The 144,179-nt window shown below is 41.1% G+C and overlaps 1 protein-coding gene and 1 long non-coding RNA gene across 6 annotated transcripts; one reads left to right on the top strand and one right to left on the bottom strand.

The window, feature by feature from the left end:
* Nucleotides 1–26,877: 26,877 nt before the first annotated feature.
* SALL3 (spalt like transcription factor 3) lies at nt 26,878–49,171 on the bottom strand. 5 transcript variants are annotated; one of them, XM_089682352.1, is made up of 4 exons: nt 48,020–49,167; nt 32,684–35,620; nt 32,127–32,467; nt 26,878–29,716 (listed from the first exon to the last, which is right to left on the bottom strand). In XM_089682352.1, the coding sequence occupies exons 1-4, from the start codon at nt 48,096–48,098 to the stop codon at nt 29,285–29,287; spliced, it is 3,789 nt and encodes a 1,262-aa protein (XP_089538478.1). In that variant the 5' UTR covers nt 48,099–49,167; the 3' UTR covers nt 26,878–29,284. The 5 variants fall into 5 exon arrangements, with proteins under 5 accessions (XP_089538478.1, XP_089538477.1, XP_089538479.1 ...); XM_089682351.1 differs by having other exon boundaries at nt 32,684–35,623; nt 48,020–49,166; XM_089682353.1 differs by lacking the exon at nt 48,020–49,167 and adding an exon at nt 45,001–45,127 and having other exon boundaries at nt 32,684–35,623.
* An 8,470-nt stretch (nt 49,172–57,641) lies between these two features.
* LOC149458466 (uncharacterized) lies at nt 57,642–119,258 on the top strand. The gene is made up of 5 exons (XR_016313438.1): nt 57,642–57,751; nt 86,968–87,043; nt 116,732–116,855; nt 117,926–118,009; nt 119,133–119,258. It is a non-coding gene; the product is annotated as an uncharacterized LOC149458466 (long non-coding RNA).
* The last annotated feature ends 24,921 nt before the right edge of the window (nt 119,259–144,179 follow it).

Consider the following 144,179-nt stretch of genomic DNA (forward strand, 5'->3'; position numbering starts at 1 on the left):
TCCATTGCACAATTTGTGCTATTTAAGTGCTGACCATAGGGGATGGCCTCCAGCAACATATTTAATTTGGATTGGAGTGTATTTTAATACTTTAGCAGAATGTGTAATTGGCTAAATGATCAGACTGGGAGTAAATGTAACTTGAAGTTTAGTAAACAGGTGCAAAGTTAGGAGCAATAAATATGTTTAGGATGGCAACAAAAAACATGAATAAGCTGCAGAATAACAAAAGCTGCAAAAACATATGAGAGCTACAAAAAAATGACTATAACTCATTCAGCATAACAAGTGGACTGCATAACATAATTGATATAACAATATAACAACAGAGAATCAAGCTGAGAATCACGACTTTGGTAAAAACAGTACAGAACACTGCTACTTCCAATTATGCTTATATACAGCGTCCCTCACAGTGAAGTCAAGGGTAGCTCTGGTAACACAGATGAACAGCTGGGGGAGTCCAAGGCTCAATGATGAAGCACCATCCTACTGGATCTCCAGTACTCTGGAAGCAATTGGGAATGGGCTCCTCATTGTAGCTGGGTCGTCTGAAGATGAGGTGTGCTAGGAGGCTCCTGCCAGCTGCCTTCATGCTGGTTCTGACAGTGAAGGGCCACTCTTTAAGCTGCTGAGGGAGGGAGACAGAGAAAATGATCATTCCTAGGTATGTCCAGAAACCCAGGGAGTTGTGAGAAAAGGAGTTAAAGCGGTCTGCGCCTGCCTCTGGGCATGGTGAGTAAATGGGCACCTCTCTACAATATCATTATATTATTATTATTATACAGGATTTATATAGCGCCAACAGTTTGCGCAGCGCTTTACAATATAAGGGAGACAGTACAATTACAATACATTTCAGTACAGAAGGAATAGGAGGGCCCTGCTCGTGGAGCTTGCAATCTATATCTAATCATGCTTCAGCATACATAGACCTCAGGGTCTTTGGTATGTTCCATTGCAAAAGAACATTTATCACAAAACACAGTTGATGCCCAGTGGTTTCTTATGTGTCATGTTTCGAGGGTGGTAAATTTTATCCCTGCTTTTTCAATCTCGAAATTGTCAAAAAGATGGAGCACCAATTGTAACCAGTGCTTCACCTATCGTGGGTTAAAATTTAAGCCACACAAGCAAATGTTGTGATGGTCCATTGAGGAGAGGAATAGGGATCTTGGGTAGGTAGTACTTGTAAATGCACCCTTAGGCATATTTAGCAAATATTAGCATTTATCAACCTGTAGCAGGGGCAGACTGACAACTCATGAGGCCCCCGGGCAATAGGGGATCATGGGGCCCCTGTGTCCTTGCCCAAACTCAAAAAAGCCTATGAAAAAGGTACCAGGGGCATCTCATGGGGCCCCCTACTGATCCAGGCCCTCGGGCAGTGCCCGAGTTTACAAATGGTCAGTCCGCCCCTGCCCTGTAGTGATTAATAGTAATAGATGAGGTGCTTAGTAATAGTAATAGATGATACAGTAGAAGAAATCAGCATTCAAACAAATCTTCAATAATATTTCAGAGGTTCTATATCCAGACAACAGTTCCACCGCAGTTTGTAAACCTTACACTTTTCACCAATAAAAGCATGAACTGCAATTTTTTCATTCCCGTGGGCATGCTGACACTGATCAAGCTTACATTTCACCTTGCTCTGTGTAAATGAACTATATTGTAACAGAAAACTTACTTCCCTTAAACTAATTTTTAACCTTACGCTTACAGGAAATTAAAGTTCAGCATTGTCTCTATTTAGTGAAAAAAACACCAGACATAATCACTGCAATGTATTCCCTAAAAGAGCAGTGATTGTCTTGATCAACATTGCTGAAAATGAATTCTGCTCTCAAGATCATAGAGGAAAGAGAAAAACTGTTTATGAGGCTCTTGTGCCAAGCTGAGGAAGGACAAAATGAAGAATTGTGTCTGTAATAAGGTCTGAATTAGCATTCTACATTCCCAAATGATTGAAGCTAGTAAAATGATTAATTTTCTGCTGCATAAAAGGTAATTGTGAATAGACAAATTGATTACTCTTTAACTACTGCCATAGGAGAGGTTCACATGTTCAGAGCCAGTGATCCTTTCTTCATGATGACTTGGGATTTGGGTCCTACATTAAAGGTTTATTTATTTATTTATTAATTTATTGAGATGCAGAATTTAAAGTTTCAGTGTAAAGATAATTTTATAGCTGGTGTATTAAGTGTTTAGCATAAAGCTGTCATTTTAGGATTACAACACACCTCAAGCACGATAGCTAATATATGGGAGCAAGAGCTGGAAATTATTCTTTCTTAGCAAGAATAATGTACAGTACATATAACCCTAAAAGGCAAAGTTCACGAACTACAGTGAACAATTAGAAATATTATTAATGGGTCTGACCACTCTGAACTGAATAAATGTTTCAGTAAAATAGGCTGTTTGATTACTTGACACAGGAGATGCTTACCTCCAGCACTGCAGGCTGCCATGATCCAGCTTCTAGCATGGTCAGGTACGTCACGGTATGTGATGCTGCATAGGTGGATTCTGTCCTGGAACTCACAATGCTTCCAGGGATTAGGGAATGGCAAACTTCAGCCTTGGAAGGTTGTGACAGATAACATTCATGCTGGCAGGTGCTCTTTACTGCAGTAGTTGAGGTATTTAGCATAGTAATAAGTGAATACCAACAGTTTCATCATGTAGATCATTGTTTCTAAAATGTATAATATATTTACATTTTCCAAGCAGCATTTTATGCTATAAAGCCTGTGTAAACTCAGTATCCCACAGTAAACACTGCACAGTGCTGGAAACCACTCAGCAATCACCCTACCCATATGGCAGTTTCAGATTCCTAGATGGTGCTGCTGTTGCTGCCTGCATGTATGTGTAAAACCTTACTGGTCATGGACTTTGAGGTTCACCCTCATGATCTCTGCACTCTGTACATTACAGTACTTCTGATTTCTTCAATCTGTGTATTACACACTCCTAACCTCTGCACTAGTACGTTTTACAGTTCTGATTTCTTTAATCTGTGTGTTACACTCTCCTGACCTTTGCAATCTGTGCATTACAGCCTCCTGACCTCTGTTTTCTGTACATTACAAACTCCTAAAGTCTTCAATTTGTGTGCTACACTCTCTTGACTCCTACATTCTGTACATAGCATGCTCCTGACTACAGCGATCTATGTATTACATGCTCCTGACCTCTGCACTCTATACTTTGTGCAGTCCTGGCCTCAACAATCTGTGCAGTAAACTCTCCTCAATCTGTGTGTTACACCCTCAGGAACTCTTCCCCCTTTACATTACACACTACTGACCTCTGCAGACTGTCTGTTACACCACTTTGACTCCTACATTCTGTACATTGCATGCTCCTGACTACAGCGATCTATGTATTACATGCTCCTGACCTCTGCACTCTATACTTTATGCAGTCCTGACCTCAACAATCTGTGCAGTACACTCTCCTCAATCTGTGTGTTACACCCTCATGAACTCTGCACCCTGTACATTACACACTACTGATCTCTGCAGACTGTCTGTTACACCACTTTGACTCCTGCATTCTGTACATTGCATGCTCCTGACTACAGCGATCTATGTATTACATGCTCCTGACCTCTGCACTCTATACTTTATGCAGTCCTGACCTCAACAATCTGTGCAGTACACTCTCCTCAATCTGTGTGTTACAACCTCATGAACTCTGCACCCTGTACATTACACACTACTGACCTCTGCAGACTGTCTGTTACACCACTTTGACTCCTGCATTCAGTACCTTACATACTCCTGACCTCTGCACATTGTGTATATACCCTGCTAGACCCTCCTGATTCCTGCATGCTGTACATTACACTCATGATCTATAGCAGAGTAGGTTAAGATTTTACCCTACCCTTTTATCATACCCTTTTAACCTCCTCCCACTGTTACTGCAATCTGCCCTCACTCACAAGTTACCACATTATTTTTATGTTTATGGTGCCCAATTGTTGCAAAGAGTGTAAAAAGGGGCATGAGCTATGGTGTGGTTACAAATGGGTGTGGGGTGGGTGTGTTTTTTTGCGTGTGGTCAAAAAGCGGGCATGGTCAGTAGGTGCCCCCAGATTTCATTCTGAAAATCTTGTAACCTTAACCTGGAGATCCTGCCAAAAGCACTAAAGATAGATATAGGCTTTACACTTTAAAATAACAAAAACAGCTCAGACAGTGTGCTCTGTAGTAGACGGATCATTGTTAAAACGTAAAATTATTAACCTGGGTTGAATTTGTCTGGCAGAAATACACCTTGAACGTTTGGAAGCATGTACAACTACATAAGAAACTCTCATGTGGACAAAACATTTTAATAGTAAATGATAGTAAATGTTACTTTTTGTTAAAGAAGATGTTATTCTTATCTGCTCTGTGCACAGGGGTGGACTGACAACTGATGGGGCTCCCAGGTAATTGGGGATCATGGGGCCCCTGTGTCCTTGCCCACACTCAAAACACACCCAAAAAAGCCTATAAAAGGTACCAGGGGCATTTTATGGGGCCCCCTACTGACCCCGGGCCCTCGGGCAGTGCCCAAGTGCTTGAATGGTCAGTCCGCCCCTGTCTGTGCAACAATATTGCACAGAGAGTTCCCTTACCTCCTCTTTTTTTCAGAGGGTACCCCCCTCAGTATGCCGGGTGTTAAGAGGGCATCCATGTGAGTTCTCTCCTGAGCCATGCTGTGTGCTTCTATAGACACACACAGCACTGGTAAGCCAAACCCCTGCTCCCTCCGCACAGCAGTGGCTGTCATTGTCTTCTGTGAGACCAGGAAGTGAAAGTATTGGTGCTGCAGCCAGGAGAGCGCTAGATCGGTGAATCAGTGCAGTAAATGTCTAGGGATTGGGGCTGGGTATATTCAGTAGTGGGGAGTTTTTTTACCCTAATGCAGATAATGAAGTAAGGTAAAAACATATTTTGAGTTTAGAACCACTTTAAACAGCACTGTTAACTAGAGCACTGTGCACAGCTGTGTCAGACCTGGAGCCCTGTACCCTGTGTGAGAGCTATGGTCCAGATCTCCAGTGTGCTGCTGGCTCAGGGTGGTTTGATATAGCTGTAAAGCACCAACACACAATAAAAATAAGAAAAAACCTGACATATTCTTTACTTGTTATACAGCCTGAGTGCATAACAGTAATAAAAACCATGACTGCAACTGGGCTTTAACAATGTAAAAAATAGTTTATTTTGTGTGTATACAATACTGTACTCCGTATTTTTCTAATAGGGTTTGTTATGCTTCACTGGCAGTGGAAATAAATAGTACTTTCCTCCCTAATTATTTTTAGATATTGATTCAGCTCTAGTCAGTGGAATAAAGTGGTGGATATGACAGCACATAAACAATCAATACAAGTAGGCAAGCATGTAATGTTAATTTTAACGGCCCAAATTATGCAGAATCATTCTGCGGAATTAATCTTTTTGGTGATATTTAACTTAACACAAGTGATGGGAGCATGCTGAGGGGGGTTTTCCATAAGTTATAGACAAATTAATTTTTCTATCTAGCACAAATCAAGTTCTCTCTCATAAAGATTTGTGAATTTTTGTCTGTCGTTGCAACCTTCAATCTTCAAAAGTCTACTGAAATAGTGTTGACAACATCTGCAAGGGATTCATCATTGTATTTGGAACAATTTTCCCCTTAAGAAACATAAACACCTAAGAAGGGGCCAGCATTTCCCAAACTTTGCTAAATTGAGTACCATCATCACAACCTTTTTTCTTTAACCTCTACCTCCAATCCACTTAAACTGCTAGCATTCAGGACATTGTCTTCTCCAAAATGTCCATAGAAACACAAACAATTCCAAGCAGACTGCTGTTCCTTGTGGTATTAGCCATTGAACATTGACCAAGCATCTCTCCTAATTGGAACTTTTGGAGACCATACTAATGCAAGAAAAAGGAATGGATGTATTTTCCACAATGTGGTCCTTGGACCTCTGCTATGTCTGGCAGTAATGTTTCTTGCTGAGCCAGTTGAGATGCTGTACAGCTCCTTGTCTGACCCGTTAGAGTTAGACAATCTTACCTTGTACCATGTTTTTCATGAAACATGAACTCTTATTCCTCTCATGAGTCAGTCATGTCTCTGCACCTCCTGTTTGCCAGATTATTTTGCTCTCTCCAGCCATTGTTTTACTTTTATCATTCCTGCTGCCGTGCGTATTTTCGCTACCACTCGTTACCGACTTTTATCTTGTTCCTCAACTACGCTTCTGCTCAATCCTAACCTGCATCTACTTTTTACCAACCTTTGGCTTGTTTATTGACAATGCTTCTGTTTGATCCCTACCTGCTATATCCTCTACTGGACCCTGGCATGCTCAGTGGTGGGGCGATCCTGAGGACCTCGACCTGGTACTAACACACAGCAAAACCCATCTCCACCTCATCTCTCTAAACCTGTATCTCTTTAAACACATTATTTACACAGGTTCTGAGGCCAATTTAATGCAGATAAACCCCTTATTGAATTTAACCACTCCAAGTCCAGACACTTTCACCCCCATCCTGTCCAGGCCAATTTTCAGCTTTCAGTGCTATCACACTTTGAGTGACAATTGCGTGGTCATACAACACTGTACCCATATGAATTTTTTAGCAATTTTTTGAGACAGATAAAACTTTATTTTGGTGGTATGTATTCACGCTGGGATTTTACATTTTTTTGCTATATAAATGAAAAAAAAGTCTTTTTCTTATAACATTTTGCAAATAAAAAATCTTTCTTTATAAATCTTGTATAAAAAAAATGTATTCAGCTATCTTTTTAGTAAAAAAAATAACCCAAATTAGTTTATAACCAAAAATTATAATTTTTTCAAAAAATTTTTGCATTTTTATTTTATTTTTTATATATTATTATTTATCTGGGTTTTTTTTTGGTTTTTTTTGTAACATACCGTCACCCTAGCAGTATAGTGTCACCATAGTGACACTGTACTACTTGTGGTGGGTGATGAAGATTTTTTTTTTTTTTACACTGATTGCTTTTACACCCATAAAGGCTGTAAAAGCAATCATGTCTCCTTTTCTCTGGCTGCATTCTTGCAGCCATTGAGAAATACTGTGAGAGCTGTGATTGGTCACAGCTTGTCACATGGTACAAGGCTGTTGTGAATAGCCTTGTACCATGTGACCTCTGTGATCATTCACAGATTTCACTAGTAGTAAGCAATGATGTCAGCAAGTGATATCTTGCTTACTACTATTCATGTGATCACTGATTCAGGAAATCATACAATGTGATTTCCTGAATTTTTTTTTTTAATTCTGTCTCTCAGAGTAGGAATGCACCTACAATGTGAATTTCAGACCCCTCCATGATTTCTAAGTGGGAGAACTTGCAAAATTGCACAGTGTTCAAATACTTCTGTTCCTCACTGTATACCCATTCCTCAGTAAAGCATTTATTTTATCGTCCGCCTTCATAATTATTTTAAAAATAAAGATTTAATGCAGGGTGTATCAAATATTTATAATTATCCAAGAATGCTTGTTAGCAATATGACGATGAAAACTTCCAAAACAAATGGAGATCTGCAGAGGCTTTTGGTAGGAGATGCTTGAAAGAACTTCTGATCTGGAAAAAATCTTTACCTACTGCATCTTACATCTTATATTTATGCATTTTGTGCAGGTGGTATTTATATATATATATATATTTATATTTCCAGGGCTCAAAATTTCAAGTTGTGAGCTACTAGCCAGGCCTTAAGAGTTACTTGCCACCAATTGCCCCACCCAACCCCTACCCTGCCCTAATTCCGCCCTAAACACGCCCTTGTAAATTATCTAATGAAATGACACTGCTCAATGTTTAATGCAGAAAAAGTTACAAAAATAAATATTAACAACAACTTTAACAATAGTAACATAAAGCAATGTAAACATTAAAGGAAAATAAATGTCCCAATCAGATTCCCCCTTTACATTAAGTGCCCCCATCAGAGTCCCTCTTTATATCAGGTGTCCCAATTTACATCAGGTGTCCAATCAGAGTCTCCCTTCACATCAAGTGTCCCCACCAGAGTCCCCCTTTACATCTGATGTCCCATCAGAGTCCCCATTTACATCTGGTGTCCCCATTAGAGCCCCCTTTACATTAGGTGTCCCCATCAGAGTCCCCCTTTTTTTTAGGTGTCCCAATTTACATCAGGTGTTCCAATCACAGTCCCCCTTTACATCAGGTGTCCCATCAGAATCTCCCTTTACATCAGGTGTCTCCTTCAAAATCCCCCTTTATATCAGCAGGTGTCCCCCTTTGTATCAGGTGTCCCCATCACAGTGCCCCCTTACTTCAGTTGTAACCCCCCCCCCCCATTCCCCGTTGTACTCACAGATATTTAAAAAATGTTTTATTTATTTTTAAGGCGTGGGATATCAGCAACCCCCTTAGAGACCAACCATTGGTCTCAAGGGGGGTCACAGATATAAAGAGACTTTGATCTAATGGGGTCCAGTAAGGTGGGTGCTGATATAAGGTCACTCTGATATAAAGGGGGTCTATAATAAAGGCTGCTGACAGCTGATCTAATCATTGGTCAGCAACTATTATATCAGCAGTCAGAATCCCCCATTAGAGACCCACATTATATCAGAGTCACCTTATATCAGCACCCGCCTTACAGACCCCCATTAGCTCACAGTCCCCTTATGGGCAGCACAGTGGCTAAATGGTTAGCACATCCACCTGGCAGTACTAGGGTAGTTGGTTTGAATCACAACCATGGCACCACCTGCCTGCAGTTTGCATGTTCTCCCTGTGCCTGCGTGGGTTTCCCCTGAATACTCCGGTTTCCTCCCACACTCCAAAGACATGCTGGTAGGTTAATTGGCTCCTGTCTAAATTGGCCCTAGTATGTGTATGTATGAATGTAAGTTAGGGACTTTAGATTGTACGCCCCTTAGGGCTTAGGGGCGTTGCATAAAGTGCCAGCTCTCTATACTATAAGTACCTGTAATAAATAAAATAAAAAATATCAGTGCCTCTGCCCCCCCACTGCCTTAGAGACCTCCATCAATGAAACATGGAAGCAGAAGTAGAGCTACTATGGAGGAGATGGGCAGAAAGGGCAGGAATAATATAGCTGTCTTGATGAGAGCCTGTGACCAGGGGCGGACTGACAACTCATGGGACCCCCGGGCAATAGGGGTTCATGGGGCCCCTGTGTCCTTGCCGAAACTCAAAAAAGCCTATGAAAAAGGTACCAGGGGTATCTAATGGGGCCCCCTACTGACCCCGGGCCCTCGGGCAGTGCCCGAGTTTCCAAATGGTCAGTCCGCCCCTGCCTATGACAGCCCCATAGTTCAACTAACCCTCACTGTGCCAAAAAATTATGGCAGTGGGGGTGGAAGGGGGCATGGATGAAGAAGGATTTCAAATAAAAGAAGAGGCATCAGTGCAAGGGACCCCATGTAAGTTATGCCCCTTGTGCGGATTTTTCTTTTTTTTTTTATTAAGTCTGCACTTAAGCTTTAAGCATTATTGATAGTTGTAATTGGAATGTTGTATATCTATCCATAATATTATTAAAAAGTGATGTTGAAAAATAATTATATTTGGTAATAAATGTTTTATGTTTGATGACAGAAGTTGTACTATAACAAATAATTATAAATTGATATGAAAAAAAAACTGGTAATGATTAGAGATGAGCGAAGTATTCAAAAATTCGATTTGGCTGATTCGGCGAATTCGCGGAATAAATTCGATTCGAGTCGAATATATTCGCTGCGAATTTAACTTATAAAAAGGGTGTTTCTAGGCTTCAGAGAGCCTTTATATTAGTGCAGAACACTGTACCTTTAATTTAAATGCCCTTGTATGTCTGCTGGGGAAGAGAAATAATACTGTCAGTCAGTATGACATGCAGATGAGTGCCGTCGATCTTAGAATCACCGCACACTTCACTCATTTGGGCAGTCACGGGGCCAAAACCAGAGTGTGGAGCCACAGTGTGGCGGTGGAGGCAGCAGCAATGGGAGGCCATACAGCACCCTATGACAAAATGGAACCCACCAGCAGTGTGAGGAGACCTGAAAGTGGCACATGGCAGAGTGTGGCGATGGAGACAGCAGCAATGGGAGGCCGTACAGGGACCCATGACACACTCTGGACCTGGCAGCAGCATGAGGAGGCGGTACGGGGGCCCATGACAGATTACGGGCCTGGCAGCAGCATGAGGAGTCGGTACGGGGGCCCATGGCAGATTACGGGCCTGGCAGCAGCAATGGGAGGCCGTACAGGGACCCATGACACACTCTGGACCTGGCAGCAGCATGAGGAGGCGGTACAGGGGCCCATGACAGATTACGGGCCTGGCAGCAGCATGAGGAGTCGGTACGGGGGCCCATGGCAGATTACGGGCCTGGCAGCAGCAATGGGAGGCCCGTAATCTGCCAGCACCCTATGACAAAATGGAACCCACCAGCAGTGTGAGGAGACCTGAAAGTGGCACATGGCAGAGTGTGGCGATGGAGACAGCAGCAATGGGAGGCTGTACAGCGACCCATGACACACTCTGGACCTGGCAGCAGCATGAGGAGGCGGTACGGGGGCCCATGGCAGATTACGGGCCTGGCAGCAGCAATGGGAGGCCCGTAATCTGCCAGCACCCTATGACAAAATGGAACCCACCAGCAGTGTGAGGAGACCTGAAAGTGGCACATGGCAGAGTGTGGCGATGGAGACAGCAGCAATGGGAGGCCGTACAGGGACCCATGAGACACTCTGGACCTGGCAGCAGCATGAGGAGGCGGTACGGGGGCCCATGGCAGATTACGGGCCTGGCAGCAGCAATGGGAGGCCCGTAATCTGCCAGCATCCTATGACAAAATGGAACCCACCAGCAGTGTGAGGAGACCTGAAAGTGGCACATGGCAGAGTGTGGCGATGGAGACAGCAGCAATGGGAGGCCGTACAGGGACCCATGAGACACTCTGGACCTGGCAGCAGCATGAGGAGGCGGTACGGGGGCCCATGGCAGATTACGGGCCTGGCAGCAGCAATGGGAGGCCCGTAATCTGCCAGCACCCTATGACAAAATGGAACCCACCAGCAGTGTGAGGAGACCTGAAAGTGGCACATGGCAGAGTGTGGCGATGGAGACAGCAGCAATGGGAGGCCGTACAGGGACCCATGAGACACTCTGTACCTGGCAGCAGCATGAGGAGGCGGTACAGGGGCCCATGACAGATTACGGGCCTGGCAGCAGCAATGGGAGGCCCGTAATCTGCCAGCACCCTATGACAAAATGGAACCCACCAGCAGTGTGAGGAGACCTGAAAGTGGCACATGGCAGAGTGTGGCGATGGAGACAGCAGCAATGGGAGGCCGTACAGGGACCCATGACACACTCTGTACCTGGCAGCAGCATGAGGAGGCGGTACAGGGGCCCATGACAGATTACGGGCCTGGCAGCAGCATGAGGAGTCGGTACGGGGGCCCATGGCAGATTACAGGCCTGGCAGATGACGACGAGGCTGCCAAGTGCGATCAGCCTCATCATCATCAATTAGGGTCTCCGCCTCACTACTAGCCCCCTCGGCTGCGTGTGGGTCAGGAGACAGACCTGTCTCTAGACCGGCTACCGACCCACTCTCCTCACCAGTACTTCTTCGCCTGGCTGCTGAAGAGGCGGATGTCTCCCCCCGTTCCTGACCGCCCTCTGTTAGCTCTTCCTCACTGTACAGTGGGGCTGAGCCCACAGCATGCGATACTTCGCTTGGTGAGGGAACACCAAAGGACAGGGGCAGGTAGAGGACACGTGATTTCAGTGGGCTTGCTCCCGGGCCATGCCAACTAACGGTTGTGTCTGACGTACCCACCGACCGTTGGCTGTAGGTGTCAGAGGTGACCTGGGAAGAGGAAGACAACCGAGCCAACCAACCGATGATGGCAGGGTTGTCGGTGGAGACACGACCGCTGGATGACACCGGGAGCACTGGCCTCTGGCTGCGACTAGTGCTGCCTCGACCCCTTCTTCTGCTGCCACGTCTGCTCGCTCCTGAAACATTGCCTCCTCTGTCACTCCTCTGCGTGTTGTCTGACATACTCTTTAATTCAACGATTCTGTGTCCCTGAGTAACAATTCTGTGTCCCTGAGTAACAATTCTGTGTCCCTCAGTAACGATTCTGTGTCCCTCAGTAACAATTCTGTGTCCCTGAGTAACAATTCTGTGTCCCTGAGTAACAATTCTGTGTCTGTCCCTGAGTAACAATTCTGTGTCCCTGAGTAACAATTCTGTGTCCCTGAGTAACAATTCTGTGTCCCTCAGTAACAATTCTGTGTCCCTGAGTAACAATTCTGTGTCCCTGAGCAACAATTCTGTGTCTGTCCCTGAGTAACAATTCTGTGTCTGTCCCTGAGTAACAATTCTGTGTCCCTGAGTAACAATTCTGTGTCCCTCAGTAACAATTCTGTGTCTGTCCCTGAGTAACAATTCTGTGTCCCTGAGTAACAATTCTGTCTCCCTGAGTAACAATTCTGTGTCCCTCAGTAACAATTCTGTGTCCCTCAGTAACAATTCTGTGTCTGTCCCTGAGTAACAATTCTGTGTCCCTGAGTAACAATTCTGTGTCCCTCAGTAACAATTCTGTGTCCCTCAGTAACAATTCTGTGTCTGTCCCTGAGTAACAATTCTGTGTCCCAGAGTAACAATTCTGTGTCCCTGAGTAACAATTCTGTGTCTGTCCCTGAGTAACAATTCTGTGTCCCTGAGTAACAATTCTGTGTCCCTGAGTAACAATTCTGTGTCTGTCCCTGAGTAACAATTCTGTGTCCCTGAGTAACAATTCTGTGTCCCTCAGTAACAATTCTGTGTCCCAGAGTAACAATTCTGTGTCCCTCAGTAACAATTCTGTGTCTGTCCCTGAGTAACAATTCTGTGTCCCTCAGTAACAATTCTGTGTCCCTGAGTAACAATTCTGTGTCTGTCCCTGAGTAACAATTCTGTGTCCGAGTAACAATTCTGTGTCCCTGAGTAACAATTCTGTGTCCCTCAGTAACAATTCTGTGTCCCTGAGTAACAATTCTGTGTCCCTCAGTAACAATTCTGTGTCCCTCAGTAACAATTCTGTGTCCCTCAGTAACAATTCTGTGTCTGTCCCTGAGTAACAATTCTGTGTCCCTGAGTAACAATTCTGTGTCCCTCAGTAACAATTCTGTGTCCCTGAGTAACAATTCTGTGTCCCTCAGTAACAATTCTGTGTCCCTCAGTAACAATTCTGTGTCTGTCCCTCAGTAACAGTTCTGTGTCCCTGAGTAACAATTCTGTGTCCCTGAGTAACAATTCTGTGTCTGTCCCTGAGTAACAATTCTGTGTCCCTGAGTAACAATTCTGTGTCCCTCAGTAACAATTCTGTGTCTGTCCCTGAGTAACAATTCTGTGTCCCTCAGTAACAATTCTGTGTCCCTCAGTAACAATTCTGTGTCTGTCCCTGAGTAACAATTCTGTGTCCCTGAGTAACAATTCTGTGTACCTGAGTAACAATTCTGTGTCCCTGAGTAACAATTCTGTGTCTCTCAGTAACAATTCTGTGTCCCTCAGTAACAATTCTTTGTCTGTCCCTGAGTAACAATTCTGTGTCCCTCAGTAACAATTCTGTGTCCCTCAGTAACAATTCTGTGTCTGTCCCTGAGTAACAATTCTGTGTCTGTCCCTGAGTAACAATTCTGTGTCCCTGAGTAACAATTCTGTGTCCCTGAGTAACGATTCTGTGTCCCTAAGTAACGATTCTGTGTCCCTAAGTAACGATTCTGTGGCCCTAAAGTCTCTCTGGCCCTAACTCTGTCCCTAATACAGACAGGTCTGTCTCTCTTGAATGACCGGAGGCTAATGGAGAATTGTAAGATGGCCGCAATTTATAGCTCCACCATTACACAGTGCTGGCTGGCTGGCTGCTGATTGGCTAATGCGATCACATGTCATGAATGAATGCATTATGGGTCAGCGCGCCTTGTCTGCGCGCCTTCCCAGAGATCCCCGCTCCGTTGCCACACATGTCGCCGCCATTTTTGGGAAAATTCAATTCGTGCATCCGAAGTTGGCTAATTTTCGGATTCGGCACGAATCGAATATTTCCCAATATTCGAAACGAATTCCACTTCGCCATGTTCGATTCGCTCATCTCTAGTAATGATGTGTTTTCATTATTCCTTTATTTAAATAGAGAGTTTTATCTGATGCCATATACACAGTATTGGGATGCTCTGGGTAAGGAGAAGAAGGTGTTGATACCAAAATGGTTGAAATGATGACACTACATGGGAAATTACAAATTTTATAGTGACAGTAGCAGGTGGAAGATTCCTCAGTCAGAATTCATAAGTGAAAGTGTGTATTGTGATTAAAGATAAGTACATAGAGTGAAACAGCCGTAGTTGATGAAGTAAAGGGTTTATAGAAGTTACTTACCTGCAGGCAGCAGAGTGGAAGTCTTCTTTTTGGCTCTTTTAATGTGCAGTTATACGCTGAACTTACCTGCAATATAAGCAGAGTCATACATCTCACCAGTGGAGCATTTCCAGGATTGAGGTTCAGGTGGTGTATGTGCCAATTGGGATAACTGTTGTGCATCTCACAGGTTGCATCAGCCTGTTTTTCAGCTGATGCAAGCAGTTCAGTGAAAACACTGGAAGATAGAATTCATCCAATCAAAGTATTTGAGGGGTAGATACCCATGTATGAAATATGATAGGTAGATGGCATGATCTTCATATTGAGGTGAGCTCTGTTTCCACAGATAGTTTTTAATACAATCTTAAAACACTTATGATTTGTGCACATCAAGCAGTTTGAGTTTCCTCTTAAGTGCAATTTGACAGAATTGGTAGGAATTGTATCCCTTTGTTGGTGTTAGTGGATGAAATAGTGCCCCAAGGGCCAAATGAAGGCAAGCAAAGGGCCACATTCGGCCCTCGGGCCGCAGTTAGGAGACCTCTGATCTAGTACACACACACATCAAAATGTCCTTGGATACCATTTGATGCATCAGTACTGAAAGTTAAAGTGAAACTATAGGCAAAACTTTTTTCTTATTTTGGATAGTGTAACGGAGGGTTATAACCCCTTGTGACAGAACCAAGTGGTACAGGGGCTAGACTTCTACCCCATCCAAAAGCCCCTGTCCCAGTTCAGTTTGTCGCACCCCCGTTGGCCTATTTTTGTGCAATCTGTGCTCCATTGGGGAAATTTACCTTCACTTCCTGTCCCATAGCCAAAACGAAATGAAATTCCTGCAAATTAAGGGAATCACTTGATGACGCCTAGGCCATCAGAACTAGTGTCTAGTGTCCCCATTGGAAGATTTCCCCTCAATTACTTTTCTGGGGACAACCAAAAATTTGGGATTTTCTTTTACCTTCAATGATAATGGTAAACAGGACGAATAGAGAGGGTGAATATCTCTAATGGGGGATCAAACAGTGAAATAACTGACAGGTACTGACAGGTATTCTAATCTCCCTCTACTCTATCCAAAACTAAAGAAAAATGTTTTGCCTTTGGCTATTCTTTAAAATCAGCTGACATCATCTTGGTGACATTATAATCAGTGTCATTTATTTGTGTTTACTAGAATGATATCCACAACTCAGCCCCCAATTACATCACTAACCTAGTTTTTAAATACCGACCTAATCATTCTCTTTGTTCCTCCCAAGACCTCCTGCTCTCTAGCTCCTTTGTCACCTCCTGCCATGTTTTCCTCCAGGACTTTTCCCGAGCCTCTCCTATCCTATGGAACTCCCTACACCAATCTATTTCCTGCTCTGTTTGCTTTTAGACAATTCTTGAAAACCCTCCTCTTCAGAGAAACCTATTCTGCCCGCACCTAACAACTGGAACTTTTTTTTCTCCATCAGCTCAACCCCCACTGCTATTACGTTTTGTATACCTCGACCCTCCCTCCTAGACTGTAAGCTCTAACGAGCAGGGCTGTCTGATTCCTCCTGTATTGAATTGTATTGTAACTGTACTGTCTGCGCTCATGTTGTAAAGTGCTGCACAAACTGTTGGCGCTATATAAATCCTGTATAATAATAAAAATTATATTCTTTGTTATGGTAATTTCCATGGTCCAAAGAGTGGAGCTTATTTTATTATGGTTTAGGTGCCAATTTTTTTTTCTCGTTTTAGACACAACAGGAAGTGAGAGAAAATCATACTTTTTGATAGCTATCATAAAAATAGCTCCTCCTCCTCAAAAAACTACACTCCCTTGGCCTCAGAGATTCTGCTCTCTCCTGGCTCTCATCCTACCTGTCACAACGCTCTTTCAGCGTTACCTATAATGCTACCACCTCCCCCTCACTCCCCCTCTCTGTTGGGGTCCCTCAAGGCTCCATCCTCGGGCCCCTTCTCTTCTCCATCTACACCTCCTCCCTTGGCCAACTCATACACTCTCACGGCTTCAACTACCACCTATATGCCAACAACACACAAATCTATCTCTCAACCCCCCACCTCACCACCTCAGTCTCCGCCCAAATCACACACCTACTGAGCGACATATCAGATTGGATGTCGCTCCACTTCCTTAAACTGAACCTCTTCAAAACCGAGTTTCTTGTCTTCCCCCCAGCCTAGACACCACCCCCCATTGACTTCTCTATCACACCCAACAACGCCACCATCAAACCCGCCCCACAGGCCAGAGTACTTGGTGTCATTCTGGACTCCAACCTATCCTTCCAGCCCCAAGTCCAATCTTTAACAAGCTCGTGCAGACTCCACCTCCGCAACATCGCCAAAATACGCACGTTCCTAACCCCAGAAACCACTAAACAGCTCATCCACTCCCTCATCATATCACGACTCGACTACTGCAACTCCCTCCTCACTGGCCTGCCTCGCCGCTGGCTATCCCCGCTTCAGTCGATCCTGAATACGGCTGCCAGACTCATTCACCTTTCCAACCGCTCCATTTCCGTCACACCAATCCCTCCACTGGCTTCCGATTGCGCAACGGATCAAATTCAAAATCCTAACACTGACGTACAAAGCCGTCCACCATACTGCCCCGAACTACATCACTGACCTAATATCCAAGTACCGCCCAGCATGCACACTCCGCTCCTCACAATACCTCCTTCTCTCTAGTTCCCTGGTCTCTTCCTCCCATGCCCGCCTCCAGGACTTCTCCAGGGTGTCACCCATCCTCTGGAACTCCCTGCCCCAACCCATCAGATTATCACCTACTCTCCTCTCCTTTAGGCGCACCATGAAAACCCATCTCTTCAGGGAAGCCTACCCCACCCCCTGCTAACTTGCCGACTTCCACCACTCTTCCTACCACTCCATCCCCCACAGCTATCTCCTCCTGTGCCACCATCCCCTCCCTCCTAGATCGTAAGCTCGAAAGAGCAGGGCCCTCGATCCCCTTATGTTTTGCATTGTATTGTTCTGTCACATGTTCTGTCACCCTTTGTAATGTACAGCGCTAAGAGAACTATTGGCGCTTTATAAATACTGTATAATAATAATCATAAAAAGGTGTCCACATTAAAATAATTTGCCTCTGCCCTAGATGACAACCAAAATATCTTATAATTCCCCTCCATTGTAGGGCTGGGTTACACCAGTGCTGTGTGTTTTAGGTTCGTTAACATATATTTTAGGTGCATTACCATTGAAATCTATAGAGTGTTTCGATGAACGTGCAAGATCATCATCAGCAAGAGCATCAAAGATGCAGCATGCAGGAGTTTTTTTTTTTTAATGCTCAGCATCCTAAAACACATGTGAAACACAATGGTGTTAATAGGGTCTTAGAGCCTGGTGACAATGGTAACCAAAATAAAAATTAAGAGTGGACACACAGGCGCCAATACAAAAGCTGATAAGGCTTGTAATCCTCACCTTCGCTGACCAAAACCCTGAACAAAGGATATACTTACCTGTCCAGATACTATGTTACAGTGGGAATCCTATGTTCTGCTTGCATTTTTCAAGGCACTTAAAGTGGAACTTTAATCAAAAGCAAAAATTACATTATTTGTTGTATTGTGTAGTTTTCTTGGCTGTTGATCCTGCTAATAGTGTGGACAGAGTAGTTTTAGATGGACATATAGCTTTACTTGGACCCTAAGGGATTTATTTACTAAATCTGGTTCACTCAGAATCTCATGCGCCTGTGCATGGTAGCCAATCAGATTCTAACCTCAGCTTGTTCAGTTAGGCTTTAGCAATAAAATCTGTAAGCTGATTGGTTTCTGTGCAGAAGTGCACGGGATTTTGAGTGAACCAGCTTTAGTAAATCTCCCCTTAAGTAAATGACAACCAAATTGAAGTTACAGATATTGATTCCATTTACATAGGCACAGTGTTCCCTTAATTAAAACTGGGTATAGAACTTCAATTTAACAGTGATGTAGGGTGTAGCATAGGGCCCATTTACAATCATGCATGGTTTGCAGCCCACGTGTTTGGGTACACAGGTAGGTGTACATGATTTGTTACATTTTCCCCTTAAAACTCACGTTAAACTGCAATACATAGATGTAAAAAAGCCACATAGGAAAGAAAGGGATTTCTACTTAAACTGCAATTTCATGCAGTGGTATCCATCTTTTATTTACTCTGGCAAAATTGACAGATTTGAATAGGCTATTATTAAAGTGACCCCCTGGTCAGGCTATAGGCATTTTATTATTTGCTTTGATATTCTGGGGATACTGCCCAAGTCTAGTGCTCCCCAATGAGTTCAGTCCATGCCATAAATACCGTTTCAGGGCACGTTTATTAGAAAATAAAGTAAAATGTTCCATACACACAGTTGCCCTGGCAGAGGCGTCCACCACAAACATGAAAATAAATGAAAACCAGATTGCTGTCTCTCTCTTGCAGCCCTGCTGCTAAGGCCTCAGCCTAGGTCTATGGGCCAGGTCCCACAGACCAATTCCTGTGATTTCGTGCAACATCTGCAATCTGAGCTCTCGCTGCTTTCTCTCTTGCAGCACCCTTTTGATCACACTTAGGACCTCTGTCTGTTCCCTCACAGACTTCACTTGCACTGTGCAGACTTGCACACTCTGGCTGCTCTCTGCAGCCTCATGGACTCCATGCACCTGTACACGCAGCCTTAGTACGGTTTCACCACAGCAGCCAGCTAGTGTCCCTGATCATTAGACACCCCAGTACAATGTCATTATGGAGTCACTGTTCTGGTTTGGCTAGTGATCAGGGGCATTGGCTGGTCACTGTGGTGACACTGTGTGCCAGTGCAACCAGCCAGTGTCCCTGATCACTAGCCACATCAGTACAGTGTCACCATACCAGTGTACTAAGTCACAGTGTCCCTGATCTCCATCACACCAGTACAGTGTCACCATACCAGTACAGCCAGCCACAGTGTCCCTCATCACTGCCACACTAGTCATAGTATCACCAGAACCAGCAACAGTGTTTCTGATCCCCGCCACACCAGGCCAGTGCACCCAGCAACAGTGTTCTTGACCACTGCCACACCAGAATCAGCGTCACCAAACCAGTTTAAGCCTGGAACAGTGTTCCTGATTACTGCTACACTAGTCACAGTGTCACCAGACCAGTGTAAGCCAGCAACAATGTCCCTGATCTCAGGGACATGAGTCCCAGTGTCACCAGAGCAGTGTAAGACAGTAACAGTATTCCTGATCTCTACCACACCAGTCCCAGTTCACCACATCAGTGCGGCTACCAACAATGTTCCTGATCACTACCACAATACTCTTAGTGTCACCAGAACAGTGCAGTCAGCAATAGTGTTCCTTATCACCACCACACCAGTACCAGTGTCACCAAACTAATGTAAATCAGCAACGGTGGTTCCTGATCTCTAGCCACACCAGTCTCAGTGTCACCAGACCAGTGTAAGCCAGCTACAATGTTCCTCATCTATGCCACACCAGTCTCAGTGTCACCAGACCAGTGTATGTCAGCTACAATGTTCCTCATCTATGCCACACCAGTCTCAGTGTCACCAGACCAGTGTAAGCCAGCTACAATGTTCCTCATCTATGCCACAACAGTCTCATTGTTGCCAGATGAATGTAAGCCAGCAACAATGTTCATGATTGCTAGCCAGACCAGTCCCTGTGTCACCAGAGCCAGTGCAGCCATCAACAGTATCCTTGATTTCTGCCACGTGAGTACAGTATCACCAGTGAAGCCAGCATTAGTGATCCTGATCACCACACAAGTGCAGTGTTGCCTCTGGCTGCTTCCTGTACTGACCCTGGCCTGTTTATAGACCATGTTTATGTCTGCTACTTGGACCAATCCTTTGCCTGTTTTCCTGCACCCTGAACTGACCCATTTGCATGTCCCACTTACAATGTTCCTGAGAGACACCAGTTCCAGCCATCTCCTGTGGACAACTGCTCTCTTGGATCCACAGGAATTCTTTTGTCTACCCTTTGTTCAGCCTCCCGTACTTCCTCGCTGGTGGCATTCCAGGGAGCAGCCATGTACTATTTTGCTTGTTTGATGTATAGATATAGGGACTGCATTTGGTACACCCAGCTGCCATTATGCTACATGCTGGGGTCCTGTGCACTCCTGTGCCTTTAAAGAGTGGGCTCCCTCAGGTTCACCTGCCCTTGATCTATCCATTAAATACATGTGCCTCTACTATGGGGGCTCTCAAAATTTGTAGAGTTAGGACCACTGAATATTGGGGTGCCGTAACGTGGCTCTGTGGCTTACGTATGTATTTCCAAATGTGTGCTAACTAAACCCCTGTTTTTAACGCATACTGTTAGACAGGTTAATTCGGTTGTTGGCAAGCTGGCTGGCAAGTTGAGCTGGGAACTTTCTTTTTCTTAACATTACACTAAGCTATGTTCACGTGCTGTACACGTACAGGGATGAGCATTAGAGTACACTGTTGATTGGTTGCTTTTTGATACACAAGATAATGTAAATAGTCAGTCCAAACATTGAAAAAGTCTCACAAATGTGCTATTCCCATACTAGGAAGGAGTAGCAGAAAGTGTTTTGGGGTATAATTCTAAGTATGATCATGCTAAAAAAGGTGCTAAAGCCATTACAAATGTTTTACGTGATGTATTGTTAACATAATACTAGTAGTGTGGTCTTTGCTTCAAAGACCCAGTTGCTTTAAAAAAAATTAAGATGAAGTAGAAATGTTCCCTTAATCTGATCTGAGCTCTTGGTGATTACAGAATGTCTAGGTTGGTATAAAATGTTCTACGTGTGGTAAATCAGTTCTATAGTTCTATAGAGAGTGTTAACAACCAGGAACCAATACTAATGGCTGTTGGCACACAAGTACTTTTTCCTGCTTGTATTTTTTTAGTGGGTTCCATCAATAAATAGGTTTTGCATAGTGATTTATTGCTGGGTTTTGCATAGATTTACTGCTCTGACAGCTGCATGCAGCATATAGGTCCTGCTGAATACAGTTTGTTGAAAATGCATTTCATGAAAGTATGTAATTCTCCTGCCCCAATCAATTGGATAGCAGCTGCAAAAAAACTGCTTAGGTCCAGTGCAGAACATTGTAGAGGGATCTGCTGGCAGGAATAAGCTCTGATGTATTTTGCTGCCTGAAACCACAGTGAATTATAAATAAGGACATACTTTCATATGGTTATGGATGAAAGCTCATTGTGTAAGGGTTGGTAACCCCCATTGAAAAATTTCCCCTTGCTTTTCTGGGGACAACCCAAAATATGGGATTTTCTTTTAGTTTCATTTTTTATGATAATAGTAAACATGACAAATAGAGAGGGTAAATCTCCCTAACAGGGCCACAAAGAGAAGTAAAAATGTGACATGTTCTAATCTCTCTCCACTCTATCCAAAACTAAAAAAATGTCTTTAATTATACTTTAAGTCAATACAACACTTTAAGAAAATTTAACATGGCAATGCCAGTATTTGTTGATGTACATTATAGTAATGCAGCACATTGCTAAATATAAATAGTTGATATAAAACTCCAGCCAAAACTTTCTTTTTTGTTTCACATAGGGTTGAAAAAGTAAATTCCTTCGTAAAATTTGTATTGTCAGTGATCTTTTTGGGAAGAGTTTACTTTATTTCCTGTGCAGCTGACAGCCTGTGACAGCAGAACAAGAAATTAGGGGTTTTCTTGAAGTCTCTATCCCCACAGGAGAGAGTTTCCATCACTTCCTGTAACAACACAGGATCTCAATAAATAACTGACAGTAGTCCTATGCCTTGCCTACTATGTCAAAAAACAAAATATAAACTTCTTTTCTTTTGGGTTTGAATACACTTTAAGGATGCATTCATATCTGAGCAACATGGAAACATGGGTAGAAATTTCTGCCCACATTTTTGGAAAAGTGTGAAAAATACATAAAAACTGCATTGATTTTTTTGGTGCCATTATTTCCTCAAACACAGGTAGCAGCTGCAAGTTTTGTTTCAGATTTTTCCTTGCAACAAATCATGTGAAAAACATCGGCAAACACGCTTGGCTGAAAAACTGAAAAATCGTCCTTGAGCTTGTTTGGCATTCAAGTCAATGGCCTGTCACCTGACAAAACGCACCAAAAGTGTGCTAAAATGCATGATGCAAAACAATACTTGACGCTCAGGTGTGAATGCAGCCTAAAGGTTGAAAAGTTCTTATGTGACCCTAGCCCAACTCTGACTGGGCATGTGAAATAGTCATGCATCAAAGAGAATGTGAAAAATATACCTCCTTTAGTAAAACATCCTCATAGTTAAAATACATAGCTACAATATTTGAATGCATTGAGCATTCATTATAATAATAACACATTTATTAGACACAAATACGCCAATTATAAATTTAAAACTTTGCTGAAAGTCCAACTTCAGCCAAAACTGTTTTATTGTAGCTTACCATTCATTAGATGAAGTAGCTGCAGTGGGTTTTTTTTCAGGCTCTTTTCTTCTTAATGTTCACATGGTAGTCCTGAAACGTATGCACTCCCTGTCCTTGGATGGCTACACTTACGCACTCCAATGTATTTATTGAGAGAGTCATGGTTATTACCCAGGCTGGATTTCAAACATGTCCATGTCTTCTTCTCTTCATCTCCATTACAGGACTAGTAGTTTAAGGAAGGTGGGTTTGTCATGGGATTAGTAGCTTACAGAAAGACACAAGATTTCTGGCAGGAACAACAGGTATTTTCTTTACTTAAAAAGAAAAAGAAAAAAAAAACAGTGAAGCACTCCCCAAATATAAATTCACAGTACATATCACAACCAGTGTATGAGTGTTATATCTACCAGACTTTCTCACAATCTCTTTGAGAAAGTCTGTTGTGGACCTAACTAGTCTAGCAGGAGGAGCTAAATGATGACATCACACTGGGCGCAGCTTGGACATAATCTTGGATACCTATTCACTGACTTGTACTTGGAGCTGGTTGTAGTTATGCTGTTGTGAGTCTGTGAGTGCAATTTTTTCATTTTACCAATATTATGGATTTACACTATGAAGTTTTTTTCTGCTTCTGTCCTATGAGTGCTTCAATAAGAAAAACTAACCCTGTGGAGAAAGAATTGAATTGTGCAAGAGGGAGAGATTTACTGCACTTTTGACCTCCTGTGTTTGTAGTGGGGTCTAACTGGTGAAGATAAAAGCACATCCACTTGTGCACTGTGGTGGTGTTTTATCACACATTGGGTGGAGTAAAGGATGACAGTGAAAATTGTGCACTATGGTGTCCGTTTATGACACACAGAATAGCTGAGATTCAGAGGATCACAGCTATTCTCTGGTCATTCACAGTTTAGGACACCCAGGAGAACATGTTCAGCCCTTCTCTGGAGATCTGTGTTCTCCCTCCAGATTCTCCAGCCCAGAGCTGGAGAATCGGAGGGACCGCAAACTAAGCAGAGATAATTTACCTCTGCTTAGTAAACTGATCTTTTACTGTAATCTCACGAGATTATAGTAAAATCAGCCATTTTCCAGCGTTTGTAGACCGTTCTCCCTTCGTTTGGAGAACTGATCTACATATGCTTCATAAACGGCATTGACAGGAGAACTGTGTTCTCCGAGAATGCCGGAGAACTGAGCAGTGATCTATTACTGCTGGTTCATAAACGGACACCTATATGCTGTGAACATATAATCAATTTAAACTTTTTTTCTGGATGTTTTCATGGAAATAATTGTATGTGTTTTGGACATTCATTATGATTTTTACATGTGGGACAATTTTCTGTGAATGCATTCACACTATTTGAAGTATTGTATGTGCACATGCATCACGCACATGCATTATTTATGTTTTATGAATCATGCATTTTTTGATAATTTTTTGCTGATTTATTGAATAAGTCCATGTGGTGATATATTTACAGTATATATATTTGCTTGGTGCTTTGTAGATATAACCATTACACACTGGTTGAGATATCTGCCGTGAATGTATATTTGATTTGGGGAGCATTGCACTATATTTTTTCTTTTTTTTATTATTTTGAGTGATGACTTTGATGTGATGAATGCACTTTTTCAGTGGTAGTTGCTCCAAGGTAATGCGTATTGTATGTAGTTTTGTTTTTTTCACTTGTACACTTGGTGGACTATATCAAGATTTGTTAGTAGGATGGGGAATTCCTTTTTGGTTTTTTAATTTCCTTACTTGATGAAAATGAAAACAAATGTGGGACACCACAACCAAGGGCTGGTAAATTGCAATACATTCAAATTTTGTTCTTGAGTTTAGACATCCTTCAAAATGTAAAAATTGTATTTAAAATGACGTTTTCAGCAAGCAAATAATCTATGTTATCTAAGGACCCAAATTAGAAACTTAGGGGGTTATTTACTGAAACTGCATGGTGCACAATCTGGTGCAGCTCTGCATAGAAACCAATCAGCTTCCAGATTTTTTTTTCAAAGCTTAATTGAACACGTTTAAGTTAGAAGGTGATTGGCTACCATGCACAGCTGCACCAAATTCTGTGTGCTCCTGGGTTAATAAATCAACCCCACAGTTTTTTTTTTTAATTTGTATTATGAAATTTCCACATGTAATTGATTATCTCTACATCATCTCAGTGTAAAGGTCCAGTGGTAAGTGCTCAGATTGTATTGCATACAGCAATTACTGGAAGTTCCATCTGGTAGGAACACAGACATAAGAATCCATACGTAAGAAAAGCTCTTGTGTGGCCCTAGTTTAAAGTATAACTGTACATTTACTAAAATATAATTATACTTGCCCATGTTTGCTCAGAGGAAATGCTTCAGGAAACAAGATTCATCTTAATTCGTCATATTGGCATTAGCTGCTAGGATGTAGTACAAGTACAGATGTATAACGTTTGCTGAGTTAAGTCAAACTTTATGGATTGGTCATTTTTGAAAAAAACACAAGTTTGCTGAATTTCAGAAAAAAGCTTAGTTCAGGGTCACACAAGAGCTTTAATGTTTAAAATTAATACTAGGAAATGCTTTGTTCCTGCCAATTAGAAGATATTGTTTCACCAGTCTTGGTATTTTGATCCTCTTGCTTGGCACAATCAGAGCATTTCCTATCCGCACTGAAGTGATGCAGTAATCTTCAACCACAATCTGCATGCTGCAATTTTCAATTTAAAAGAAAACCTGGTAGGTAAATCTCTTATTTGACCCTAGCCTAAATGTGTCCATAGACATTAAATCTCAACTTAAAGTAGGAATAAAGAAGAGAAGGGTTGGAGCCTTTTGCAGGTTTCTATTGCAGCCTTTGTTCCTTTTGGGAAGATTCCCCTTCATTTCCTATTAGGACAGGAACAGGTGGCAAATCTCTCTAACACATTTTTAATACAGTGAGGAAAGAATTTCTGACAATGCTTTCTGTCTCGGGAACTACTGCATCCCTCATCTCCTGCACAGGTGTCACACGGGCAGCTAATACATTTCTGCAGAAAGAAAATAAAACCTGACAATACATTCTAATTCTTCCTCACTGTATCCAAAAAAAAATGTTTTAATGGTGTTGGGCTAAAAATTGTAGTTTGATATGGGAGCAAGAGCCAACCATCAATCTTTTTTCCTAACCATTAATGCTATTGATATAGGAGCAGAGGCAAAAGCCACAAAAATATGTTACGGGCCTAGAAATTGTAATCTCTAACTTGAAATACTCCAACCCAGTTCAATGCACTTGAAAATAACTAGGTTGTCACTAAAATTGCCCTCAAATATGAGCAGATAGAGGCTTAGGTAATCTGATTTTTTTTTGGCTAAAAATTGAAATCTGTGCCTTTTCTTATGGTGGAAGCTAGTGGAAAACTCTTGTATCATGTCAAAGTGGAGTTGATTTGCTGAAGCAGACTCAACTAGACTGTTCACCCAGCAAAGTAAATGTTCACTTCACAAAGTGTATGTTCTCGTTACAAAATAAATGAAGTGTACAAGATGAAGGCATGTTAACTATGAATACCCTAATCATGCATAATGGAAATAAAACCAGATTTTTGCTAGGAATTCAAAGTAACACGGGTTCTCCCCTGTTTCCTAACATTCACTTTGCTAAGCGAAAAGCCACTATCCTTTTAGCAAATCAAACCCAGTGTTGTTGAGAGAAGATCACATCAAGATCATAGCCATAGATGCACAAGAATTAAAAGTTCTCTAGTGATCCTGGCTTTCTACTGATTTTTACAGCAAATCACCTCTTGATTTTGTAAGTCTATATTTATCAGAAAGGTGAAGTGCAGAATTTTCAGTGGACAAACAAAGGATTTAGCTATAAAAACTGTTAATTATGAGGCATACTGGCTTCACGTTATCAGATGGTTCACTCTTTATACATTAGCATAATGCTTATATCCTTGGGCTATTACAGAATTCAAGGGACACAATTCACAAACAAAATTCTATCTTGCATTTTATTCGATTCCATATCACAGAGAATAGGCTAAACTAAGACATCCATTAAGTTCAAGCCAGCAAGATAGAGTAGAAATACGAAATCTTAGTTTCAAGGCCCACAGGATTCAAGCAGGTGTTTACCCCTGCGTAGTGTCGCAGTACAAAAATATTTATCTCTTTCACCACACTACAGGCATCGGCCCAACTCTGAATTCATAATGGGCATATCTGACATTATTACTGAACATTCCTTTTATGTACAACATTTATAAATCCCTGCTTAAATAATAGACATCCTTCATTAAGCAGACTTTACATTACCCCCAAACCCTCAGAAGAAAAAAAAATAAAAAACATCTTGGACAAATGATAAAACACTCTGGAGCTAAAGGACAACTATAATTGGCCACAGATTTACCCTTCCACACTTTTTAACAGTTTAATGACTAAGAAAGATAGATTAGATAACACTTCCATGTGTGTAAAAATCTAATTTAATCCTATTGAGTGCAAATTGTATTTTTGTCATGATTTAAAGATTTTTTTTTTTTTCTAAAGTTACAGTAAATAGTGAGGAATGTATATCTGAAATCTGAAGGCAACTAATGTTTTAGGTACAAAATATTATCGGAGCCTACTTTGTTTTATCTATACAGATTTTTTTTTGTAGAAAATAAAATGTCTATTACTTTAACGCCAGGAGGCTATTTTAATCAAAGGAGTACGTTTTACTTCATTGCAATGAAAATGCTTTAAAAATCCAGTTAATTTTCTTTTTTTCTGTTTTTTTTTATTTTTAGTGCCTGCACCTTATTGAATGTTTCAGATTCTGCAGACCAAAGTAAGAATGACTCCTTTGGTAAAACTCCCCTGTAGTGTTTGATGCCCCCTCTATAGACTTTTGTTTAATACATAAAAATGAGGTAGCACTTACAACATTTTCTGTTCCCATTTCTACCATGCTGTAATGTAAAACCTTTTTGAGGTTACTCCATAAGATAATGTAAAAATATGATGGTATGAACAATTATTGTTAAATATAAAGAGGCTGCATTTGTTCTTTACTAATATTGACTATTGAAGTGCTACTTCTGTTAACAATATAAAAGGCAAACAGACACAAATACTCAAAATGCTTTTAAAATTGATTTTCAAGTAGGCTTCAATGTCTGTTTTCAGTCTTGGTATCACAGAAATTGAAGCACATGGGATTTAAATCTTAGCTTAGACATTTTTAGACTGCGGAATCATTGTTAAGTCAAGAACTGCTGTTCCATCCTTGCTTGTTTTTTTTCCTGAACCAGTTAACTTCTTCTAAAATGCTCTGTTATATAGGCAAAACCAGACTGTACTTTTCAACATAAACTGACAATAGAAATAACAATGGGGAAACTATAACACATTTTTCATTTTTTATGTATTTTACTTCATTTGCCTTTTACCAAATTAACTAATTTTAAATAGTTTACATATGTATTCTTTTTAATCCTAGACAAACTTGTACAAAACTCTAAAAGTGCAGTCATATAAATTAAGAGTTTGCAAGCACATTATACAAACATTACCCTTTATTGTACAGTGAAATTAACATGGAGATTTTTTTTATTCACAGTTTCCTATGGTGTGAATACTTTAGAGTGAAAAAAGTTTTTAAGTGGATTTTCAACCATTGAACTATTTCTCCACACAACATTTTCTCATTTATATTGAACAACTGTCCACATAGCAGCTACAAATATTTAAATAAAAGGATTTGTTACAGATACTCGCACAGGTAAAGCATGCTATCTTCCCAAATAAAATGTCACAATGTTGTCTGCATTGGAATAAACATCACTGGCTTATAGCAAACTTGCTAATAAAAAGGGCACAGATTTGGATGTACCTTGCTGTACAAAATTTAATTGATGGTTGGGCTTGTTTCCTTTTTGAGTACCCGCATAATGTTATTATAAATACTACTGACAAGGATACTGTAATAAACCACAGTATTTGGACGTACTAAATTGAACATTTAGTAATGAATTAGAATCTTTACAAAGGAACTTCAAGTTTATTTCTAATCTGAACAAAACCGGCAAATTTTTTGGAATCATTTTTAAATGAGTTGAATCTTTTTTTATGTAAGGAAAACATAATTGTGTAGCCTAAACCAGCTTGTTACTCAATAAATTCAGTAACGTTAAATGGGGATTAAAGTCCATTCCAGTCATTTAAAAGGTAAAAGAAAGTACCATGCACAGTCCTGCAAAGACATCTCTTCCGCAACCTCAAGGTAATGCATTTTTGGGAAGGGGACAGTATGTTTTGAATTAGGACACTGTGATAAATGTTCAAAAATCTGTACATTAAATAGTACAATTGATAAGTGGCTTAAGTCTTCCTTTTTAACTCTCCTTTGCAAGAGCATTCAGTTTATGCCAATTTCCTTGTTCTCCTCAATAAACCTTGTGAATGGTCGATTTACAATCGAGTCAGTGCCCACTTTGTCCATACTAATGAGAGGAGGGCTGCTGCCAGTACGTGCTCGGTCCATTCCACTAGACATGTTGCCTAATGGTGGGATTGCAGTTCCACCCAAGCTGACTGGGAGCTGGGGAATTCCTCCGTTCTGTATGACAGAAATCTCATTGTTTTTCATAGCCAGCCCATTTGTGATAGCAGCAGCATATTGGTTCCAAAAGCTAGGGTCAACATTCATCGCTCGAGCTGCCAAATCCTTTTGAAACATCTCGGAAAACTTCAGTGCATCTCCACCTAACAAAGCCATAGGATTTTCTACTGAAAGTCTACGGCCACGCCGTGCAGGGGCATTATTCCACATGTGAGTCCCCATATGGACCTATATATGTTAAAAATAAAGAAAGGAAAAAAACCACGTAATTAAGTATATTCAGCATAGTAATAACAATATCGTATGATATCATCTCATGTGCAGCAGACGAGTACAAAACAATCAAATTTACACAGCAGAATGCAAAAAGGTATTGTTTAGATAATTCCAAAACTAATGCCTACATGGATAGCCCTGAAATCTTCCAATTTTTTATGCCCTTAATGGGAGTGGTTTGAAAAAATAGGTAGCCTACTACACAATTATACATGCCAGTATCACCATCCGGATTTGATGTAATCCGCAAGATGATATTGCTGCTTAGAAAATGTAGCTTATCATCGTTTTACCCACTATTCAGATTTTGTCTCTATACTGTTCATTTCTTATGGAACAATATTCTGGATTACAAAAATAGGGCTGGCAATTGTTCTAAAATATCTTTGTGAGGCCTACAATTACATCTTGCAGGTGCACAAAATAATAAAGCCAAGCATTATTACATGTCTATCTACACTGCAAAACTTCATTTTCTACACAGATATATTGCAAAATGAGGGAACATACAGTAGCAGGCAGCACAAACAAAGAACATTTATGTAAAACAAAATATTTTCTCTTTTCTAAACCTTCCGAAAAAGAGCGCAAGACATGCCATGGCTTGTTCAATATCCAGATGGCCGAGGAATCGTGCCTTGTACCTAGAGGGAGTTGGCAGTGGTGATGAACTCTAAATCCCATAAATATTTCATTCACCAACAGTAAAAATAATAATTTAGCATAAACACATAAACAAGTTTATTCTAAACCTACTTCCTTCTAAATGTCTCTACCTGGAAAGGCATTTTTAGTTGAAAAATTATATTTTATAATGTTAGAATGATACAAAATATACAAAAGTTAAAAAGGCCTATGCAAAAACATATATACTGTATATTAGAACTCAACAAAATAAACAACGTAAATTTTTTATTTTTAACTGCCATATGTAAAATTTGAAAGCTCATTTTTAAAAGTCTATTTTAAGCTAAATATCCATTAAAAAACAGTAATGAGTTCAGTCAATTAGGTGCTCATAGTATGCTAAGATTCTAAACTCAAGGGGAGATTACATTTGCCAAGTATTCCTAATGAAAGGGTCTCCAAGCTACATAATGATATTGTTAGTTTCTAAATTTTTTTGAAAAGACTACAAATTGATACACAGCATAGCGCATTTGGTCTGCTTAGGCCGTTATACATTGTAGAAGTTGTGCTCTTAAGACTTTAAGAAATGGAAAGTTCAATCTTTTACACAATGGTAATCAGTTAGAAAAGACAATCCTAAATCTTGTAGCTGTAAAAGAATATATTATTGTGAGCTAAGCTTTCTATGTGAAAAAAAAATCATATTAGTGTTAGACATGCAAATTCAATATTTTAAAGCCAAGGTAAGAAAGAAAAAATATAGTTTTTATGAATTATATGGCTAAGGCAAAAGTAGCAATACAAGTATTAATATAAAAATTAGGGCAAACAAAAAGGTTCAATAGCAAGTTTCATGCAGCTAGTATTATTGCAAACATCCTTTTAGTTATATTGAAACAAATGGTTTGCTAAATTAAATTAATTAAAAACCTTTTTAAAAAAAACTCTTTTTTACCCTGTAAAGGCACAACTGTAAATTCTACAAACACTGGCTAATTTCACACATATACAAAAAAGGCAATGGCATAAATGATGCTAGCATTCAATTACATATTTACAATATGGAATTTGCATGTATTATAGTTATTTTTATGGAGTTTAACAGTATATTGCAAACATTAAAGCTTTATGCCATTGTCATAAAGAAACTTGCAAATAATAGAACTGACTTTTAAATATTTTCCCTACTTTCACTGCAAGTTTTAAATTTATAGTGTATAAATGTATTCACGGGGATCTAGTAAATTGAACAATTAACTAAACAGGGCTGATTTACTAAGGAAATTAAGAATTTTGACACAACACATTGTGTACATATTCACTTCAATTATCCAATCTTTTTCCCTTTTTCACTTTGAATACACAGATTTGATTGGAAAACTGAAGTGAATACTGATACAATTTATTGTGTGAAGATTCCTAACTCCTTTAGTAAATCAGCCTCCATGAAGTTGAAGATGCAGCTGCATATGGTTTACAGACTATAGTAATAATTTAAGAGCTCATCTGCAGCATGTGCATACAGTATTCTCATACATTTAAAGCATTTGGGGCACAACTAAGCTCTTTTTTTCTTGGCAGCTTTCAAAATGTTATGTCATCTGCATTATGAAATGGCAAAAACATTTGCAATTATGCAAATGCTGGCACATTCTCAATTTAACTGAGCTGACATTTTTTCCCCAAAATTCTTATTGTTTTGTTTTGTATGACTAGAGAGATGTCACCTTACCTTAAGATTCCCTTTTGTGGTAAATGCTCTACCACAGATTGTGCAACCAAATGGCTTTTCACCAGTATGAGTACGTTCATGTATCTGTAGTGCACTTGCTGAAGAGAAGGTCTTCCCACAGGAGTGACAGTTGTGTTGCTTGGGCGTTCGTCGAGGTGGGGGTGCCAGCATAGGAGTGATGCCTGGACTCATCGCTGTCTGTGGTGCAGCAGGAACCTGGATTCCGGCTGGAAGGTGGGAACCTTCACCCAGTGAGATCGGCTTGGTGTGACCATTCACTTCCATTTTGATCATGGCAGGCGCTGTGCTGGTGACCAGGCTAGTAGTGGTTTGGCTGGGACCTAGAGTAAAGTTGGGTTCAAATAACTGAGATGGGAGCTCTTTCAATTTGTGTGTCAGTAAGTGTTGTTTTAAATTACCCATAGTGGAACACCCACGACTGCAGACTGTACATATATATGGCCGTTCTTTAGTATGGCTGCGGTAGTGAATTTCCAATGCACTTTTGCAAGCAAAAGGCTTGCCACAGATATTACAAACAGTACTTTTAAACTTACCACGTTCTCTGCTCAGGAACAGCAGGCTAAAAGGAGCCTCTTCTTTGATGATTGGTCTTCCGGGATTCGTAGATGTCAGATCCAGTGCACCTTCAATTTCAGGAGCAGGTATAGGACTGTCTGGCTTTTCTGTTTTAAGTTGTAGTTCTGGAGGCTCTTCATGATTCACTGCATTTGGAGACTTTGATCTTATGCTTTCACTATGACTATGTGCAGGTGATAAAACCTGCATTGATGAAGAGGATTCAGACATTGCTGGACTGCCTGGACTCTGGCTCTCCAGATCCCCCACCGCTGATGAAGAATCATTGCTTAAATGATCACTTTCGCCAGACCCATTTTCTAAATTTTTTAAACCAATAAACTGCTGAGTAGTCATAACAGAGTCAATCATTTTCATTTGATTTTCTAAAGCAGCAATACTTGAGATGACAGTGGGGGGTGAGGCTGGTGATGAATCAGAGAATGGCATGAGTGGTTTTGATGAATCAATCGGTGTATCTTTCATGTCCAGTTCATCTTCTATAGAATTGTCATCAAAGTCCTCATCATAATTGCTCATTGTTTCAAGATTCTTTTCATCGTAAGAAAGCTCAGAGTCCATTGCATCTTGGAAGCCCTCTGGTAATGGAGTGTTTGGAATCTGTCCACCCATATGCATACGGATATGTTGCTGCAAAACAACAGCATTCGTAAACTTTTTCTGACAAATGGGACATGAATGCTGAACTCTTAGTGGTGGCTTTGACCTATGAACACCAAAGTGAGTTTTTAAATTGCCTTTAGTAGTAAATGCACGTCCACAAATTTTGCATTTAAATGGTCTTTCCCCAGTATGTGTTCTGTAATGCATCTTAAGAGCACTCTGACAGCTAAGGACTCTGTGACAAATTACACACTGGTTTGGGTCTGTCATCTTCTTATCAATGTTCTCAACTAGCTGTTGCAGTTTTGATGTTTCAGATGTTTGCATAGACTCCAGAAGCCCACCAAATGGAAATTTTGCCTTGAATTGATCAGACATTGCTGGAAGCACAGGGTTGGGGAGACTTGTAGAAGTACTGGTATCTGTAAGAGCTGGGATAGATGTAGTGATAGGAGGGGATACTTGTCCAGTAACAGGCTGTTCAACTGTTCTTGCAGCAATAGGGGGTAAAACAACAGGTTCAGTTTTTGTGACAGCAGTAGTTACTGTCTGAGCCAACTGTTGAGATTCAGAAGATGTAACCATGCAGGGCTCAGGAGGATTTATATTTGGTGACAAGGAGTTGCATTCGCTAGAAGTGGGAGAGGGCCTTTGGGGTGATCTGTTCATTGGGGTAATGCTTGGTGAATCAATATAGCTGTTAACACCTGGAATTGTGGGAGGAAGCTGCAACCCAATTGATGTTGATATTGTTGGTAATACAGGTTTACTATCTAACCATGTTGTGACTGGTTTTTCAGGAGGAAGAGACATTCCATACGGTATTCCAGAACTAGTTGGGACATTGTCAAGGTATTCTGGAACAGGGTATGGATTCATTTGAATATGGGGGTATTTTTCTTTATGCCTTTGGAAATGAACTTTTAGATTTCCTTTTGTGGAAAAGCGGTTTCCACATATATTACATTTAAATGGCCTTTCACCTGTATGAGAGCGCAGGTGAATTTGTAAAGCACTATCACTTCCAAAGACCTTGGCACAAAACCGACATTTATGTTTAAAAAAAGGGTCTTCAGAGGTTGATTTTGTCTCAAATACTGATACGTTTGGTGGCTTTCCCTTACGATGTTTCATGAGTGCAGAAAGTGGGTCTAAAGCATTAGCTGTTGCAGCTATGCTTACAAGTGGATTGGGGAAAATCACACTATTTGAGGAGCTCTGAGGTAGAAGTGGGCTTGGCAAACTTGAAGGTGAGGTTAGGATGCTTCCATGTCCAATAGATGGTGGGGTTGAGGAACTCTGTGAATGAGATGAGCTAGTTGTGGTATTTGGGACAGGGCTAGGGGTTACAGATGTTACTTTAGCATTAGCTGATAAAGATGTGCTTGATTCAGTAGGTGTACAAGAGACAGAACATGGTATATTTGGAGTACTTGCTCCAGAGGCAGGCTGTGATGTATGTTGTGGGTTCTCAAATGATGGTACTTGATTGCTAGGTATTGATCCTGGAAGTGTGGGTGGGACTACAGGTGTTAACTGTAGGGTCGTATGTGTGGTAAAACTCTGCAGCTGATTTGGTGCTGGAATTGGAGGATTTTGTGCTGGAACTGAAGAGGTCAATGGAGGACGCAGGGTCTGACGATTCATAAGTGCCACCTGACTGCGTATTTGTTCAATGAGTTGCAGCTGGTGAATCTGTTGCTGCTGTAGTGCCATGAGTTGTTCTAGAATCATTGGAATAGCCATAGCTGTAGCTGCAGTGGCAGCACTTGTACCACCTACACACCGTGCATTCTGTGAAAATTGTGCAACTGCTACTTTTGTACTTTGCAGAGTCTCTAATGTAACGTTAGTGTTTGGCATATTGTAATTAGTCATGGAAGCTGGATCAGTTATCTGAGGTAGAGGAGTAGCATTGTTTGAGGCTTCTTGACTTGGAAAGTTCTTTTCTTCTGGGATTTCAACCTCCATAGGTTCCTCTTCCTTTTCTATTTCTTTTAAATCACAAGTGTCATTATTTTCTACCTGAACTGCTTCATCTGCAGCCTCACTCTCTGCGTGATCACTTTGAGAGCTTGCAGGAGAGGGCTCAGGAAATTCTTCTGAAGCTGTTGCTGCTATATCATCATTTACAATTAACACAAGAGGGTTTTTGGTGCAGGTCTTCTTGTGCTCTAAAAAGTCAGACCATTTGAAGAATTCAGCACAACATTTTTCACAAACGTTGGTCTCCTCGCTTCCACTTCGACTTTCATTCCCGCTATCACCATCATCTGGTCCTTCCCCAGGTACTGCTAAAAGTAAATGAAAAGATTGCGTAAGCTATTAAGCTGAAAGATAAACCATTCTACATCTGAAAATTTTGCACAAGTAAAATCAATATTTTTTATTTTGTACAAATTACCCCACTTCAACAATTTTCAAGCCCTGTGTTAGAGTCCCCATACCTTGCTAATAATTTTCTTTGCCCAATCCATCAAATTATGAAGCTCTATCAATTGTGGATACTGCTTCTTAATGAAATTCCATAGAAGGCATTGATTTCCAATATTTTCATACACAGCAACCTTGTCTGTTGGGTACAAATCAAGCTTTTGATGGGCTCATTAGGATTCCCCTTTAGCATCAAGCTTCCTAATTTCCAGCAAAATTAGAGATGCCTTTGCCAGTTCAGTTAACATTGCTAAACTAATCTGTAACCTTTCAAACCTGAAGCAGTACCTGACAACACAAACTGAACCTCTGTTACTCAAATGTGGTCTTTGACTACACAGATGTATAATCTTTATACTACATTGAAACACATCAGATTCTAACTAATTCTTTATAACTACTGCATCGATAGCAATATGTTTTACAGTTAGGTGACATGAATGCCGAAATAATATTCCAACAAAACTTAAGTCCAAGAACTGGCTGGAGATAAACCCTTCCCTACCTGCTGGTGAGATGGGTCACGTGTTAAGGTCAATTGTGTTCTTCAGTATTTAATGTAACAACACTATAAGGTCTTAATGACAAAGACTTTGCCCTAGAATTGGTACTTTGACAGACATTTTACTAAATATATGCAAAGTTCTAGGTAAGTATTGTCGTTTCATAACAAGAAAACAAGACAGTTTACTGCTAGTCCTCTTCAAAAATAATTGATGCTGTCAAATGCCATATTTCATTACCAGAAAAGCAAAATTACATGTTATTGCAACCAAGCACTGAGTTCACAGATTTGTGAACAAGCTAAGAATTACATATTTTAAATACATTTCTGCTGACATGTTTAAACATAAGTATGCTCTAGTCAGACACACGTTTTGTACCTATTTTCATCTATTCTTATAGAAAGGCTCTGTAAATTATATGCTTGTGCCATTGTAGAAAACCCACTAATTGGTTACACATGTTTAATTACTGTTGTAGGCAGTCACTTCCTCTGACTTGCGTTACCCTCTTGTGCTGAATAACAAGCATGTTTAATGAACAGAATTCTAATTCACACCTGATCAAATAAATAGCTGTGCTGGAATGAGAAATGAACATATAAAAAACATTTCTAGTATTTTAAAAGCTACTCAGTAGGAAAGCATATATATTTCCCAGTAACTTCAATTTGCTTGTCTGCATATTACAGACAAATAAGATTTTTTGTCTGACAAAATAAAGGACAGCAGCAACAGACAGTACATGGAACAGCATGGCAGAGAGTAAGGGAGGAATCAAAGTTTTTCACACACTGTATCATAGTTATGGAAAAACATGTTATATGTAAATTATGCTTTATCCACTCCTATTATACGAACCACAATCTAAAAGAAAAATGTATATTTACTTCAATAGAATTTGGGGAAATTTATATTAAAAGAATGAATTATTATTGTATACTTGGCATACATAAAAAAGATTGCAAAGTATGTTTTTAGGTAAAATAATTAATTTTAAAATACAACAAAAATGCCTGGCCATTATGCCAGTTTTATGCTAATAATATGGTGGCATATGTAAAATAAGACATATATGTATGCCAAGTGCTTGTTCTTAACACACATATATATATACCAAATAAATAAAAATTAATTTGTGGTGAAAAATTCTAAAATAATGATTTTAATGTTGACACATAAAATTGATTTTAAACACATACAAGAGACATATAATATATATTATGTAAAATACTGTCACATCCAACTATACCCTTAGAAACTGAAAATGAATTTATAATTAGCCACAGAATGCCAAATATGAAAGATCTAAGTGAAAGTGATATTTCGTAATAAAATAAAATTGAAAAATAGCAAATGCTTATTGCAAAGGCAAAGGAATAAAAATCATTTACTGCGTGAATTTACACTGTAAACCCTAGGCAGGTTTCTTTCAGATCTGCTTATGAAGTTACATTGTGTGTAACCCTGTGAGCAGCTGTGCTGCATTTTTTAAATCAAACACACTATCATGTTCAGAATTGGTCACTCAGAATTGCCTTTTTTTACAGCAGTTTAGAAATACAAGAGGCATGTTTTTCTTCAAGTGGTTTCCTGTGGTATTGGATGAATTAACACTGCCGGACTTGTTTTGATTTTTAATGTATTCTTGTGAAACAGTAGTGTGCCGATTTACCTCTCTGTACATGCACATGAAATCCACAGCAGTGCACATCATATGCATGTAGATGCCAACTTTACAAAGCTGTGAAAGTGTACCAAAAAATTGAGTATAACCAAAAAATATTTTATGAGCTGCGTAAATTATTATTAGTTATTTAAAAAGTGAGACAATGTTTTTATAATTTAAAAAACTAAATTATTTTTTTTACAATTAGCAAACTTGTTTAATGAGCATTACACTGTACACAGAGACTATACTCTTATAGCAAAAATAAAATATGAACCCACAAATTGCTAAAATACTTTTTAATCAAGCACACACCAATAGTGCCCAGTTTTACAGGACAGACATGACATCTTGCAATGAACTTCAACTATGCTTTTTATTTACAGCTTTAGGAAAGGAACATTACGCAGAATGCCACAGCCAATACAGGTATTAAGATCAGCTGTTCTTCCCATTAAGTTAAGTAAAATTTGAGTAAGTGAGAAGTGTCATAGACACTAAAGAACACTATGTTTAGCAGGCCTGTTTAATATTTAATTGCTGCTGCTGGTCTTAATGGGTTTGCTAAATAAAAGCTGATATAGCAATATCTTATTTGAGCAGCAGGTATAGTACAGTGAAAGTATTTTTGTGTTTTTTGCGCACGCACTAAAAAGAAAAAGGAAGCTATTTGGTATTTGAGAGATCATTGCACTAACAAACAGCACAGGCCTCTCTAGTGTGGTCCAGGAAAGGAGAAAAGGCAACACACTAAAATTTCTCCTAGCCAAGGAAAATGTTTACATGGTGCTGAATTAATAAATATATTTACAATTCACTCCAGTGGGCAGATAAACTATTTCATGTTGACAGTTTTAACTCTTTAATGACAATGAGCAACAGTCTGAATTTTGCTGTCTTTATTTGATTGTGTCCTCTTGATTGTAAGCTTTTACGATTAACGAATAGTGTCTTGCTGAGAACGTTAACAATTCTGTATCTTTTCAATACTGAAAAATACCATAATTTTAATTATTACTATGAATGCTAAAAAATAGCCAATTTGCCATTAAAAATATTAGTAACGTACAATACTGTACAATTTATTTTTTTTTAATCACTTATGCATTTCTACAGATAAAAAGCATCTCTAAATTGCAGCATGAACAAAGTACATCTGACACCAATAGTGTTAATCAAAGGTATGATGTTATCATTTTTACATAAACTCTGGGACATTAGCTTACGGTGGAAAACTGCATTGATTAACGGATGATGGTGTTGTTTTATATGTTTATTTCTTTGATATTTACATTGCACTTTGCTATGTTTTACAAATTACAAAGTCAAATTACCCATAGGACTATTTGGGCACAATTGTATTTCTAGGCCCCAAAAAATACAGCTGTTAATTCACTGACTATTTTTTATTGTATTTAGTAAACTAGATATTGCTTTTCCTTCCCTGCCATAAATCAAATGAATATCATAATTAGTGTTTGCAATATAACATGTTGGTCTACACAAATCTGTCATATAAAGAAATATCCTGGAATTGTGGAGCACCGTGAGAAGCTGCAGAAATTACGCTGACTTTTAAATTCATCATGCCAGGGGTAAGTAATCAACTGTGGAAAAGCAGTAGTTTAGGTACCTGCTAACTAAATTGCTAACATATATACAAAAGGCAGCAAGGAGTGAGATCTTCTAGCAAAGCTCTATGGCTGGGCACTGCAGATTATTATTCAAAATGGCTGCATTTAAAGTGAATTCTTTAGTACATTGTAACATTAATCTACACACTGACAGACTCGGTGGAAACATGTTACTTTGTGTAATTAGAGAATTGCTGCATGTCAAAAGTGCTCTTTTGTTTGCAACAGAATGCCTTTAAACACAAAAATGTATACTTTGAAACAAATGTAGGCAAGGCAGCCAACTTTTCTTCATGCAGGTGCAATAGCAAGAGTCGACATATCACAGGTAATACTAACAGATCTGGCTAACCATATATCTAACCTAACAGCATGAACATGGAAGTCTATAGGTATAACTACACCCAATAGATCCTACTGAGGAGGCCACATTACTATTATGAGACTTTGCAATGCTCAAATCAAATGTAGGCATTAAATCAATTAAGGATAATAAGAAGACCGTATATATACATGATACACCTAGCACTCATTTTTTGCTGTGTATGAAAAAAATCATGCACACAGTTTTTAGTTGTTAAATGTTTCCTGAGAGATCTGCAGAAGTATATATCGGATATATGCAATATGACTTTGTTTCCTGAACTGGAAGTTTCTGAATTCTAGAAAACCGAGGGCATTTTGTTTTCTTGCAAATTAATTCTTTTTAACTCTTTATGATGACTGTGATTCCCATAAAAGAAGATGAATTATCACATACAGAGCCCAAGCTGTGAAACAGGAGGAGACAAATAGAGACCCCTACTGTGTTCAACAATGTAGATGAAATTCCAGACTCAATAGAAATTTTTGCCCTCTTTCAAAGACCACAATGGCTGTCAACATGACAGTGAACAGTGGAGGGCACTATTGCTATGCACAATGTTATAGACCTAGCATATTTAGATTAATCTATTCAGTGGCCTAAATCTCAGAATTTGTTAAGTAACAACCACCTGTGGCATAGTCACCAACTGTCTTCTATTTTTTTCCAACATTTGCAGTTTGTACTCATGAAAGCCATCCATTAGCTATTTAAACACTATGCAAACAGAACTACATTTAGGAAGCCATTATCAGCATATTCCCAGATTACAATAGAAATATATTAAACTATTTAAGAATTCTGTAGTATCTAGCTGTGTGTTCACTTCTCTGGATATTCAACAGAGTCTTACCGATAAACATGATGATTATGTTATTTTGTACACTTGTTATTTTGTAACCATGAACATATATTTAAACAAGCTAAATCCTTTTATAAATGGACTTATAAAATTATATAACGATTACAGGCAGCTGAATCTGATTATATTTCAGAAAATGGATACGCTTGGTTGCATTTGGTTTCAGTAACTGGCATGATTTATTAAATAGTTTTATATTTTAAAATAATGAGAGTTTTAACTATAAAATAAATATTTGAATGTTAGCTTATTAATTTTCACAATACCTTCAGGGTTCACAGTTTATCAGAGTAAGCCCCAAGCGTAATTTAAGATGACATTGAAAAATTCCAATCAAATATACTACATCATGTACGTTGAGAGAAATATCAAATGCATGGCTTGTGGGGGTTTAAAATGCAAATCCATGTGATAATTATTTCAAAACTTTAAAACAATATCATTAATCGTATTTTATAAACCTAGCTCGTGCTGCATGCATCAATTATATGTCAGCATCAGAAGTGTTAATCCAATGGCCTTATGTCAAAAAAGGAGCCTAATATATTATAATCATTAGTAGGTATTTCTAAACTATAACACGCTCAGCATTCACAGATAAAAAATGTGTACATAGTATTTTAGAAAATGTAGAGCAAAATATATAATGTATAAAACCAGAATAAAGTAGTATGATAATATTTTCCTAGAATGATTTCTATAAAACGAAAACTGTCTATAATGTGTTCCAAAAGAAAAATGCTATATACTGTTTTGGCCCGAATTTAGTCATTAATATTTGTAAGCGAAGCTGAAACTATCTGATTTTCCTATCCATACAAACACACAAATCAAAACGCACAGAGAGAACATGATTTCCTTTTTAAACTTCTTTTAAGAAGATCGGCACATGCTAATCTGCGTTGCTTGTAGCTAGATCTCTAGGTAACACTCAATTCTAGTGTTATCACAACTGAAGCAACCATGCTGCCAAGGTCAACTGCACAGATGTACTAATTGTATTATGAGCTTGACATCTAGTGGCCACCCCTGGCAGGGCAAAATAGGCAAAGGTTAAATCAGCCAGCCTTGTCAAAGCACTTCTAAACACCCACCCTCAGGGACAAGCCATTGGAAACCTGTTGGCACTTCATGCAGTCCCACCTTTTCAATGTCACCAAACAAAATGAATCTCTAGTGTGTGTTGAGCATTAACACTTGGAAACAGAACACTAATGACAATATTGAAACAGTTTAAACTGCTGAACACATAAATTTGAGAAATGATGAAAAAAAAATGTAAATTTGCAATTCAAAGAGATAAATTATAACGGTAATTAAAAAGATTAAATTATCTATGTCAACAGTTATGTACTGCAAAAATAATTAGATTAGGTTTGTTTCAAAATAAATCATATTAATATTTATTTGATAAGGCCTATATCTTACTTGTATAGCCTACAGTATTATATTCTGTGTGCAACATATAAATCTTTTAAGTGCATGAGTTCATTCATATTTACTTTTTAATACAAATGAACTTTTGTAAATAAAATATTTTTATTAAAGATTTATAAAATCCAACAATACATTAGTATTGTATATTAGAATATTCTAAAGCTCATAACAGTATATCTTAATATTAATAATACCATTTTTAAAATGTTACACATTTAACTCTAACTCTAGAAATCTTACAAGATGGTAATAATATTTTTGAACATACTTCTGGATTATTTAATATATTTTTATTAATGTATTATCCATTTACAGTCTTTTTTCCCTTATTTTAGCAACATATAGATTTAACTAGCACAGCTGATGTTCAATATCCTTCTGGCCACTTTAAGATCAATAGGAAGACTATGCCAGGATTAGCTCTACATGATGAGGAAACCTGACCCACTTTTACCACATTTCACCCACAATGCATATAAAAATAATCACTTGTTTTACAAATTTTTAATTGTTGTTTCTCTGCTTTTCACCTCTGCACTAACCAGTGAAACTGAAACACTGCTCTAAGAACAAACGCCCAATGTAAAAGTTTTTTTTTTGCTCTTGTTGCTCAGACTATAGCATCTCATTGTTATTCAGCATTCATCAGAGCCCTCTAAGAATGACAAAAAAAGATTCTTGTCTCTAGCTGTAATGTAAACTAGCTTAAATTCTTCCTCTTCCTGAAGCTGACTGACTCTCTTTACTTGCTGATTGAAACAAATATGTAATGGGAGCTGCTTAAAGAGACACTTACTTACTATCTATGCTTTGCTAAAATTAAAATGTCTTTATTTCAGGTAGAGTTAAATAAAAGCAAACCAAATAAACAATAATTTCTTATTATTCCAAAATCTTGTTCTGCTAACAATCTGGATAGTATTACTTGAACATTTGTGTATTATAAATGTATTGTGCCACGAAGATCACAAAAATTTGTGTTCATTGTAGTATGTAATAAAAAAAACAAATATGGTTTAATCTACCTCTAAATATATATAAATGCTACTTGGTTATTATCATAATATATTAATTTAACACCTATATGTTTAGCATATATAACTTGGATCATTCCTAAAAAAAGGATTCATAATTAAATCATTACTACTACATTCTATATTTTTATATTGTAAAGCGCTGAGCAAACTGTTGGTGCTATATAAACCCTGTATAATAATAATAATTCTAATTTGAATAGGAATTCTACGTGTTTGTGTATTGTGTTAGTGAAAATCATCAATGGTCTGATATTTGTATTTTTTTACCACTTATTTTATCATAAAAATATGTAGATATATTTGTTCACAAAGTTAGTTGTTAATGCTTCTAAAACACCTCACAAAGAACTTGAATACAGAGTAGATAAAAAATTACTGACATGATTTTGAAATAGATATTTTAATGCTATTTCTAGATATGTGTTTTTTAATAAACTCTTACTGGAAGAGCTTCCAAAGTTTAACCAGTCTATACAACTGCGCAAAAAATTCCAAATTTCCAGTTCTATCCTGATTTTGTTTAATTGAATTTAGGGATTTAGCTTTTCTTAATGAGATATGGTTTATAAGAGCGCAGTCTGCATTTTCTGAATTATTTAGTTTAATTTTTGAGACTACTTTTGAAAAGAGATTTTGAGCTATTCAAAGCCCACAATAATCAAGCTTCAAAAAATTCTCACTGGGATGCAATGTAGCCCTTTTGATGGAAAGGCTGTCTTTCTCATTCTGCAGAAATAAATCCATTCATTTGATCATGTAGTCATTGAGTGCAATACAAAACAAACCAAGTGTAAGAAATGCTTAGTGATGAAGTAAACAGAAAACCATTTCCATGACAAAAAGATCCTTTTGCTCCTAATCTAGCCACCATATGCAAGCGTTTCTTTTTAGCATATCTCCTGCTCTAATCTTTAGTGACACAGCTACACAGATAAGACTCATTCTGACCATAAAAAAAAAAAAAGTTTCCAAGAAAGATACTTTCTTCTACAAATCCAGGAAATTCTTCTGTAGCCTGACAATGACTTGTTCTGTTTGGTGAAATAAAAGAGAGCATCTGGGAACCGCAGCCTCAAAGGATATGCACCAAGGCCTTTTTTTCCTCATCTCTCCTCTGTTATTAGTGAGGGATGATAGGGCTACTTGGAAGGCAGATGTGTGTGCCCCATGACTAGCATGTCTGAAATAAATCATTACAGTACACGCTTCTAGAAAGTTCAGAGCATCTTCCATTGCACTGAGAAACAGATGTCACTTTATGGAAAAATTGTACTATACCACAGTCACCGACATGTTTTATTATTTCTTTTTTTATATAGGCCACTTCGTTATTTCTGGCCTTATTGTTGGCAGTATGTAATCAGAGTAAATTGTAAATTACAAATCTAAACTATTTTTTAGAAATTCCTGAAAACTTGTCATAGCAGTAATTTTTTTAAGTAAAAAGCTGATTACAAGGGGTGGATGTGTGTACCAAGAACTCTGGGTGTATGGAAGTGGCAATCTATGTGTCAGCTCAATGCCAGTGTGTTGCTGGCAGCAGGTAAAAAGGAGAGACGTGTGGGAGCAGCAGTCCATGCAGGACCTCCCTTGTTCCTCTAAGAGATCTCTTAGTCTTACACCATTCCCACCTCCCCCTGTCCCTTCTAACCTTTTAACCACACTCAGCTTTACAAAACAAACCCCCCAAGTAGCCCCAAACAAACATTAGCAGCCCACGGGATCCCCTCACCTTTAGTTGAACCTGGGAGCAGCTCCCCAGCAGAGAGGGCAGTGGCAGGCATTGAAGCTACCTCTTCTTGTGTGTGCACACATGAGAATGCACTGTGTTTCCGGAAAGGCTTTCACAAGCCTCGATCTTTCTCCATCCCCAAAACAAGATCAGCAAAGCCCCCCTCCTCCTCCTCCCTTCTCTATTCCCCTAGTACTTGCAGTTGAAGGACACAGACTGGGATGGATGCAAGCTCCCGCTGCTCTGTGCAACTTTTCTGCAGCTAGTCTTTCTTCTCCAACATGGAGAGGTCAAGAACATACCTAGCTAGTGCACTACCCCCTGCCAGTAACACACCACCTCCACGCAGCCGTCACACCTCCTCGGCAGCCTCTCCACCACAACCATCCTCACTCTTCTGTGCCCTTTTGTTCTGCTTTGCAGGTGGAAACTACTGCTAAACTTCTAACACATCCAGGAGGGTTGGCTTTTAAAAAGGAATGTCAATATTAGGTCCATGCTATTTTTATTACAGGCATTTATATAGCTTCAAAAATGTATCCAGAGCTTAACATGTTATACTTTCACATCAGTGTCTGCCCTTAAGGAGCTTACAATCTAAAGTCCCATCTCACATGTACTAAGGCCAATATAGACAGGAGCCAAGTAACCTACCAGCATGTGTTTGCAGTATGGAAGGAAGCAGGAGTACTTGGAGTAAACCCACACAAGCACAGGGAGAACATGCAAACTTCATATGGATAATGTCCTGACCGGGATTCAAACCAAGGCACTTCTTATACTCAAAATATTGCAATGTGCAAAACACACAAGTCCATTTAGGAAAGATTTCCATGTGGGCTGCCATGGACACCCATTTTCAAAGATCCTAGTTATATAACGACTAGGGTGCTGCTTATACTTACAACATTGAAATGTGTAAAAGCGATAAAGCCTAAAAACACACACAAGTCAACTTAGGAGTAAACCTTTCTATGGGGGGGGGGGGGTGTCATTGACATCCCCTTCTGAGGATTTTAGTTGTACAACCACTATGCCACTTCTTATACTCACAATACTGAAATGTGTAAAACACACACATCCACTTAAAAGTGACTTAAAGTAGACCTTTCCATAGTGGCTACAATTAACAGACCCTTCTGAGGATTTTAGTTGTACAACCACTAAGCCAGTTCTTAGACTCACAACACTGAAATGTGTAAAACACACACATCCACCTAGGAGTGACTTAAAGTAGACCTTTCCATAGTGGCTACAATGAACAGACCCTTCTGAGGATTTTAGTTGTATAACCACTATGCCACTTCTTAGATTCACAATACTGAAATGTATAAAACACACACGTCCACCTAGGAGTGACTTCGAGTAAACCTTTCCATGGGGGCTTTCACTGACATCCCTTTTTAAAGATGCTGGTTGTAAAATGCTAAGCCACTTCTTATATTCACTATAGTGGAATGTGAAAAAGCAATAAAGCCTAAAGAAAAAAACAAGTCCCCCTAAGAGTGACTTAAAGTAAACCTTTTCATGGGGGCTGCCACTGACATCTGTTTCTGAAAATGCTAGTTGTATAATCCCAATACCACTTCTATGTTCACAATTTTGGAATGTGTAAAAGCTATAAAACCTAAAAAAAACAACCAAAAAAGAATACACAAACAAACATCTGCCTAAGAGTAACTGAAAGTAAGCCTTTCCATGGGGGCTGCCATTAATGTCCCTCTCTGAAGATGTTATTCGTAAAATCCCAAAGCCACTTCTTATACTTACATTTTTTGGAATGTGTAAGAGCAAAAACAAGCAGAAAAAAAATTTAAAAAACAAAAATAAAATAAAAAACCACACACATCTGCCTAAGAGTGACTTAAAGTAAGCCCTTCCATAGGGGCTGCCATTCACCTCCCTTTCTGAAGATGCTAGTTGTATAATCACAAAGCCACTTTGTATGCTTACTTTTTTGGAATGTTTAAAAGAGAGAAAACAAAAGAAAACAAAAAACAAAAAAAAACACACATCTGCCAGAGAGTGACTTAAAGTAAGCCCTTCCATGGGGGGCTACCATTAGCATCCCTTTCTGAAAATACTAGTTTTATAGTCACAAAGCCACTTCTTATACTCTTATGCTCCCAATTTCTACTTTTATACTCACAATGTGTAAAAGCAATAAAGCTAAAAAGAAAAAAAAAACAGGTCCCTCAAAGAGTGACTTAAAGTAAGTCTTTCCATAGGGGCTGTCATTAACCTCCCTTTCTAAAAATGCTAGTTATATAATCACAAAGCCACCTCTTATACTCACAAATTTGAAATGTGAAAAAGCAATAAAGCCTAAAAACAAAGAAAACCAAAAAACAACAACAAAATAAAAAAAGTCCCCCTAAGAATGACTTAAAGTAAGCCTTTCTATGGGGGCTGCCATTTGCATCACTTCTTTCTGAAGATCCTGAAGAGAAGATGCCAGTTGTAGAAGTCACTCACAATTTTGGAATGTATAAAAACAATAAAGGCTGTGAAAACATGCACACAAGTCCACCTAAGAGTAAGGTTTTCCATGGGGCTGCCATTAACCTCCCTTTCCAAAGATGCTAGTTGTATAATCACAAAGCTACTACTCACACTGCCAATTTTGGAATGCGTAAAAACAATTAAGCCTGGAAACACAAACACACACACAAAAGTCCACCTAAGAGTGACTTAAAGTAATCCTTTCCATGGGGGGGCTGCCACTGACACCCCCTTCTGAAGATGCTAGTGATCTGGCTATTACATTGACCAAATGGGTATCAAGTCCTTGACCTAACACAAGTAGGCATGTTTGTAAATTCAGACCTGTTTGTATGTTAGTTCCTGATAAGGGACCCCAAACAAGAGGTGACCCATGACAGGCAGGGAAGTAACCTTTTGCAGGCAGAAAAGCAGCACTGGCAGCCTGCACAGTCTAGGTCCCCTTTGGAAGTGTGCCGTCCCCGATGAAAAGTGTCGGGAAGTGTATGTCGGTGGTGGAGGAGTGAGCTCCCCTTACCGTGATTAGGGAGCAGCTCAGTCCCGATGTCCTCGTCTGATTTCAGATGCTGGGGCTTGGCTTGCTTTCGACGAGACATGCTGCTGCTGGGAAGTGGGACTCGTTTCTGCTTTTTTGCAGATACATCAGTGGCAAATAAAAAAAAAAATTGTTCACAAATAGTCGAGTTGCAAAATTACGGAAATTAGCTGGTGTCGGTGCGGCGCGGATTGCGCATGTCGGTATATAATTGTGATGGTGAATAATGCATCGCGATTAGCGGCGGGGGTGAGAGGGGATTGGCTCGGGGCCAGCGGACACAGACTGCATATGGAAATGAGGGATGGGCTCAAGCAATTAGCTGCCAAGTGATGAGTCTCCCTCGCAGCGGCAGGCAGCAGCACAGCGCAGCGCTCCTCCGCCCGGGCTCCTCGTCTTCTGGACGCACATATACGGAGCATCACTTTTTGGGGAAAGTCTCCTCTCCCTCGCTCCGCGCCCCCCTTCTCCCTGAGTTCTTCGGGCTCCTCTCCACCCCTTCCCCCGCGGGGCTCGCTCTTCTGCCGGGACTCTTCCACCTGGGAAAGTTGGTGGGGTTTTGTAGTTGCTGAAACTTCCTCCCCCGCCCCTCACTGCTCTGTCCCCATCGCCGACCTTGGGCTTCTCTTCTACCTTTCACCTCCCTCTCCTCTTCCTGGCCATGGAGTTCACTTCGTCCGACTTTAGAGAGGACGGCCGGCTGGAGCATCCATCGATCCGTAGGGGAGGAAGGGGTTAACGTGTATTGATTTATTTATTGGGGGACAACAATCAATTGATCGAAAGCGAGTCAGGTCCTCTCTTGGCTGGTTATGGGTGGGGGAGGGGGTAGGGGAAGGGTTGCTTCTTGAAACTGAGTCCCGGCACCGTGCTAATCCTCCGGAGTGATGTGAGCCGTGCAGCCGCTGCCTGGACCCTGCGATCGGCTCCCACGTCCTTCTCACCTCCTGTCTCCCCCCCCCCCCAGTAGAGGAGGGGGTGGGTCCTGATGGCTTATGCTGTGGGTGGTGAGCTAGATGGGAGGGGGGCCCAGGTTAGGAGAATTAAAGAAAAAAAAAAAAAGAAGTGAGGCACTTGGAGGATGATCACCCTCCCCTCTCACACGCGCACATCAGGGGCGTATGTTGGCTATTGAGAGTGGGTGTTAGAGGATTTCCCAGCTACTAATATGGAGCATGTGCTAGCAGACACTAGACATCAGGTAGCTGGATCTCACACCCATTTGATGGGCTCATTTGGCAGAGTACCTGAGCCTTCCATCCTCCCCCAGTGCCTGGGATGGATACTGTGCTGTCACTGCACCGTCCTGATTATCTCTATTGGCACAGCACTGTACCAGCCACACCAGACTACTGCCAGCACAGCACAGCACCCATCCCATCTCCTACTCCATACTACAACTGAAAACTTTGTACTGCTCATCTGTACAATAAACTAACATCCCATCCCTCATCCTTGTCATCCCTACCCAACAGTGGATGGACTCCTGTCATAGCCCTGATCCTTCTTCCTCTCATCCCTACCCAACAGTGGATGGACTCCTGTCATAGCCCTGATCCTTCTTCCTCTCATCCCCACCCAACAGTGGATGGACTCCTGTCATAGCCCTGATCCTTCTTCCTCTCATCCCTACCCAACAGTGGATGGACTCCTGTCATAGCCCTGATCCTTCTTCCTCTCATCCCTACCCAACAGTGGATGGACTCCTGTCATAGCCCTGACCCTTCTTCCTCTCATCCCTACCCAACAGTGGATGGACTCCTGTTATAGCCCTGATCCTTCTTCCTCTCATCACTCCCCATGCAGTTGTGGGACTCCTGTCATAGCCTTGATCCTTCTTCCTCTCATCCCTACCCAACAGTGGATGGACTCCTGTCATAGTCCTGATCCTTATTCCTCTAATCCTTCCCCATGCAGTTGTGGGACTCCTGTCACACCTGACCCTTCTTCCTCTCATCACTCCCCATGCAGTTGTGGGACTCCTGTCATAGCCCTGATCCTTCTTGCTCTCTTCTCTCCCCGTGCAGTTGTGGGACTCCTGTCATAGCCCTGATCCTTCTTGCTCTCTTCACTCCCCGTGCAGTTGTGGGACTCCTGTCATAGCCCTGATCCTTCTTCCTCTCTTCACTCATGCAGTTGTGGGACTCCTGCCATAGCCTGATCCTTCTTCCTCTCTTCACTCCCCATGCAGTTGTGGGACTCCTGTCATAGCCCTGATCCTTCTTCCTCTCATCCTTCCCCATGCAGTTGTGGGACTCCTGTCATACCCCTGATCCTTCTCATGCCTGTCACCCTTCCCAGCAGTGTTGGTTTTTCTGTCATACCCCTGATCCTTCTCCTGCCTGTCACCCTCCCCTGTTGTGTTGGTTCTCTTGTCATACCCCTGATCCTTCTCATGCCTGTCACCCTTCCTAGTAGTGATGGGGCTCCTGTCATACCCCTGATCCTTCTCATGCCTGTCACCCTTCCCAGTATTGGTGGGGCTCCTGTCATACCCCTGATCCTTCTCATGCCTGTCACCCTTCCCAGTATTGGTGGGGCTCCTGTCATACCCCTGATCCTTCTCATGCCTGTCACCCTTCCCAGTAGTGGTAGGGCTCCTGTCATACCCCTGATCCTTCTCATGCCTGTCACCCTTCCCAATAGTGTTGATTCTCCTGTTATACCCCTGATCCTTCTGAAGCCTGTGGTGGGACTCCTGTCATAACCCAGACCCCCTGATTCCATTGTCTCATGAACAGCCGATGATAACTGTTATCATGCCAGTGTGAAAGTCATCCTGCCCTGTTTTCCTGCACAATGATCGCCACTTGTGTGCACCCATCGCTCAATTATTCATCATCAGCTGTAATTCTTATTTATGGCTGATCGCACGATCGCTCTTCACATTCATCTTGTTTCGGTGCTTCAAAAAAGGAAAAAAAAAAAAGGAAGTGTGTGGTTGAGCTCTCCTTATTTACGGTGATGGATGGCTAAGTAGGGAGCTTAAACTTTTCCTTGTGTAAGGTCAGGCAGGAGTGTGGAGGGGGCAGCAGGTACTTCACTCCTAAGTAACACTGACCTCTAACCTGGACATAGAGACCTGGGGATGGATCCAAAGCACAGTACACCTGAGATCATTACATACATGGATCCTGATTGTACAATGTCATTCGATCTTACACTATTACAATGTAAATGGTCAAATATTAGCAAGCTTTCAACAACTTGGATCCAATATGTTTGTCTGTCTATCTATCTAGAGATATACAGATCTAGATATATAATTGTATTTATCATACGGTGAGTGTGTTCTCACATTTTAACTACGTCTTCTGCATACATTTAATTATAGCAATTGCAGAGGAATGAGTCACTTTCTAAATATTTTATGAACGATGTTGACTTAGGACAACTAATGGAAACATTTACACTGCCCGATCGTCTGTGGCAATGACAACACGCAGCGTGAAGATGGAAACATCGTGGACTCCAGTCTGCACATCCATTATTCTCCTTCTAGCCCCCCTTTTTTCTTCTCCACTCCTATACAGAACTCCAGATCATCATGGCTGATTTTAATGCTAAGCGTTAGATCACTACAGCGGGTTAACGCTGTGATGGGCAGATCATATGGTGAACGTTTTTTAATTGACTTACATGTTAGTGATCAATTAAAAAAGTCAGGATTTAATGTATGCTCAGCAGGGAAAGGTGCAAGTGCTTTTTTTCTTTTTTTTTTTTTAAGAAGTCTGCCTACAAGGTGCAGTCTGTCCATAATTAAAGTAACAATGACTGGTAAAAAAATCATATATAGTCATTATACAAATGCACCCAAGTACCGTATGTTAGATCAAAATTATAAATTAATTACACAATATACTATGTTTATGTATATGTGTGTCTGTCTATGTAATACATACTTATACAGTATATGTTTATATGTGTGTGATTGTGTCTGTCTATATAATATATACTTTTAGAGAATATGAGTTTATGTGTGTGATTGTGTGCCTGTCTATATAATACATACATATACAGTATATGTGTATGTATGTGTTTGTCTATATAATACATACTTTTACAGTATATATATATATGTGTGATTGTGTGTCTGTCTATGTAATATATACTTATACATTATCTGTATATATGTGTGTAATTGTGTGTTTGTCTATATAATACACACTTTTACAGTAAATGTATATATGTGTGTGATTGTGTGTCTGTCTATATAATACATACATATACAGTATATGTGTATGTATGTGTTTGTCTATATAATACATACTTTTACAGTATATGTATTTATGTGTGTGATTGTGTGTCTGTCTATGTAATATATACTTACACAGTATCTGTATATATGTGTGATTGTGTGTTTGTCTATATAATACATACTTTTACAGTATATGTATATATGTGTGTGACTGTGTGTCTGTCTATGTAATATATACTTATGCAGTATCTGTATATATGTGTGTGATTATGTGTCTGTCTATGTAATATATACTTATGCAGTATCTGTATATATGTGTGTGATTGTGTGTCTGTCTATGTAATATATGTTTATACAGTATATGTATATATGTGTGTAGTTATGTGTGTGTCTCTCTCTCAATATATATATATATGTATATATATAGATAGATATATACTTATACAGTATATACAAATATGAGTGTGTCTTTCTATCTATATCTATCTATCTATCTATCTATCTCTCTCTCTCTCTCTCTCTCTCTCTCTCTCTCTCTCTCTCTCTCTCTCTCTCTCTCTCTCTCTCTCTCTATATATATATATATATATATATATATATATATATATGGTGGACAGTACCAAAAAATAAAGATAGTAGTCATCCACGTGCGCCCCAAAATACCATCACAATAAATTAAAGGGGTTACAGCCAGCATAATTTACTTCTATTAATCCAGCAACTAGAATACCATATATATATATATATATATATACACACACACACATTAAACGGTATATCAACAAACACACCCTACAACATATCCTATATCACACACACAATATATATATATAATATTATATCTATCTGTATACATATATATCTCACACATACATCCAATACATACACACACAAACATATACGCACAGGCAAATTGAATGTATATGGTATACCTTAGAGAGTACATATCATTCAAGTGTCTGTCCTCCTTTCTAAATACCTAGATGGTATACTCTCTTGTAAGAAAGTTGCTATTCTCCCCTGTAATTACATCTAATTTGTCCATTATCTCCCTCTCGCATTGTTGTTTGCTCAGTAAAAACAAGCGACACGTTATTATTTTGTCTGCTTGCTAATATTATTTGCAAATTACTACTGTATTTCTTACATTAGTTGAACGTATAATTACGTCTTATCGTTGATTGGGATCATAAAAGCGTCTCTTGTATGATTTCTCTGGGCTGCACACGGGACCTGCTCTGTCCGCCCTGGATGGGGTGTTGGGGGAGGGATGGTCACCTTTATTTCGTTCTCGGCATTTCTGAGGGGAAAAGTCAACAATCGGTGAATATAAAGAACACGGGATGCCTTCCTAAACTGTGCCATCTGCTTAGAACTTTTTACCCAGGGAGTGCAGAGGATAGGATCGCAGTCAGCAAGGCATTAGCAGTGACAACTGTCCACTCGTTAGTTCTCAGTGGAGCTCGCCTATTTCCATACTAATATTATTATTGGGAAGGAGAGGTAATTGATAACACCACCTGCCACGCTTAGGCAATCACCATGCTAAATGGCAAATGTGCCTTTACTACAGGCTGCCCAAACTGCAGGTCACATGTCACTTGCAAAGATGTCCCATATTTCTGATTACTGACAAACAATGAGATGAGACACTTATACCATACAAATGCATGTTGTAAAAGATGTATTATTATTATTAATAATAATAATAATAACAACAATAATAATAATAACATTATCATCATTATTATTATTATTATTTAGGTTAGCTGTAACATTTTGTAGAAATATACATAATTTTGTATTTTAAATCTATATGTAAAAATTTATATATATATAATATATATATATACACACACACACACACACACATATACATATATATATATATATATATATACATATATATATGTACTAGATAGCACGGTGCTGAGGTTGATGTCAGAATTGTACTATGTAGTGCAATGTTGTTCCAGTATCGCTGGGTTTTGGTGCATTTATTTATTTATTTTCCCTCTAAGCTGGGGGCTGGTCCCCTCCTGCAGGTCCCTTGTATACAGACTGCTCGGTGGGGTAGGATGTGTGGATGGCACCCTATAAATCTGGTGACTCCACCTAAATCAGTGTCAAATCGTTGGCTGAAGAGTAAAGTCCAGCCCCATGTGAGCATGTTTGGAGGAGATCTCTACTAATCACAGCTTTAACACCGAGCTCACACATACTGTCCTAAAGTGTCCTGGAAGTTTAGGGGAGGAATAAGAGGGATTCAGCTAATGAAGTCAAAGGTTACCCGAATTGTTTAGATACTATTGCGAAGTGCGCTGTCTATTGAGAGGGATTAACTGATTGAGAACAATAGATAGGAGGTTTAGGTGTGAGCATAGCTTACCTAGAACTGCCACACTGAGCGAGGGCTGAGGTTCTCCTTAACAATTCAATTTGGCTATTTATAATTACTTTTTATTATTTGTTTGATTTTACCAAACTGTCGCATCTTTTAGTACTTTTTAACAAATATTTTCTGATATTTAACATTTGTTGTATAGTCCGACTCCCAGGTTATATTTCAAAGTCACAGTCTCTGAATACCACTTGTCTCAAAATGCTGAGTATATAAATACCTTCTCTAGGGAATCTCCTAAGAAACCTTAACTTCGTCTTCTCTCTAATCTCTCTTTTCAGTCTTGTCTCTTCCCTATTCTCCCTCTATCTTTCTGTCTTCTCTCTTTCCCTTAAGCTTTTCCCTTCCCCAGCCTCTCTCTCCAGTCTCATCCCTTCTTTCTCTCTCTCTTTTTTTCTCTTCATCTCCTGATCCCTCTTTTCCTCCTTCTTCACCATTTTCAGTCATACTCTCTTCCTTTCTCTCCAACCCCCCCCCCCCCATTCTCTCTTTCATTCTGTTCTTTTTCTCATCTCTCTTTCCTAGTCACTTTTTGCTCTATCTTCCTCTTTCTCTCTCCCCCTTTTTTATTGCTCTCCCACAATCTCACAATCTTTTCATCTTTCTCATCCCTCCTTTTTTGTCTGTTTTTTCTTTCCTATAAACTTGTCTTTTACTTCTGATCTTTTATCTCTCTTTCTTTTATTCACTTTCCTGTGTCCCTTTCCCTTGTCTGCTTTCTTCCTTTATCTCCCTGCTCTCTTCCACTGTCTTTTCTTCTCTTTCTCATCCCTCCTTTTCTTATTTGGTCTTTCTCTCTTTTTCTTTATCTCTCTTTCTCTCTGTCTCTCATAATCTTTCTTCACCTTTCCCATCTCTCTTTTCCTTATCTGGTCTATCTCTTTCTTTCTCATGCAATCTTTTCTTCTCTTTCTCATCTCTCTTTTCCTTATCTAGTTTCTTTCTTTCTTTCTTTCTCTCTCATACAATCTTTTCTTATTTTTCTCATTTATCTTTTTTTTGTCCCTTAATGGTCTGTCTTCTTTTCCCTCTTTTCTCTCACTGATCTTTCCCTTCATCGCTTCTTCTCTATCTCATCTCTCTTTGCCTTATCTAGTTTCCCTTTTTCTTTCTTTTTTTCTTTCTTTCTTTCTTTCTTTCTTTCTCTCTCTCTCTCTCTCTCTCTCTCTCTCTCTCTCTTTTTCTCTCTCAATCTTTTCTTATTTTTATCATTTATCTTTTTTTTGTCCCTTAATGGTCTATCTTCTTTTCCCTCTTTTTCCTCTCTGTCTTTCCCTCCATCTTTTCTTCTCTATCTCATCTCTTTGCCTTATCTAGCTCCCTCTTTCTTTCTTTTTCTCTCTCATACAATCTTTTCTTATTTTTCTCATCTATCTTTTCTTTGTCCCTTAATGGCCTGTCTTCCTTTCCCTCTTTTCTCTCACTGATCTTTCCCTCCATCTTTTCTTCTCTATCTCATCTCTCTTTGCCTAATCTAGTCTCCCTCTTTCTTTACTTTTCTCTCTCATACAATCTTTTCTTTTTTTCTCATCTATCTTTTTTTGTCCTTTAATGGCCTCTCTTCTTTTCCCTCTTTTCTCTCACTGATCTTTCCCTCCATCTTTTCTTCTCTATCTCATCTCTCTTTGCCTTATCTAGTCTCCCTCTTTCTTTCATTTTCTCTCTCATACAATCTTTTCTTTTTTTTCTCATCTATTTTTTCTTTGTCCCTTAATGGTCTCTCTTCTCCCCCCCCCCTTTTTTTTGTCTCGCTTCTCTATCCCTCCATCTTCTCTTCTTTTTTTTTCTCTTCTCTCTTTCTATTTATTTTCTGATCCATCTATTTTCTCTTCCTCTGTTTGCTCTCTTCCTCAGTCTTTTTTCCTCCATCTGTCTTTCTCCACTTTTCTCTCCCAATCCTTTCTCCCTTCATTCTCCTCTCTTAGTAGATAGTATACAGGGAACTGTCAGCTTTGGGCGATGTCTTTCCTGGTTTATTTTGGAGCAGTTAGGTCAGGGAGATTTTTGTTCTGCTGCTGTGCATATTAGACTGATGAAGGAGGCTGGACAGCTCGGTGTAATTATACATGCACCATACAAACATGTGCCCTTCTGTTAAGCAGATTATTATTAGCTCGTATTAATAGATGCAGGTCTGGAAAGAGGGAATCAGCTATTGATAATTGCAAGAAGTATACAGCGGCTACTGTATCGATCGGCTTGTCCCTTATTCCCCTGGTATAGCAGAGATAAGAAGACACACTCTTTAGTGCAATATAATTTCTTTTGACCTATCTGCTTGCTACAGACTTATGATGAATAGCTGGAGTGGTTAAAGTCTTTTATCACGAAAGTTACCCCTTGATATAATATTGATTCTTTATAACTAGCTCCAAACACAAAAATCAAACTGTCCACTTGGCCATCATCATCATCAATATCATCACAAAGGCTCTGGAATAAAGATCAGCACAGCACAGAAAATGGCTGGGCTAATCTGGCCAACTAATCTTTATTTCCTGTTGATGAAAAGAAAAAAGAAAAAAAAAGGGGGGGGGGGGGGTTGTTGCTGTCATTTCTCAGAAAAGCAACATTTGGGGGGGAAGGGGGCACTTTACAGAAAAGGACCTGTACAATGTATATATCTAGTCCAGTGGGGGCATTGGCTAATTGGATGGATGGGTTAACTTACAAAATAATCACTGGATTGCACTGATTGCTGCAATAAGTGCAATAAAGATAGCACAGCCCTTTTTTGATCAATAGTAACTGTTTTACATTTACCAGATGGTCTTTTGTATTTTAAGGCTGACTGCAAGTTTTTTTTTAATTGAAATCTAAGAGAAAAGATCTAGTTTTGTGAACGCGATGCTGCCTTTAGCCTAAAGTCTGTGTTAAAAAAAAAAATGAGCCAAGTGGGACTTTAAAACAAGTGTATTTGGGTTAAATGGAGTGGATTTCCTGCCTCACCCTTGAGTGTGCCAGCAGGATTCTGCTGAGGGTTGCATTAGCACAATCACCAGTAATTACAAGCATGTGTACACTGGGAGGATGAGGACTGGGAAGGTGTGAGGGACAAACACAATCCCCTTTGGAGCAATCAGAACTGGAAAAGAGCTTTCCCTTCATGCAAACGGTAGGTTGATTTTATTTAACGGCTGATTAAATTAGTCAATTTTTTTTTGTAGCACCAGCTAATGGGCTTGGCCATGCAGAGGCCTTAGGCAAGTAAAGGGTTAATTCCCCCCCCCACCCCTTCCCAGATCTGCATTTCACCTGCTACTTATGTAACTAGGCAAACGTAATCTACTTTTAAATGGTGCAGTTAAATGCCTTCAAATGAATCCCAGCAATTTGAAGCAGGGGAGGAAGCTGATCAAGCCTGTCATTGTCAGTTGGTCAATAGGCAAGCAGTTGAACGTAAAGCCCAGCATCGTGGCTGCTGCCTGTGATGCACAGTAGCCTTTTGCATTTAGCCTCCTCTCTCCCACCTTTACGTGCTTTTATTGCCTCTGAGAAACCATCTGTTGTGGAGTATTATGCTTAAGACCTAGGGATGCTTTTAAACAGCAAATAAAAGGCAGCTTTTAGCTGCGAGATCAATGTCACATGAAGTGTCTGTTTTACAATGGCTTTCCCCCAGCTGAGAGCCTGTGATCAGTGTCTGCCCCAGCCTGGAGGAGTGGATGCTCGCTGGCTGCCTGCTCTACACCAGGGTCACGACCACATGTCTTGTTCTTGCAGTGTTTTCAGTGCAATAAATAAGGCAGTGCAAAGAGAGCTGATGATGTGCAAAGTGCAGCAGCCATACACAAGCAGATTTGTCTCACGCTGAAATGGCACTTTGACAGATTTAACAATGATCATGCCATTTCAAGTAGATTTAAACCCAATCACTTACATCTCATTTACATGTTAATGTATTGAAAAAAAAAAGTTGTATACCATCTTTTCAAAGCTGCAACTTTCATTAAAGTGGATCTAATGCTAAAACTTTTTTTTATGCTTTTAAAAGGGTGGGGAAGGGTTAACCCCTGTAAACTTTTTAGTACTTTCTGTGTCCCCAGAAGAGATTTTCAAGCTGTTTATGTATCTTAGTAACTAGAGATGAGCTTGAGCATCCTGCGAACCCCTCTCAGCCTGTAAGTGTACAATCCAAACGCACACGTTCCTTCGTTAAAAATGGCTGTGTGTATAAGTGGGTGCTGCAGCAACCGTCAGCTGGAACCGAACAGAATTGGCAAGGGAGAATGTCACCAGCACACCGAGGATCACCAATATGGGTCCAAAGTAACATAGTTACAGTAAGTCAAAGTTTCAGAGTCTTGCAGGACCCCTTCATCAGGCATGTGACCGTGACGTGCCTGATGAAGGGGTCCTGCGAGCCTCTGAAACGTTGCCTTTCTGTAACTATGTGATCGTTCATTAAAACTTTTCGACCCATATTGGTGATCCTCGGTGTGCTGGTGGCATTTTCCCTTCCCCTCTCAGCATGGGTTCACGCTGATGCAGTGCGGCACATCGCATGTGATTCGCACAGGAACCACACCACATACCTGTGCAAATCACAAACAATTTCTGTGCGGTGCAATTTTAGCAATACATTTTGTATGGCTCAGATCACATGGAAGTCACACCAAAATAGAGCAGGAACCTTTTTTTTTGTCCGCAGCAGAATTGGATCGCATAGGTATTCACACCTATGTGATCCGAATTATCCGATTCTGCACATTTTGCGAACCGGGGTATCAACTTAAAATGGAGCTCCACCCAAAAGGGGAAGTTCCGCTTTACAGACTGGTCCCCCATTCCCCATTAAGGATTAGCACCTTTGGGAAGCAGGTACCCACTCCCACGTCTGCTGCGATCGGAAGCAGAAGTTGTCCTACCCTTCCTCCCCGTAGTCTTCTGAGACACATGACAGTTCCCAGAAGACTACGGGGCCATTCAGTAAGCGCAGAGCTACTCGCACATGTGCAGTGGGCACCCCGCTGTGAAGCCGCAAGCTGTCACAGCTGGGCGCGCACATTGAAGATACCGGTCTCTGGAACACCAGATGACTGGTGAAACTGGCTGCAGAGAGGACACTGCAGGATCAAGGGACAGGTAAGTGGCTGTTTTTTAAGCCCTGGTTCACACTGATGCGGTACAGAATTTGCAGAATTATTAGTGCAAATTCTGCACTGCATCACAATCGCACCGTTCATTCAAACCGATGCGGGTGTGTATTTTAACAACACCTCGACATCAGTCCACAAAACATCATGCGATGTGCAGAATCGGATCGCATAGGTGTGAATACCTATGCGACCCGATTCTAGTGCGGACCAAAAAAGGGTCTTGGCACGTTTTTGGTGCTGTGCGAATAGAGCCATACAGATGTATTGCTCTAATCGCACCGCATACAAATCGCATGTGATTTGTACAGGAGTGCGGTTCCTGTGTGACTCAAATGGGATTTACCATACCGCTGTAGTGTGAACCTAGGCTAAAAGTCAGCAGCTACAGTTTTTATAGCTGCTGACTTTTATTTTTTCATAGTTTGACTGGAGCTCCACTTTAACATACACACCTGCAGTGGTTCGCATGAACTGGGTGCAATCATGTTGCGGTGCAGAAATCGCACAGAAACCGGTGCGAATCCCGCACCGTATCAGTGTGAACCCGGGCTCATGCTCTGTTCACACCAAAGCATTTTTAGTGCTTTTTGCTAAAATGCACTACAACAGTTCATTTAACCCTTGGTTCACAGCTGTGTGTGTCGTACTGCTGCAACCGCACCACCCACACAGAGGAATGCAGGACCCGCAGGAAGATTCCATTAATGTTAATGGCACGCCACCCGCACTGGAAATGCAACCGTACTGGGAACCTCGGTTCTTGTGCTGGGCTGTGATTTCCCAAGTACTGCAGGGACTTCTGCCCTCCGTGTCCCGGGGCACGGGAATCCATTCAAAAGTCCGTAAATCGCAGCCCACACAGCTGCACATATGTGAACCAGGGGTAACATGGTTTCCTGTGGAACATGTTCACATCTATGCTTTTTTTGGGCTGCTGCATTTTTGGAAAGGGTCAGGGACTATTTACAAAGCAAAAAGGAGCATTTGTGCTACAGTAGTTCAATGGAGAAGCTGCTGAAATGCATGGTTTTAGCCTCGTTTTGCATTTGTGTTCTGCCCAGCAAAAAAAAATTCCACTTAAAAAAAAAACAAAAGTTGAACAAAACACGGTAAAATCGTGTGTTGAAAAACACAAAACAAACTGCGAAAAGCACTGCAAAAGGGACAAAAGCAAACTGAATCGGTGTGATTGCGCCTCAATTCAAACTAACAAATAACACCTTTTTTTTTTTTTCGCTCTTTTTCATTCAATAAGATTGATATCTAAGCTCACCTTTAAAATATGTCACATGTTCCTCCTGTATTTAGGGTTCCAACTCCTGCCTTCTCTCCCCCTGATCTCCCCTTCCTGTGCAAACGGGCGAGAGACCTTCTCCCCAACACCTGCTGTCACAATTTAAACACAATGTCCCTGTGCGGGGCTCCACCCACACGACTGTGTCATTAATTTTCTGTGAATGAATACCTACAAGTACCATCCGCTATTGCAGCTGGTGGCTTATAGTTCTCAATGAATTGTGAAGGCGACGGTGAGCACTCTCAGCCTAGGTTCACACTACAGCAGTGCAATAAATCCCATGTGATTTGCAAAGGAACCACACCGTATTCCTGTACAAATCACATACGTTTTGTATGTGGTGTGATTAAAGCCATACATTTTGTATGGCTCTCTTTGCACTGCATCCACACCAAAGACATGCAGGACCCTTTTTTGGTCCGCACTAGAATCAGATCGCATAGGTATTCACACCTATGCAATCCGATTCTGCACATCGCACCGCGTTTTGCGGACCGATGTCGGGGTGTTGTTAACTTGACATACACACCCGCATCGGTTCGTATGAATGGTGCGATTGTGATGCGGTGCATAATTCACACTAACAAACACTGCGAATTCCGGACTGCATCAGTGTAAACCAGGGCTCATAGTCCATTGATCTTCCTGCCATTTTGTTATTGTCTGCCTGTATGAGGCATGGGCAGACCGCTTACTGAGTTTCTGCAGGATCCAGGCATCACACCCATGATCTGCTGATCGCAGGTACAATACCTTACAGACTGCAGAGTAAAAAAATAATAAGGCCTTGTTTATACCTAATGTGGGTTTGCAGCCCGCAGGAAAAAGATTGCTGCACCATTCTAAAAATGCAGCGGATGGGAAATTGCATTGTGTTTTTGCTACATGCTATTTCCCTGTGTTGCACACACCCAAAACCTGCAAACATGTGTTTTTAGATGCGTAGGTATACTATTCAGAATTAATGGCAGCCTCGTGGAATTTCAAATAGCAGCGTATTTGGAATGCAGGTGGTTGTGGGTGCGAGAATCACTGCGATTCCCGCAACCACCCGCATAGATGTGAACCAGGCCTTAATGCACATTTTTTTACCTGCAAAAAAATGTGCATTTATTATTTTTTTTTGCAAAAGGTGAACTTATCTTTTAAATATGGGAATGTGTCCATATAAGGCTACTGATGTCATCAGCATCCCACCCCTTTGTTTTCGTGTGCTGCTGGGGCAGAGGGGAGAAACACACACCCCATGGCTATTAAAAAAAAAGCACTATTTATTGTTTGCCTAGAGATGCATTCTGAGGACAACCAAACTCATCTCTATTGAAAAACCACTGTTCTAAGAACAAATTGGATCAAGCTTTATTGGGTTTTCTTTGCCTTCCTCTAGATCAACTATGGGTATAGCATAGTGTATATGGAGGTTTTCTATATGTGTTTTTTTTTTTTTTTTTTTTTTATTGGTTGAACTAGGTGGACTAGTGTATTTTTTCAGACTGACTGATGTAATTATGTAAGTGAGGGAAAATCCCAAATTTTGTTTTGGGTTGTCACCATAAACAAAAATAAAGGGAGAACTTTCCAATAGGCTCAGACTGGCCATACACAGATTTTTAAAAAGAGATTTCTCCATTCACACTAAACAGGACAAATGGACAATTCTCTCTTCAGCAATTGTATTCTCAAAACATTTGAATGGTGCCTACATCTCATTGGCTGCAGGGGCTGTTCAGAGGACAATTTTCTGCCTGGCTCCTTCGATTTTTCACTTGAAGGATGTTGCACAGTGATGGATGCTGACTGGACCACCCACAGGGCGAATTTTAACCAGTTCATTTTTTTTTAAAAAAAAGTTTTTTTCACATGTGACATGAAAAATGTTTGATTAAGGATTTATATTCAAATAAACCATATTCACCTTCTATACCACTTCCTACATTTTGTCTTCAAAAGTAACCACTATACCCCTTCTATGGGGATTCTTTTTTGTTGAGATACAGTTCATTAGGAACCTGCTGAAATTCATTCCTTTTTATGGCCACTCTTATTAACCACTGTTGCAGGAATTGAAAGTGAGGGAAAAGACAAAATTTTGGGTTGTCAACAAAACAAGAATAATGGGAAAACCTTCCAATGCGGACACGTAAGAATGGATTCCCCCTACTTTGCAGAGTCCTGTTTTGTCTGCAGGAAAGGAAGTGAAGGTAAATTGTTCCATTTTTAAATGGCATAAAAACCCACAAAAACCTGATGAGAGTTTTGACTCTACTATAGCCAAGGTTTGGCTTTAGATATTCTTTAGCCTATGTTCATGTTACAGCGGTGCGGTAAATCCCATGTGATTCGCACAGGAACCGCACCGCATTCCTGTACAAACCACATGCGATTTGTATGCGGTGCGATTAGAGCAATACATTTTGCATGGCTCTATTCGCACTGCACCCGCACCAAAAATGTGCAGGACCCTTTTTTGGTCCACACTAGAATCGGATCGCATAGGTATTCACACCTATGCGATCCGATTCTGCACATCGCACCGCGTTTTGCGGACCGATGTCGGGGTGTTGTTAACTTGACATACACACCCACATCGGTTCGTATGAACGGGGTGCGATTGTGATGCGGTGCGGAATTCGCACTGAAAACGCTGCAAATTCCTCACTGCATCAGTGTGAACCAGGGCTTAAAGTATATTTCATTGAACGTTGGAGCTGGTTTACATCAGAACGCAGTGTGGGAAAGGCTTGTTCTGTGTGTGCCTCCCATACCACAGGTGAAGACGCTACCCTTGATATCTGCATGCGGGTGCCAATGCAATGTTAATGGCACCCTAACTGCAAACTGCAAATGCAGTGTGTTGACGGGCACAAAATCGCATGGTACCACAGTACCTTTTGGTTTGGTGCAGTGCATTTTTAAAAGTAATGCAAACACTGCTTTTTGTGTGTCCCAATGCCTTTTGAAGCTCTTTGAATTGAATGGGCTGCCAAAATGCACTGCATGGAAACATGTGCTTTCTTGTGTGATCCTGTTGTGAACTGGCCCCCAAACAGTTTTCTTGGACCAAGCTGGTCCAAACAAACTATTTTCTTCACTATCAGATGCAGCAGTGGTGTGTACTATATGAGGTGTATGTAGCCACAGTTACATGCAGTATTCAATACTGTGTTGCAGTAGCAAGGCAGGGGCATCCCATTCTGTTCTTGGGATAAAATCAAGTCAGTCCGAGCACTTATCAGCCACTCAAGAAAATTTTTTTTTTAAAATTTATTTTAAGAACATAGCTTCCGCGAAGGCTAGGTTCACATCTGTGCGGGTGGTGCGGCTGCGGATCTGCATGAAAATCTGTGCAGCCGCACCACCCGCACAGAGAAATGCGGACCCGCGGGTGGGTGCCATTAGTTCTAATGGCACACCGCCTGCACTGGAAAACGCAACCGTACTGGGAACCGAGGTTCCCATGTAGGCTGCATTTTCAGAAGTTCAGGGACTTCTCTGCGTGGCTCCGGAGTCCATTCAAATGAATGGGCTCTCATGCCTTCCCAAAACACGTCACGCACGGCCGCATATATGTGATCCGGGGCAGATTGTTTGAGGTAGAAAGGTGGGCTGATTATGTCACAAACTGCCTATAATCCTACTGCCGGGACACATATATGTAGCATATATATAGTATATGTAGCTTAGTGGCAGGAGAGTTTTAGAGGCAGGTAAAAAAACCCACTGCCAGTGCGTCCAGGAGCAGAAGAGTTTGGGCAGAAAAAAATGCTTGACTTGTAAATGCATCTAAATGCATGTTAACGCTAGGCACTTTTAGCGCTTGAGCATTAATTAATTTCAATACGGCCAAAATAAACTATTTATTCTGGCCAATGAAATGAATTAACATGCAAGTTATTAACACCTGTAAATGCGCCTAAATGCTTGTAAAAGCATTAGACACTTTTACAAGCATCAGACATTTTTTGTTTTTTTTTTGCAAAACCTCTGCTGGCTTCTAGGAGAGCTAAAAAAAAAAAAAAAGTCCTGTGTGCATGAGGCCTAAGTCACTGATCACACCGCTGTGATTTAAAATCACGCATTTTGTGTGCAATTTCAGTGCGATTTCTGAAGACTTTATTGCTACTTGTGAAGATTTTCAACGATTTCTTGCATTTTTCAGTGCGATTTCCATTATATTCTATGTCTGCAACAAATCTGCAGAAAGATTAATGCAACAACTAATTTAGAAATCATGCTGCAGCAAATCACACATGTTAAGACACCGACATTCATTCATTTAAATGCGATTTCAATTTGCAGATTGCACCGGTGTGACTGGGCACTAAATGAAACATGGAAATCAGCTAAAAGAGTACCTAGTGATCCTGCCATGTAGGTACTTGTTTGGGCACCTACTGTTTTGGAGCAACAATTGTGCTCCTTTGTTGTAACATTTACATATGCACCCTTTTTATTATTATTATACAGGATTTATATAGCGCCAACAGTTTGCTGAGTGCTTTACAATATAACGGGAGACAATACAGTTCAATACAAGAGGGTTAGGAGGGCCCTGATCCTTGGAGCTTACAATCTAGGAGCCTTGATTGAGACTACAAGCATCCATGCCAACAGACATTATTCAGGCATGGTTCACTGTTGTCAATGTCAGGAAGCCAGTCCAGAAAAATGATGTGCAGCAGTTGATGTGAACAGGGGCGTATTTACCACAAGGCATTTGCCTAGGGTGTCAATTTTCAGGGGGGTAGGAAGAAGGGACATATGCGGCATGGGGACCAGGTGGGATCCGAAGGTGGCTTTGTTTTGACTCCACGAGTGATTGTCTTTAATATTCACTCTTTGTGATACAGAGGTTCCATTGCTGAAATACTCTTATCATGTACCAAGATTCACTGCAACCCACTGTACATGTATTTTTTTTTAAATGTTCAATAAAAAAAAGAAAGTTAAAAAAAATTAATACCCGCTAAAGTAGTAGCAGGAAAACAAAATAAATCTGAAAATTGTGACAATTGTTATCCTTCTGAACATATGTATGCAGATTTGTCCAATTTGAATACAATCACAATATTCACGACTGATTGCGTGATTCTCTGCAGCTCATCCAAATCTATATGCAGATGTACTGCAGATGTGATAAACTGGTGATCCTGAATAGAACATCCCTATTGAATGTCAGCGTTAGGCAGACTGCGTCTGCTTTAAATCTGCTAGCCAAGACAGGTAGAATTTAAACTAAGAAGTAAGATTTCATCCGCTTGTTGTGGCTGAAAACAGACCCTGAGTTTATAGTTTCTGCTGCAAGCACCAAATGACTGATCTCAGGGAGGGCAGTTGATTGGGCAGGTTGGAAAACCTGTCTCAATTGCTATTGTGTTCCTTGAGATAAGCGACTGTGGCAGTGTCTGCTGTGTTGCTCATCTCTTTCCTCCTCCCCTCTGCAGAAAAAATCATGGCACTTGGCTGAGCTGTCCTGCTTGTGTCTGAGGGTGTCTGAACCATGCAAGCAGATTTGACAGTCCTCAGATCTCTATGGGCACCTTGAGAATTGTCAGTAATAAATGACATCCTCCGAAATCGCACAAAGCAGTTGTATTGTATACAGTAGTGTGTTAAATTAAACCTGTCAGAAAAAACTATGGTGGCATTCCATTCTGGAAATGTTAGTTGCTTGGCTGTTATGCCAAACCACTGGCTTTAGTTGTTTCCGAGTCACTGACTCAATACAAGTGTTCAGATTAGGAAAGGATCAAAATAAAAACAGTAGAAATCCTTTTATGCATGCTGGCCAGTGACTCGCAGTAGTACAGGGGAAAGGTGATTATGACAGTCAGGAAATTAGAATTTTTAGATGGAGAAATGATGAAAAATGTCAACTTAAAGAGGAGCCACCCAAAAGGGGAAGTTCTGCTTTAAGGACTGCTCCCATGCTCCCCATTAAGGACTGGCACCTTTTGGGGGGCGGGGGGAGAGGGTACCCAAATTTGACAGGTACCCGCTCCCACTTCCGGTCCGATCGCCTAGGCAATCGGAAGCGGAAGGTGTCCTCCCTCCCTCCCTGTAGTCTTTTGGGACACGTGACAGGTCCCAGAAGACTACAGGCCCATTCAGGAAGCGCAGTGCTACTTGTGGATGCGCCGTGGGTACCCGGCTGTGAAGCCGTAAGCTGTCACAGCCGGGTGCCCACACTGAAGATGCTGGCCTCCTGGAATACAGGACGGCCGGTGAAACGAGCTGCGGGGGACACACCACAGGACCGAGGGACAGGTAAGTGGCTGTTTTTTAAAAGTCAGCAGCTACAGTTTTTGTACCTGCTGACTTTTAATTTTTGACAGGGTGAGTGGAACTCTGCTTTAAATATTACTTTTTATGACAAAAGAAAACTGTAGTACTGTGCAGTTATTCTTTAACCACTTGCCTACCAGGCACTTTATACCCCCTTTCTATCCAGGTCAATTTTCAGCTTTCAGTGCGATCGCAGTCTGAATAACAATTGCGCAGTCATGCAACACTGTACCCATATGAAATTTTTATCATGTTTTTTTCACACAAATAGAGCTTTCTTTTGGTGGTATTTAATCACCACTGAGTTTTTATTTTTTGATAAATAAAACAAAAAACACTGAAAATGTTTGAAAAAAATGCACTTTTCTTCCTTTCTGTTATAACATTTTGCAAAAAAATAACATTTCTTCATAAATTTAGGTCAAAATGTATTCTACATTTTTTTTGGTGAAAATAATAATTGAATTTGTATTTTTTTTTCAAATGTTTCTATTTTGTTTAATTTTTTATTACATTTTTTTTCTTTTTTTTACTTTTTTATTTTTCAGCACACTGTGACCAAAGCAATACAATGTTACAATAGCAACATTGAATTACTCTGGGCAAGTGATCAGGATTTTTTTTACACATTATGGTTGCTAATACCAATGTATTTCATTGATATTTGCAATCATTGTTACTGATTTAAACTGATTCATTCAGTCTTTTGTTGTGATTAGCTGTGATTGGGTAAAGCTGATCACATGATATAAATGGGCTGTTATTGGCCCTGTCTGTATCATGTGACTGCCTTGACTAGTCACAGCTAACAACATAATTGTATACAATGGACGGCATGACAAGAAGCCATCCATTATATACAATCAGCATGTGATCTGCTGTGATTAGTCACAGCGGTCACATGACACGTGCAGTGATATGTCATTGGCTGTGTCCCATGGAGACAACAAGTGACAGATCGCGCCGCTGTGCGGCCCCGCTGCTGTGTGAGCGGTTCATTTTGACAGGACGACATATGACGCCCAGTCACAACGGCCGGGCAGGGAAGGTGTTAAAGAATATGTAAACCCAACATTTCATATTCTTAATATGTGCCCGCTGTACCATGTGCTTGTATGAAAAAAATATCCTGTTCTCTTTGTATTGTTTCTTTTGTGTTAGATCCCTCTTGTTCCTGCCAGTCCCTCTGCTTTTCTATTAAAAACAGACCGCACTAGGTATGAGAGCACAGTGTGGTCAGTCCTCTAGGTATGCTGGGAACTCAGTGCGCTCTCCTCCAATGATCAGACTTTTCCTGACACAGCCACTCTGCACAGATTTTCACTGGGAAGTTTAGTAGCTGCTGTTTCTCCTCCCCTAGCTCTTATGCAGTTGAGAACAGAGATTATGTGATCATGTATAAAAAAGAGGAAAAGGGCATATATATTGTGGTGTTTTTTTTGTGTGTTTTTTTTTTTTCTATACAAAAATGTTTTGCCTTTAATTTCTGTTTTAAACTGAATGGGTTGTCTTACAAGGTGAGGGATTACAATCACTTTAAATACTTCTCTCCAGTAACCTCTCAGAATCCCCCCTCCAGCACCAGGTCTTTTCCTTACCTGTCCTCACTACTAAGAACTGAAGCTTACAGATATTGTTTTCCTCCAACTCCCAGTGAGGGGGAGAATAAAAAAGGAAATCTGGTCTATAAAATTAGCCTGTCACATGGGTAAACAATGAGTGCAAAGCAAGTATTTGTAAAGGAGAGACTACTTCTGCTGTCTGTTCTCCACACTGTATTGTAAATGGGCACTATGATATAAAGGGGTCTGCACTGTAATAGGGCACCATAATCAATACAGTGCCCCTTTACAGTGCAGCCCCCTTTATATCACAGTGCCCCTTTACATTACTTTGCTGAGAACCGTGAATATCCCATCACCAACTACCCACACGAACCCCAGACAGCCACCTATCACAGTGCCACTTGAAGTCATGCCCCCCCTTTTCTGTTAAATCACAGTGCCTCCTATATATTCAGAAAATGGACAGCCCAATCCACCACCTCCTACCGAGCGGGACTGTAACACTGGAATAGTGTAGGGTTCAGTGCGCTCAACTTCCTTCATTCACCACATAGCAAAGAGACATCCCCATTCAGCAAACAGATGGCCCAATCCACCCCCACTACAGAAGGAGACTGTTTAATTGTAACACTGGAACAGTGTAGGGTTCGGTGCGCTCACCTTCCTCCCAGCATGTGCTGGCCCTCTCGACCCCTGTGCAGCTTTCACAGTTTGTCAGCCAGTGAAGGAAAGAGGCCGCTGTTGTCCCTTCAGTGTGGTGTATCTCCAGCTGTCGGCCTGGGAGGCGCTTCCTGCTTGTCACTGGAGCCCTCTCTTCCACACATTCTGCTGACCCTGCTTTAGGCATAGCCACATAGCAGGAGGTGAGCGGTGTCCGCGGTCTGTGTTAGCACTGTCTGGACCGTGGTTGCCGCTTACCTCCCGCTGTGCAGCCCGGTCAACAGGCCACTCTTCTTAGGACATGCGGGCCTGGCCCACCAGCAAATGCCCTATGACCAATCTGGGCCTGCTACCCACACCACTAAACACTGCTCTGTTCAGTAAAAACCATCACCTAATGTCTTCTGGGTAATCATCATTTTGGGATGAGTTGATCTCCTGGCCCCCCCACAGCTCTTATTGGACACTTTTGCTGCAGAACACAGTAATCACATGGACTTCAGCAGGAGGAACCATGAGAGCTGTGGGGGACCTAGCTGATCAAAACTCCTGAAATGTCAGCTTCCCAGTAGACTTCAGGGGCTGTTTACTCTGCAACAGAAAGAAGTTCAGTGGATCAGGTGTTACTTTTATAACAGAGTCTCTTAAATGTCACCAATGGACACCAGAAGGTGGAAAACATGGAGGCACAATGTGTGTCTGTATTGGTTGCATTGGGCTCTTCATGTTTAGACCTATAAGGAAGCATGCTACAAATACCTCCAGAACTGGCTTATCAAGAAGAAAACGAGCAATCGGACTAGTATTTTTTAACATTTCCATACACTAATTCCCCTAAGAAGCCTCAGATAGAGGTCTGTGGATAGCTCACAGCTGACAGAAGATGGCAGTCAACTGGGAAAAGTCTATCTAGCCCAGTCAACTTTTCATTAGAAAGTTTGGAGGAGGATGTTTCGGCCAGACAAGGACAGTCTACAGACATGTGAACATTTTATGGCAATAAAAGGTATAGTTATTTAGTAGATGAAATGAAGTCTAAAATGGCTGAGGTACAGTATGACTCGATGTAATTAAAGTCAATACATCCCATGTGGTTGCTATGGGCCCTTGGGGTGGAAGAAGGCCCCATTAGGGAGGGTGTTGAGGCAAAGTTAATCTAGAACCTCAATGTGCATGTGAAGATAACACCAATCCATGGCTATGTTATTAAGGGTTGGAGAGATTGCTGTTGACATTGACCTTGTACCCTCCTGTGACCTTTCCAGTCAAGAGAAGCTGGAGTCATACAGACAGGAGAAATCTTCGGGATTGTCATTGCTAGTTTTGCCCTCAGAGATCCATGCCTGCCATTACTGAAAACAGAGCGGAACTAAACATTCTCGATTAACATTAGCTATGTTTAATCCGTATGCTGCTATCATTAGTAAATAGACAGGTTTATTATATTTACTTGTTCTACATTTCTTCAGTTTCCTGGGATCTGGCCTAGGCCAAAAACTGATGGCATACATCCCAAGAGTCTTCATGGGCACTTTTATCTGGAGGAGGGGAGGATGGGGCTTTCTCAGCTAAGCACGCCCTCCTGCCTGCATGCCTGAGCTAAGGGCAGATGGATTCCAGGAAGTAAATGCTACATTAATCATCTGTCCTTAGATGACCGTGGCTAGAGGTGCTAGTTGGTGAATTTCAAAGTGATTTCTGAACAAAATACAGCATGGAGACATGGATGGGTGAGTTTGCTTTGAATATTAAAAATGAATTAGTGTTTTGAGTTTACTGTGCTCAAATACAGTTTGGTTCCATTTTAACCTTGTGTGCCTAGTGCAATCTTCCGCAGACAATAAAAAATCTGAGAGTTTATCCCCAGCTAAAATCTGATAAGACAGCTGAGGTTTGTAGTCCTGCAAAAAAGCCAATTTTTAAAAAAAGTTTATTATGGATATGGAGTGATTGTGTGCAGGAGCATTAACTATTATTTCATAAAATTACATAAAAATAATGTGATGGTTGTTGTTAGGACTTGTTCATCCAATTTGAATTTGGGGGGTGCTGGGCAAAGTCCCCAATGCATAGGCAATCCACCTACATTACAATCGCATGTGCAAGAAAATATTACTGCATGCTGCGCTTTTTTTCATTGCAGCACCACTGTGGGGAATAGGACTAGAATAGAAGAATGAAATGTCATTTATGGTATTTCAATAAAGTTCTAACAAACAAAGAAATGCGTAAATGGTGCGAGTGGCCAAAATTACAGATGTAGCATTTTTTTTTAGGACACAGTGCACCGCAAAACACTGTAGTTCATTAATTTGAGTTGTAGCGAGCTGGCTGTGTTGGAGGTCTGCTAGGTTAGTGCATTGCAGTGGCATTTAACCATTAGCCGCCCGGCCTATAGCCGTTTGGCAGCCGCAAAAATGCATTAGCTTTCCGGGGTGTACGCCATTTGGCGTCCTCCCGCACATGCGCGGTTGCAGGGCCGCGCAGCGGCGCAATCTATCACCGGCCGTGTACCTCGGACACGGCCGATGTCAGATCTGAGTACCGGCCCCTGTTGCCGGTACCATGTGACCTGCTGTGATCAATCACAGCAGGTCACATGACAGTTGTATACAATGGATGGCTTCATTCATGCCATCGATTGTATACTAGTGTCTAGCTCTGAATGGTCACAGCTAATCACATGCACATGTCATGTGATTAGCTGTGACCAAATCACAGCTAAGCACAAAAAAAAAACAAAAAAAAAACCTGAATGAATTGATGTCATTCAGGTAAATGCTTGCTTATAGCAAAGTAATTATTTGCTATAAGCAAATTGTGTGTAAAAAAAAAAAAATGCTGATCACTTCCCCAAAGTAGTACAATGTTACTATGGTAACATTGTACTACTTTGGTCATAGTAAAATCTTAAAAAAAAAAAAAAATGTAATAAAAAATTAAAAAAAAAAAAAAATATATATATATATTTTTTTCATACTGTCACCAGTCAGTGTCCCTGTTCACCGCCATGCCAGTTATATGATGATGCTGTACTGCACTGGTGACAGTATGTAAAAAAAAAAATAGTGAAAATAATTTTTTTAATTTTTTCATTTTCCGAAAAAGTATGACAAAAAAGACACAACTTCAAAAAACTCGCCATTCCTCTTATGAAGTACGTCGGACTGTCTACTTTACAAAAAGGGGTCATTTGGGGGATATCTGTACTATTCCGACATTCTTGGACCTCAAGAAATTAGATTGGCTGTCAGTACTTCAGGATTGATCAATTTTCAGATATATCCCATAGTTTGTGAACTCTATAACTTTCCTACAATCTAAATAATACATCCTAATTTGGGTTATTTTCACCAAAGACATGTAGTAGAATACATCTCGGCCTAAATTTATGAAGAACAATTATTTATTTGTAAACTTTTATAACAGAAACAAAGAAAAACGTGTTTCTTTTTTTTCAAAATTTTTGGTCTTTTTTTGTTCATTTAGAAAAAAATAAAAACCTTGGTGGTGATTAAATACCACCAAAAGAAAGCTCTAGTTGTGTGAAGAAAATGATAAAATTTTAGTTTGGGTACAATGTTGTATGACTGCGCAATTGCCATTCAAAGTGTGAGAGCGCTGAAACCTGAAAAATGGCCTGGGCAGGAGGGTGTAAAGTTGCCCGGTATTGAAATGGTTAAAAGGAATGGCATCCCACAAAGACCAAGCCTTTTCTGTCAGTTTTTGTTTACATGTAAAAATCTGTATTTTTTGCTAGAAAATCACTTAGAACCCCCAAACATTCTAAAGTTTTTTTTTTTTAAAGCAGAGGCCCCAGAGAATAAAATGGTGGGAGTTGCAATTATTTATGTCACGCTATTTGCACAGCAGTTTTTCAAACGCATTTTTCTAGGAACAAAATAAAATATTTGGAACTGTAATACACAATACAATACCCAATTGTTTGGTAAAAGATGATGTTTGGCCAAGTAAATAGATACCAAACATATGATGCTTTAAAATTGTGCATGCCCGTGCAACGTCCACAAACTACATACATTTTATTATCCATAGGTGACATTTTTAAAGCCATTACAGGTGACCACTTTAGATTTGCACAGGAGATCTGGTGCTAAAATTACAGCCCTTGATCTGACGTTCCCAGTGATACCTCACATTATGGTGAAATTGCTGTTTACTTATACATGAAGGACTGAGGCATGCATTTGCATTTGCGGGCGAATACGGGGGCACTATGAAATGTTTTTTAAAATTATTTTATTTTTACACTTTTTGTATTTATTTGATCACTTATATTGTTATCGCAGGGAATATAAATATCCCTTGTGATAGCAATAGGCAGTGACAGGTACTCTTTACTGAGAGATCTGAGGTTTTGTAGGCCCAGATCTATCCTCAGCCCTTAAAAGCTTCTGGTTAATACCAAGACTAGTATGATCCAATGCTTTTTCCAAACCACTAAGGGTATGTTTACAACTGAGAAACCACAAAACTGGAATGTTCATCGCTTCCAGTTTCTTACCCTAGGTTCACACCCAAGCGTTTTCCGCAGCATTGTCCAGAAATGCACTACAGTCCATTTAACATGATTTCCTATGGGACAGGTTCACATCTCCGCGTTTTCACCCGGTGCATTTTTTGGAAAGCGCCAGGGACTTTTTTAAATGCAAAAAGTTGCATTTTTGGTTCTATAAACATCAATAGAAGAGCTTCAGCAAATGCATGTAGTGCGTTTTTGCCACGTTTAACATTTTAAATCTGCCCAGCAACAAGAAAAAAAACAAAAAAAAAAATGCAGCAAAGATGCATGTGCAAAAACCCAAAATGCACTGCAGAAATAGATCAAATGCAAACTGCATAGGTGTGAACCTAGCCTTAGACCATAGAGATGATCGGAGCCATGCAGGACTCCGATCAGCTCTATGGTTAGCCAGTGGAACCGCCGGCTGCACTCTTGGGTTTCCTGGTGGGAGGGGAGAACCTGAGAGACCCGAGGAAGGCAGGGACATCCCCTCCCACTGCTTGTAAAAACAATCCAGCAGCTAATTAGCCATTTGGATTGCTTTTTCTTTTTTTTTTCATTGCCACCACATGTGAAACACCGTGCCTATCTCTCCACATCCTCTCCAGCACATTTTTGAATTCTCCCCACTCATCCTGTGCTCAATACTCGGTGTAATGTGCCATTGTGTCAAACATTTATAGTTAACTTCCACTTCTCTCATACTAACGTTCTCGTGTGTCAATCTAAATATCTTTTTCTGTTGATCCTCATCTAACACCACCTCCATATCTCTTTCCCACTTCGTTATAAAAATTAACTTTGTGTCTGTGTCTAATTCTGTGAGTATTCTATAAATTTTTGCAATACCATGTTTCCCATCTCTACGTGTTTCTAACAGCCTTTCAAACATGTTCCACTTTAATCTCAAGGGTTTTGGTAATTTCCCAATAAAACATTTTAGTTGGTAATATTTCCACTCATCTATTCTAATAAAAATATCTCCCTTCTTCTCTTTATGTTCTTTAAATGATCTCAATTTCCCCTCTACCAGTACATCTCTCAGTTGGACATCTTCCCTCTCAAACCATCTCCCTGATATCTCATCCTTTCCTGGGGGGAAGTAATCAGTATTTGCAAGAGGCATTAATATAGAGTTGAATTCCCATTTCATATTTTTGTGTAAATTATCCCATACCCTTAAAACATTTAAAGTGTAATTACTTGTGTTTTCATTAATTTTTCTATAATGTGCTGGAATCCATATCATCTTACTCAAACCAATCCCACTCAGTGCATTTTCAATTTTTACCCAACTCTTCCCCTTCTGGTTAAACGTCCAATCATAAATTCTTGCTAAAATTACTGCTTTATAATATCTCTTGACGTCTGGTAGTCCCATTCCCCCTTTTTCTTTAGTCCTACTCAGTATTTCATATGATATTCTTGGTTTTTTATTCCTCCAAATATATCTTGTTAACATTTTTTTTATTATCTTAAAAAAAGACTCTGTGAGTTTAATCGGAACCATTTGGAATCTATACAGTATTTTAGGTACAATTACCATTTTAACTAGGTTTATACGTCCTATCCATGATGGGTTTCCTCCTAATATTTTCAATTCTTCCTTAGTCTCATTTATTAAGGAAATATAGTTTAATCTATACAGTTGTTTGTAAGAGATAGCGAGTTTTATCCCTAGGTATTTTAAATCTTTTTCTCTCCTTATAAAGGGGAATTCTTTTTGTAACTTTTCCTTTTCACTCTTTAATATATTGATGTTCAGGATCTCTGTTTTTGTTGGATTAATTTTTAAGTTTGATAGTTCCCCATACTCCTTCAAAAATTTCATTATATTTGGTAATGTTATTCGGGGGTTACCTACATAGAATAATAGGTCATCTGCATAGGCCGCTACTTTGTGGTCTATATTTTCGATCTGGATTCCCTTTACCGCACCACTGTTCCTTATCATTGACAACAGGGGTTCCAATGACAAAACATATAGCAGGGGGGACAGAGGACAGCCCTGTCTTGTTCCATTGGTCATCCCTATGGATTCCGATCTCTCTCCATTTACCGTAATAATTGCGGTGGGTTCCCTGTATAGTTTACCTATCCACTCACACATTCTCTCTCCAATCCCCAATACTTCTAGGTTGTCCATCATGAAGCCCCAGTTCACTCTATCGAATGCCTTCTCGGCATCAATCGACAACGGCACCACCGGGGCTTTCCCTTTTCTACTTTTCTGGATTAGCATCAGAGTTCTCAACCCGTTGTCCCTACCCTCTCTCCCTGGGACAAAACCCACCTGGTCTCCATGGATCCATTCTGGCATTAGATCTTTCAGCCTATTTGCTAGGACCTTTGCGTACAACTTAGTATCGGTGTTCAATAATGAAATTGGTCTATAGCTGGAACACTGAGAGGGGTCTTTTCCTTCCTTATGAATGAGTACAACATGGGCCTGAAGAGATTCTCTTCTACCCTCCATCCCTCCTCCCAAATCGTTCATATACTTCTTTAACTTAGGTAACAATATTTCACTATATTTTTTATAGTAATTAACTGTGTACCCACCTGGTCCTGGGCTTTTTCCACCCCCCGTACTTCTTAGTGCTGTTTTTATTTCATCTTGGGAAATTTCCGCATCTAGGGCATTCAGTTGTACCTCACTTAACTTTGGTAATCCTGCGTTTTTTAAATAGTTCTTCCTTTTTTCTTTAATATCCTCTCCAGTTTCTTTTGACGAGCTTTGGGGTCTAATATTATACAACTTTCTATAGTATTCCATAAAGACTTTAATAATCTCCTTAGTTGAGTAAACCAACTCCCCGTTAGGGTTTTTTATCTTTTCTATGTAATTTCTATTTTTCTTTTTATTCAGAGCTCTCATTAAGTATTTTTCTGGTCTATCTCCCCATCTATATCTTTCACTTAATACCTTATTATATACTCTTCTCCTTTCCTCTTCCATCAATCTCTCTAGCTCATCTTTTTTATTCATTAACTTCTGTTTTGTATCTCTTGTTATTTTCTTCTTTTGTATCTGCTCCAAGTCCATGATTTCTTTTAGGAGCCCACTGACCCTCTCTCTTCTTTCTCTTTTCTTCCTTGCTCCCATCGCAATCAGGATTCCTCTTATATATGCCTTGTGACTTTCCCATACTGTAGCTGTCGATACTTCATCTGTCTCATTCTCCTTAAAATATACCTCAATCTCTTCCCCAATCTTCTGAGCTATATCTTTGTCCAAGAGAAGGGCCTCATTTAGTCTCCATCCTAGGCCTCCCGTCCACCGTCTCCCCCATTCCATTTTCATAATGACAGGGGCATGGTCCGAGAATGTACTCATCTCTATTTCTATTTTAACCAACAGTTCTATAAGTTGGTGATCTATTAGGATATAGTCCAGTCTCGAATATATCTCATGTGCATTGGAGAAGAAGGTATAGTCTCTGTCTTTCATATACATAATTCTCCAGGTGTCCACAAGTTGGTACTCGTGGATCGCTTTTTTCAAAGCTCTCAGAGACCTACCACCTTCTCTCTGCACAGGGGAGGTTGTATCTTTTGTGGATCCATACAGAGATTTAAATCTCCTGCTACTATCAAACGCCCTTTTTTAAAGTCTATCAATTTTTTCAGCAGACCCTTCAAATAGATCTCCGGCTTTTTGTTGGGGCAATATATATTGGCTAACGTGCACTCGATTCCCTGTAATTTGCCTTTCAAGAACAAGAACCTCCCCTCCGGATCGGTCTTTCTATCCTCCAACTCAAATCTCATGTTCTTTGCCAACCCTATTGCCACCCCTTTTGCTCTTTTAATTGGAGAGTCAGCGTAATACCATGTTGGAAAATATTTAGATTTTAATTTTACATTTGACTCTATCTCAAAATGTGTTTCTTGTAAAAATACCACTGATGTTGCCCTATGATGTAACTCTTTAAACAACTTAAATCTTTTCCCAGGGGAGTTCAACCCGTTCACATTATATGTTATAAACTGTATTTCTTCCATCCTACTTTGTTCTGTCTATCTCTCCTCTAACTCGCCTCCTCCTCTTAGATCCTTCTATCTTGCAGAATATTAACCCAACCTCCCCTCCCCCCGCTCTCTCCCACCCAACCCCCCTCACCCGCCTCCACCCCCCCTTTCTCTTTTTTCCCCTACCCATTTGTAGGCTTGTAATCTGCCTACAAATCATTTGTGGATACGGTTCCACAATTGATTTAAAATTTTTGGGCGTAAGCTCCGCCCATGGACGGTTACCCCTTCTCCGGCCTCCCCAGATCCCCTTTCTCTATCAACTGGGCTCGAGAATAACCTTTACTCCACCCCCTTAACCAGAGCTTCCTTAAGGACTTCCACATTGACAGGGGTGGGGTAGGGGGGATGGGAGAGTAAGAGAAAAAAAAAAAAGGAAAAACATATTTTTTCCCTAAGTCACCCTCCCTTCTCTCACCAACCCCAAGACCTCCCTCCTCCTCCCCCCCACCCGCTGCCAGTCCTCTTTTCTTGTGTCAACCGTAGCTTCCTTTTCTTCTTCTTTTTCTTCCCAGCCAGCTATCTCCAATCTTTGCAAGTCCAGTCTATCACAAAAGTCTCTCAGATCTTCCGGGGATCTCAGATAAGCTGTAACCTCATTTTTCCACCCAATTAAAGATGCTGAATTACCCCATCTATACTGCACATTCTGCTTTCTCATTTGCTCCAACAGGGGTCTCAGGGATCTCCTCCTCCATAGAGTCTCTGATGTTAAATCCGCATAAATTTGGATAGTCAAGTCTCCATATTTAATTAATGATCTTCCTTTGATCTTCTTCCATATCTCATCCTTGACCCCAAATTTTTGGAACTGAACAATTATATCTCTCGGTCTTTCTTTCTCAGTAGCTTGTTGGAACTTTCCTGTTCTGAACACTCCATCTAGTTTAATCCCGTCTGTTTCAGGTCTGTCTCTTATGGAGTTTAAAATTTTATTTACTAATTCATATAGTGTTCCCCCTTTTACAGACTCTGGAATTCCTCGTACTCTAAGGTTACTCCTTCTTTCTTTATTTTCTTGCACTTCCATCCTATAGAGCAGTTTTTTCTGAGTTTTCTCTAGATGGGCTGTTTTTTTTCCTTAGATTATCTATGGTTTGGGCCTGGGTTTTAACTTTCTCCTCTGTTTCTTCCATTCTCAATAGCAAATGCCCTAAATCGTTTCGAATAGCTGTCATTTCATGTTTTATCGTTTTCTCCAGACTTTGAAACATTTCTATCATCTCCTTATTTGGTACTTGTAGTTCACCATCAAGATCTTGTTTCCCCAAGCCATCCGCTATTTGTTGGTTACAGGAGCTATTCATATCCAGTGATAATCTAGGACTATTTCCTGTGTCCATTTCCCCTTTTGCGCTTGCGCCTTGGGCCCTTTCTGGCGTAATATGTCCATGTGATGTAAACTTCCTTATCGTGCCTGTTTGAGACCCTTTGAGCCCTGCTCCCTTGGGACCTTTATTCTTCATATCCTCTATATGTCTTTTCTCTTCTATATTCTCTGGATGGGATTATACCGCTCCTTTGTGATTTGTGGACCTGATATACTTGTTATTTTTTCCTTATTTTTTGTTCTCCTGAAGCGCCTAGGGCTCTTCTCTTGTTCTCTTCTAGACCCAGGGAATCCTCCCCTCACCTCCTTGGCCCCTTTGTCCCTAATGTCACTTAGGGATCTACTACGCCATAAGCCCCCATCAGCTCTCACTCACCCCGACAGCGGCTCCAGGCTTGAGTGGGGATCCTTCACAGCAGCTCAGCTCAGTCCTGGGGGGGATTCCTCTGGATCTCCGACACTGTGCTTCACTTTTTCCATCTGAATTTCGCCCCAGGGACACAGGGTGGTTCTCCTGGTATTCCCGGGTCTCCCTGGTCCAGGATCAATCAGCCGGCCGAGGGTAGTAGTCTGCAGTAAGCCGGGGGTAGCGAGCCACAAAAAAGAAAAAAAAGCCGGTAACAGCGGAGCGGCAGCTCCCTGTCACATCAGGACGCCGGCCGGTCTTCTCTTTCCCCCCAGAGATCCTCCGCGGCTGGTCACGTGTTTCCTCCACATCACCTCACTTCCCAGCCGCTTGGATCTCTCTCTCTTTACGAAGCGCCGGGGGAACCGGCGCGTCTCTGCAGCCTCCGTCCCACGGCCATCTCCGGCTCTCCGGGCCCAGCTCCACGGCCCTCCAGACTCCGGTGAGACGGTTTCTACAATGGGTCACTGGGGAGGTCGGGAAGCGGGAGCTAGCAGCAAGCTAGAGCCACTCGCTCCCCACAGCCGCCATGTTCAGGCTCCTCTGGATTGCTTTTTCAAGAAAGCCAACTGCTGGCTGAAAAAAGAATAATGGGGTGATGCCTGCAGCTGCAGGCAACATCCTGGTATAACCACTCAAAGTCCAGTGATGTACAGGAATGTTGCTGGTTCGCAAGTCTAAAGTGCTAATATGCGCATCACCCTAATGCACCAAAATAGACAAGTGTAAATGGGCCCAAAAGCTCTGAGATACTGAAAGAAACAAAGTAGTGGTTAGGTGGAAAATGAATGTTAATTCCCTGCATTGCTGCCTCTTCTCCCCTTCCTTCCCTTAAAGCCTCCAATAATGATGCAGGTCCCTAGCAGTGCACTGACTACACTGATAGCTCTCCTCTTACCTGTTCTTGATTTACACCTAAAGGGCTGGCAACTGCCACTTAGAAAGGTCCTATGATCTGTAGTAGTGCTGCATGAAGCAGAGGTTTTGTCTATACATTCCTTTCCAGACGTCTAAGGGTTATAGAGAATTACAGGGCAGGGGCCTGGAAAGCTTTAAATAATATATTCTCAAATTGATCCAATCCAGTGTCTAGTGTTTTGAGGCCCTGTGGCAGTCCTCTTCTCAACGCCTTTATGTTCCCATAGGAGTGTTCATTGACATTTCTGGTAGATATTGTTAGAGGATTAGATCAATCCATCAAGAATAAAAAGTTGAAAACCTAGTCCTGTCCATGTGACACGTTGCATCTGACATATTTAAAATGCTATGGGATCTTTCTCTGACAGTATGATTGGGATTTGAGGAGGACCATACCCTGGTGTTTAGAGGTGCAATTTTGTATTAATGAGAATGTATTTATCTGCTTATTACATTTCTTCTTGACATTTTAATAGATTCCAATACTTCTGGAAATGGAGTGATCTATTGTAATGATTAGCCCTGCTTCCTCTTTCCATCTCCATAGAAGCTTTAATATTATGTGCGTTCATATTATCTATTTTAAATTTAAAAGGTAACTCATTTTTTTGGTGAAAAATATAGCAAATAATAAAAAAAATAATATAGCATATACAATTGCTACACAAGCCATGCTTTGATTCAAAGTGTTACTAAACCCACAACAGTAAAATCAATCTGTATATACAGTAAAGCATGCTTGTTATACTCACTGTGGAAACTAAGGGGTTAATCCTCTTCATTGTGTAAAAAGGCTGTTTGATCCTGACTTCTCTGATTTTCCCCTTTTTCCAGTGTCCCCCTCTTATCTCCTGATAAGACATATTGTGTGGAGTCACTCTGCACATGCTCAGTTTGGTATGTATTGCTATAGAGGTTTTTTTTTTTTTCTTGGGAGAGTGCATGTGATTAGCACAGGGCCGATTAGCATTGTCCAGACAAAGGTCAGGGGTTCTGCATCCTTCTACAGCAAAATTAAAACTCCTCCTACAAGCTTTAACATTTGCTATGCTGGACACTGATAGAAGTCACAAGACTGCTCTAACTGCTGATTAAAAAAGGTATTTAGCAGTTTATATTTACTAAAATAATTGCACTTCCATGTTCTGTACACTGTGGGAGACCAGATAGAGTGAATTTAGCAACTGTTGTAATGTTATGAAAAATGACCTTTCCTTTTCAATCTGTAGTACTGTAATTTTCTGCAAAATGAAAAGCAATATGGCTACCTGGAGGTGTCTTATATACAGATGATGTATGGAACGCCTCCCAGAAATGTCATTTCCTGCTGGTGTGATTGGTTCACTGATTTTCCCATAAGTCAGCTTTAAGATACAATACAAGTTACATTTTATGTACCGTGAATAAAAGGAAGAGAACAATGTTCTTGGACAACTTGCCAGCCAACTTGCTAACAACCAAATTAACCTGTCTAACAGTATGCGTTTATAACAGGGGTTTAGTTAGCACACATTTGCAAATACATACATAAGCCACAGAGCCACGACACGGCACCCTGATAATCTGTGGTCCTAACTCTACAATTTGAGAGCCAGTTATAGACTTGGGCAGGTGGCCATTTTTATTTGCATGTTGGAGTTTTGGTACGTGGGTGCACTAGGACCCTGGCTGCCATTGTGCTACATGCTGGGGTCCTGTGCACTCCTTTGCCTTTAAGAGGGGTGGGCTCCCTCAGGTTCACCTGCCCTTGATCTATCCATTAAATGCATATGCCTCTACTATGGGGACTCTCAAATTGTAAAGTTAGGACCACAGATTATTGGGGTGCTGTGACGTGGCTCTGTGGCTTACGTATGTATTTGCAAATGTGTGCTAACCAGGGGCGGACTGACCATTTGGAAACTTGGGCACTGCCCGGGGTCAGTAGGGGGCCCCATGAGATGCCCCTGGTACCTTTTTCATAGGTTTTTTTGAGTTTGGGCAAGGACACAGGGGCCCCATGATCCCCTATTGCCCAGGGGCCCCATAAGTTGTCAGTCCGCCCCTGGTTCTAACTAAACCCCTGTTATAAACGCATACTGTTAGACAGGTTAATTTGGTTGTTAGCAAGCTGGCTGGCAAGTTGTCCAAGAACATTGTTCTTTTCCTTTAATTCACTATGTCATGCCTGTTTGTGTCCTTGCTTCATAAGCCAGTTATAGACTTGGGCAGGTGGCCATTTTTAATTACATTTTATGTACCCCCTGCAAAAAAAAAAAAAAATACACAACGTTAGTCACATCTAAAGTGATGCAGACACTGCAACTTTCCTCATAGACTACAAGTGCATCAGCAGATTAGTTTGAACACAGACACTGTCATTTAAGAATCAGTATTACTTGAACATAATAAAACATACAGCTTTTTCTTATTTCATTTTTTTTTTATTTGGGTGCATGTTTCCCAAGGCTGGGCCCAACCCCCATGCTATTTGTTTGGCAATCCCTTGTCTATCTAGAAGATGATTAAGAGAACCCTAACCAAAAAAGCTAATGGCGCTTTAAAGGTGCCACACCATAACATTGGAAATCTAGTAAACATGTATAGGCAATAGATAAAATGGAACACCTTTTTAATAGGTTAAAAAACCACCTAGGGGTGGAAAAACTGATAGGCATATACATGAAAAAACATAAAATTACGATCAACAAAGAAAAAGGTTGTGGCTGATGTCCTAGACACTGGGGCATTCGGGTGTCAGTCACAATGAACTGCAGCCACTACATAGGGACAAAGAAACTATGGAGATGGTAAATAAAAATGCATGGTTAACAGTGGAGACATAAATGGTATTGAAAAAACACCTAATTGGACAATGTCATAGGTGTTGAAAAACAAGTAATTGATTGATATCTACTTGAGACCATGAGAGGTGTTTTGCTTGTAAATTCCAACGCGTTTCTTGGGATGCAACCCACTTCTTCAGGGAACAAAACAAAACCTAAAACCCAGCTGATGATACCAACAGACTCCTGGATAGCTCCTACTAGATCTAGATCAGTAGTATCTGGATGAATAAGGAGAGCCCTCCAACAGCCATAAGAAGTAATCCTCAATTAAGCAAAAGTCCAAATATATTTGAAGACTTGCGGAAGACAGTCATCATTCATTCAAACAAACACGTATTGGCCAGATACTTGCAATCATCAGATAGTCGGGCACAGATTGCTTTCCAAAAGTGGGCAAAGGAAGTCTTGTCAAAAGTGGGGGAGGAAAAACCTCAAACCCTCATGCCTTCTGTGTAGTCCAGTAGGTGGTTTTTTAACCTAATAAAAGGTGTTCAATTTTATCTATTGCCTATACGTGTTTACTATATTTAAAATGTTATGGTTTAACGCTCCATTAGCTTTTTTGATTAGGGTTTTCTTAATTATGTTTCTTAGGGGTGTGGTACTAGTAAAGCCAATTTACAAGGCTAGGTAGAGTTACTTTCTCTCCATCTCCCATCCTCCCCATTATTCAGTCTATCTAGAAGATGGCTATTACTGTTACTTTAACCACTTCCCCTCTGACCCATGTACATAAATGGCTGGATGGGAGCAGTGCAGGAGCGGGTGGCCGTTTATAAATGTCCTCCCCCTTCCCTGCCTGTCCTCCGGAATTAGCGGAACACCGATTGCTGTATGGGACCTCTGTGTGAGGTCCCGATCATGTGATCACTGATTGGCCAATTAGTGACCACATGAATAGCAGTAAGCAACATTGCAACATCTGACATCATTGCTTACCACTAGTGAAATCTGTGAATGATCACAGAGGTCACATGCTACAAGGCTATTCACAACAGCCTTGTACCATGTGACAAGCTGTGACCAATCACAGCTCTCACAGTATTTCTCAATGGCTGCAGGAATGCAGCCAGAGAGAAGGAGAAATTATTGCTTTTACAGCCTTTATGGGTATAAAAGCAATCAGTGTAAAAAAAAATCTTCTTCACCCCCACAAGTAGTACAGTGTCACTATGGTGACACTGTACTGCTAAGGTGACAGTAAGTACAAAAATTTTTAAAAAAATTTATAATTTTTGGTTATAAACTAATTTTGGGTTATTTTTTTATTTTATTTTTTTTTTTACTAAAATGATAGCTGAATACATTTTGCCAAGATTTATGAAGAAAGATTATTTATTTGCAAAATTTTATAAGTAAAATACTTTTTTTCAAAATATTTGGACTTTTTCATTTATATAGCAAAAAAATAAAAATCCCAGTGGTGAATAAATACCACCAAAATAAAGTTTTATCTGTCTCAAAAAAAAATGCTGAAAAATTCATATAGGTACAGTGTTGCATGACCGTGCAATTGTCATTCAAAGTGTGATAGCACTGAAAGCTGAAAATTGGCCTGGACAGGACGGGGTGAAAGTGTCTGGATTTGACGTGGTTAAAAAAAAAAGTCACCTTTTGTAACATGTTACGCCCAGGGTGTTCAGGGTGTAACATATAGCATGCTATGAAAGCATTGGTCCCTGCTTTGACAGCTAGCGGGGGATATTCTCCTCCCGTTAGCTGTCAAAATGAAAAAACATGATCGTGCAGGGCTTCGCGCGCCTGGCCGCGTCACTCATTCACAATCCTCTGTGAGTGAGAAACCTACAAGTCCTGACAGCCTTAGCGGCTGTCGGCTTGTAGTTCTCAATGAACTACCACTGCGCTGTGAGCATTGTGGTAGTTGATTGATTCTTCCAGTCAGTGTATTGGCTTGCTCTTATGGGATGTACAGGCAAGCAGATACACTCATAGGTCTGCAGGAGACCTTCAGGGCACCAACGATCTGCTGATCCCTGGTACAATGCTTTCCTAGCTCCTGCAACAAAAAATAACAGCAACCAGGTGTGTTTGTAAAATTTTAATTCTGCCAGCTGTCATTTATAAAAGGTATAAAAGTAGTTAAAGGTGCAAATACACATCAGAAACCCAGCACAGCACAATGGCAGCTGAAGACCTCCAGTTTGTCCTAATGCTACATTTATTTATTTTAGGTACTTATATAGCGCTGCCAATTTACGCAGCACTTTACATATTTATTGTACATTCACATCGGTCCCTAACCCTCAAGGGGCGTACAATCTAAGGTCCCTAACTTACATTCATACATACACATATTAGGGCCAATTTAGACAGGATCCAATTCACCTACCAGCATGTCTTTGGAGTGTGGGAGGAAATCGGAGCACCCGTAGAACACCCACGTAGGCACAGGGAGAACATGCAAACTCCAGGCAGGTGGTGCCATGGTTGGGATTCAAACCAACGACTCTAGTACTGCCAGATAGAATTGCTAACCATTTAGCCACTGTGCTGCCCATCTAGCAAGCAAAACAAAAAAGGCATCCACTCCAATATCTAGGATCAAGTACTGTCACAATCCAGGGGAGGTAAAACCATTTTACCCTTTTATCCGTTACCAGCTGACACCCTGGATTTTGGTACAAGCTATAGCAGAGCCAGCTGCTGTGAAGGAGCATTGGTAAGGTGAGTATAACTCACAAGTCGAGGGAGTGGCTTTTATAGAGACAATATCACATTGCCCTGCATGGGCAAGGTGACAGTTTTTGAAACATTAAAGAGACTCTATCTGTTGTCCTGATGTTTGTATGTCTGTGCATGGTGCCATAGCAGCCTGTCTTTGGTCTTACATGTTTGTATCTTGTCCTGTTACCCCCTCCAATTTTTCTTTGGCTAGTACAGCCCCTAACTAGACACTCCTTGCCTGTCACTCTACTGCTCAGTGCAGTTTCTCTTTCCCAGCAGAGAGTCATGGTCTAGGTAAGTCGTTGTCTTCCTACACTTCAAAAGACTGCAAACACATCCTACCTACTGCACTTAGAAGTAAAATGCAGTAGAAGTAAAAGCTGCCTATTGATGGTGCCAAATCGGCAAGTGTCCATACCATTGGCAGTGACTGGAGGGGGTACGTCATTGCATTTACCAGCATTTGGATCAGAACATGGAATAATATGTGCAATGTACAAAATGAATATACTCATGTTATTTTAACCATGCCTCTTTAGATCATCCCCTATGTTCACTAAATATTTGCAAATATACCATCCACTGGTGCCACGGCTTTTTTTCCTCAGTATGCCAAAAGTGACTACAGTCTGTATTATTCTTACTTCTTATACTCCTTTAACAATATAGTATGTTGACTTGTATCATGCCTTGGTTTTTAGGATCTTGACTTGGCTCCAACACTTATACTTCCAGAATTGACACAGCCTTACCAAAAATCATTGGAGTTGCCCCTGTGTAAGTAGAATACCATTTATAGTTTTTTTTTTTTTTTCTCTTGGTTGTACTAAATGGACCTATGTAATTTTTCATCCTATGTAACTATGAAACTGAAAACTTTATATATAAATGTCAGGGAATTTTCCTTTAAGCTACAGCAATATGGAAATGGAGACATTGCCCTTTATTCTTCTCTCCCTCTACTGAGATATTGATATTTTGCTTCACCATTCTCCTCTGGCCAGCAGGGGGAGAGCTAAAGCCAAGCAAGCCCATAGACTTCTATGCAGAGTGCTGAGACTCCTGGGAGTTGTAGTTTGAGATTGCAGCCATAAAATGAGATGAATAGAACACCACAGAACTCAATAGGCACTCTGCCTACATTAGGATTGCTTTTGGAGACCAAGATCTGTTTTGAGTTCAGGTGTTCAGGGTTATGATTGAGTGGGTTGATGTTTTCCATGTGACATTCTAGTCATCTGACCTGATAAAGCGGAGATAAGTTGAGAATTGTAATACTAATTTATAAGCAGTAAATACCATATTACCTTGTTGATTGAACAAAGGCTTGTCCTGGCCAATCAACACTATTCATTTGATGTGAATCTGTTATAGAGGGAAAAGGTTTTAAGAAGGTTATTTATTAAGGCTACGTTTACACTAGCATTGTGTGCAGGCAGCAGAGAGGCATTTGGGAAGCGTTTTTACCGCATCCCAAACACCTCTGCCAATTCTGCACATTACAGCACATGGTGCTGTTCTAACGGGAGCGTTTGCATCACGGAAAAACGGACGCCTCTGGTCGAGTCAGGAGGCATTGAAGCCTCCTATTCTAGTCTATGGTGCCACCCCGCAAACGCCCGGCTGGCGTTTGCGGTGCTGTTGCGGGGCGTTTGTGGAGCGGTAACACCATTCAAGCTGCATTGTAGGCGTTTGAGGGCGTTTTTAACGCTTGGCAACCTCTGCTAAACTGTGCATGCGGCGTTTGCGGAGCATTTGCCGAGCGTTAAACGCTCCGCAAACACCGGACCAACGCTTGCCAAACACTATAGGGGCATTTGGCAAGCGTTGGTAAAACAGCCAAGTGTGAACGAGCCCTAAGAGTTTTTTTTCTGCTGTTTTACTCTACAGTTTTCTACAATGCTCTTTGTGACCACCAAAGTATAAATAAAGGCAAAACTTTTTCATTTTGTATAGAATGGAGAGGGATTAGAGCACCTGTCAGGTTATATTGTTTATGCCACTGTTACAGAGATCCACCCTCTCTATTTTTCTGTTTACCGTTATCATCAAGATTGAAAATGAAAGAAAATCTCACATTTTTAGCTGTCAACAAAACAAGAACAGACAGGAAATTTTCCAGTTGGGACACTAATTCTGGTGACCCCCAGTGATTCCCTCACTTTGGAGAGATTTCCTCTCACTTCCTGTTTTGGCTGTGGGACAGGAAGTCAAGGGAAATATCCCGAACTAAGTAAAAGGGAGGGTCCGGGACATGATGCCGGGCAGATGCTAGGTGTGGGAGCTCATGATGCCTCCAACTGGACTTTGGAGAGCTCTTTGATCTCCTCCCACCTGCCTTTTGTCAGCCTCCTGTGTAGGCTCTGGATGTGCAGACTGCTGACTGGGGAGGAGAAAGCAATGGTTTGAGGCTGGCTGTGGCTCTGCTTGGCTGGATGAGACGATCGGAGAGGAGGACGCCGGGTGCATCCACAGGATCAAAGGGGTGCATCCTGGTAGCCACTGCATGCTGACCACCGGAGAGGAGACCAGTGCTAGGCTCAGGAACAATGAAAGATCCAGCTCTGGTGGGGAGCACTCTGTGCAGAGTGGAGGAGTGGAGACTGCAGAGAAAACCATTAGAAGTCAGTCAGCCCCCCACGGATGGTGACCCCCCTTACAATCAAAGAGACCAGCGACCCTACTGAGTAATGACACCTGCTTTCTGACATCTTAATTGACACAGCTTACTTATAAATGAGAAGTAGATGTCAAGACGTATTAAGAAGCTACATGTTGGGTCCTGGGTAAAGCAACAAGTAAAGGAGTGGGTCACCCGAGGGTGTTCAGAAGAAAAGAAGAGGCTGATTCCGATATGTTGTTTTTTCCGTAGTTGGAGGAGAGTGAGTATTCATTTGGACTTTAACCTGAAAAGAGGAAGGAGGGGAAAAAAGAGAAGAAAAAGGTAAATCACCAATCCTGATGATACTGCAGCTCAAGGGATCCAGGGTAGCACCTGCAGAATCTGCAACCAGTGTGGGGTGCTCAGCCTAACGATTTGTGACACTGAGATTCCACTGTAGATGAGACCGTGAAGATGCTCACTTCTCAGCTCAGTCACGTCTGCGGATGGGTGCTCTGGTGGACAGTCTATAGCTCACACGCTAAAGACTCCCATTCTGTCTGGACAGCACAGCCTTCTCAACTCCCCACAGCTTGCAGCTTCAGCCCATAGTCCCAAGAGGAAGAGCATTTTCCATAGTCCGGCTTATATACCCTCTCCCAGCATTCACCTCTCCTCCTCCTCCAGCCGGCTGGAACCTGTAGTTCCCAGCAGCATCGGTTCCTAGCAAATCTCTCACATCCGGACTACATGTCCCACAATCCCCATCTCTTGGTGGGATCCTCCTCTCTCTGGGTGCCACTAAACACAATGTCACTAGAGGGGGGGGCATTAACTCAACACAGCCCTTATTATAAATGTCTGACCGTGGCACAGATCAGTTGACCAGCACTGGGGGATATAGAGATATAATTTATTTATTTTTCAATAAATGCAGAGGTGTTGTGTTTTTTTTTTTCATGAGTTTTATTTCTTTTTTTGGTCAGAGTCCCTAATGTGTTTTCATTTTTAAGAGTTCATTTTATCCTTCACTTTAAGCTATAAAGGTACACCCTACTTTTTATGTTCACCTACAGTTTAAAAGACATATAAAGTTTGAATATTTATTCTTGAGCATGGAATGTCCCCTTGCTTTAGAAACGTATTTAGAAAAAGAAAGGTTTAGCAATAAAACCATACAGAGCAGGACAAGCCTAATGAAACCAAATCGGCTCCACATAAAAGTGAGTGGAGATGACCAGCACAAGCTCTCTGGCACTGCCATATGTTAACACAAAGAACAGCTGAGTGGGAAAACACATAAAACGGCTCATGTTACCTCTTATACAGACGCAGGAAATATAATTAAGAGATGAGATGCCTGACATGTTATGGCATTCAAACTGAAAATGATGGTATTCACTCCTGCAGCTTTTATAGCATTCTAGGATCTGGAAAAGAAGAACATCCAAAACATCCATTCTCAGCAGCATGCAGCCAGTCAAATGCATTTTCATTTCATTTACTTCTATCCTTTATTCCAAATAGAAGAGGCAAACTATCCTGTCAGTGATGAAGAGTTTTGGTTCACACATACTGTATTTATAGAAATGCCTAACTGAAGCCTATAGTCTTTTAAAAGTGTTTTTCTGTATATTTGATGTATAGTGTATACTGTATATGAAGCTAAAACTACTATTTAAATACGTTGTACTTAAGCGGTGTTTCCGACCTAGCAGTGATGTACAGTGATTGTACTTTGCAGCTTCTTTCTCTGCCACTCTGCATGGACGGATTGAAAACAAAACAGATTGGTTTTATCACAGCAGCCTGTTAAAGAGGAAAATGGCCATGTTTTTTTTGGATTTGCACTTTCATTTTTATGTAAGGAACTACAACCCCAATTTTGAAAAAGTTGGGACCCTGCATGAAAGCTACATAAAAACAGAATGCTATGATTTGAAAATCTCATAAACCCATATTTTATTCACAATGGAAAATAGAAAACATATTCCATCATGAACCTCTTTAATAACGCACTATAAACGAAAGACAGAGTGCATTTCTCTTCTTTTGGGAGGGTGTCTATAGACATCCCCCAGAATGCACCTCTTGCCCCCCCCAGGGCTTGCATCGGGTGTGCTCTGTGAGTGCTGTGTCCTTTTGGACTCAGCTGATCGCAGTAAAGGTCAATCACAGAGACTCTACCATGTGATCAGCTGTGTCCAATCATAGCTGATCACATGTAAACAGACTGTCTGTGTCAGGAAGAGACAACCAATACCCTAGCAAGGCTGTCAGCACTTTGTTTATACTGAATCAGAGCACTGATTATCAGTGCAACGCCATCAGTGCCCATTAGTGCAGCTCATCGGTGCACATCAATGCCGCCTCATCAGTGCAGCCTCATTAGTGCCCATCAACGAAGAAGAAAAATTGCTTCTTGCCAAAAGTGTTTTTATTTTACAAATTAAATCTTTTTTAAATTTGCTTTGCACAAAATGAAAAAAAAGTGGTGATTTTAAATACCATAAAAAGAAAGCCCTATCTATCTAAAAGAAGGTGATAAAAATGTCATATGGGTACAGTGTTGCATGACTGCGCAATCGTCATTCAAAGTGTGACAGTGCTGAAAACTGAAAGTTGGCCTTGGCAGTAAGGGGATGAAAATACCCAGTATTGAAGTGTTTAAAATGAGAAAATGTGTAATTTAAAAAAAATAAGGTCATTTTGAAACTGAGGGCAGCAACACATCTCAAAAAAAGTTGAGACAGAGCAACAAAAAGCTGGCAAAGTGGTACTAACAAGGAAGAGCTGGAAGAACATTTGGCAACAAGTCATTAACAAGATTGGGTATAAAAAGAGAATCTTAGATGGTCAGAGTGACTTAGAAAAGATGGGCAGAGGTTCACCAGTCTGTGAAAAGCTGCATCCAAAAATTGTCGAACAATTTCAGAATAATGTTCCTCAACATAAAATTGCTAATACTTATAAATATATTGTCATCCAAAGTACATAATACCATCAAATGATGGAGAGAATCTGGAGAAATCTCTGTGCACAAAAGACCAGGCCAAATCTCATCATTGGATGCCTGTGATCTTCGGGCCCTCAGACGGCACAGCATTAAAAATAGGAATGATTCTGTGATGAACATCACTACATGGGCTTAGGAATACTTCCATAAACCACTGTTTGTAAACACTGTTCACTTGCCATCCAAAAAATGCAAATTAAAGTGTAACTAAACCCAGGACCCTGCATTCACTATATCTCGTCTTCCACATTACACGGAACATGGAAACGCAATTATTTTAGTAAATATAAACTGATAAATACCTGTTTCTCATCAGCAGTATATAGCAGTCTTGTGACTTCTATCAGTGTTCAGCAGAGCACTGGATAAAGTTTTTGTAGGAGGAGTATTTCTCTAGAAGGATGTAGAACCCCTGACCCCTCTGGGCAGTGCTGATTGGCCCTGTGCTGATCACATGCATTCTCCCAAGAACAAAAAAAAAAAACCTCTAGCAATACACACCAAACTGAGCATGTGCAGAGTGTCTCCACACCAAATGTCTAATCAGGAGATAAGAGGGAGACACTGGAAGAAGGGGAGGGTCAGAGATGTCAGGATCAAACAGCATTTTTACACAATGCAGAGGATTAACCCCTTAGGTTCCACAGTGAGTATAACAAGCATGCTTTACTGCTTATACAGACTGATTTTAATAGCTCTATCATGCAAAGAAGAAGCCATGTCTGAACATGATCCAGAAACGCCTACATCTTCTCTGGGCCAAAGCTCATTTAAAATGTTCTGTTGCAAAGTGGAAAACTGTTCTGTGTTCAGATGAAACAAAATTTTACATTCTTTATAGCAACCATGGGCAATACATCCTCTGAACTAAACAGGAGACCTTCCAGCTTGTTATCTGCGCTCAATTGAAAAGCCTGCATCTCTGATGGTATCAGGGTGCATTAATGCATATGGAATGATCAGCCTGCACATCAAGAAAGGCAGCATATGCTCCCATCCAGACAATGTCTTTTTCAGGGAATACTTTGCATGTTTCATCACGACAATGCTAAACTGCATACTACATCTATGACAAAAGCATGGGTTTGTAGTAGAAGAGTCCAGGTGCTTAACTAGCCTACCTGCAGTCCAGACCTTTCACCAGCTAAAAATATTTGGCACATCTTAAAAGTGAAAAAACATATGACAAAGAAGACCCAGGTCAATCAGTTAGAATCCTATGTCTGGCAAGAACAATGTTCCTCTCCCAAAACTCCAGCAACTATTCTCCTCAGTTCCCAGATGATAGCAGAGTGTTGTTAAAAGAAGAGGGGATGCTACACCATGGTAAACATGGCCCTGTCCCAACTTTTTTGAGACCTGTTGCTGCCATCACTTTCAAAATTTACTTTATTTTATTTCTAAAATGGTACATTTTCTCATTTAAACATTTGGTATGTTTTCTATTTTCCATTGTGAATAAAATATGGGTTTATGAGATTTACAAATCATTGCATTCGGTGTTTATGTATATTTTACAAAGCATTCCAACTTTTTGAAATTAGAGTTGTATATTCATCCATGGAAAACATATTTAAACAGGCATTAGCTCTTCATTTAAACAGTGCCTACAAATAAAGGTGATATACTTCACCAAATACAGGTATATCTCGGTTTACGAACGCCTCGGTTAACGTAATTTTTGGTTTACGAATGAAAATCCATCGAAAATAATGGCTTAGTTTACAAATTTTTTTCGCAATATGAATGGATTAATTGGTTTTCAATGCATTTACAAATTTCTTTTAATCATGTCCCTGTACAGTACTATGCCTTTAAAGTGCACTTTATAAAGAGTTTTGAACAGATAATAGTTTTTTCTGACCTCTGGAACGGATTTATTGGTTTTCAATGCATTTACGAATTTAATTTTTAATCCTGTCTGTAACTTAACCGACCCAGACTGCGCTTGAGTACTTCCGATAGAATACCGCTTCCCCGTCCGAACACCAACAACAGACACCACAGTCAACCATACAAGACTAGACGACACCAGTCTGTCTGAACATGGAACTCTTTATTTGAACACAGATACAAGATATATACACTCAGGGGACAATCCCCCCCTCCCTGCATAATGACACAGGGCGGGGCAATCGACATTTAGTAACCAGACACACAGGTATTCAAACTTCACACCAGCAGACAGTCCCATCAGGAGGGAGGGCTGCTGGAGACCCTCCCCATCCCCCTCACTAAGCTAATACAAATAAACACATACAGTGAAGGAAATAAGTATTTGATCCCCTGCTGATTTTGAATGTTTGCCCACTCACAAAGAAATGATCAGTCTAAAAATCGAATGGTAGGTGTATTGTAACACTGAGAGACAGAATAGCAACACAAAATTCAAAAGAAATGCATGTCTAACAAATTATGCACTGATTTGCATGTTCATGAGGGAAATAAGTATTTGATCCCCTTCACAAAACATGACTTAGTACTTGGTGGCAAATCCCTTGTTGGCAATCACAGAGGTCAGACAATTCCTGTAGTTGGCCACCAGGAGGGATTTTGGCCCACTCCTCTTGGCAGATCCTCTCAAAGTCATTAAGGTTTGGTGGATGACGTTTGGCAACTCAAACTTTCAGCTCCCTCCACAGATTTTCAATCAGATTAAGGTCTGGAGACTGGCTAGGCCACTCCAGGACCTTAATGTGCTTCTTCTTGAGCTACTCCTTTGTTGCCTTGGCCGTGTGTTTTGGGTCATTGTCATGCTGGAACACCTATCCACGACCCATTTTCAATGCCCTGTCTGAGGGAAGAAGGTTCTCACCCAAGAGTTGATGGTACATTGCCCTATCCATCGTCTCTTTGATGCAGTTGTCCTGTCCTCTTGGCAGAAAAACACCCCCAAAGCAGAATGTTTCTACCACCATGTTTGACAGTTGGGATGGTGTTCTTGGAGTCATAGGCAGCATTCCTCCTCCTCCAAATGTAAGCCGTGTACCGGGGTGGGCTCCCCAGGATACAGTGAAGTCACGAACGAGGAAAGCAACCTCAACACCAGCTTTTGCCACAACAGAATTTTACTTAGATGTGGCAAATAAACACAACCACAAAGGCTAAGACCCTTGTGCTGCACAGCATGGTGCCCTTCGATGGGCGAAGGTAGAAAGTGAAGTACTTTACCTACTGGCGGGCACAAATAAGCTGCCACACCTTACCTGTTATTACCCTAGAAGAGCAGGAATCAGTGTATGGGTGTACGGTATGGGCTAGCATGCGGTGCAGCACAACAGCTTACAATCTTACACAAATCTTCAGTATTCCCTCTCCCATAACTGGTCCTGTAGTACGTGCCTGAGTATTCCTTCTGAGCAAAACGCCAGTCTGGCTTGAGTTTGTAGGATTTTATCAGCTCTCCAATGTGAAATGTCACTTTAAGTTGTGGAGTCCTTCCAATGATCAGTAATAACACTTGTGGCCTGACACAAACAGAGATCCTAACTAACTATAGGCCTGGTCTCAGTCTATAGGCGCCAACACTGAAATGAGGTGCGTGCATGATCTTACCGACCCAGGTCTGCTTTGCATCCGCTGGTGACTCTGAATAGAACAAATGTCTCTCCAACAGGCCTGCGATATTGCAGTGTATGCTGTGCTTTTCCTCTGCTCTCATCAGCTTCCTGGCAGCAATCTCATCAGCTTCACCCAGCTGCAGCTCTGGCGACAGAGGGATTCTCAGCTCAGACGGCCCCCTCATTCACCATTCTCCAGAACATGGCTCCTGTCTCCTCTTCCTGTTTCCTCTACTCCGTGTGAAAAACTCCACCTCTTATGAATGTACAAATATCTATGCAGTCTGAGCCTGTGTTAGAAAAACAGTGACATCTTGTGGCTAAACCGCAGAATGTCAGTCAAAACATCAATTTACTCCACACAATAATTTACACAACAAACAGTGTTCAAACAATGAGAGCTGTTTCCCCATCGCACACAAACACAGTGAGTTGAGTTGATGCCAAAGAGCTTGATTATGGTCTCATCTGACCACAACACTTTCAACCAGTCCTCCTCTGCATCATTCAGATGTTCAGTGGCGAACTTCAGACAGGCCTGGAAATGTGCTTTCTTGCGCAGAAGGACCTTGCGGGCACTGAAGGATTTCAATCATTGTCAGTGTAGCGAGTTACCAATTGTTTTCTTGGTGACTGTGGTCCCAGCTGCCTGGAGATCATTGACAAGATCCTCACGTGTAGTTCTTGGATGATTCCTCACTGTTCTCATGGTCATTGACACTCCACGAGGTGAGATCTTGCATGGTGCAACAGACCTAGGGAGACTGACAGTTGTTTTGTGTTCCTTCCATTTGCGAATGATTAAACCAACTGTTGTCACCGTCTCACCAAGCTGCTTGGCGATAGTTTGGTAGCCCAGTCCAGCCTTGTGTAGGTCTACAATCTTGTCCCTGACATCCTTGGACAGTTCTTTGGTCTTTGCCATGGTGAAGAGTTTGGAATCTGATTGTTTGATTGCTCCTGTGGACAGGTGTCTTTTATACAGGTAACAAAATGAGATTAGCAGCACTCCCTTTAAGAGACTGATTCTAATCTCAGCTTGTTACCTGTATGAAATACACCTGGTAGTCAGAAATCCTGCTGAATAATAGGGGATCAAATACTTATTTCCCTCATGAACATGCAAATCAGTGCATCATTTGTTATATATGCATTTCTTTTGAATTTTTTGCTGCTATTCTGTCTCTGTGTTACAATACATCTACCATTCGATTTTTAGACTGATCATTTCTTTGTGAGTGGGCAAACATTCAAAATCAGCAGGGGAGCAAATACTTATTTCCTTCACTGTACATCTCATAATAGTTGGCTCCCAAGCCAAACAAAAGAACAATGGGATGCAGCCACATGACATTAACTTCTTGCCGACCGCGCATAGCCGAATGACGGCTTCACCACGGCCGGCTAGTTCTGAGTGGACGTCATATGACGTCCTCCCAGAACGCGCTCTCCTGCGCGCCCCAGGGGGCGCGCACCCGGCGATCTCCGTGATCACTGTGTCCTACGGACACAGCTGATCACGTGATGTGGTGAAAGGCCGATCCCACCGGCCTTTTACCACGTGATCAGGGGTGTCCAATGACACGCTGATCACAGGGAAATGCAAGTGCCGGTTCTCGGCTGCACTTTCCTCACGCTGTCAGATCGTGAGGAAAGTACTGCCGAGAACCGGCAGTTGTCAGAGCGGGGATCGGCACCGATCATCAGGGCACTGATGATCAGTGCCCTGATGATCGGTGCCCAGCAGTGACACCCGCAAGTTCCGCCCAGCAGTGCGCCCACTAGCCCCGCCCACCCGTTCCCAGCAGTGCCCCCACCTGTGCCCAGCAGTGCCCCCACCTGTGCCCAGCAGTGCACCCACCTGTGCCACTCTGCAGTGCCACCTACCTGTGCCCAGCAGTGCCACCTACATGTGCCCAGCAGTGCCACCCACCTGTGCCCACCAGTGCCACCCACCTGTGCCCACCAGTGCCACCCACCTGTGCCCACCCACCAGTGCTGCCCACCAGTGCCACCCACCAGTGCAGCCCAGCAGTGCTGCCAGTCAGTGCCACCAGTCAGTGCCCAGGGGTTGTGCCAGTCAGTGCCGCCAGTCAGTGCCCAGAAGTGATGCCAGTCAGTGCCGTCTATCAGTACCCATCATCAGTGTCACCTATCAGTGCCGCCTATCAGTGCTGCATATCAGTGCCGCCTATCCGTGACCCCTAATTAGTGCTGTCTATCAGTGCCGCCTATCCGTGCCACCTCATTAGTACTGCCTATCAGTGCCCTTTAGTGCTGCCTATCAGTGCCCATCAGTGCCGCCTATCAGTGCCCATCAGTGCCGCCTCATCAACGCAAATCAGTGAAGGAGAAAAAATACCTGTTTGAAAAATTTTATAAAAGAAACAAATAAACTTTTTTTTTTTTTCAAATTTTTTGCACTTTTTTTAATTTATAGCGCAAAAAGTAAAGCGCCAAGTGGCAATTAAATACCACCAAAAGAAAGCTCTATTTGTGAGAAAAAAATGATCAAAATTTCATATGGGTACAATGTTGCATGACCGCGCAATTGTCAATCAAAGTGCGGCAGCGCTGAAAGCTGAAAATTGGCCTGGTAAGGAAGGGGGTATAAGTGCCTGGTAGGCAAGTGGTTAAACAACCCCCACCCCACCTATCTCCTAAACATGTCTACACAGTCTAAGACAAAGCCCACACAATATTAGGACAGATCACCCTGTGCCCCTAACAGGCACAGGGTGATTTACACATAAGACTGATATGGGGAGCTAGGACAGGGGTCTCCCCACCTCTCCAAAGTGAGCTGGGTTCCATGGGCCCCCCACCCAAAGTGACTCCCGTCACAATGTCACTGTACAGTATTTATGCCTTTTTAAAGTGCACTTTATAAAGAGTTTTGAACACATGAAAGACTTTTTTTCTGACCTCCTGGCACGGATTAATTGGTTTTCAATGCATTCCTATGGGACATTGCGTTTTCGATTTACAAATTTTTTTGCAATACGAAACGTCCCGCAGAACAAATTAAATTCATAAACTGAGGTACGCCTTTAAAACACAAAATCAACATGTTTTATACATTCTCATATTCCAAATTAGTCAAAATACAGATTTGTTACATGGAAAAGTAAATGTCTACTCCTACATTTACCACCACTTTAAATCTATGGAATCAAAATCCTGTGTTTCTGATTAGGTGCCAACTATCAGAACCTCCTTAGGGAGTGTGCAGGTGGATACTGTTTTTTATTTAAAGCTCTGATATCTCAAATCTGGTGTTTACTTTGCTATTGTTGTGAGTCGTGTCATCATGTCAGTATCAAAAGTGCTCTGCAGGGCTTGTTCACAAGTGTGGTAGGCACTACTGCTCTTCTGAAAATCGATCCACGTTTGGATTACTCTTCAGAGGTGTTTTACAGGTGGTGAGAAGGTGATATGTTATCTTCTCATCGTCTGATGTAACCCTACAATTGCTGTACTACTGTGTCACAATCTCATTCACTGCATACAGTTACCGTATGATTCCAGAGCTGCATTAATTGTGCTCATCGATGACACCACCCACTGAACGTGACATGCTGCTTAATGTTTGCAACAGCTGCAAAGCACAACATCATGGCTGTGGCATGTGTACAGTCGTAAGCGGCCATTTAATCACCTGGTTTTGCGCCCCCCCAACCCCACATGAGAACAAGCCCTAAGACCCTCTGAAAGAAATTTGAAGATGCCTATGTGTCTGTAAGTTTTCTAAATCCCTTGACAAACATTATTATTTTATTTCAGGTACTTATATAGCGCTGTCAATTTACTAAGCGCTTTACATATATATTGTACATTCACATCAGTCCTTAACCCTCAAGGGACGTACAATCTAAGGTCCCTAACTTACATTCATACATACACATACTAGGGCCAATTTAAACAGGAGCCAATTAAACTACCAGCATGTCTTTGGAGTGTTGGAGGAAACCGGAGGACCCGGAGGAAATCCACGCAGGCACAGGGAGAACATGCAAACTCCAGGCAGGAGGTGCCATGGCTGGGATTCAAACCAACGACCCTAGTACTGCCAGGCGGAAGTGCTAACCATTTAGCCACTGTGCTGCCAATTATTAGAAATCCTTCCACTGTACGGAAAATAATCTACAAGTGGTGTAAATTTCAGATAACCTGTCCAGGAGCTGAGCTTTTGATGTTAATAGAGATCTCCAAAAGATTTAATTGTGGGATCTGAAGGTAACTCTTGCAACAAGTGGTGTCCAAATTTATGCATCTACAATCAGAAAGAGATTGCACCAACTGAAAACTGCTTGGTAGATGTCACAGGGAAAAGCCACGTATATCTTTCATACCTGCATGTCTTTGGTATGTCAGAGTTGAGTGAAGAAAGTGTGAAAATAAATACATTATTGCTTATTCTACAAAGACATTCCAAAATGGAATGGACAGATTTGTTGGTACCCCTAGAAAAATGATAAATAATTAAATCATAGTGGTAATCCAAATTCAACTGTTTTATGTCACAAAGTGAACCACAGTAGTAGGGATCTGTGAACTGGCTTCAGCTCAATATCCTACCCATCAGACACCCCTCTTTAACGCATTTCACTGGACAAGGGCCTAATCGTAGAGATCGCTGTTTTCTGTAATTGGTTTCAATCTTGTTATCAGTCAGCCTATTTAAATTAAAAAAGTCACTCTGCTGTTTGGTATAGTTATTTGCACCACACTAAACATGTACTAGAAAAATCAAAGGAGATAGTTGTCTGAAGAACAGAATCAAAATTATAGACCTGCATATCAAACGTAAAGGAGCTTGATGTTCCTGTGACTACAGTTACAAAAATCATTAAGAAGTTTAAGGTCCATGGGAGTGTAGCCAACCTCCCTGGACGTGGTCACAAGAGGAGAGTCAACTCTACATTGAGCAAAAGGATAGTGCAAACAGTAAACAAAGAGCCCAGGAAAAGTTCCAAAGAGATACAAGCTGAATTCCAAAGACGAGGTACATCAGCATCTCATCACACATTTTTCACTTTTTAAGCAACAATGAACTCAAAGGAAGGAGACTCGGGAGGCCTGGAACAGGAATTTGCTAAAATGCATATAGACAAGCCACAATGCTTATGGAGACTGTCTGTCCTTTGGACAGATGAGAAAAACCATACCTACTTTGAAACATGGAAGAGGCTTGGTTATATTTTGGAACTGCTTTACTGCATCTGGCATGGTGTGCCTCAAATCTATGAAGGGAAAAATCAATTTTCAACACTATCAAGGAATTCTGGAGCAAAACATACTGCCCAGTGTCAGAAAGCTCAGCATGAGTTGAGGTCATTGGTCCTCCAGCCAGCTAATGACCAAAACACACAGTTAAAAGCTCCCAAGAATGGCTAAAAATAAAACAATGGACAATTCTGAAGTCGCCTTTTATAAACCCTGAGCTGTACCCTATTGAACATCTATGGAAATAAGCTGAAACATGCAGTCTGGAGAAGGCAGTCTTCAAACCTGAGATAGCTGAAGCAGTTTGCTTAAGAAGAGTGGGACAAACCACCTGTTGGGAAGGTGCAGTAGTCTCTTAGAGAGCTACAGAACTCAATAGTTTTCAGTGATTGGTGTTGATTTAATAAAGACAATTCTGTTCACATTGCAAGGGAATCTTCCTTTAGTTTAGGGAATGTAGTGAAAATTTACTTTGCACATTCACAATTATGTGCAAAGAAAATAAAACCTTTTCAGATGAAATACATTAAGAGGAGCTTACGCACTGATGTTAGGCCACTGTCTCTGGATCTGGACAGTGGCACACTATGTGAGTTTTATGGACTGTCTTTCAGTATACGTTTTAGCATGTGATTTATTGGCTTAAATAAAAAGTACTGCACCATGGAACGCTTCCCTTGTTTAATACAGTATATGAGAGGCACTTTAAAGCTGTAATTCTAATGATTGTTCCATTCACTTGGTTCTGGTGTCAGGGCACACATTGGGAGATCCAATTTGGAATTTGGTGTTGATCGTTTGTGATGGTGGTGATCGTTTGTGATGGTGGTGGACACAAATACGAGATCATCTGTTTTATTAACTGTTTTGCACAAGAAGAGACTCTGCATTCATTACGATTTTACCTATTGAAGTCAATGTGTTTATTATTATATGAGGACTACATTATTGTTTAAAGTGGTCTTTACACTTTTAATATTATTTTAGTTTCATTGATTGTACAATTGTATCGGAGTGGTGCTACAAGTCATATATCCATATATTCATCCTGCTTTGCTAGCTGCCATTATACACTTACTAGATAGGATTTTATCTTTTTTCTTTTAGATTAAAAAAAACAGGATTTCTCCTTGCCCCTGATTGGATGATGGAAGCCAGTAGAGCTTCACCTCTTTCACTAAGCTAATGGAAAATTCCCTTGCAAAGGGAAAACTCCCTTGCAAAGTGAACAGCCTGTTTTGCATTTATTAAATCAGCCCTATTGCCTCCTAAAGGTTCTGCAAATAAATAAGGGTTTCTTCATTTTTAAATATGCCATTTTCATTTGTTTTATTTTTTAAAATATTTAGTTTAATTGAAAATCAAAAGCAAAGTAGATATATAAAATAAATAATGATGGATGCCAATTTGTTTTGTCAGTTTCAAGTTATTTCTGAGAAAACAAACAGCTAGCCAGCAAGAAAAACAAATTACGCTTTCTAACAATTTAGTTTAAAACAGGTTTTAGTTGTAGAACATATAAAATATATGGCAGCTTCCCTGCCTCGTCATCAGTCCCTTTTGTGTAGTGAGGTCCTAACTGTAGTCTATGGTAGCCGCCATGTTGGAGCATCCTATGTAGGAATGGATACTTTGAGGGCAAGCATACCCAGAGGCAGCTCATTCCCCCTTAAATGCACAGGGTGTCCAGTGTGTCCCCAAACCAATTCCAGTAAGTTAAACAAAAATGGCAAATGCCCCAATTTATAATCATTTTAAAGTAAGGTGCACATGAAAGGACTTTTCTGGCAGCCTGCTAGAAAACTAAAAGACACTGCCTTACAATTTAAAGTAAACATGATTGGCAACAACAACCACATTTTAGAAGGAAAACCAACTGTGAAGTACAGTGGTGTAAATATTATGGTTTAGGGTAGCTTTGCTGCTTCAAAACCTGAGTCATCAAGTCATTTTGTCATTTCTACATTTTATCAAAATGTGCTTGAGGAGAATGTGAGGCCACCTGTCTAAAAGTTGATGTTGAATCATATATGGATTTTTCAAGTCATTAATAATCTGAAACACACTAGCAAATCCATCAGGGAATGGCTCAAAATAAATACAGAAAGAAAGAAATGTAGGGTTTTGGACTGATCTAGTCAGTGCTCTGATTTGAATCCTATGGAAATGTGGTATATTTAAAGTATAATTAGTGCAAGTGAACCAACAAATTTCTTGCAGCTGAAGGAATTTTGTATAGAAAAGTGGTTAAAAATGTCACCAAATCGATGGCATAGACTAGGGCTGTAATTCTAAACACCTAGAACCAGTAATTTCTGATACAGATGGCAACAGAGCCCAAGTGTTTGTTTTTCCCACAGTACACCATTACATGATTTGATATTGTTGAATAAATAATAAAATGATAAAATGGCAAAATGTTGATGTGGTTTTATTCAGCCTTATTACCTTTATCTGCTGGGACTGTTTTAAAGCGATTCTAAAGGTGTTTCTTTTTTTAAAAAAACCCCAAACATGTCTATATTTACATGCTGTGCGCAGTGGTTCTGCACAGAGCAGCCTTGATCCTCCTCTTCTTGGGTCTCCCGCAGGCTCTCCTGGCCCCTCCCTCTTATCGGGTGCCCCCACAGCAAGCAGCTTGCTATGGTGGCACCTGCTACTCAGTGTGTTCAATCCACTGGCTGTGATTGACAGCAACAGGAGACAATGGCTCCCGTTTGCTGTCTCAGCCACCTGTGCCCAGCAGTGCCATCAGTCAGTGCCGCCTATCAGTGCAGCATCACTTTTTTGCTCTTCTTTTTTTTTTTTTGTTTAAAGCGCAAAAAATAAAATACCCAGTGGTGATTAAATATCACCAAAAGAAAGCTCTATTTGTGTGGAAAGAATTTCATATGGGTACAATGTTGTATGACCGCGCAATTGTCTATTCAAATATATTCAAAAAGTCAAAATGATCAATTCAGACCAAAGTGGCAAGGCCAAGCAATGAGCAACAGACAGTGACCCAAGTCTATTGGTTGAGGTGGGGAAAAAATGTGATTGCATAGGGATGATTGTAGGTGAGAAAAATGCCATTAATCAGTTCCGTATGATTGTTTTCTTGATATTTGTTTTTTTTATTTTTTCACCACAACTCATCAACTTGGGTCAATATGCTGGGGCAGCACAGTGGCTAAATGGTTAGCACTTCCACCTGCAATGTCTGATTTGATCATTTTTGCTGAATTGGACATCAATCATTCAATTTTAATGCACCTTGTATGGCCACTATAAGAAAATCCATACAAACAGGTACTGAACATACAAGTGCCATAGATTCAATAGTGACATGAATGAAACCTAGAGCTGCAAGGCAAAATCCCTAATTTTCCACTATGTTGCTCTTGTCCGATGTTTTATATTTCTTAAATTTGCACATGTAGTTTAGTTAGTCTTCCATATAGACAAGCTTGCTGGTTAGTGTAGGTTTGTAAATATATCTTCATTATTTATGCATGTTTTGTTTTATTATAGACCCTAGGTGTGAGCAAGGAGCACTTAACTACATACAGAAAGCTTAAGAGGTCAGATGTTCTTGCCGGAGCAATAACTGCAAATAAAAAAAGGGCATAACAGCTGTGGCTGTGTTTTTTCACGTGATTTGCTCTGACTCATAAATGCGGCACCAAATCCATGTTTTCAAGTTAATAATTAAATCGAACAAGTCACCTAATTATAACTGAGGAATCACAATCTGAATTCTTATGAATTCATCAACAAGCTCCCTTTTTTGAAGGACATATTTGTTTTTCAAGGACAGAAGCATCTGACAAAGTTTTTTCTTTTTTGTTTCATGCACAGTTGCATGAGTTATGTCTGAGATATGAAATCCAGGTTTTATAGTATCATTTTACTTTGTCATAGTATGTTTTTACCCTCTTCAGGAACAGTCAGGGTAATTCAGAAAGGGTGTCATAGACACCCTATAGAATTCTTTTGGGGGCAGCACCAACGTTCTCTGGCTATATTCTCTGCAAATTGAATGTGTAAATAGGCAACTAGATGGCCACTAGATGGAGCTGATAAGCATACTTATTTCCTATGATACTCAGCACCATCTATTGGCCATAATGCAGTATTTTCCCCATTCTCAAATTTGATCTGTGGAAAATTAAGACTGGGTACATTTAATTTTGCCCCATTTTCCCAGCTTCCATTAAAAGCACATATTCAGATGACCGCTTTTCAAAGGTGGGATTTCAAAAACGTTCACTCGCTTCCTGTTACATTTGTGGGACATGAATGGAAATCCCCCTGATGGGAATGGAGACAGCAGTAAAAAAAAAAACTGACAGAGCTTCCAATTCTTTCTGTCTTGATCCAAAATTAGAACAATGTTTTGACTAGCATTTCACTTTGATTGCTTTACCTATTTTGCATGATTCTACACTACCCTTCTCACAGGGAACCGTTGTCAACTTCACATTCGAAGTCCTGGTCTGTGAGCAGTAGCTTCTGCTTGAATGATTACTTTAACAACCATAGAGATCACTATAACATCCAAAACTATTACAAACCTACATTGATACAGCCCTGTTGGTGCAGATCACAGGCTTGTTGTGTGATATTGTAAGGCATTTTAACCAGGACTGAAGCCGGTCTATAAAGTAAGAAGTAAGATCTCACCTTTTTTCCTTTTTCTTCTTGCTTCCTATTTTGTTACTAATTAACCCCTTCGACCCCCTCTTACTTCTATTCTTTCAGCTACTTGTTTATGATTTTTTTGTTAAAATGCAAATATCTTCTTATGTTCATTTTGTTACATTTGTTGCATAAAACACTATGGGGTGTATTTTATGTTTATACAATATTAGCATAGCTGTTCGCCCACTGAAACCACATGCAAATAATTCTGTAAATTCATTCTGAGCTATATTCTCTGCAAATGAAATGTGTGAATGGGCAATTAGATGGAGCTGATGAGCATACTTATTTCCTATGATACTCAGCACTATCTAGTGGCCATAATGTGGTATTTTCCCCATCACACGCTTGATCTGCAGAGAACTGAGTACATTCAATTTTGTAAGGTTTGTACAGCTTCCATTGAGGGCACACTGCCCTCAATGGAAGCTGTCTTCGCTACTCCTTTGGGAGTGACATTTGTAAAAATGTGAGATTTTTCTTCATTCTCTATCCTGATGACAATGGTCAGCATGAAAATGAATAATACAAACCTGTCAAACTAGCTCAGAAACAAGTCTACTATGCCTTAAAGCTATCTTGAAATCAGAGTTCTTTATAATCTGTGTATTCTTTTTTCCTGAAAATGTACGACCTTATGAAGAAGGTCCCCTATAATCCTCAAAATGCGTTAGCTTGTTAACAGACTTTTTATCATAAATCAATAATGAACTTACTTGGTCTTTAGTTTGGTTTGATCCTCTCATTATTTATTAAAACTCCTCTACTTTCTCCCTAACAAGAAAAGAAAATGATTGGGCAGCTTTAACTCCTAAAAACATTTTAAAAGTAAAGGATTATTTCACCAAGACCTCGGTCACACTGCGTGCAACTTGCCATATGATTTTCCATGCCATGCGAGTTGCAAATCACGTGGCAAGTCGCACCCTCAATTTTAAGTGGTCATATCGGTGCGATTCCAACTTGATTTCTAAAATCGTGCATGCACTACTTCAGGTGCGACTTACATAGACAACTGTGTCTTGCAAGCTGTGGATGTCTTGCAAATCGCACTTCAAGTCAGAATACCATCCGACTTTGAAATCGTGCAACTTCACTTGAAGTTGCACGATTTCAAAGTTGGATAGGTGTGACCGGAGTGTTTGTTACATTTTCCTTTAACCACTTGACCTCCAGAGGATTTACTCCCCTTAATGACCAGGCCTCTTTTTGCTACTCGGCGCTGCACTAATTCAACTGATAATTGCGCTGTCATGCAATGCTGCACCCAAACAAAATTTACGTCCTTTTTTTCACACAAATAGAGCTTTCTTTCAGTGGTATTTGATCACCTATGCGCTTTTTATTTTTCACGCTATAAACAAAAAAGGCCAAAAATTTTGAAGAAAAACAATATTTTTTACATTCAGCTATAAAAAATATATAGTAAACTCAAAGTTGGTTATAAATTTAGGCCAAAATGTATTCTGCTACATGTTTTTGGTAAAAAAAATCCCAATAGGTGTGTATTGATTGCTTTGTGTAAAAGTTATAGCGTCTACAAACTATGGTATAGATACTGCAATTTATGCCATTTTTTTGCTATACAGCGCTGCGCTAGTTTAATGGACAATTGCGCGGTCATGCAATATGGTACATGAATGAAATTTACATCCTTTTTTTCCCACAAATTGAGCTTTCTTTCGGTGGTGTTTGATCGCCTGTGCGGTTTTTATTTTTTGTGCTATAAAAAAAAAGGCTGACAATTTTGAGGAAAAAAAACAATATTTTGGACTTTTTGCTATAAAACATGTCCACTAAAAAAAAATGTAAAAATCAAATTTAGTCATAAATTTCTGCCAAAATGCATTCTGCGACATGTCTTTGCTAGAAAAAACCCCAATACGTGTAAATTAATTGGTTTACGTGAAAGTTATTGCGTTTACAAATGGCGGGAAAGATACTGTGATTTTTAGTTTTTTTTTATACTAATAATGGCGGCGATCAGTGACTTATGGCGGCGATCAGCGACTTATTGCGGGACTGCGGTACTGCGGCGGACATTCTGACATTGGGGGGTACTGACTTGGGGTCACTGACATCCCCAGTGACACCAATACAGTGATCAGTGCAAAAAAAAAAAAAAAACACTGACACTGTATTAATGGCACTGGGGAGGAAGGGGTTAAGTTTATTTTTCAGGGAAAGGGTTAACTGTGTGAGGGGAGTGTTTTACTAGGGGGCGGGGGGGGGGGTGTGCTGGACAGGACACCGCTGATCGGGAGAGAAAAACTCTTCTGTCCCGATCAGCGTGTCCTGGAGCTGTCAGGGAACCGAGAGAAAGCACAGCTACTGCAGCTGTGCTCTCTGTCAGCGATTGCCGCCGATCGCCGGGACATAGCCGGTAATGACCGGCTGTGACCCGGTGACTGACATCCGCGGCTGTGATCGGTGGGACAGGTAGGGCGGCGGTGCGCCTCGCGCGCGCCCCCTACCTGTTTACAAAACACACATTTTAAAACGTGGTTTTGCCCAGCCGTGCCGCCCTGCCACCGTATTTATACAGTGGCTGGGCGGCATGTGGTTAAAGAGACACTGGAGTTGATTTACTGAAGTTAGAAGTTGATTGGCTACCATGCACAGCTGCACCAGATTTTATAAATCAACCCCACTGTCTCCTTGCTTAGGGTGAAGTGGCATTATATCTGCAAAGTTCAACCTCTGACCCTCTTACATTTAAATACATTTATTATAATGTAAATACGTTTTATTTGCTACTCCATTCTCCTCTGTAGCTGGTTACATTACCAGGCCCTTTTGTGTTGTGGAGTTGCATAATGATAACATGCTCGGGAACTACCAATTTAAAGCAGTGCCTGACACAAGTCTTCACTTCAAAATCTCTAGGGCTCCATGGCACTCCTGTATAGAAGATGAACTAATGGCAAAGCTGGTGCTACCACTAGGCAAACTAGGCAGCCGCCTAGGGCTCAGCCACGGCCAGGGCCACTGATGGATCAGTACAGCTGGCCCTGCTGTAACATTAATTATATTTTACCTGGGCCCCATCAGCTCACCAGAGGGGCCCAGGAGGTGAGGAGCAGAGAGGACTTTTTTTTTTTTAAACTTTGGGCGCAGGCGGCAAAAGCCACACAGCATTTTACAATTCTGATCAATGGTGGCTGGCCACGGCTGCTCACAGTCTTTCACTGGCAGGGTGATTGATTCTTTCACTGCTGGAGTGATTATACTTTCCTCTGCTGAGGAGGGCGAAAGGCGAGGCTGTAGCCCAGGGGTTGGAAGGTGATTCAACAGAGAGGTGGCTGAGCGAACAGGCAATGGGAACCCAAGTGTACAATCCAAACGCACACATTCCTGCGTTAAAAATGTCTGTGTGTATAAGTGGGTGATGCCACGACCGTCGGAAGGAACCAAACAGAATCAGCAAGGGAGAATGTCACCAGCACACTGAGCATCACCAATATGAGTCCAAAAGTTTAATGAACGATCACATAGATACAGCAAGGCAACGTTTCGGAGTCTCGCAGGACCCCCATCGTCGTCACATGCCTGATAAAGGGGTCCTGCGAGACTCTGAAACGTTGCTTTCCATAACTATGTGACTGTTCATTAAAACTTTTGGACCCATATTGGTGATCCTCGGTGTGCTGGTGACATGCTCCCTTAGCAATGGGAAGCCAGTGCACAGGCAAGCTCACAATTATTTTTCTGAGGCACAGACAGAGATACAGCACCTTCTGTACTGTGTGATCATCATCATGATAATGATGACAATCACATAAGCACAGCGAGATTCTTCCTGTTATTTAAACTTGTGTTTGAGGAACATTAAAAATAGTGCAGCTGAGCCACATCTTTACTGTCCCCCCAACCACTCCCCATTTTGCTGCAAAGGCACTTCCACCATAGTATGGCAATAATGGTGGGGTGCTGTGCAAAACCTCTCTGCTACCGTACTATAATGGCAGTGTTTTTGCAGCATAATTTGGAGTGTTTGGGGGATGGCAAAAGTGTGACTCAGCCACACATTTTTAATGTCTCTCAAAAACAAGTGTAAGTGAGAACTAACAGGAAGCATCTCATTGTGTGTGTAAATCTGACAGTCTGACTGTCAGGTGGAAATGATCCAATAGCTGTGCAGCCTCCAGATCACTTCCACAGCCCCTATGTGCCCTCTCTTGCTTCCTAGGCTCCACACTCCCATCAGTATCGGTAGAAGGGAGGGGGATCAGCGAACACCTATTCACTGATCTCCCGATCCTGTTGACGACCCAGGAGCAATGTGTAAAACTTCACTTCTGGGTCGTGGCATCAGCGTTCCAAGAGAGTATTGGATGATGTTAGCTGGAGACACAGCCATCTCCTGCAAACTTCAGCCAATCCATGAAGAAGAGGTATCTAGCCAATGGGGTGCCATGCTGTAACGTGCCTGGTGGTGGAGCCTGATGTGGAGAGAGGGCATCCTCTTACCACTCCCATTCGGGACCCCTGATAGGGTAGACAGGAGGTAACAAGCTGGGAGGGGCACAAGTGCCTTACGGGTTTGCAGTGACAGCTGGCATGTGAAGACCAGGATGCAGGTAGCAGGATGCAGGTGAGCATGTGCAGCAGCAGAGAGGTGTAGCTGAGATGTGGATGACCGTGGCAGTTGGTAGCCAGAGGTAATCACAGGCTGGAGAGGTAGAATAGTCAGGTAGGCCAGGTCAGGATCAATCGGACGGATCAGGTACAGAGGAATAGGCAAGTAGATAGTCAAAGGGAGAGCCGGGTCAGTGCAGGCGGAGTTCAGTCATAGTCAGAGTCAAGCAGGTAGATCACAGGAGTCAGGATACAGATACAGGATGCAGTAGACCAGAAGGCACCATTCTGTTTGCAGCAGGGGTTTAAATATCCTGCCTGTGCACGTCAACGTGTGCGCACTCGGGTGCGAGCAACCATGTGCACATGCGCACCGGAAAGGCAATCTGGAACCCGCTGTCAAGAGCTGATTGGCGGTAGCCTCTAGCGGCCCACAGACCGGAATTCCTCAGGGCGCAGAATCTAAGCCTCAGCCTGCTGTTTCACCAGAGTTCCTGATGGTGGGGATGGACTTGGAGCAGTCTGAGACCAGGTCGCGGCCTCCGAGTACAACCGGCTGCGGTAGAGGTAGTTGTCAGTGGCAAGTAACAGGTGAGAGCCTGATGTGAAGAGGCGGAGTGCAGCGTAGTCAGACAGGCCAGGTCAGTAACAGCAGAGGCAGACGGTACAGAGTGGCAGGCAAAAGGATCAACGGGTCACAGGCCAGTTTCAGCAACAGGAGGTCTGGTAAACAGGAGAAGACAGAAGAATGGTCAAGACAAGCCAGGGGTCAGGGCGGAAGATGGTCACGGCAATCCGGGTCAGGCTGGGTCGGCAACAAAGGCAATCTCTCAGGAACCACGAACAGGAACAGCAGGAGTAAGACCATACGGCAATTTGAGTACTGCAAAGGTCTGTTTAAATAGGGCGCCCTGCGCCGTCATTGGAGCCCGGCGCGCACCCATGTGCGAGTGTGCATGCGCAGCCGCAACTGCCGCCCGCGGGCGCCTGGGTCTGAGCGCCCGCATGTTGCTGCGCCTAGGTAATTTGCGCCTGCGCAGTCCCGTGCGCCACAGAGAACCCGGGATTCCTGACACCTGCCATTTGCGCAAATGTGCGCAGATGTGAAATTCTTCTTCCCTGACACATGCTGTGCACAATATCCCTTCTTCCCAGCTCCCCAGTCTCCACACTGAGCGAATGTTGACAAGGAGGCAAGAAAGCATCCCTGCACAGGCTAAAAATGTTTTTTTTTTTTTGGGGGGGGGGGGTGCAAGTAACTGGTCTTGCCTAAGGCGCAAAATAGTCTAGCACCGATGGGGTGTTCTAGGTCATACTATGATTGTAGTTCCATAGCCGCACTGTAGTAAATAACAATACTGTGCTTAAGGCATAGCTAAAGTTTTTTAGTTGTGGAAAAAGTTAGGAATGCTATAGTTAAAACCTCTGTCAACTTTTTTTTTTTTTTTTTTTTTTGCCATTCCCCATTGATACTTTTTTCTATCATTGAGATACAGCAATAAGTATGCAGAAATCCCTTCAAAGCTAACAGTTTTCACTGAAACACGTTTTCCAAATGGATGATATCCTCTATGTTCCTGTTCTGGGGATGACAAAAACTTTTGAATTTTCCCACACTTAGTTACGGAGATAATGGTAATGATGACAAATGAGAAGATGAATCAGCAATTCAGTAATTAGCAGACCTTGCATTTTCTTGCAAGGCTTACCTTAGGCCGGTGGAAATGAGGGCAATTATGCTGCGTCTGTAGCAGGGGCGGACTGACCACTCCATGGGGCCCCCGGGCAATAGGGGATCATGGGGCCCCTGTGTCCTTGCCCAAACTCAAAAAAGCCTATGAAAAAGGTACCAGGGGCATCTCATGGGGCCCCCTACTGACCCCGGGCCCTCAGGCAGTGCCCGAGTTTTCAAATGGTCAGTCCGCCCCTGGTCTGTAGACAGAATATGGAAGCATGTGCTACAGAGTACTGTTGCAGAAGGAGCCTAGAAGCTCATCCATTCATTTCCTGGACTCTGGCCATTCAGGTCCTAGCACAACCACCCAAGAGGAAACGCTGCAAAGCTGAAACCAAGCTCTATTTTCAAATGGACCAAACTTGTACAATTTAATATAGAGCTTGGTCCTTTTCTGTCAGCAAGTAATTAGTGCAAGACTGATTCTCCAAGGTGTATTTCACTCCAGCTGTTTATTGCTGAGCTATGAACAGACATCTAGTAGCAGTATCTCAAGTTACAGTACACATAGTGTACATACAGCTGATTGGGTTAGCCAAGTTTTTTAGAGCACTGGTCTCCAAACTGCAGCCCGAGGGCCGGATGTGGCTCTTTGCTTGCCTTTATCTGGCCCTTGGGCACTATTCCTCCTACTGACGTCAACAATGGGGGTATAATTCTTGCCACTGACACCAGCAATGGAGCACTATTCCTCTCACTAACACCAATGATGGGGCACTATTTCTCCCACTGACACCACCAATCGAAGCATAATTCCTTCCACTGACACCAGCAATGGAGCACTATTCCTCCTACTGACACCAATGATGGGGCACCTTTCCTCCCTCTTACACCAACAAAGGAACACTACTCCTCCCACTGACAACAATGATGGGGCACTATTCCTCCTACTGAAGACGTGGCATTGTTTACTCCCTCTGACACCAGGACATTTTCTAGTCCCACTAGTCACAGTCCAGCCCTCTAAAGTCTGAGGGACAGTATACTGGCCCCTTGTTTAGAAAGTTTGGAGGCCCCTGATTTAGAGGAAGGAGTCATGCCCCTCTACGGCAAAACCATTGCCCCTAGATTTTTATTATGGTAGGTATGGTCAGCAATTACAGAACTAGTGCTGGGGTCTAAACTAGTGCTGGAGACCATAAACTAGTAGATTTGTGAATGACCATTTGTACAAAAATTCCTACAAAAATTCTCATCTCATTTGAAATACACGAATGTCATTAAAAAGTACATAAAAAAAATTTGCTTTTAACATTTGATTTTGGAGTGAAGGGGCTTTCCTAGACGAAAATCACATGTACTGTCAGAGATTTGTTTGTTTGAATTGTATACAAATTAAAAATAATTATATAAAAATCAGTTTATAGATACATAATAATAAAAAAGGGGATAAATACAGTTGGGAAAAAAGTCCCACCTATTTCCTTTTCAAACCTTTTTGGTTAACACATGTGACACACAGCATCTCAGTATAATTCTAAATGATCCAATCTCTTCTGCATCCTGTTCTCCTTACATAGGCTGTATACAAAGGTGTTACCCTTGACCATAAGATGAGGCTTAATTAGGAGAAGTAAAAAGGCTTAATGTGTATAGAAGCATGAAAGTGATTAGCAAAGGGCTAAATCATAAACATTGGAAAGCAACCAATAAAGGATTTATGTAAATACGCTGGAAAGTAACTGTTAAAGGGCTAATGTGTATATACAAAGAAAACAAGCCAGTAAAAGGTTAAAGCCCAATTGAACAGTTAGAATAAATTGGCTTAATATGTACATTCCAGGTACATGAAAAACAAAAGGAGTGCAATATTTACAGGTAAGGATTTTTTTTTTTTTTTTGTAAACCAGCCATGACCTGAGTAGAGGTGTCTGTCCCCTGCTTGCATGCTGCAAAGAAGGCTCTCTGAAGAGTTCCGATATGCCCTTTGCAGAGCCAGACCTATAGTCCTGCAGATTGAGGAGCTCTAGTTTGAGTTTTTCCTTTGGGATTGATTTACTAAAACTGAAGAGTGCAAAATCTGGTGCAGCTCTGCATAGAAACCAATCGGCTTCCAGTTTTATTTAGCAGAGGTTAAAAGCTGATTGGTATCTATGCACAGCTGCACCAGATTTTGCATTCTCCAGTTTTAGTAAATCGACCCCTTTTTGTTGTGATGCACCTGGAATATATTGAACTAGTCTAAACTGAAGGTTCAGTTGGGCATTAATTCATATGTATATAATTATATTTAAAGGGTAATTCATTTGGGCTTTAATGTATATGTTTAGAAATATGATATATACATTTTTATTGTATTGTGTGGCACTGGCTGTCAGGACTGTGGGTGCTAGTATACATTTCCCCTGGGTTTCTCACCTACACATGGTGAGGGGCTCCAGGATTTCCACCTGCTATGGAAGAAATAAACTTTGCTTTCTCAGATCTTAAAAAGTTCTGTTCTGGGTCCTGGAGCTAGGAGGCTTTGTACAGCTTTGGGTGGGATAAAGCCTCAATCCCTAGGCCCATGTATTACCTGTTAGCCAGAGCTTGCTAAATAGTCTCAGCTGTCCACAAGACTTTTATAGTTGAGTTGAATGATGCTGAAGGATCTCTGATACTATTTTTGCTGTGAGAGCCTGCTGCTGGGTAGAAAGGCTAACTACTGTCAGAACTCTAAAAGGTACTAAAGCTCCTATTTTGTGGAACACATTAGGGAGGACCCTGTTAATCAATAATATGCTTGTTTAGTTAGTGGCTTGAATAAGCAGATGTGCTGTTTTGTTTTATGCTATGGACTTGCTGTACAATGCCCCCCTGCATTGGTGCTATGTTTGTTCACTACTTTACTGAATAAAAGTGCAGGACAAACCAGATTTTCTGTTCCTGGGTATCCTGGTCTCATGCATGGTTTACCACTAGTAATACCGATTGCCCTTGTCAGAGAATCCTTGTGAGATGTCTGGTGTGCAGGCATGCACACACTCAGTGTTTCCCACAAAATGGTGATCAGGCACGCTCATGCCCACACATACACAATCCCCATTGGCACAAGATGGGCTCTTTAAAGGATGTTTATGCCCGTGTTCTGTGCTGAATGGTCTTCAGCTGTTCCTGTGTCCTGCTTGTATCCTGTGCCCGATCTTTGATGCTGATCTCAGAACCTGATTGCTCTTCTGCCTACCCATTCCTGACCTTGGCTCAGCCCTTGACCATGCTTCTGCTTACCCATTCCTGACCTTGACCATGCTTCTGCCTATGCCTCTGTACTGTGTTGCCTGTCCGTGGCTACTTCTGGGATTTTGCTTCTGTCTTTGATTTGGCTCCATGTTATCTCTGAGTGCCTGCTCTGGCTGTTGCTCATATCAGCTTCAGTCATCACAGTGTGTTCCTGTCTTCAGTCTGCTGAAAGCTCTGAAAAGCCTTCTGCCCTGAACCTGCGATGCATGTGGAGTGCTTCTTTAACTTCACTTGGCTCATCCCGTATGGCTGCTGCTCCTAACCTGATGTCCTGTTGGAATGTTCCAGCTTGCATCTCCTACTGCAAGTTCTACAAGCATCAGCTGCTGGCACTCATGTTCCTCCTGTCCCTCGGGACCATCTGTTCCACCTTTAGTGGAGCCTGGGCTGGAGATACAAGAGAGGCCAATCTCGTCATTTCAGTCTCCTATCAGGTACATGATGACAGTCCCCCTCACAGTGTAAACAATTAAACATGGCCTTTAGTCTCTGTTCACCCATTGCTAATTGCAACCTAAACATTTTTTTTGTGCATTGAAGTGCACTGCCTAATGCAGTTGCTACAATTTGCTTCTATGCATGAAAAGCATCTATGCATTGCAGCACAGGCATTATATTGTGCACCAACCCTTTAAAGCAGGGGTGTCAAACTCAATTTCATCGTGGGCCGCATCAGCATTATGGTCGCCCTCAAAGGGCTGGTTGAATTTGTAAGACTAGATGTCCGGAGCACCCCACCCCCTCTTACATCACAATGCAACCCCTTACCTGCTGCCGCCAGGTAGTAGCTGGAGGCTGAGCTGGGAAACAGTGCAGGGTCTGGAGGAGGGCTGGAGTCTGCTGAATGCTGAAACCATGGGAGGCAGAGACCAGGGGGTGCAGAGTCTTTAGGAGGATTTATGCCCTCCTCTCTGCTGCTAACTGCTGAGACCAGGGATGGGGGGTTGCAGAGATGAGCCTCTTGCGGGTGCATGGAGAAGTGCAGGATGTGGCAGAGGAGATCTGTCCTCTTCTCTTCTGCCGACTGCTGAGACAAAGTGAAGACAAGGGGGGGGGGGAGTGCCAGGGCTGCAGGGGAAGTCTGAGGGCCACATGAAATGGCCGAGAGGGCCAGATTTGGTCCTCGGGCCTTGTGTCTGAAACCAGTGCATTAAAGTATTCATGCCTATAGAATGCAGCAAAATATTAGCACGTTAACTCCAAACTGTCTGCATATAGACTAGGACATATAAAAAAAATGGGTTTATGTGTGAGCATGGTAGCTATTTCACAGAAGCTGGCATTCTGGCCCTTCATGGCTTTTTGGTTGCAGGGTGTAAAATAAAAATCTCATCTCTGGTGGGCATGGTATATAATGGAAGCTTGAGTGTGACCCACCTCTTGGACCACCATCAGTGCAAAATGCAGGAGGCAAATCCAAGATAAAAAAATGAGGAGGAGAAGAATAAGGTCAGAGTGCAAATTGAGCACAACAGGAGAAGAGTAGGAACAGAAAGGAAAGGGAACTGAATAAATAGATACAAAAACAGGAGAAAACTGGAGACAGAGGAATGGTGACAGCAGAAGAGAATCACCTTCGGACTGGTAGCTGTTTGCAGTAGAACTTTACATTTTCCAGCTACTGTGTCAAAAGGCAAACTAGCCCCTCATTTACACCCAAAAAACTGAGGACCAGTGGGCAAGAGGACTAACTATTACTATTCTATCAAAATAAATTTACTTTCACTTGTCTGTGGGGACTAGTAATATGATGTGTAGAACCAATTATCTTGGTGGCCATTACATAAGCGTCATTATATTTATGTGGCCTCAAATGTTTTGACACAACTTTTTGATGTCATTTCAGAATACCTGCAGCCAGCACTGTAAAGTATACTTGTTCTTGACATCTGAAATCTGAAGTTACAGATTCCCTGGTCAATGTGTAGAAGATGAACAACTGCATGACACAGCATTGGGAACAAAGTTGAGTATGTCTTTCTGAATGTTTTCTAGGGTTTGCATTCAACATGCTCATGGTTTACAGTACCCAGTAGTGAAGACTACCATCAAAGTCATATTGAGATTTTTAGCCACATAATTAAAAAATTCTTGAAATCTTCTATAGACCTAGTGAACATAGAACTGCATTTCCTTTACTCCCACATTTCAGTGGGCCTGACTAATTAACAGCTGGTTTGGTATGGCACTGGTTCCACCAGTGAATGTTTGGTGAAAGTGGCATGTACTGTCTTATAAATATGCCCCTAGTGTTTAAAGGCTGCTTGGGAGGTACTAAAGGGTCCCTCTTGTTGCCAATCCTCATATATGAAATCAAAAGTGTTCCATGGCTATTTACATACTTGCTGTCTGCTGCTGCTGAGTTAGTTGTTTAGAGACAGTTACTTCCTGTCCCTTCTAGCTGGGTCAGAAACCCCAATTGAAGGACTGTGGTGTGATATAAAGGGGAGTTTTCAAGAAGTAAAAACAGAACTGAGGCACATGACCTTCTACACACAGGAGCTGACGTATTTTATCCAGGCCAGAAGCAAAGACTATTAAGCATGTTTTCCTATGCTCCAATAGTTTTGTTGCCCATAGTTTCTTGAGTGTGTATTTGAATCCTTGTAACAGACATATCCCTATCCCATTGTTATTTCACATGCACAGTGCCAGATAGCTTGGTCTGTGCTATTGCATGTGTGTAGTGGTCACCATCCAACATATTAGTAGGTGAACCTGTTTATTGCAATAGAGTTTATAAGCAGCTCTTTTTTAGTTGACCCTTTCCCTTTTGGTCTGGGATTCTATAGCTAGTTTTAGTTGAGGACTTAATAACCAGCATAGGCTAGAGCCAGCCCAGACATCTGATTGCCACTTCTGGTAGTTAGAGGTCCGGTTGCATGTCAGATTAGAAACTACTAGAGACTAAAATGCAGAGTAGATACGCTGACTTGGAGTTCCAGTGCCCCAACACGGTTTTCGCTGGTGAGAATCTGCATTCTAGGCTGGATGAACAATGGTTGGAGGATCTCCTCATCACCACTGATCTTGTCTTCAGGTTTCCAACACAAAGACGGATGCTGCATTGCTATCTTCATCTGAGGACCTTGTAACTGAACTTTGCTGCAACATTCATCTGGAGGTATCTTTATTATTATCTATATATATCCTGGTATATGTGCGCAATTCCACCAGGACTTTTGTTGTACCTTGGATGTACCGTATTTTTCGCCGTATAAGACGCACTTTTTCTTCCCCAAAACTGGGGGGGGGAATGTCAGTGCGTCTTATAAGGCGATATTGGAGTGGCCGGTCCGGTATTTCCACCGCGGCCGTGTCAGAATACCGGGCCGGCTGCTCAGCTCTGTAGCGGGACCTTACCTGTTCCTCTATCCAGCGGCGTGCTGTCTTCCCGGCTTCTGTAGTGTGGGCACTGGGCATGACAGCCGGGTGCCAAGTGCGCATGCGCAAGAAGCGGTGCTTTTTGTGAATGGTAAGGCGGTACCTGGGACACATGACAGATCCCAGAAGCCGCCGGACCAATCGCAAAGCACAAGTGCTTCTCGCTCATGCGCACTGGGCACCCGGCTGTCATGCCGAGCGCCATTACAGAAGCCGGGAAGACAGCGCGCGGCTGGATCGAGGAACAGGTAAGATAAAACAAAAACTCTGCGGAAGAAAGAGCGGGTACCTGTCAAATTCAGGTACCCGCTCCCCACCTCCCCAAAGGTCAGCAGTCATCTGTACTGTCCGCAGTCTCTGGTCATCCCTGTGCTGTCCGCAGTCTCTGGTCATCCCTGTGCTGTCCGCAGTCTCTGGTCATCCCTGTGCTGTCCGCAGTCTCTGGTCATCCCTGTGCTGTCCGCAGTCTCTGGTCATCTCCTGTACTGTGTCTGCAGTCCATTAGTTCAGAATTTTTTTCCCCCTGCTTTCTGCCTCTAAAACCTAGGTGCGTCTTATGGTCAGGTGCTTCTTATACGGCGAAAAATACGGTATGTACTATTATTAATCTTTCTTCCATTGTGTATATAAAGCTTGCATTTTTTTCATACTGGTGTGTATCTATATGCTTGTGGTTGATGTTATATGCTGGTTGCAGTAGCTCATCTGCTCCCAATTGCTCTGAATAAATTATTGGTTAATATTACAGGGAAGGAATCCCCTCTGTCCACAGAGGCTCTGGCCTGGGTGGAGGCACTGCCATTTTTATTATCAAACCCACTCTTCCACTTACTGAAGATTCTGTTTTTCTTATTTATCTACAGGTTTAGTGCAATATCTTGTTTGAGGAAGGACATTTGTTATAACCCCCCCCCAAAAGTGGACTACACCCATCTATTGGATGTTCACTGCAACTGCACCTTTTTTTTATTATTCCCCTCAACAGAAAGTGTCTCATGTGAAAAATAAAGATTTCCCATAAACCACTGCAGCATTTTGTTTGATTTTGAAGAACATCAGTGAAGGTCTCCTCCATTCTCCCTGTATGCCTGTAAATTCGTTCATTAAGTTTGTTAGATTCACATACATAGCTAGATCACATTGCAGTGTATTCAATGTGATTTGTAGTTAGCTGTTTGTAAGAAATGTGTTCATTGTATGCATTTGTGAGGAACATGTGTACATGTATATTGTAATTTCAGTTTATGTGATTGTTTTGCAGTTTTACAGAACTAATTACAGAAGTAAATTCAGTTTTGGAATGAAACAATGCTGTTTCTGTCAGTTTTGTTAGCTATCTGTTAGCTAACTGTTAGTAGAACAGCATACAATTTTTTTTTTTTTAGCCAGTTTTTACTAGTGTTTTAGACACATAGGTGTCCTTTTATGAAACTGAGATCAGCGGTGATCCTGGGGATCATTGCTGATCTCAGATCATTAGTGGTTTAGGAAACAGAGATGGTCAGCAGAGAACATGTTCTCCGCTTATCATCTCAGCACACGGATGGCCAGTGTATGAAGGAGCAATGTCAGCCCTTCACTGATGATCTGTGTGCTGAGATGATCAGCGAAAAACATGTTCTCCGCTGACCATCTCTGTTTCCTAAACCACTAATGATCTGAGATCAGCAATGATCCCCAGGATCGCCTAAAACACTAGTACAAACTGGATAAAACAAAACCGCAAACAAAGCAGCGGTAATATACTGCTGCTTAGTAAACTGTGTTTTGACTGATCTCTTACTGGCATCTCGTGAGATCACAGTAACAGCAGCCGTTTTCTAGCGTTCAAAGCGTTTGTAGATCGCTTCTCTCCTCATTAGGAGAAGCGATCTACACCGCTTCATAAAAAGGCATTCAGAGGAGAACTGATCCTCTGAGAATTCCAGAGAACTGAGCAGTGGTCATTTACCGCTGCATGATAAAAGGACACCTCAGTAAGATAACTACCTAAACTGCCACTGCTAACCTCCTTCTAGAAATACTAGTTCTCTGACTTTCTGCCTTCACTTTCAGTCACTGTCCCAGAACCCATATGCAGATCAGGACTAATAACTTTCTCTCACTTTCCTGATTTTCATACTTGTTCTAGGGCAATGACTCAGAAAGCACTAAAGACAACAGATCAGCATTAAAGCCATACAACTAGTATTTTCAGAAGGAAAGGTTGGCAGTGACAGGCTCTGTATTTTCTCTTATTGCAGGTTTCCTTTAAAGCATCAGATAAAAACTTTCAGACCCTGAAAGCATATAGTCTTTTTATACTGCAGGGATAAAGGGATTAAGTTACTAGGTCCAAGGTCACAAGATGCTGTCTTTTATCTGCTACCACCCTAAATTCACATACATTGACTCTATTATTAGAAGCAGGCATTCTCACAGCATATTATTCACTTGTTAATATTTCTATTCCCTGTTAGGAATAATCTTAAGAGCCAATGTCAGAGTAACAATGCACAATAATATAATAATAGATGTAATCTCTCTAGAAGGTTAAGGATGTATTAACTCATTCAATGTTCGTAGATAAACCTGGAGAGAATCCAGTCACAGATTACTCTTCCTCTAAAAGGATTACGGGAGGATACAGGTCAAACCTTCAGAAATCAACACTTGCTCTCACAGTGAAGTAGAGTAATGGTCATTAGAAATGACAGTATCATTACTGCAACATGACTTTATGATATAGAGCCATGAAGTGCCTCTAATACGTCAAATACATTGCCTGAGGATGGGTGTTCAGTGGAGTATCACTTGGAACGGAAGTATAATAATAATTATTATTATTATTATTAAAATTATTACTATTATTATAGCAATGGTCTCTGTAGATAGTAGTTCTCAAAGTCCAGATGTAAAAGTATTGTGGTTATGATAAGATCTTTTTGTACCCCTTGGCTTTTATAAAATTATAAAAAAATTAAAAAAAATTAAAAAACACCTTTGAATGAACCATTTAGTATTAAAGCTTTTGGTGACCAGCCCTCCCTAGGTAGTCATTGCCATACACCTAGGGGCTGATTTACTAAAGGCAAATAGACTGTTCACTTTGCAAGGGAAATTGTACTTTGGATGGCAATTTTCCCCAGAGTTTAACCCCTTGGCTCCAGCGCCACTTGGCCCTTTAAGGGTTTCAGAAGCCGGGAGGCAGGGCGGGGTTTTAAGGTCATGTGACCACCGTGATTCGCCATCACAGCGATTGAGAAAGGTCCCGATCGAAAGAGGAGATCGGGACCTTTCTGTGAGTACCAAACGTGTGCTGGGAGCACGCAGGGCGCGTGCTCTCAGCACATATGTTTTTGTTAATTGCACACAAATGTGTTGCCGCTCAGCGTCAAGGCCCAGACCCCGGGAGGCCGCACATTTGCGTGCGGCCGGCACAAAGAGGTTAATGAATGAGGTGAAGTTCTGCTTACTTCCATCATCCAATCGTGTTCAAGAAAAAATGCATTTTATTACATTTTTCTTGCTCGTAATTGGGTTTTCTTGGCAAAGTAAAACTTCTCCACATTCACTAAGCTTTCCCATGCAAAGTGTAGCTTTCCTTGCAATGTGAATGCAATGTGAATAGCTTTTTATTAAATGAACCCCCTGGTGTATTTGTGCAAAAAAGAATGCATGGCAAATCTGACATCTTGTTAGAAATAGAGCAAATGTCATGATGGGAACTTTTCCCAGTTGAGGAACAGATGTTGGTAAGCATTGGAAAACTGGACCCAGATGTTATATTTTGGAGAATGCATTGATGGCTGTATAACATGAACTGCCATTTTGTTTTCTTTTAGGTGATCTGTGCACTCAGCCCACTGGAGTCTATTAAGGCACGGGACTGCATTGATACAGCGGCTTGTCCCAATGTGATGGGCATGCAGGTGTAGGTGAGTGGTCCTGAGCACACACTGGAGTGGATTTACTTAAGACAAATAGACTGTGCACTTTTCAAGTGCATTTGCACTCATTTTCCCCAAATCTTAGTAAATGTGGCAAAATTTTACTTTTTAAAGAATATCCAATCTGGTACTTTATACATGATTGGATAATGGAAATCAGCAGAGCTTTACCACATTCACTAAGCTCTGGGGAAAATGAGACTGTGCACTTTGCAAGTGCAGTTGCACTGTTTGCCTTTAGTAAATCTACCCACGTGTGCACATTAGGATGAGCACATGTGTCCGTGCAGTCATGTGTCCTAACAGACTTAATTGGGCTTCTACTTTCAGCACCTGGAAGTAAAAAAAAAAATGTCCTGTTCTCACTATACTGACATCATCTCCCGTGTGAACGAGGCCATTCTGGTGAATGTGCAGTGATTCTTTTTGTAGCATAAATATGATGTTAAGTGACGATAATCACTTTATAGAACAGAAGTTGTAGACAATGTGGGTCCTTTTAATAACCTTGCTACGTGGCCCTTTTCCGTGTAGACACATCCCTGGCTTCACACGTCACTTCTTGGATGGAATGAATTCGGCACAGGTAGATACTGTATGTAAATTTGGTTTACTTTGATGAATCCTACCTTTAACACATCCACCTCTATTCATTATATGGGTCACTATGATTGTACTGATAGTCAAATAGTATAATTACTCTAAAAAGTCTATAGTAAATCTGACTCGCACAAAAGAAGAAAACTGGTGGTTGAAATGCTTATTTAGGGACTTTTTTAGTGGCCATCTAGAAACAATTTACTGTGCGATATGTATAGTTTAGATAAAGTGTTTGCAATCCTCAGCTTTGAATTAAGAACAAAGCATATACCTCTATAGTGTGTACTAGCCTGAATCCAGAGCACTAAGTGTCATTTATGTCTGCTACCTTGTTCCTCTGCTATCAGCATGAATCACTTATGACATGTTTTCTTGACCAAGAGAAAAGAGGTGACAGGGGAGGGAGCTCCAGCACACAGTCTCTGATCCCTGTTCCTGTGTGCTTTATGAATGGGGGTGTGTTCCTTGCCTCCAATGTGCTCTCAGTGCTCATTCACTGAACTATGCATAGTATGACATCAGCTCACTGTCCCTCATTTTCTAAAAGCTTAGACAAGCTGTATAATTTCTGCACTTTGAACTGCTGTAGAGAAGAGAATACTGCAGATAAACAGGTACAACTTTATTTTTATTTATTTGTTATAGGTACTTGTATAGCGCTGTCAATTTACGCAGTGCTTTACATATATATATATTGTACATTCACATCAGTCCCTAACCCTCAAGGGGCATACAATCTAAGGTCCCTAATTTGCATTCATACATATACATACTAGGGCCAATTTAGACAGGATTCATTTAACCTACCAGCATGAACTTCTTTAAAGTTGTACAAAACCTCTGTAGCACTAACGATTGTATTGGCTGACCTTTAAAAACCAGCAGCGACTTTGCAATTTGGATGGGTTTGCCCAATTTGCAAATAATGATTAACCGTTGCTACAAGGTGGCACAGGTGCACAAAAATTGTATGTATGTATGTGTGTGCATATATATGGTATATGTATGTGTGTGTGTGTGTATGTATGTATATATATATATATATATATATATATATATATGTATATATATAAATAAAAATATATGATTTTGCATTTCTGGGTAGGGGGCGTGCGTCCTACCTGCACTGCCATTTGTGGCCGGGCCTGTCAATTACCGGGTCCCGGTCGGTGATTACTTGCCAGCACTCGGTGATTGCCAAGCATCTCCAACGGGAGGGGGGGTGAACTGTTTGTAAACAAAACAGTTCTCTCCCCTGTCAGTTCCTGCACACTGCTTTGCATGGCTGTGCGCAGCACAGCCATGCAAAGCAGTGTGCTTACAGTGAAGCGCACACACACACAGCCCCACAATAAAGCATACAGAGTTAACCATTTGATTGCTCCACATGTTAACCCCTTCCTGCCCAGTGCCATTAGTACAGTGTCAGTGCTTTTTATTAGCACTGATCACTGTATTGGTGTCACTGGGGATGTCAGTGACACCAAGTCAGCCTCCCCCCGTGTCAAAAATATATAATATAATATAATATTTTTGGTACTATTTAAGCCTTCAAGGTCCCAAGTCCTAGGGGGTCCATCCTTCTTCATCTAATTGTTATTTTGGGGATGGTGGCTTACAATCAGGAATTTTCACTTTTTTTCCTTGTGCAGTCTTGCTATAAGTTGCTGATCGCCACCATTACTAGCAAAAAAAAAAATGAAAAGAAAAGGAAATCCCAGTATATATGCTGCCATTTGTAAACGCTATACAGTTCATGTAAACCAATTAATTTACAAGTATCGGGATTTTTTCTAGCAAAGCCATGTTGCAGAATACATTTTGGCCTAAATTCATGATGAAATTTGATTTTATTTTTACATTTTTTTACTGGACATGTTTAATAGCAAAAAGTAAAAAATATTGTTTTTTTTCTCAAAATTGTCGGTCTTTTTTTTTTTCTTCTATAGGCCAAAAATAAAAACGCACAGGCAACCAAATACCACCAAAAGAAAACTTTATTTATGGGAAAAAAAAGACATAGATTTAATTTGGGTGCAGCGTTGCATGACCGCTCAATCAGTTAAATTAACGCAGCTCCGTAACGCAAAAAATTGCCTGGTTAGGAAGAAGGGTAAATCCTCAGGAGGGCAAGTGGTTAAAGATTTTCACTGGAGGAAAAACATGAAAACAATTAATTTTTGAAGTTTAAAACTTTTTCTTCTGTTTCTGAATGCATTTTTCTTGTTTGCTAAAAATAAACAAAAAAACAACCTCTGCTCTATGCACAAAAATGTAGTCCTTTGTGAAAAATAGTCTGTAAGTATGTTGTGGAGGTGCCCACAACCAAGTGTAAAATGTTTTATTGTACTCCTTTGCATAACATCAAGTTTATATTCAATTAACCTTGTAACAGCGACATGTCTTGCACAGTGCCAGGGGACACACTGAAGGAGTTAATGTTAAATATGAACTTGCCGTTCAGCCTTTGTACGCTATACAGCCTTCCACGATCCTGTTGTACTGAGTAAGATGAAGTGCTAGTTGTTTGTTCCCTGACTCACTCACAGCCCTTATTAACAACCACTGGGCATTAGCTTTCCATTACAAAGTTCATCACCACAATTGACAGGAAACAAACTGCATATAAAACTGAACAGAATGGTTAAGCAATTTCCCCGTAATGCTCTAAATCGCGCCTTTAAATGTTTAACGCCTAACGCTAAGTACACTTTTAAATTATTGTACTTGTGAATTGTAAGAGAGTACCACTGTATCATTGACCTAATCTTCCTCTTTTGTAAATGGTAAATTAGATAGGCGTAGAAATGTAGAGATTTCCGCAAGCCAGTGTATATTTAAAAAAAAGGTCCAATTTTACTCAGTTAAAGTGCCTCTTCAGACATTATCCTCTGTAGTATCACATGTATTAAAATGTAGTGCCTGCATTTACAGGGTGCTAATTAATAGTCTACATCTGTTGCAGGATTTCTGTCCATACTCAGGGCTGTCACCGAGGCGTTCATAAATCCCTCTTTAATAAGCCGTGCTCTGCTAACGCATTTATTACCTTGCAGCCTGTATGCAAACAAGTATGATCATAATCATGAGAATATTTATAAGAAGAGCTACAAAATTCAGACAAAATTGATTTAGATTCCTAATCGGTTTTGAGTGCTTTGTAGGTAATTCTGCTAGGGGATTTTGTGTTTTGAGACGAGCGTGTTAATGTGTTCTCTCTAATGCCTGGTACACACTTTTTTTTTTTTTTTTTTTACGTTCAACCTACAAGCAGTGTCGTGCCAGATTGCTGTACCAACACTAGCAATGTTGGTGCAGCAATCTCCCCCGCTGTGCTATTGTGTTCTGATAGAGCACACTGATCAGCGCTCGCAGCCATTGGCTGAAAGTATTGATCGGATGCTGGTTTTCCAGCATATCCCTTCAACAAAAGTCAGGCATTAGACCAGCATCTGTCAGACAGCTGCACACACTGACAGGAAGTCGCTGGCTGATTTTTCAGTCAATGTGTACCCAGCCTAACCCCTTCCTACCGACAGTATGGATATATGTGCCCCCACTAGACTGAGTTTTTTTCTGTGGGGCCACATTTATACCTATTTGTCTTTGTGCTGGGAGCTTGCTGCTTAGCGATCAGTCACTGTGAAGCCCGCCTCCGTGTTTTCTCTCTCTCTGAATGGAGGAGAAAGATACATTGTGTAACAACTGTGTGTAAAAAAATAAATAAATAAAAAAACAAACAAAAATAGTAATAAAAAAAACTTAGATCAAGGTTTGATCTAGGTCATTGCCAGAATTAGAGTTTGGCTCAAGGTCAGGGTCAAAGGTTAAGGTCAGGGTTAATATTTTTTGGATGAGGAAAGAACAAAGAGAGGGCGCACACGCCTAGTGCATTACCATAAAAAATGTTTAATAAGAAATAAAATAGGTGTTGTACTCACAAATGACAATAAAGTCAAGGCACATCATAAAAGAACAGCTGGGTCAACACTGCGCTGAGTACAGTCCACAATAGGGATTGTAGACATCCGATAGGCTGACACGTTTCGAGGACTTGCCTCTTGTGGCTCTGAGGAAGAGGCAAGTCCTTGAAACGCACCAGTCTATTGGATGTCTACACTCCCTATTGCGGACTGTACTCAGCACAGTGTTGACCCAGCTGTTCTTTATGATGTGCTTTGACTTTATTGTCGTTTGTGAGTACAACACCTACTTTATTTCTTATTAAACATTGTTATGGTAATGCACTAGGCCTGTGCACCCTCTGTTTGTTCTTTCCTCATTCAGTATATTTGGATTCCCCGGTCTATTGAGGGCAGCAAGGTGTGCATGTTCCAGGACATTCTTAATGTAGTTGTAGCCTGCATCGAGTCCATCCCCAAGCGCAGGAGCATTTGTTTTTGCTGGTTCTTAATATTTTTTGGGCAGGATTTTATTAAAAAAAAGTTGTTTTTTTTTAAATTAGTAGCAGTGTCAATTTGTTTTTATGTAGGATAAAAAAAGCAAAATGCACACTATTTATTCTGGGCTGTACTATGGGAACATAACCAATAACATACTCATATGTGGTATCGCTGCCATCATCAGGAGTAGAATTTATTTTGGGTTGGTCTTTGGTGGTAGGTTGTGGTAGTCCCAAGAAATAAATATACAGCTGAATTTAATTATTTTTTTTAATTTTGGGCCAATGTTTAATAATAAAACACTATCAGGAGATATCCATTACCATTTACCACCAAATGAAAGCCTAATTTGTCCTGAAAAATCAAGGTATAATCCACTTGGATGCACAAAGTAGCTGTGATGATGTGGACAGTTTTACAAACATATGTCAGAGTTGCTAAATTGTGCTTAGGCATTGACATTTGATTTACCCTTAAGGGGGAAGGGGTTAAAGTGTAACTAAGGGCAAAACTTTTTTTTAGTTTTAGAATGCAGAGGGATTAAACACTTGTTAGTTTGTAATGCTGTCTGTGCCCCAGTTAAGGAGATTTGTCCTGTTTACTATTATCATTGTAAGTGAAAGTAAAAGAAAATCCCAAATTTTCGATTGTCCCCAGAAAAGAATAGAGGGGAAATCTTCCAATGGGGACACTAGTTTTGTTGACCTGGGGGGGGCAAAAAATGGCCTTAATGTGCATTTCCTGTTTGGCTATGGGACAGGAAGTGAAGTGAAACTTCCAAAATGGGACACAGATGGCAAAAAAAAAAAAAATCTGACAGGAGTTATAACCCTCTCTTGCTCTATCCAAATGAAAAAAAAGTTTTGCATATAGTCCTACTTTAATACCTGCCATAGACAAGAGATGGCAGTCAGGAGATCTGACTATGTAAAGATATATCTGGAATAGGGGGAGAGCCTTTACACTTGGCAAAGTGAATGACCACTAAGCTTTGTTAATAAGGTGAAGATGTGTTCACTTCAATCAACCAATCATGTGGTAGTAAAAATCCAAATATTTGACCCCTACACCTAATTGGGTAATCTGAGCGAACACCAGAAGGTCTCTTTCAAAAAAAGCAAACCCCGCTGCAGCAGCTGATGGGGTTCTGGATGCACTACTGATGCCTCCTGATGGCTGTTTTTTTTATTGTTTGGCTTGTGGTTGCAGTGAGGCCCAATGATTTCAGTAGGCGAGTTTGACTGGTGGTGCTCCAGCATGTGTACAGCCCTGTGTCAGGCTGTAATGTTCGGTGGGGGGCAGTAAAACTATGGCTCAGCTGCCTGTTCAAGAGCCCTTGCATTCACTTTGAAAAGTGAATATATACTTTACATGGTGAACATTCACACTGTTGAGTCAACAGCCTGTGATTTGCCAATCTCCAGGTGGAAACACAGTCATATAAATCTAATTTTTTTTTTTGGGTGATCACTGTAGTTTCCCTGAGGTAATGCTTATGCCAGGTGTTCCTGCCCTGTGTACAAGCATGAATGTTCAGCCAAAATGAACATCACGCTTATGGAAAAATCTCCGATCACTTTTCTGCCTCTGCTAGTCTAACACAGTGATGAGAAACGTGATACAACAACAAAGGAAAAGTGTAGTATATCTTCAGAGAGTGCATATTTTGAGATCTTGTTATGGTATTTACCTTAACAAAAAAAAAAAAAGTTTAGAATGTTTTAAACAATTTTAGTCCTACATATAGTCCTTTATATTTCTTTATAGACTTGTATCCTGTTATGATTTGTGACCCACCCAAAAACGGAAGTTCCACTTTAAAGACTGGTCCCCCACTCCCCATTAAGGATTGGCACCTTGGGGGAGCGGGTAACTGAAATTGACAGGTACCCGCTCCCACTTCCGCTGCAATTGCCTAGGCGATCAGAAGCGGAAGTTGTTCTCCCCTCTCCCCGTAGTCTTCTGGGACACAGGTCCCAGAAGACTGCGGGGCCATTCAGGAAGTGCAGCGTTACTCGCGCATGTGCAGTGGTTGAAGCCATAAGGTGTCACAGCCAAATGCCCACACTGAAGTTACAGGCGCCTGGAACACCAAACGGCTGGTGAAAATGGCTGCGGGGAGGACACCACGGGATCATGGGACAAGTAAGTGGCTGTTTTTAAAAGTCAGCAGCTACAGTTTTTGTAGCTGCTGACTTTTATTTTTTCACAGTGCGACTGGAGCTCTGATTTAATTTTTTGCTTGGGAAATCCTGCTTCCTGCCATCCCACTAGCCCCAGATGAGAAGCTAGTTGGGTTTTCCACCTGACTGCCCTCTCCCCTTATCCAGTCCAGGGGGTGTAGGATTACTAACTCTGTCCCTCCTGTGAGCTTGGTGGGTTGATGGCTGCCTTCAGATCTTACGCTGGGCTGGCTTCTTCTATGCTCCACAGACTGTCCTCTCTCTGGGGAGGATGCGGTAGAGAGATCCTCCTTTCAGATCCTGCCTGTAGGTAGGCCCCTTTCCCAGCCCCCCTCCCAGGCTCCACTCCAGGCTTCATTTCGTCTTCCACTCAACACACTAAAACCTGCTGATCAGGCTCTCTCATACTTAAGGGCTTCCCTGACCCCAAGACAAGCTTCTTGCTTGAGGATTGGTCAGAGTCCCTTCAGCATGCAGATCAGCCCCTCCTCATCTCCACCCACTGCCTTCCAGAAACTTCTCAAGCTTCCAGAGCTGGGATGCAGAGATGGGCATTTCGATCATGTGACCACTGTGATTGGCTGTCAGATTGGTCACATAATTGAAAAGCTGCGATCACAAGTATATATCAGGAGCTTTCCATGACACGTTAGTTACTGTGCTGAGAGCTCGCTCTCAGCATCGTAAAATGTTTACATACAGATGCATATATGCAGCCTCTCGTCATTAAAGCCCACCTGCCAAGAGGCTGCGTACACTATGTTGTCAAAAGTATTGGGACGTCTGCCTTTACACGCACATAAACTTTAATGGCATCCCACTCTTAGTCTGTAAGATTCAATATTGAGTTGGCCCACCCTTTGCAGCCATAACAGCTTCAACTCTTCTGGGAAGGCTGTCCACAAGGTTTAGGAGTGTGTCTATGGCAATGTTTGACCATTCTTCCATAAGCGCATTTGTGAGAACAGGCACTGATGTCAGACTAGAAGGCCTGGCTCGCAGTCTCCACTCTAATTCATCCCAAAAAGTGTTCTATCAGGTTGAGGTCAGGACTCTGTCTAGGCCAGTGAACTCACTCATCCATGTCTTTATGGACCTTGCTTTGTGCACTGGTGCGCAGTCATGTTGGAAAATCAAGCAGGCATCCCCAAACTCTTCCCACAAAGGTTGGGAGCATGAAATTGTCCAAAATGTTTTGGTATGCTGATGCCTTAAGAGTTCTCTTCACTGGAACAATGGTGCCAAGCCCAATCCTTGCGTAACAACCCCACACCATAATCCCCCCTCCCCCAAACTTTACACTTGGCATAATCACAGTCAGGCAAGTACTGTTCTCCTGGCAACCGCCAAACCCAGACACGTCCATCGGCTTGCCATACAGAGAAGTGTGATTCATCACTTCAGAGAACACATCTCCACTGCTCTAGATTCCAGTGGTGGTGTACTTTACACCACTGTAGCTAACCGCTTTGCATTTCACTTGGTGATGTAAGGCTTGGATACAGCTGCTCGGCCATGGAAACACATTCCATGAATCTCTCTTTGGACTGTTGTGCTAATCTGAAGGCCACATGAAGTTTGGAGGTCTTTAGCTATTGACTCTGCAGACAGTTGGAGAGTTCTGCGCACTGTGCGCTTCAGCATGCGCTGACCCCGCTCTATCATTTTACTTGGCCTACCATTTTGTGGATGAGTTTCTGTTGTTCCCAGTTGCTTCCACCTTGTTATAATACCACTAACAGTTGACGCTGGAATATTTTAGTAGCAAGGAAATTTCACTTATTGCACAGGTGGCAACCTATCACGGTACTGCGTTTGAATTCACTGAGCTCCTGAGAGCAACCCATTCTTTCACAAATTTTTGTAGAAGCAGTCTGCATGTCTAGATGGTTGATTTTATACACCTGTGGCCATGGATATGATTGGAACACCTGAATCCAATGATTTGGAGGGGCGTCCCAATACTGTTGGCAATATAGTGTATATGAGTGGGGCCAGTGGTAAGAGTTTAAAATTGTATTGCATACTGACCAGAATTATCAGATCAGACTAATAACCTACATGTTTATATAAACTTCATAAAAAAACTCTGTGCCACTTAAAGTGTAAAGCTGGCCACATATCGAATCTTGACCAGGTTAGCAGGGACCGGTCAAAGTTCGATCCATCTATGGGCAGACTGGTTTTACCCAAATCGATACATCTATTGACTTGGGTACAACCATCCTGTCAGATTTTTTGCATGGGATCACTGCTGACAGCTATAGCCACTAATGGTAATCATTGTGTTATCGTGGCTAGGAAGGCTTGCCGCTAGCAAAACACAATAGCACTGCAGGAGGGATTCCTCCATCAACACTGAGCATGTTGATGGGTGAATCGAGTGTGTCTTAGTGTAGGCTTCTGACAAAATCAATGAGCCAATCACACAAGCAGGAAATGATATTTCTAATGGCCGCATGTTCACCAGTTCTGTACAGAATGCCTCCAGGTTACCATATTGCATTACATTTTTTTATGGTTTTAGAAAATTACGGCAACTTCAGATTGAAGTGGAAAAGGTAATTTGTATAAACATTAAAGTGATAACCAAAGCCTTGTTTTTTTCCTGTTATTCTTACTTGCTCTGTCCAGTGGTTTTGCACACAGCAACCCCCGATCCGCCTCCTCTCACATCCTCCGCTGGCACTCCTGGACCCTCCCTCCTGTCGGGTGCCCTGATTGCAAACAGCTTGCTATGGTGGCACCAGCGCAGGCACGCTCTTGAGCTGCTGCTCTGTGTGTTCATACACACACAGAGCTGTGGCTCGACCCAGTCCCCTTCCTCTCATGATTGGCTCACTGGCTGTGATTGACAGCAGCGGGAGCAAATGGCTCCCACTACTGCCTCAACCAATTAGGAGTGAGAGTCCCAAAGAACTGAGGTTCTCATGGACATCGCTGAATCAAGAGGGGCTCAGATAAGTGTTGGGGGAATGCTAGACACAGAAGGATTTTTACCTTAATGCATAAAATGCATGACGATGAAACACCTTGAGACTTTAGAACCACTTTAACCACTTCATATCTGGACACTTTTACCCCCTTCCTGTCCAGGCCAGCTTTCAGCGCTGTCACACTTTGAATGACAATTGCGTGGTCATGCACCCCTTACCCAGATGAATTTTTTAGCATTTTTTTGAGACAGATAAAACTTTATTTTGGTGGTATTTATTCACCACTGGGATATTTATTTTTTGCTATATAAATGAAAAAGTCCAAAAATTTTGTAAAAAAGGGTTTTTCTTATCAAATTTTGCAAAAAAATAATCTTTTTTCATAGATCTTGGCCAAAATGTATTCAATTATCTTTTTAGTAAAAAAAATAACCCAAATTAGTTTATAACCAAAAATTATAATTTTTCTAAAAATTTTTTTTTATTTTCTTATATTATTATTTGTTGTTTTTTTTTAACATAATGTCACCCTAGCAGTACAGTGTCCCCATAGTGACACTGTACTACTTGTGGGGGTGATGAAGATTTTTTTTTTTTTCACTCTGATTGCTTTTACACTCATAAAGGCTGTAAAAGCAATCATTTCTATTTCATTGAGAAATACTGTGTGAGCTGTGATTGGTCACAGATTGTCACATGGTACAAGGCTGTTGTGAATAACCTTGTACCATGTGATCATTCACAGATTTAACTAGTAGTAAGCAATGATGTCAGAAGTGACATCTTGTTTACTACTGTTCATATGATCACTGATTGGCTAATCAGTGATGACATGATCGGACCTCACACAGAGGTCCCGTACAGTGATTGGTGTTCCTAGGTAGCGCGCACAGGCTAAAATGGCGGGCGCCATTTATGAACGGCAACCTGCTCCTATCCGGCTGTTTATATACATGGGCCGGACGCGAAGTGGTTAAAGTGTATCTATGTTCAAAATGTAAACAATCACATTCGTTTCCACATTTGTATTTCAATTATTCTAACCTACCCTTCTTAATCTTGAAGTTTGTAAACGTAATTTCTGAAGATCCGCACACATTTACTACCTTGAATTCTGTGACACTTATTCATTATGACCTGTGATTGGGCACTGCTGTGTTTCACATTTCACAGAGCCTGCCTTCTGAACTACAGAAGTGCTCAGAGGAGGAGTTTCAGGAGGCGGAGTCAGTACAGGGATCACTGCCTGCAGACAGCAAGGTACCATGGGATATGTAGTCCTTAGAAATTGAAAGTAAACAGCAGAGGAGAAGCAATAAAGCATGCAGGGAATCCAAGAAGTTGTGGAAAGAGATGGCCAACAGACAGGCAGCACTCACAGCATGAAAGGAAATTTTTCAAGTGGGTATATGTTGGATTGTCAAATATAACTATTGGTTGTATTGTTATTACAATCCTGATGTTATAGAATGAAAATATGCTGTGACCATAGATTTCCTTTAACTGAGAAAATGGCTTGTATGGCAATTTTATATGTTACAGTATATTAATTAACATTACTAAGTTATTGCTTCTACACCCAAAGAATACAGCAGATAAGCTCAAGTATATTTTTGAGTATTGGCACTTTCACCCCTTTCCTACCCATTCCAATTTTCAGCTTCCAGCGTTGTCGCACTATAAATAACAATTGCACGGTCATGCAACACTGTACCCATATGACATTTTTTAATTCACTTAATTTAATTTTTTTCACTCAAATAGAGCTTTCTTTTTGTGGTATTTATTCACCACTGGGTTTTTTTTATTTTTTTGCTAAATAAATGAAAAAAGCCTGAAAACTTTGGGAAAAAAACACATTTTTCTTTGTTTCTGTTATAAAATGTTGTAAATCAATCTTTCTCTATAAATTTAGGCCAAATGTATTCTGCTACATTTCTTTGGTGAAAATAACGCAAATCAGTGTTTATTATTTAGTCTGTAGGAAAGTTAATCCTGATGGCCCATCTCATTTCTTGAGGCCCCTAAATGCCAGGACAATACAAATATCCCCAAATGCCCCCTTTTTTGAAAGCATACAGTCCAAAGTATTTAGTAAGATGCATGGTGAATTTTTTTAGGTTTTTGTCATAATTTTTTGAAAAGAAATTAAAAAATTTTTTTTTACAATTTTTTTTTATTCTTTATATACTGTTACCAGTGCAGTACAGCATCATCATATAACTGGTGTGGCAGTGATCAGGGACACTGACTGGTGACAGTATGTAATATTTTCTTTAAATTTTTTTGTTAAATTTTTTATTACATTTTTTTTTTTTTTTTAGTTTTGTGACCAGAGCAATACAGTGTTTTTTTTTTTTTTTTACACATTATGATTGCTTATAACAGCGAATTTCAGTGGTATAAGCAACTATTTTTACTGAATGAAATTGATTCATTCATTGGGTATTGTTGTGATCAGCTGTGTTTGCCCACAGCTAATCACATGGTACAGATGGCTGTGATTGGCCCTGTCTGTACCATGTGATCATTGTGATCATTCATAGCTAGCAACACAGTTGTACACAATGAATGGCATGAATTGAAGCCATTCATTGTTAACAATTTCTGTGATTGGTCACAGCGTTCACATGGTACCAGCAATGGTAAAGTGATCTGTCATATGTTGTCCACCTAAATTGACAAGAGTCCCGCCCAGCCGTCATTTTACAATAGACCAGGTAGGAAGTGGTTAACCACACATTTTTGCTTTTTTTTTTTTTTAATGCTCAAAACTGCAAATCCTTCTTGGACCATTTGGGATTCCATTAACAATGGTTGACACTGCAAGTGTGACACACATTTGTTGGTGCATTTTGTGAATTGGTGTGATTTTTGTGCACATTCACACAGTCAACAAATGTGAATACAAACCAGTGGTGGGCCTTTGTATGCATGTATGTCATAACAAGTGTCTCTTCTCAGTAGCAACCAGTCCTATACTTTCATTTCCTAACCAGTGTTATTAAACTGACAGCTAAGATGGGATATTTCACTCTGTAACTTTTAGTCAGTTCTGCTATACATGTTCATTTGCCTTTGACTATATGAGAACAAGCAGAAAAGGCCAGAAGTGCCAGTCATGCCAGCAGGTATTCCAAGTAATATGCACGAAGCAGATCTTAGACTTTATGTATAAACACACTTCACAGTCAGGAGGGTGAAAGAGAATGCTTTTAAAAGACATGTAATTCTTGCTGGGATTACCAGCTGTATAACATGTGCTTGATATGTCTTTATACACAATTAAAGAGTATAGGCAAGTCAGACGGTACTGGAGATAAAGTGACCTACGCCAGAAGCCATTTAAAAACCACAGCTGTTTTTATAAAGGGATTCATGTTTAAAATAAAAACAATAATGTAGATAATATTGCCAGCAATTTTAATGTACAGAACCCTTTGGGGAACTTTATAAAACTATCACATACAGATATTGTGTTTTTATTCTTAAAATAACAATATTAACAATGCTATTCAATTACACTACGAAATATGTTTGCCATATAGTAAAATGTTCCCTTTTGTGTACAATAAATAACACAAGTCAGTAAAAAAAAAGTTGCAGTACATAGTAACTGTTTTCTGCCTCTACAGATATCCCTTCTGGTCCTGGGCAATATACATAATTAGGACAGGAACATGGAGCAGGGGGACTCAGTGTGGGAGGTTTAATAAAACTGGAGCACTCAGAATCTGGTCCGGCTGTGCATGGTATCCAATCAGCTTCTAATTCCAGCTTGTTCAATTAAACTTTGACAAAAAACTTGGAAGCTGATTGGTTTCTATGCACAGCTGCACCAGATTTCACACTCTACAGTTTTAGTGAATCAACTCAGTGAGTCCAATATCTGGCACTAGGGTTGAGAGGTAAAGTCCTAGAGGCCAACCAAGCAGTATTATTATGAGACTATGAAGGATGCTATAATTATGAAGTATTAAATGACCCCAGAGGTCTGTCACAGGAAAATCAGGTGGCTGCAGAAAACACCTGCTCCTATATGGATCTGGTAAGCCACCTACTCACCAATTTCTGCCAATGGACTGAAAAAATGTGCATTGAGGCCTTGGAGGACCTGATCCAGGATCAGCTCCTGTACATCTATCCTGTAGAAGCTCAGCAGTGGTTCGGGACCACCCCCTGGCAGGGTATTCTTGCGGTTGAGGTTTCCCCCTTTCTGGATTGCCAAGCTACATGCTCGGATAAGGGGCTGGTAAAGATTTTGGGGGTAACCCATGCCGTTTTTTTTTTTTGTATAGTGTCCCTCTTAAATATCAGATCAGGCCCTCAATAATGATAAAGGATCTGTATGTATTTTTGAATCCCCTACACAGTTTTTTTGGGGATTTTTTGTGGCCCCCCTCACCTATGGTTAAGAGTTTGGTATTGATATTGAGGGGAATTTCACACACTTTGGGGATGTTTTGTTCAAACTGAAGAGTGCAAAATCTGGTGCAACTCTACACAGAAACCTATCCGCTTCTAGTGTTTTTATTGTCAAAGTTTATTTGAACAAGCCAAGCACTCACAATCTGGTGCAGCTGTGCATGGTAGTCAATTGTCTTCTACCTTCAGCTTGTTCAATTAAGCTTTGACAATAAAACCTGGAACCTGAAAACCTGATTGGTTTCTATGCAGACTTGCACCAGATTTTGCACCTTCCAGTTTTAGAAATCAATCTAAATATGAAGTGAAGCTTGACTGAGTAACATTCATTTTTTTTTTTTTTTTCGCTAGCAGCCAGATATGTTGTGCCATGTTGCTGTTAAATATTCTGACTGGTTGCAAGGCCTCTGTGAGGTTTAAAAGGCCCAAATCTAGCAATCGGTTTGGTTTTATGAGCACAGGTGCTCGCCACCTGGCCCCTCATACCTATGGGCCTCAATTGGATAAAGATTCCTTTTGAACTAGACCTGACACCACCTTCCCCGCCCCTGCAAAGCTGAACACAAGCCCTGGTGCTGGGAATTGGATTATCTACCCAGACTCCAGGGGGCCCCCTTACAAACAATTGGGTGCATGTATTCATCCATGGATCTCCTTTACCACTAAGGGGTGCAATACAACAGATCAAATTTAGCTGTGCACTTAAAGCCTATCTCCAAGCACATTCAATTCCCTCATAAATCCACCTTCCAACTATTTTTTTTTTGTTTATTTTGCTTACCTTTAATATGCAATCCCTTGTCCCTCAACAGCACCTCTTTTGGAAGTGGAGACCAGTACTCCAGTAATGCAGTCTGTGCCCAATGCGTAGAGGTTTTCTGGAGCCTGAGAGCATCCCATTGACTGCACATTCAATAAGAATTGTGCAAATCATCCAGGCAGTGATACTGGAACCCAAAAAATCCTTTGGGATATTTCAATTAGTCTTTTTTATTGTTACATAGTTTGTCTGTCTGAAAAAAAGACAAAAGTCTATCCAGTTCAACCATTAAAAAAAAAAAAAAAAGTTATAATCCTACACCCACAGTTGATCCACTGAAATCTGTCCGAACAAGAGTCTAGTAAACATCCCGGGTATGTTAAAATTTGAAACACGAAATCATAAATGATAATTTAATAAATAATCATAAAAATAATAATAAAATAATAATACATTTAATTCAATAATATAATCAAACCAAAAACACTGAAATTGGAAATATAGCGCCAAGTTTGCACATCCTGAGCAAAGTCGCAAAATCGTTTTCAGTGTCTGATAACGAATTTCCCCACGAATCATTATCCCTCAATTCTGCAAGTAGTTCTAATTTACCATCGCTGTTTTCTAGCTGGTCTAAAACCGCTTTTGACCTAAAGGGACGCTTTTTGGATGCCATGGACATTTCTCCGTTTTCAAGGCAGAAAGAACAGTAAAAATGCAGGCAAGGCACAGGACAAAATGTATGTGAAATGGTTTGATACAGTAATGTTTTACTATGTGACTTTTAGTGTATTTTGTGAATGTCACTTTTTGGCATTTTTTAATTTCCCGCCAGTTACGTCCCCCGTATGTCCTGACGCCGCAGGGGACGGAACTCGAAAGACAGATGCCGGCATCGGCCGGAGGACATTGCCGGGGACGCTGCAGGGGGGACATCACGGGAGCGAAGGACAAGATAAGTGAAGAAGAGATCCCGGAGCAACGCTGCAAGGTATTCCCGAGTGTAGCTCAGGGTTACTGCTTGTGGTGCTGAAACTTCCTCCAGGGAGGTTAATCTCCTCTTCTCAAGAGAGAATAAATTCAGTTCCTCTAATCTTTCCTCATAGCTGAGCTCCTCCATGCCTCTTATCAGTTTGGTTGCCCTTCTGTGTACTTTCTCCAGTTCCCCAATGTACTTTTTGTGAATTGGTGCCCAAAACTGAGCTGCATATTCCAGATGAGGTATTACTAATGATTTGTACAGGGGTAAAATGATATCTCTCTCTCTCTGGAGTCTATACCTCTTTTAATACAAGAGAAGATTTTACTCACTTTAGAAAATTATTAAGCTTGTGATCTACCAGAACTCCCAGATCCTTCTCCACCATTGATTCCCCCAGTTGTATTCCCCCTAGTATGTATGATGCATGCATATTCTTAGCCCCCAAGTGCATAACTTTACATTTATCAACATTAAACCTCATTTGCTACATAGTTGCCCAATTAAACAGTGCAGATCGGCTTGTAAATTGGAGACATCCTGTAAGGACGTTATTCCACTGCACAGCTTGGTGTCATCTGCAAAAATCGAAATGGTATTTATAATCCCAGACCCTATATCATTTATAAATATATTAAAAAGTAAGGGTCCCAACACTGAACCTTGGGGTACACCACTGACAACCCTAGACCATTCAGAGTATCAATCATTAACCACTACTCTCTGAATACGATCTTTTAGGCAGTTTTCTATCCATTTACATACAAATTTTTCCAAGCCTGTAGACTTTACCTTACACATTAGCCGTGTGTGGGGAACTGTGCCAAATGCTTTTCCAATATCCAAGTATGCCATGTCCACAACCACCCCTCTGTTCAAGGTTTTGCTCACCTTCTCATAAAAAGAAATCAGATTTGTTTGACAACTTCTTTCATGAATCCATGCTGTCTGTTGCTTAAAATATTTTTTCCAGCAAGAACTCATTTATGTGGCCTTTTATTAAACTCTCCAGCATCTTCCCAACTACAGAAGTTAAACTAAGAGGTCTATAATTACTTGGTAAAGATTTTGCCCCCTTTTTAAATATTGGCACCACATTGGCCTTACACCAATCCAGTGGTATTATGCTAGTAAGAGTCCCTAAAAATTAGAAACAATGGCTTTGAAATGACAGAGCTCAATGCTTTAAGGACCCGTGGGTGTATGCCATCCAGTTCAGGAGCTTTATTTACTTTTATTCTGTCTAAATATTTCTGGATCATATAAATTGTGAGCCAATGTGGATCATCTGGAGCTGTGCCAATACCATACACATTATGGACAAGAACTCCCCCATGCTCCTTTGTATACACAGAGCTGAAGAAGGTATTTAATAAATTTGCCTTCTCTTTGTCCCCAGTCACCCACTCTAGATTATTTTGTAAAGGGCCTACATGCTCGGACTGGACCTTTTTACTATTAATATATTTAAAGAATTTTTTGGGGTTGGTCCTGCTATCTTTTGCAATCTGTCGTTCATTTTCAATTTTTGCGGCATTTATTTCCTTTTTGCATATTCTGTTATATTTTTTGTTACGTTTAAATGATGATAGTGTTCATTCATTTTTATATTTAATAACAGCTCTTTTCTTATTATCTATAGCTTTTTTAACTTTGGCCATAAGCCACATAGATTTTATTTTTAGCCTTTTAAACTTGTTGCCCATGGGAATATATGTTGTAGTGTGTTCACATACAGTCTTTTTGAAGAACTCCCATTTCTGTGTTGTGTTCATTGATGCCACTATTCCCTCCCAGTCTAAGTCTTGGAGAGCAGCTCTTGGAAAGCCTTGGAAAATTAGCTCTCTTAAAATTGAGCGTTTTTTTAATTTTTCCTGTATGTGCTTGCTGTTTTACAGCTAACAAATTAAATCATGTTATGGTCACTGCTACCCAGATGTTCTTTTATATTGACATTCGTAATAAGCTCTGCATGGCTTGAGATGACCAGGTCCAGCAGATCATCATTCCTAGTTGGGGCCTCTATGAACTGTACCATAAAATTGACCTGTAGCAGGTTCAAAAATTTCTGCCCTTTAACTGTTCCTGCAGTACCGTTACTCCAGTCAATTTCTGGGTAGTTAAAATCCTCCATTGTTATCACTGTCCCAACACTTGCAGCCCTTTCGATCTGTGCAAGGAGCTGAGTCTCCACCTCCTCATTAACACTGGGAGGCTTAAAACAAACTCCCATGATTACCTTTGTAGTATGCACCTCCATGTGCAGTTCCAGCCATAATGCTTCAGCCTTCTCACATTCTCCATCAACTAGGTTCTCTTTCACACTCGCTCTGAGATCACTTCTCACATAGACAGACACTACCACCTTTCCCATTTACCCTGTCTCTTCAAAAGAGAACATAGTCAGGAATTAATGCCCCAGTCATGTGAAGAATGAAGCCAAGATTCAGCAATACCAATTAAATCATAGTTCTGTTCTTACACCAAAGTTTCCAACTCACCTATTTTGCTTGGCAGACTTTTGGCAGTGTTGAACAAACACTTTAACTCATTGACACCTTGTGTACACATATTTTTCATATTTTCTATTTTCAAACAAATGGTACCAATTCCACTGGTTGTTTGTAACATGGGAACCTTCTTATCATCTGCCATAGCCCTCCCCCCATCTTTTCCCATTACACCCACCAATAAGTACTGACCCCTGTCTGATCTGTCTACCCCGTAAACCTCTCCCCCAGCACAGCAGACCCCCTTCCATTTAGGTGCAAACCATCTCTAGTATATAGGCTGCACCCCAAGGAAACGTCAGCCCAGTGCTCTAGAAACCCAAATCCTTCCCTCTTACACGAGGTCTTTAGCCATGGATTGAGTTCTCTAACCTCCCCCTGTCTTTCCTGAGTTGTGCATGGCACAGGTAATATTTCAGAGAATATCACCTTCCCTTCAACTTGCAGCCTAGTTCTTTAAATTGATTCTTAAGGAGCCTCCACCTTCCATGTATTTTGTCATTGGTTCCAACATGGGCCAAGACAGCTGGGTCATGCCCAGCCTCTCCCAGTAATGTATCAACCCGGTCCACTGCATGCCGAACCCTGGCACCAGGGAGACAGCAAACCATTCGGTTGAGGCGATCCTGGTGACAAATCAATCCTTCTGATTATAGAATCCCCTACTACCACCAACTGTCTAGGCCTTCCTTCACTACCCTCACCTCCCAGATGGTCTGCCCTTCCAGCTGTTAGGGATAGCAGTGACATCCAGTTAATTGTTGCAGCAGCAATAATTGTAAAAGAGTGCTCAATAGACATTAGAAACATGCAGTGATTACTTTCTTCTGGTGAACAAGTATATGAAGCCTTAGACTGACTGTGCACCTATACATTGCAAATTAACATGAACATTAATGATCATTTTAATTTAGACCAACGTGATTTGTAGACATAGTTAGTGGATATGTTTTGGGGGGCCCAATGCAGAAACACGCTTGTACTTTAAAGCTTCAGAAAGCATGCATGTAAATGCGCATGTGCTGTGTTGAGGTGTATTGGGAAAAATGGGTTAGATACATTGTTGGTGCAATGATGGTTGTTGACACTGGCCTGTGACCTGACTTCTCCACTGTCTGCTGTTTATGCTTGGTCTGCCTGTCTGCTACCAACTTGGCTTGTCTGACCCTGCATCCTGCTCATCCAGCCTGCTACAGCTCCTCAATCCAGCATGCTCTCATCTGACTTCTCTGGCTGCTGCCAGACTGCTTGCTACTAGCCTGCCCTGCTGTGCCATCTGCCTGCTGCCAGCCTGACTTGCTGTGCCACCTACCTGCTTCCAGCCTGTCTACTTCCATCCTGCCCTGATGTGACATCTGCCTGCTGCCAGCTGCTCTGCTTCCTGTCGTCCGTCCAGCAAGGTGTTGGCTACTTCCATGCAGACCACTGGTCTGATCAAGTACTTTTACCTCACCATGCTCTCGTCCACTATCAGTGGCCCCTGAGCTGAAACTGTATGAGAAGCCTTCCTCTGCATGTCAGGCTCGCAAACTAGGCACGTGACATCTGTATTGCTGTTTGGATTTTTGACCAAGGGCAAAGGGTCCTTTTGGGGTCACTTTCTGAAACGTATTTCAAACCTTAAAGTTACTAAAATGGGTTATTTGTCTTATGTCAACTCAAGTCATATATGAATCTAAATTTGTCTGGTTCAGCAGGGACTGGACAAATTTCAATCCATGTATGGGCTAGCTAGTTGTACACAAGTCGATCTAATCAATTGACTTTGTGTGAAGCCAACCTGTAAGGTTTTTCCCAAACTATCAGTGCCAAGACTGGCTCCCCGCCAGCAGAATACAATAGTGATAATGCCAGCAGAAGTTAGATGTGGATGGGGGAATTGGTTCATTCTTTTTTTCGTTCAACCTGCTGGTTAAACAACAAAAAAATTAATCATGTATGGCCTGCCTTTGTGCAGATTATTTCATATGGTTACCTCAGGCCTACTGCTTTGTATTTACAGTTGTGGCCAAAATTATTCAACCCCCACTGAAATTGAGTGTTTTGGCCAGTTTGACATTGCTTTTGATCATTCAGTCATCTTGCTTACATTTACATTAAAGAGGCACTTGTAGGTCAGACAAATATAACATAACAGTTATAATGAAATAACCACAAATGTCTTTTCTGTGCTCACAGCATTATCAGTTTTATTCAACCCCCAAGTGACATTCAATCTTAGTACTTAGTACAGCATCCTTTTACAGTTATAACAGCTTTTAAACGTGAAGCATAGCTTGACACAAGTGTCTTGCAGCGATCTACGGGTATCTTCGCCCATTCTTCATGGGCAAAGGCCTCCAGTTCAGTCACATTCTTAGGCTTGCGCACTGCAACTGCTTTCTTTAAGTCCCACCAGAGGTTCTCAATCGGATTTAAGTCTGGTGACTGCGATGGCCACTCCAAAATGTTCCAGCCTTTCCTCTGCAACCATGCTCTAGTGGACTTGGAGGTATGCTTGGGATCATTGTCCTGTTGAAAGGTCCAACGTCTCCCAAGCCTCAGGTGTGTGACGGACTGCATCACGTTTCCATCCAATATCTCCTGGTACTGAAGAGAATTCATGGTACCTTGCACACGCTGAAGCTTCCCTGTACCTGCAGAAGTAAAACAGCCCCAAAGCATGATTGACCCTCCACCATGCTTCACAGTAGGCAAGGTGTTCTTTTCATCATAGGCCTTGTTCTTCCTCCTCCAAACATAGCGTTGATCCATGGGCCCAAACAGTTCTAATTTTGTTTCATCAGTCCACAGAACACTATCCCACAACTTTTGTGGTTTGTCCACATGGCTTTTGGCATACTGCAGTCGACTCTTCTTATTCTTTGGAGAATAAAGAAGCAAGGGGGTACGCCTGGGAGTTCTGGCACGGAGGCCTTCATTACGCAGTGTGCGTCTTATTGTCTGGGCTGAAACTTCTGTACCCACATCTGACAAATCTTTTCTCAGTTCCTCAGCAGTCACACGGGGACTTCTCTCCACTCTACGCTTCAGGTAGCGCACAGCAGTCGAAGTCAGCATCTTCTTTCTGCCACGACCAGGTAGCGTTTCAACAGTGCCCTTTGCCTTGAATTTGCGAATGATGCTTCCTAAGGTGTCTCTTGGTATGTTTAACATCTTTGCAATCTTCTTATAGCCATTGCCCT

Source organism: Staurois parvus, unplaced genomic scaffold, assembly GCF_062004578.1.
Source record: "Staurois parvus isolate SC_StPar_1 unplaced genomic scaffold, SC_StPar_1.0 ptg000287l, whole genome shotgun sequence".
NCBI classification, from domain to species: Eukaryota; Metazoa; Chordata; class Amphibia; order Anura; family Ranidae; genus Staurois; species Staurois parvus.

What these genes read in the sequence shown, in the direction of transcription:
- SALL3 (XM_089682350.1), bottom strand. Translation starts at nt 48,098, where the DNA reads ATGTCTCGTCGAAAGCAAGCCAAGCCCCAGCATCTGAAATCAGACGAG. An exon ending in TGAGCTGCTCCCTAATCACG is followed by an intron (nt 35,624 to 48,019) that starts GTAAGGGGAGCT and finishes ATTTACTTTTAG; the next exon opens with CAGTACCTGGGGAAGGACCA. An exon ending in CCACAAAAGGGAATCTTAAG is followed by an intron (nt 29,717 to 32,126) that starts GTAAGGTGACAT and finishes TAACATATATAG; the next exon opens with GTCCATATGGGGACTCACAT.